General features: G+C 44.0%; 4 protein-coding genes and 1 long non-coding RNA gene across 9 annotated transcripts in view; 2 read left to right on the top strand and 3 right to left on the bottom strand.

Annotated features, from left to right (window-relative positions):
- Positions 1-12,399, top strand: part of TGIF2 (TGFB induced factor homeobox 2) — an 18,540-nt gene extending 6,141 nt beyond the window's left edge. Inside the window, exon 3 of one of the 2 annotated variants that reach the window (XM_080684085.1) lies at positions 9,677-12,399. In XM_080684085.1, the coding sequence (XP_080540211.1) occupies positions 9,677-10,198 (522 nt within the window). In that variant the 3' untranslated portion in view covers positions 10,199-12,399. The remainder of the gene's footprint in view (positions 1-9,676) is intronic. The other variant, XM_080684084.1, reaches the window with a different exon arrangement.
- A 4,123-nt stretch (positions 12,400-16,522) lies between these two features.
- Positions 16,523-24,805, bottom strand: LOC308256395. The gene is made up of 4 exons (XR_013961454.1): positions 24,687-24,805; positions 23,578-23,650; positions 19,460-19,643; positions 16,523-19,039 (listed from the first exon to the last, which is right to left on the bottom strand). It is a non-coding gene; the product is annotated as an uncharacterized lncRNA (long non-coding RNA).
- Positions 24,806-24,860: 55 nt separating this feature from the next.
- On the top strand, positions 24,861-35,003 carry RAB5IF (RAB5 interacting factor). Its single transcript, XM_080684086.1, has 4 exons — positions 24,861-25,288; positions 27,268-27,371; positions 32,818-32,947; positions 34,623-35,003. The coding sequence occupies exons 1-4, from the start codon at positions 25,175-25,177 to the stop codon at positions 34,662-34,664; spliced, it is 390 nt and encodes a 129-aa protein (XP_080540212.1). The 5' UTR covers positions 24,861-25,174; the 3' UTR covers positions 34,665-35,003.
- A 679-nt stretch (positions 35,004-35,682) lies between these two features.
- On the bottom strand, positions 35,683-58,185 carry SLA2 (Src like adaptor 2). The gene is made up of 8 exons (XM_080684083.1): positions 57,852-58,185; positions 53,710-53,845; positions 51,076-51,175; positions 50,628-50,714; positions 48,872-48,975; positions 37,715-37,864; positions 36,643-36,775; positions 35,683-36,219 (listed from the first exon to the last, which is right to left on the bottom strand). The coding sequence occupies exons 2-8, from the start codon at positions 53,798-53,800 to the stop codon at positions 36,066-36,068; spliced, it is 819 nt and encodes a 272-aa protein (XP_080540209.1). The 5' UTR covers positions 53,801-53,845; positions 57,852-58,185; the 3' UTR covers positions 35,683-36,065.
- A 2,414-nt stretch (positions 58,186-60,599) lies between these two features.
- NDRG3 (NDRG family member 3) lies at positions 60,600-143,020 on the bottom strand. 4 transcript variants are annotated; one of them, XM_080686238.1, is made up of 17 exons: positions 142,868-142,971; positions 124,081-124,181; positions 112,089-112,124; positions 102,185-102,290; positions 100,508-100,628; positions 98,071-98,133; positions 96,725-96,785; positions 95,584-95,670; positions 92,424-92,480; positions 76,105-76,208; positions 75,239-75,304; positions 74,957-75,008; positions 69,361-69,408; positions 65,174-65,209; positions 65,033-65,084; positions 63,270-63,308; positions 60,600-62,184 (listed from the first exon to the last, which is right to left on the bottom strand). In XM_080686238.1, exons 2-17 carry the CDS (start codon positions 124,135-124,137, stop codon positions 62,003-62,005), a joined length of 1,167 nt encoding a protein of 388 aa, XP_080542364.1. In that variant the 5' UTR covers positions 124,138-124,181; positions 142,868-142,971; the 3' UTR covers positions 60,600-62,002. The 4 variants fall into 4 exon arrangements, with proteins under 4 accessions (XP_080542364.1, XP_080542365.1, XP_080542366.1 ...); XM_080686239.1 differs by lacking the exon at positions 142,868-142,971 and adding an exon at positions 130,555-130,660; XM_080686240.1 differs by lacking the exon at positions 63,270-63,308 and having other exon boundaries at positions 142,868-143,020.
- Between the last annotated feature and the right edge of the window lie 724 nt (positions 143,021-143,744).

Raw genomic sequence — 143,744 nt, 5'->3', positions numbered from 1 at the left:
TCGGTGCTTCTACTTCCCTTTTTCTCCTCATCTCTCCTAGATCATAGGTCTTGGACTGTCCCCAGGTGTCTAGCCATGCCTAGCTCCTTACAGTGTACTGCCAAGCACTCCACTATGCCCATCTCTATGCTGGACAGAGTTGGGATCCCAGAGAGGAACCAGGCTCATTCCTACCCTCAAGGAGTATGTATTCTTGGATGAAGTAGCAGGAAAGACTTGGTCACTGATGTTTGCAAAAAGTGATCACTGCTGGGACAGAAAGCAGCAGAGAGCCAGGGCAGGACTTCTGAGCTGCCCTGGAGCCTGAGAACCAGTATTACCTAGATAGCCTCTTTGCTGGTCTTCCTGCCTCCAGCCTTGTTCCTTTAAGTCCATTCTCTTGAACATTAAAGTGCAATTCTGATTGTGTCACACACTCCACAGACCCTACTGACTTCAGGATAAAGTCCAAACTCCTTAGGGTACTCAGCAGCCTCATCTCTCAGTTCTTCCTGCCCCTGGAGCCCTCTGGGCCTCCAGGCCTTCTCCGTTGGTTTCTTCCTGACCTTTCTGATCCTGGTTCACTCCATTTAAGCCTGTTCTTTGGAAAGCATCTGCTTTTCCCAGCCTAGGTGTGAGGCCACTGCTGTGTGTTCCCACTGTGCCTCATCCTGCACTGTCAAACCACTGATCACACAGTAATGAAATTGCTTTTTGTCAGGGACACCGTTTCCAATTTAAAGAAAATATTTTTATTATCACATCACTTAACTATGTACAAATTGAAAACTGGGTAAAAAATGTCTTGCTTTTGCTCTTATACACAACTATAAAATACACAGTTTTCCAAAGTAAATGAATGTAAAACCAGTGAGATTCCATCTAACTGCATTATTATAAACGGATGGTGTTGTGCTGACTGGGCTGTGGTATGTGGTGTGACAGAGGCACTGACTGGGGTTGAGCAAGTCTGGGTTGCCACAGGCCATGGTGCTCCTGCTCATAATCCCAACAGAAACACAAAGTCACAATGTTCTTGTGGAGAACCAGTGGATCCCTAGGACAGCATATCCCCAGATCCCACTTAATGTAGGTCTGGGGCAAGGGTTAGCTGGAGACTTCTGATGAAGGTGTAGGAGGAGTTCCAGTGGCCACCCAGCACTAGAGTCATGCCCAGAGTTCAAAAGCAGTGGGAACCACCTAGCACTCCTTGATGGAAACTATACTGTGAATCCCCAGGGTACACCTCTGCTTGGAGGTCTTACAGGCACCTTACGTTTCCTTGATAACTGATAACATCTCCAAGCTGGCTCTTTCCTTTTAGAAGGGCTCCCCTTGATAGCTCTTTCTCAGCTTATGTAGTCCGTCACCAGTTCCTATACATACCCCTTAAATATTTCTGGAATAAGGCTTCTTTTCTATCTGGTCCAACTTATCCTTGTCTGATCACTTGTCACCCCTCTACTTAAGATTAAAACCCTTCAATGGCTTCTGCCAACCTAATGACAACATCACCTGCCCCTATCTGCAGAGCCGGCTTCATCCGGCTTGAGCTTCTGTGTAAGCCTTTCATATTCTTACCACACCGATTGATACCCCAGACCACTTTGCTCCCATCTGACCAGGGAGACTCCGGACCCGTGGAGGACCCCTGCCTTCCCACAGCACTAGGACTGGGTCAGCATTTGGATCCTTGACTGTAATTGCTTTTTACAACACACTAAACTCCAGAGGCCTGGTATCATTTATCACTATGTCCCAGTGTTTAGCTCAGTACCACGTATCTGGTAGGTGCTTCAGAAATAATTATTGAAGTGACAGAAATTGAAAATAAGTGTTGGAAATGTCAACAGGCATGACCTCAGAAGTAAGGAAATGTGGCTCATCAATCAGGAAAAATGGGCTTAAGTTCCTGGAGGCATCTCTTTCCTGTATTTAATTGTTTGTTTTTAAGTGCCCTTTTCTTTTTCTTTCTATTTTTTTTATTGTTTAAAGTATTACAGATGTCTCCTTTTTCCCTGATTGATCACTTGTCACCCCCCCACTCCTCAGGACAAGCCCCCACCCCCCAGTGTCCGTGTCCATTTGGTTATGCTAATATGCATGCATACAAGTCCTTTGGTTGATCTCTTACTCCCACCCTCACCACCCTGCCTTCTCTCTGAGGTTGGACGGTCTGTTCAGTGTATTTAATTTTTAAGACTTCATTATTTTAAAAAAAAAACCTTCATTATTTAAAATATTTGCAAATACTGTATCCATAAAAAGAGAACCCTTGGTACCAATCACCTGGCTTCAACAAGCATCAGCATTTTGCCAAGGCCTGTTTTCCTCTTTCCCTGGGGACATCTCTTTTGATTGTCTCTTTTAACTGCCCTGGAGCTGTCTCATTAGCAAGTCAATGAGTCACTTAACTAACTGGTTTGCTGGTACTTGCCCAGGGCTAGGCAGGTGGGATGGTGAGGCCAACTAAAAGGTCATTTGCGAAGGATTTTTCAGTGGTCCCTGTGACACCCCCTCTGGTCTAAGGGGCTGTGTTGGGGAGGGAAGGTGAGTGTAGCAGGGAGGTTCTGGCCCCATTCCTTCACTCTGCAGTACTGACTGGGGGTATGCTCTGCTCCAGGCCCAGTGCTGTGTGCTGGAAACTCCCTGCCCTTGGCTAGCCTCAGGGGAGGGAGGAGAGGAGGGAAGACATTATTTAAAAGACTAAGAATTTAATGCAATTAAATACCAATTTGGTGTGTGAAAGGCTTCTCTCAGGAAGCAGCATGTGAATGGAGTCCTGACAGACTTGAAGGAATGGGGAGGTAAGGGCAGCAGCCCCTTGGGTATGGGGAACCAAACAGGTAAGAAAAGAGCCTGCTGTAGTGGCCTGCTCTGTGGCAAGGTGTGGCCTGGCCAGACACTCAGCAACACCTTACCCTTCGAAGCTGCTCTCCTTACTCTGATGCCAAAGCTAGCTGCCTCCCGATTCTTCCTACCAGCAACCTCGTCTCCCCACCGCAGGGCCTTTCATCTGTACGTATATCTTTGGAGCTTCTGTGTAAGCTTATTTGCTTAAATAAAGGGCTCGACCCACAAGGACAAGTTACACCAGGGGGTTAAACCATTGGTTCCTAAGCCTGAGTGGCAGAACTCTGGGGAGCTTAAAAACACATTTCTGACTTGCCCCCTTCCCCAACAGATCTATAAAGCAGGTGAGAAATAGCTGTTTCTTTTCTTTCCTTTTGATTTTTTCTTTAGAGAGAGAGAAAAAAACATTGACTTTGTTTTACTTACGCATTCATTGGTTGATTCTTGTATGTGCCCTCACCAGGGATAGAACCTGCAACCTTGGCGTAGTGGGATGATGCTCTTAACCAACTGAGCTACTCGGCCAGGGCCAAAATAGCTATTTCTTAAAATTACCCTCAAGGTGGTTTTAACAAAGCCAGCCTGCCCTTAAGAGCACTTGAATGTGGTGGTCACAACACAAATGGAGGTACCATGAAGTTTGGGAAAGGTCTCTCCATGTCTTCACTTCCCTCTCCCCCCTTTTGCTTCTGTCTTTCACAGCTGAAAACACATTAAAATTAAAGCACTGTGTTGCCTTGTCAAATGCCCTGCTCTGATCCTCATGGCCTTCATCCACTTCCTGGCCCCTCCCATTCACATTTGCCACAGTGATTCCTCCCTTGTCCTTCATCTCAGCCACTGATAAAAAAGAAAAAAAGACTGACAGGGCAATAGCCCTTGGGACAGGGCCCTGTTTTATGGTGGAGACAGGCTTTCAGGCACCCAGTCTGTTTTGCCGTATCAATCACAGAATTCACCTTGGCATTCTTCCTACTACCTTCTCCCCAAGGACTTAGAGTTGGAGTGAGTCACATGCTCTGCAACTGGCATTGGTGGTGCACTCAGGCCTCCTGGGCTTACCCAGCCCCCCTCAGCTGTGCATTTCTATCGGATGAGAAGATAAAACAGACAGTAGTCTGCCAAGTTTTCTGCAGATCGAGGGGAATATGTTGCGGGTGTGTGTGTGTGTGTGTGTGTGTGTGTGCACACGCGCACGCGCATTTCTGCTGTTCTCAGAATTATAAGCCAAAATGGGAGGTGCAACTAAGGGCTAGATGCCCTCGCAGCTGTGAGAACACACCCAGATTCCCTTCCCCAAGACTTCTTTCTCAACAGAAATACTTATCCTTATCTCCCTTGACCCAGGTCACTGTGATCTGTTTCCCCTACATACAGGGGAAAAGTGGAGAGGTGCAGTGCTCTCCCGTAGCACAGGTAACTAAGGAGACGGTTGTGGACAGAGGGATGGAAGCAATTGAACAAGGAGAAAAGGCCTTAGGCTGATTCTCTTCAGTCCTTTCACCTGCCTGGAACCAGGCTGTCTGGACCAGATCTGTTTGCACAGGTGACCTTGAGCAAGTTCCTGAACCTCTGGTTAGGGTCTGTTTCTTCAACAGTTCAAATAAAATGGAGATCTTCACAGAACCTGTTCCATAAGTTGTTGAAGATTAAATGAATAATTAGATGGGGAATGTTCAGAGAAACACCTGACATGTTTTGGTTCAACAAGTGTTTGCTTTTTTTTAGGATTATAATAATGATTATCCCGCTATCTGTCCCTCTGGTAAAACAAAGCAAAGCAGAGTAAGAAGAGCATTAGGGACCTTAAAGCCAGGAGACCTGGGTTTGAATCCCAGATTTATACTTGGGAGTCTGTGACTTTGGGCAAGTTCTTTCTTCTCTTTGAGTTCTAGTTTCCCCTTTGGTGCTTTGGCGACACTGCTCACTACCCTTCCAGGCTTGTATGCAAATTAATAATGCAAGTGAGATGGCTGGCATGATAACCTGGTGTCCAGAGTGCTTAGTTAGTTCTCTCCCTTCATTGCACCCAGTTGTTCAACCTGATCCTTGGGGATCCCTTGCAGCTCTTGCCAGGATTCAGCGCAGCCAGTGTCTGAGAAGGACCTGGGGAAAATGGTAGGGGGTTGTGTGTGCTCAGTAGTACTGGTTGGACCATGGAAGTGCAAAGGGATAAGTGAGAAGACTCTGCCCTGCCCAGGAGCTATCCCATCCTGACAGAGCCAGGGCCCTAGTACTGTCCTTGGATCACCTGTGGAATGGATGCAGCTATAGTCTGCTGGGCAAAGACCCATGCCAACTCCAGGCACCAGCTCTTGTCATAGCCCTTCAGTTGTGTAGAGACAAAGTTCATAGGAAGATGGTAACCAAGGGCTTGCCAGGGTATTGACCAAGAAAGATGATGGTCAGGGATAGAATTGATACAGGAACCCTGAGGAGAGCTGGGCCTTTGATCCATTCTGTGAACATTAGAGGAATGTTTGGAGCAACATCATGCATTGCTGCAGCCCACACAGTTCCCAGTATCCCAGCGCACAGGAGGTGAAGGGGGAGGGGTTCCCATCTTTTCTTCCTCCTGGTGCATGCTCTGTGTGTATCGGTGGATAAACAGAGAGAGGAGACAGGACCAAGAGAAGGACCTAGCGTGGAATTCAGGTCAAGCCACTGTTTAAGCCTTTAGTCTTTTTTTTTTTTCCTTTGGAGAGGGAGACAGAGATAGAAACATCGATGTATTAATCGGCTGCCTCCTGCATGCCCCCTACTGGGGATCAAGCCCACAAATTGGGCATGTGCTCTGACTGGGAATCACTGGGCCCTTTAGTATTTTACCATGGTGTTCTGACCTAGTGGGATCAGCCCTGCCTGCTTTTGTCAGTTTCTTAAGCCAAACCCTTTCCTGCCTCAGCACCTTGACATTTGCTGTTCCCTCTGTCTAGAACATTCTTCTCTCAGCTTTCTTATAAGGCTGGCTTTTTTTTTTTTTTCTTTTTAATATATTTTTATTTCAGAGAGGAAGAGAGAGCTAGAAACATCAGTGATGAGAGGGAATCATTGATTGGCTGCCTCCTGCATGTTGGACTGAGCACGCAACCCAGGCATATGCCCTTGACCAGATCGAACCTGGGACCCTTCAGTCCGCAGGCTGACGCTCTATCCACTGAGCCAAACCAACTAGGGCAAGGCTGGCTTTTTTTTTTTTCTTAATATATTTTATTGATTTTTTACAGAGAGGAAGGGAGAGGGATAGAGAGTTAGAAACATCGATCAGCTGCCTCCTGCACACTCCCCACTGGGGATGTGCTCCCAACCAAGATACATGCCCTTGACTGGAATCGAACCTGGGACCCTTCATTCCCCAGGCCGACGCTCTATCCACTGAGACAAAATGGTTAGGGCAAGGCTGGCTTTCTTATCCTTTAGGTCTCAGCCTTCCCAGACCGCTTGTCTCTGGTAGTCTCTCTTATCTTTATATGCTATGCTTTTATTCCTGTCTGTTTCCTCCCTGACACTTATTGGTGTCTCTCGTCATATTTGTTCATTGCCAGTCTCCACAACCAGGTGGACTACAAGCACCACAGGGCAGAGTGCATGTCTGTTTAATTCACAAAGGGATCACCAGTACTAAGAACTAGGCCTGGCACATAATACGAACTCAAATAAGTATTATCTGAGTAAGCATGAAGCCTTGAAAGGGAGAGCAATAGGAAAGTGAGAAGTTCTAACCTGTTTTAATGAATAAAGTAAGATGGGCTCTGAGGCCCTGTGACAGCCTGAGGGAGGTTCTAAGAAGAGGGGCTCCTACTCCTCCAGGTTCAGAGGCCCAGGCTTGGGGATCCATGGCTAGAGGTGGACACTCCTGCCTGACTTCTCCAGGCTGAGCTTTACAAATATTCATCAGTAAAATAGGAATTGATCAAAGTCATAGACGTGATGTAATTATGAGAAGAAAATTTGTAGATGTTTAGTGCTCAGTAATTGGAAGCTATTGGAAAACTCTTCACAGAGAAAGTTCTCAGAAAGATGCCCAAATCTGTGGATACCTTCCTACCAGGCCATGCCCACCATGCCCCACACCCAATATCCATAGTCTCTAATGTTTCTTCTCTCCTGCTACCTCTGAGATAGCAAGAAAGTTATTAAGCTGCTTTTCCCCTTTGGTGACCCCTCCAGTGGAGGGCAAGAGGAAGAAGGACTTGGGGGAATGCTAGGGGGTTGTATTTGCCTACTTAAGGAAAGGGTTAATATTTTAAAACAGGTTTGTTTTTATGACCCTATACCAGTCTTGAAACTAACAAACTATTTTCTAGTCTAATCCATAACTTTTAAAATAATGCTCAGATGAGCTGTTGTAGGATCTGTCTTGCCACTTTTCCAGGCCATTGGGAGTAATTGAGAGAAAAGAGGATATGGGTGGTTGATCTTTTAGATCAGGGATGGAGAATGTCCAGCCCGCAAACGTGTCAAGCCTGCGAAATCATTTGGTCTGGCCCTGCCAAGGCATTAGGGGTGAATTAATTAAATGTTTGACCAAATATAACAGGCTAATTATTAAGTTGATAATTTTGTATGGCTCTCAAATGAAGTTATAAATCTCCAGATGGCCCTTGACAGAAAAAAAAAAAAAACGGTTCCCACTCCTGTTCTATTTTTTAAAATATATATATGTTTTTTTATTTCAGAGAAGAAGGGAAAGGGAGAGAGTTGGAAACATCAATGATGAGAATCATTGACCAGCTGCCTCCTGCACACCCACCACTAGGGATCAAGCCTGGACATGTTTCTCACTGAGAATTGAACCGTGACTTCCTGGTTCATCGACGCTCAACCACCAAGCTATGCCTTTTTTTAAAAATCCTCACCTGAGGATATTTTTTTCCCATCGGTTTTTTAGAGAGGGTGGAAGGGAGGGAGGGAGAGGCAGAGAGAGAAACACACCGATTGGTTGCTTTCTGCACTGGTTGTCTCCTGCACATGCTGGACACGCCAGGGATTGAACCCACAACCCTTTGGTGCCTGGACCAGAGAGGTGTTTTGAATCCATTTCCTCTCCTCTGGCCATATTGCTGATATCTTAGATCAGCTAAAGCTTAGAGGAGTAGCCATTCTCAGGTGGAAAAGAGGATACTTCAGAAAAAAGAAATGTGATGTGCAAAAGGCATCATGGAGCTATTTAAAGAAAAAAAAAACAAACAGCACAGGGCCTGATGAAGGTCTGGTGAGCAATTTCACATGCTAAAGAATACAAGGAAATAGAGGCCATGACAGGGGAGGATTTAACACCAGGTTCGGGTGTCTAGACTTGACCCTGTAGGCAGTCGGAAACAAATGGCAGTTTTCTAAAATAGGAATAACAGTCATTGCATTTTATTTATTTATTTTTATTATTTTTTAAATCCTCATCCGAGGATATTTTTTTCCATTGATTTTTCAGAGAGAGGGAAAGACAGAGAGAAACATCTATGTGAGAGAAACACATTGATTGGTTGCCTCCTGTACGCACCCCGACCAGGGCCCAGGCCGGGGAGGAGCCTGCAATTGAGGTATGTACCCTTGACTGGAATCAATCTGACACCCTTTGGTCTGCAGACTGATGCTCTATCCACTGAGCCAGACCGGCTAGGGCAACAGTCATTGCATTTTAGAAAGAGAAGTGACAACTAGTGAAGAGGATGGGTGGGAGAGCCATGAAGCTGTTAAAAGGATGAAGTCAGGGCACTAGATATGTCTTGGCTTTGCAGCATAACTCTTAACGGTGAGAAACACTTAACAGTGAGAAATTTGATGCCTCATGCATAGGTCCAAAGAGATTGATCTAAACAGTGAATTAGATGGGAATGGGGTCAAGGTTAAATGGGAGTTTTCTGAGCAGCATGTATAAAAAAAGACTTAAGGATGTTGGTTGATTGCACATTCAACTGGAGCCACTGATCCTAGTTTTGCCTGGGAAGAGTCATTTTCTTCTATCTGACATTCTCTGGTGTCTTTATAGAAATTTAGGAGTGAATCACCTTGGCACCAGGTCCTCTCATTTCCAATTTCCCAAATAGAACAAACATTTGTCATCTCATCACACCACCTATAGCAAGTTGCTCTTTTGCTTAAAACCCTCCTACACTCCCCATCACCCTTAGAATAAAGAACCAAATCCCCACTATAGAGGTAAGCTCTAGTTACCACTCTTAGCTCCAGCCATTGGAGCTAAGTTCTTCCTTGTCTGAGCTCCTCAGGCACTCTGCTTCCACCTGTTACAGGGTCTTTTCAGATGTTGTTCCCCCTAAATCGAACATTCCTCTCCCTTCCCACCTAAACTACTCATCCTTCAGATCTCAATTTAGGAGCCATTTCCTCAGAGAATACCACCCTGAGTCCACAAAGACTAGATTGGGTCTCCAGCAGCACACCATTGTACCTTCCCTTCATTGGATAAATCATTGTTGCAATTTTATATTCATTTGTATGATTTCTTCTTTAACTCTCTTCCCAACATGAACCTTTCTGAGGACTGTGATTGTGTGTATGTCATTTGCTGTTATATTATGGGGCCTGACATAGGTGCTTCATAGCTGGTTTTAATTGAGTGAACTGATCATAGTCTCTTTTTTAAAAAAATATATTTTATTGATTTTTTACAGAGAGGAAGGGAGAGGGATAGAGAGTTAGAAACATCGATGAGAGAGAAACATCGATCAGCTGCCTCCTGCACACCCTCCTGGGGATGTGCCCGTAACCAAGGTATGTGCCCTTGACCGGAATCGAACCTGGAACCCTTGAGTCTGCAGGCTGACGCTCTATCCACTGAGCCAAACCAGTTAGGGCTGATCATAGTCTCTTGTATTCATTTCAGATATGTAACTGGTTCATCAACGCTCGGCGGCGGCTTCTCCCAGACATGCTTAGGAAGGATGGCCAAGACCCCAACCAATACACCATTTCCCGCCGAGGGGGCAAGGCCTCAGATGTGGCCCTCCCCCGTGGCAGCAGCCCCTCGGTGCTGGCTGTGTCTGTACCAGCCCCCACCAATGTGCTCTCCTTGTCTGTGTGCTCCGTGCCATTCCACTCAGGCCAGGGGGAAAAGCCAGCAGCTCCCTTCCCACAAGGGGAGCTGGAACCCCCCAAATCCCTGGTGACCCCTGGCAACACTCTCACCCTGCTGACCAGGGCTGAAGCCGGAAGCCCCACCGGTGGACTCTTCAACACACCACCACCCACACCCCCAGAGCAGGACAAGGAGGACTTCAGCAGCTTCCAGCTACTGGTGGAGGTGGCACTACAGAGGGCTGCTGAGATGGAGCTTCAGAAGCAGCAGGACCTGTCGCTGCCATTACTGCACACTCCCATCCCCTTTGTCTCTGAAAACCCCAAGTAGGCATCTGCCCACAGGGGTGCTCAAGGCTCGAGCCAGCTGTCCTGGGTTTCTGTTTTGGTTCCCTTTCATACAGAGAGTTTTCTTTGGTTCACTGCCAAACATCAGGATCATCTCCTCTGTCCAGGATCTTCAGCAGGAAGACACTAACTGGTGTCACTGCACTGTGATGGGGACCTCTCCTCTGTTGACTGCCTTTCTCCAGGCCTCCTCAGGTGATGAGACCAAGAGAGCGGAGACAGGCATGGTGCTGCTACTTCTCCAGAGAACCCACAGGACACCTTTGTTCCAGCTGCTTCCCTGGGCTGCGCACAGGAAACCTGCCGAGTTCAGACCTATGTGTGCTGGGTCCAGGTTGCCCCTGAGCCGGCTGCTCTGTTAAGCAAAGTGTGGACATTCCTAGTTCATAAGTGTGAACAAAAGAAAAGAGGAACCCAGCAGATATAACAGAACGGACTCCAGTTGAATATTCAGGTTTTTGTCAAACTTGGTGTTCATTTCTCCCTTTTCATTGTGGTTTGCATTCATGGGGGCAGCAAGCCCAGGTGTGGAGAATAAGAGTGCATTGTGTGACAGTCTGATGAACTGGGAATGATCCACCACTACAACAGGTGATTGTTTTACAAGGAAGGAGTGTTTTTGTTTGGGGGACCAGTTAAATCTCTGCAAAATTCCTAATGGTTATTTTATTGTTGGTTTGGTTTACCCAAAAAAGGAGGAAAAGACTTTACAGGCTTTGGCTTTTCTGGCAGGAACCGAAGGAGGATAAAGCCAAAGCCAGCAAGAGGGTCCAACAGAGAATCTGACCAAACTTTCTAGGCACAGAGCAGAGAAGGATGATAAAACTGGAGAGGTGTTTTTTATATTTCTGTTTTTACTGTACTTTTGGGGGTGGGGGGAGAGATGTAAGCTAGACTGAGGCATTAGGGTGTTTTGTTTGTTTTTTCTCTTTAATGTTTTTCCCTTCTTTATCCTTGAAAGTTTTGCCCTGCAGCCTTGGAGTCCTTTAGGAACTTGGATTAGTGGCCAGAATGTCAAAAGCTCCATCTACTGGCAGCTTTTCCCACGGTGGTGGCAGGAACTATTCCTGGAGGAAGCAGGGAATTTTCCTGCCACAAGCTGCCTGAGGAGCTGTCTTCTGAGGAGGCTGGGGCTGGAAATTACGAAGCCTGTTCACCGTGTGTTTTTGTGTTGCACCTTGCTTTAAATTGGAGTTGCAGAGGCCCCTGCCCTAAACTTCAAAGCGAAACAGATCACAGTTGGTCTTGTTCTCCACCTTCCTCCCCGTTTTTTATTTTGCTTTTTCATTGCTGACAGTGCGCAACATCAGTATACCCCATCTTTATATATCCTAAGAAACACTAATCCTAGGTTATTATTAGCCAAAAATATTTTTGTTCTGAATAATATTGTTACTGGGCCAAAAGACAGGTCAGGAGCCCCAGCCTGTAGTTCCCTGAAGTTTCCAGGTCAGGCACAAGGGGGAAAGTTACTTGGTGTTGGCTGACTTGGTTAGGTCTGGCCAGGAGAAAAGGCAGAAACAGGTTATTCTGTCCTTTCTGGGCTGATCTCTGAAGACTTCAGGAAGGCATCCTCGTTTCTGAGTGGTTTAGCCCACCTCTTGGTGTGAGAGTGGGGATTAGTATTTACAGAAAGGGAGCTTTGCTCTGAGTGGGCAAGTTTCCTAAGCTCTCTTGTGCGTGCTCCCTCATCCTGTGCCCTCTTCTTCCATGCCCTGGGTAGGTGGGAAGGGGATCAAGGATTCTCACCCTCCTCTAGCCCAGCTAGGGAAAAATGAACATGAACGTGGCAGCTTCAAGATTAGTTGACGCCGCTGTTTGCCCAGCCTCTTCTACCCCACCCATGTCTGTGAGCCCGGGTCTGGTGTAACTGTTTTAAGATGCTTGTAGCAGGGGACTTTGGAAGCGTTTTGGGCTGGGGTGGGACTTTTCCTTCCAACAGTGCACTGAGCAATGGAGGTGGTGAGGGTGTGGGAGCCATGCTGCTGAATTCTGGTTGGCATTCCCCTCTCCCCTTTGTGCAAGATAGAGAGGCTAGGGGTGGGGCAGCCTCTGCTTATTTGGTTGTGAGATAAACCTGGAGGAGAAGCACAGTTATCCCATTGAAATAATTTGAACAGAAAACTACTGTAAATAAGTTTCGTTTTTGTCTTTTGTCAAATAAAATTGTTTTCGGTTTTGTTTTGTTTTTGTTTTTCAAGTAGAAACAGATTGATCCACTGTGACCCAGGGCCCAGCCTGGAGATGGGGCAGTTGCTGAGTTCTTACTCTGCATTACCTTTTACCCTCTCTAGTAATCACCTGTAAGTGTACATTCTGTAGCCTTACTTCCTTGTCCTCAACCCTGTTCCATATCCCATTCATCACAGTGTGCAGAGGGCATATGCATCCCAAGCTGGACCAGTCTTCCCTGGGATCAATAATGAGCTTTGGATTTGCTAAGAGGTGAGGGGACTCAGGGAATTGGCAACTTTTTCCTCTCCCTCTCCCAATACGGAAAGAACATGGCTACAGTATGAGGCTAGCACAAAAGCAGAGATGAGATGGATGTAGTAGTCATATCTGAAACCAGTACCACTCGGGACTTCCCAATTACGTAAGCTAGTAAATTCCCTTTTTTAAATAAGCTAGCTGGGGGTTGCATTTCTGTCATAATGACTATACATTATAATTACAGCCCAAACAGTACAAAATCTGCAAGAGTAGTAAACAGTCTTGCCATATCCCTGGGTCTCTGCTCTGTTCATTCTCTTAATTTCTGTATGCAAACACAAGAAGTGAGATGCCCTTCTCATAGGTAAAGAAACTAGGGATTTGTTATTTACCCACCTATTGGTGTGGGATTAGTATTTACAGAAAGGGAGCCTAGGATATGAATTCAAGTCTGCCTTGTTTGAAGTTACCTTGAGTTTTACCCAGACCTTACTTGAACCAGTATTGGGCAACTCAGCCTACTGGCATCCAGCTATCTAACATGATTTGGGCTAAGCCAGTGTTCGGCAAACTCATTAATCAACAGAGCCAAATATCAACAGTACAACAATTGAAATTTGAGAGCCAAATTTTTTAAACTAAACTTCTAACACCACTTCTTCAAAATAGACTCGCCCAGGCCATGGTATTTTGTGGAAAAGCCACATTCAAGGGGCCAAAGAGCCACCTGTAGCTCGCGAGCCGCAGTTTGCCGACCACGGGGCTAAGCACTAGAAATTTCTTCTGACTACTGAACCAAATAGGCTTTTCTGATTTCTCTCTAGTACAACTGGATGAAGGATATCAAATCTCCCACAGGTCATGCTCCTTTAGGAATTTGGAGACAACTTCACTGCTCAAGTTCTGGAGATTAAAGAGCCCCAATTTAGCCATTCATTCACCCAAGGTCCTGGTTTCGCCACTTCCCTCTGTCAATATCTCTCAAATTGGACACTTAGTCCTGAGGCTTGGCATATTAGGAACATGCTAGAAGTGCTCTTCAAAGTAAGTTTCATTCTCATTTTACATCTGAGAAGCAATATTCCCATAAAAGGGGAAGTCACTGAGTGGTTCATCTGCCTCGGGAGAGATGGCTTACAAATTCAAAGAATGAAACCAAAGTGTCTTCTGCATTGAGCTTCAAATTGATGAGCTCTGGGTGAGTAGGCACTTAGGTAATGAAAGTTGGCAGGAATAGCGTGGCTAGGGCCCCTCTTCCCTGAAGCTAGAAGTGTTATATAAGAACACCTACCTTTCCTGTAACAATCTCATTGAAGAAATAGCTTTTAAATGCATTTCTACTCTCTGGTCTCAAGTCCTGATGTTGGGTTGGCTATATATTACCAGACCCCCTCTTTATGTCCCTATTCTCAACAAAGGGGCCAGTGTGATGCTTCAAGTCCTTGGGTATCAATGTAAATGTAGACCCTGTATACAACAGTATAAAAGGGGGGTAGTTAAGGACAGACAATGGGGAAGTTCCTTTAGATTAATGGTAAAGGAAGGCCTCTTCCTCCCCACTGTTCTTGAAAGTGGTAATTGCTCCATGGAATTCACTGGGAAACTTCTCCAACTCAGCCTCATAAATAGGAATATCTAGGGTAGGAATCAGAACTCTGGATTTAAAACATAGACTCCAGTTTGGAAGCTGATAATGTGAAGGCTCCCAGAAGACAGGGCCCACATCTCTGGCTGTAACCTCACCATGCTGGAGCTATAGAGGAAAAGGTCTGAAACTCAGAGGGCATGTGGAAATAATTGAGTCACTGCTCTCAATGTTATTGGTTTCCAAAGCAATCTCTGATCTAAGCCTGGGTTCAAATTCTGGCTCTGTCACTTCAATAGCTGTTGTGGCCATAGGCAAGTCAGTTTACTACCCCAAACTTCAGTTTCCTTATCAATAAAATGGGAATATTCACCTCCTAGGTCGATTGTTATTATCTGGCCTCTCAGCCCTGTGCTGAGAGTAAAACAAAACAGTTAAAATAACTTGCTTCATACCACACAGCATTTAGGTGCCAGAACTGGTACTAATTACCCAGAGTTCTCCAGCCTCAATATGCATCAAGATCATCAGAGAGCCCTAACCGGTTTGGCTCAGTAGATAAGAGCATCGGCCTGCGGACTCAAGGGTCCCAGGTTCGATTCCGGTCAAGGGTATGTACCTTGGTTGCGGGCACATACCCAGTGGGGAGTGTGCAGGAGGCAGCTGATCAATGTTTCTCATCGATGTTTCTAACTCTATCCCTCTCCCTTCCTCTCTGTAAAAAAATCAATAAAATATATTTAAAAAAAAAAAAAAAAGATCATGAGGAGAGGTTACAAATATGCATCAAGATCATCAGGAGAGGTTACAAAGCTGCAAAATTCCCAGACCTCACCCCCAGAGAGCCCAGGAATTTGCACTACTCACTGATGCCACAGGAGAGTCTCATGCTATTGCTCCAGAGCCCCCATCACTTATAATCAGGACACTGATTTATCCCTAGAAAACTGCTGAGTTGGGAACACAGCATCTTATCTTTCAAAGTAAAGAGGTGAGAGGAAGAGAGTACTACGAAGTAGTCTCCTCAAACCTTTGACTTCCCCTTAAGCCCCTCAGGAGTCTATGGAGCTGAAAGTACCGCCTCTGAGACTATCATTTTAATTACATAAGTACCCTAGCCAGTTTGGCTCAATGGGTAGAGCATTGGCCGTGGACTGAAGGGTCCCAGGTTCGATTCCGGTCAAGGGCATGTACCTTGGTTGCGGGCACATCCCCAGTGGGAGGTGTGCAGGAGGCAGCTGATCGATGTTTCTCTCTCATCAATGTTTCTAGCTCTCTATCCCTCTCCCTTCCTCTCTGTAAAATATCAATAAAATATATTTTAAAAAAAAAAAAGTTTGAGGACCTGTTTAGAGCATACCTTTCTCTCCAAATCCTACTACCAGCAGCTGGCAATAGTATAGAGGCATTCAGCTGAGAAGACACAGAGGTATACCTCACTTTATTGCGCTTTGCTTTATTGAGCTTCACAGATGCCGCGTTTCTTACAAATTGAAGGCAAGACCCTCCACTAGCAATAAGATTACAACTCATTTTATTGTGAGTTGTGGTGCTCTGGAACAAGATCTCAAGGGTATGTCTATACTCACTCCAAGGCTTAGATCATATGTTTGCGTGGTGCTAAGAAGCCCCAATCTGACAAGGGCAAATTTTTCCTAATTTCAAATGTCTCTCTCACTTCCAAATCTGACTTCATCAAGTTCTTTTCCATATTAGACCACCCAGTATGTTTATTTTAACCAGATGGATGCACTGGGATTCAGCCAGATTCCCTACTTCCTAAGAGAAGGAAAACCTTGGGTGAAAGCAAAAAGGGAACAAGGCACTGTCCTACAGATAACCTACTAGACAAGGGCTCTCCACCACAGCTCCTCCACTTGGCTTTTTCTGCTCCTAGAAAGCTAAGAGGAAAACACAGATCACATTTCGATTGCCTGTTGAACCTCTAACTTGCTATATGATCTTGGGCAGGAGTGTAGAATCTGAGGTCCCTTCCAAATATGACTTTCTGTTACACCCTCCTCCCATGAAAACACAAATTTAATGAATCTCAGAGTTAAGGTCAGAGCTTCACATTATGACATAAAGAATTAACTCTTTTTGGGAGTTGGGGGATAAAATGATCTCTGCAGATGATATGATCATAGATGTAGAAAACCCTAAAGAACACACACACACACACACACACACACACACACACACACACAAAACTGTTAAACTAATAAATGAATTCAGCAAAGTTGTAGGATACAAAATCAGTTACACAATAATACTGAACAGTACAAAATGGAAATTAAGACAATAATTTTATTTAAAATAGCATTAGCCCGGCCAGTTTGGCTCAGTAGATTGAACATTGTCCCATACATCAAGAGGTCACCAGTACGACTCCCAGTCAGGGCACATGCCCACGTTGCGGGCTCCATCTCCAGTAGGGGGCATGCAGGAGACAGCTGGTAGATGTTTCTCATCTATGTTTCTATCTCTCGCTCTCCCTGTCTCTCAAAAAATCAATAAAAACATTAAAAAGTAAATAAATAAATAAATAGCTGGTTTTTCTCAGTGGTTACGAGTGTTGGCTCACAGACTAAAGGGTCACGAGTTCTATTCTGGTCAACGGCATGTACCTCAGTTGCAGGCTCCATCCCCAGCCCAGGGTTGGGCCAGGGTGTGTGGGAAGCAACCAATTAATGTGTCTCTCTCACATCAATGTTTCTCTCTCTGTATCTCCCCTTCTCTTCCACTCTCTCTAAAAATCAATGGAAAAAATATCCTTGGGTGAAGATTAACAACAAAATAAAATAAAATAGGATCAAAAAGAAAAAAATACTTAAGAATAAACTTAACCAAGGAGGTGGAAGTTATATATACTGAAAACTACAAAACATTACTGAACAAAACTGAAGAAGATACAAATAAATGGAAAAACATTTTGCTTTCACAGATTGGAAGACTTGATATTGCTGAGATATCAATACTACCCACTACCCAAAGCAATCTATTGGTTCATTTCAATCTCTATCAAAATCCCAGTGACTTTTTTTTTTTTTACAGAAACAGAATAACTCATCCTAAAATTCATATGGAATCTTAAGTAACCCCCAACAACCAAAACATTTTGAAAAAGAAGAACAATGTTACAGGACTCACACTTTCTAATTTCAAAACATACTACAAAGCTATGTTAATCAAAACCATGTGGTACTGGCATAAAGACAGACGAATACACCAGTGGAATAGAATAGACAGCCCTGAAATGAGCCCTCGCACATACTACCGTGTTTCCCCGAAAATAAGACAGTGTCTTATATTAATTTTTGCCCCCAAAGACACGCTAGGTCTTATTTTCAGGGGATGTCTTATTTTTCCATGAAGAAGAATACGGTACACATTTATTGTTAAATGAAAATAAAGGAAATTTATTACCTGTATACGGTACGGTAGTACAGTAGTTGTCAACACAAACCAGACAAACTGTGAATCCTACAGTATCAAGAATTTACTCATTTATTCAATGACAATCATGTCATCATCTTCTGGAACATCATCATAACAATCCAATTCCTGAATTTCCTGGTGAATTTCTTGTGACTCCATTTCTTTCAGAATCAGTGGACCAAATCTCTCATGTTTAGCAATAGCACTGTCTTTAAATGAGTACTTCTTGTCAAGGTAGCCTGCTCGCAGTGCATTTGCAATGCAACTGTCAGTGATTTTCTCCCATGAATTCTTCACCCAAGTCACAACTTCTTGCAGTTTAGGTTTCACAAAGTTTCCACGCTGATTTCTCTTCATTCTATTTTCAATGTAGTCATTAATTTCCATGCGCAAATTGTCTTTGAATGGCTTGTTTATTGCAATATCAAGAGTCTGGAGATAGGCTGTCATTCCTGCGGGAATCATTATCTGATCTATTTTTCTTTCGTGAAGAAATGTCTTCATGTCTTTAGCGTGGTGAGTGCTGGCTGCATCCCAGACTAGCAGACCTCTTTGGCTCCCTCGTATAACAAGCGGCAGCATTAAATCGACCCACTTCCTTATAACTGCTTGTATGGCCCAGGCTTTTTCAGTTTCAGGAATAAAAATGCCCAAAACACGTTCAATCTTTTCCTTCTTGCCCTTAGAAATGATTAAAGGTGGGATTTTAGTGCCATCCAGACGAATTGCCAAAATACAGGAAACGTGCACTTTCGTAAGCAGTGGAGGGAATGTACGCTAAGGAGGCACCCCACTGTTCAATTGTTGTTTGAGATGATTGGCCCATAAACACTGCAGTTTCATCCATAGCAATCATGTTGGAAAGACTGTATTTAGAGAAGTCAGCATCATCAATAAAGGACTTGAATGCAAGTGCTCGCTTAATAACTTGAATATCTTCCAACCTACACAATGTTGTAGATCTTCTTAAAGACAGTTCACTTCGCTGAAGGAAATTATCCAGCCAGTGTTGTGATGCTTTGAAGTCTTCGGGGGCTATGTCAAACTGTGGTGCCATTGCAAGGGCAAATTCTTGAATCTGAGCCCTATTCACAACCAAAGCCTTTGCTCTCCTGTCAACAACCCATTCACAGATCAGGTCTTCCAGCTTGGAAAATAATGGTTGCCGACCTGATCCACACTTGCGCTTTTTAGCATTTCCCTTGTCCACTTGTTCAATGAGGTTACCATACTCTGCTCGCCATTTTTGGACCAATCGGATCCTCAACATCTTCTCTTTGCAGAAAGCAGTAAGATTTTGGCCCCAAGAGTGTTCCACGATTCCTTTCTTGTACTCCACGGAGTAGCTTTTTCTTTTTGCGCTCATTTCTAGGGGTAAAAAAAAAGGAATTGGGGTATCAAGGTGGGGGGAGGGGGATCACTCAAAATGACACAGGGGGGATCAGAGGGGGGAATCAAAATGGCACAGGAGAATCAGAGGGGGGATTACCATTTTAGTAACCCCTTTTGATCCTCCTGTGTCATTTTGATTGTCCCCTCTGATCCTCCTGTGTCATTTTAAGTGATCCCCCTACCCCCACCCCTGTGCCACTGAACACCTTCACCAGACATCCCCCCTACCCCTTTATCAGACATTTACCCCCTGGGGCCTGCCTGGGGACTGTCACTGGGCTTGCTGGGGCCTGGATCTGGGCTGGAGCAGGGTCTGCCACTGACTGAGAACCTTCAGTCATCATGAAGGCGGCCGCGAGCATCAAGTAGTGTCACCAGAGACAGACCAGCACTCACCACCTTCACCGCGTCCCGTCCGCTCTAATCCTCCTGTTCTTCTACATGCATCTGCGAAAGTCTCCTCCTCTCTCCCGCCCCGCGCTCACCGCTCACTCCGACCTCCTCCGCTCCACCTCCACACAGCAGTGACGTCAGGACTCCGCGTAACATCACTGGTTGCTAGACGCCAGTCGGGGCGGCCCTAGCGACCAGTTTACGGTAAATTAATTTTCATTCTGAGACAGAGCCTGGGGGCCTTATTTTCGGGGGATGCCTTATATTTCACTCAGAAGGAAACCTGTAAGTGGGTCTTATTTTCGGAGGATGTCTTATTTTTGGGGAAACACGGTAGTATGGTCAAATTGAAACAGCACACAAATCACCTGACAGCCTAAAATTGGTTCTGCTCCCTTAAAGCAGATCCATGATTAATGCAATCCTTGAGTCAGTTTACAGAGAGCACTGCACACATGCCACCTCTGTCCTCAAGCTGCACCCAGAACCAAAGGATGGGGACATGATAGGAACTTGAACACTGGAACCCTTACCATAAGCGGCAAAGTTCCAAGGTTCTAATTAATTGGAACTTGCTCCTAATCCCTTAAAAACCTGTCCTGAACCCTAGATCTGGGAGACTTTTGAGCCTTGTCTGGTTGCCTGACAAATCCTTCTTTTTGCGAAAAACTTGTTGCCTCAGACTTTGGCTTTTCTGGTGCCACAGGCAGGCAAGGGACCGACTGACTTTGTTCAGTATCAAAATGATTTTCAACAAGGGTGTCAAAACCACTTGATGGGGAAAGGAACATCTTTTTAACAAATGGTGGTGGGGAAACTGGATATCCACATATAAAAGAGTGAAATTGGAAACTGACCTAACACCTTATTAAAAAATTAATTCTCAAAAGGGTTGGTTTTCTGTCTAAGAAGCACAAATTGCTAGTTATAAAAATAGTCAAAGGGATGTAAAGTACAGCATAGGGAATATAGTCAATAATATTGCAATAACTATGTATGGTGCCAGATGGGCACTAGATTTATCAGGGTGATCACTTCATAAAGAATATAAGTATTGCCCTGACCGGTTTGGCTCAGTGGATAGAGCGTCGGCCTGCGGACTCAAAGGTCCCAGGTTCGATTCCGGTCAAGGGCATGTACCTTGGTTGCGGGCACATCCCCAGAGTGGGGTGTGCAGGAGGCAGCTGATCGATGTTTCTTTCTCATCGATGTTTCTAACTCTCTCTCCCTCTCCCTTCCTCTCTGTAAAAAATCAATAAAAAATATATTAAAAAAAAAAAAAGAATATAAGTATCTAGGCCAGCTGTGGGCAAACTACGGCCCGCGGGCTGGATACGGCCCGTTCGGCTGTTCTATCCGGCCTGCGGAGCCGAAAGAGCGGAGGGTTCTCTTGCTCTCCCCTCCGCTCCTTTACTTTGAATTTATATTAGTTCACACAAACACTCCATCCATGCTTTTGTTCCGGCCCTCCGGTCCAGTTTAAGAACCCATTGTGGCCCTCAAGTCAAAAAGTTTGCCCATCCCTGACTAGGCATTAGAAATGAATATAATATTGTATGTCAACTATAACTGAAAAATAAATTTAAAAAATTAACTCAGCCCTAACCAGTTTGGCTCAGTGGATAGAGCATGGGCCTGCGGACTCAAGGGTCCCAGGTTCGATTCCGGTCAAGGGCATGTACCTTGGTTGCGGGCACATACCCAGTGGGGGGTGTGCAGGAGGCAGCTGATCAATGTTTCTCTCTCATCGATGTTTCTAACTCTCTATCCCTCTCCCTTCCTCTCTGTAAAAAATCAATAAAAAATATATTTTAAAAAAAATTAACTCAAAATGGATCAAAGACCTAAACATAAGAGCTAAAACTAAAACTCTGAGAAAAAAATAGATGAAAAGCTTGATGACATTGGATATAGCAATGATTTCTTGTACATGGCACCAAAGGCACAGGAACAATAACAAATTATACAAACTGGACTTCATCAAAATTAAAAGCTTTGGTATATAAAAAGACAATATCAACAGAGTAAAAAAGCAATCCACAGAATGAGAGAAAATATTTGCCAATTACATACATGATAAGGGATTAAATACCCAGAATACATACAGAACTCCTAAAACTCAACAGCAAAAAACCAAATGACCAGACTCAAAAGTGGACAAAAGTCTGTAACAAATATTTCTCCAAAGATATACAAATAGGCAACAAGCACATGAAAAAATGCTCAACATCACTAATCAGTAAGGAAATAAAAATTAAAACCACAAGGAGATACCACTTCACAGCGCTTGTTTTAAAAATAGAGAAAACAAGTGTTGGCAAGAATGTAGAGAAACTGGAACTCTTGCCCTAGCCGGTTTGGCTCAGTGGATAGAGTGTCGGCCTGCGGACTGAAGTGTCCCAGGTTCGATTCCAGCCAAGGGCACATGCCCGGGTTGTGGGCTCGATCCCCAATAGGGGGCGTGCAGGAGGCAGCCGATCAATGATTCTCTCTCATCATTGATGTTTCTGTCTCTCTATCCCTCTCCCTTCCTCTCTGAAATCAATAAAGAAATATATTAAAAAAAATAAAAAAAAATAAAAATAGAAAATAAAAAGAAACTGGAACTCTTGTGCACTGTTGGTTAGAATTTAAATGGTGCAGCTGCTATAGAAAATAGTATTGAGCCCTAGCCGTTTTGGCTCAGTGGTTAGAGTATCTGCCTGCAGACTGAAGGGTTGTGGGTTTGAATCTGGTCAATGGCACATACCTCAGATGCAGGCTGGGTCCCCACCCCTGTTGGAGGACATGTGAGAGGCATGATGTTTCTCTCTCCCTCTGTCCTCTCTGTCTCTCCTCCTCCCTTCCATTCTCAAAAAAAAAAAAAAAAAAAAAAATCAATGGAAAAATTTCCTCAGGTAAAAACAGTATGAAGGTTACTCAAAAAGTTTAAAATAGAACTGTCATGTAATCCAGCAATTCAACTCAATTCAACTCTGGGTATACACCAAAAGAACTGAAAGCATGGACATGACAAATTATTCACAACAGCAAAAAGGTGGAAGTAGCCCAAGTGTCCCTCAGTAGTTAAGCAAAATGTGGTATATACATACAATGGATATTTAACAAAATTTAACAAAGTTATTATTCAGCCTTAAAAAGGAAATTCTGGCCCAGCTGGCATGGCTCAGTGGTTGAGCATTGACCTATGAACCAGGAGGTCAGGTTCAATTCCCAGTCAGGGCACATGCTGGGTTGTGGGCTCCATGCCCAGTGAGCGGCATGCAGGAGGCAGCCTATCAATGATTCTCTCTCATCATTGATGTTTCTATCTCTCTCTCCCTCTCCTTTCTTCTCTGAAATCAATAAAAACATATTTTAAAAAAAGAAATTCTGACACATGCTACAACATGTATGAACCTTGAAGATGTTATGCTAAGAAATAAGCCAATCAGAAAAGAACAAATACTGTGTGATTCCACTCTTATAAGGTACTTAGTCAAATTCAGAGACAGAAAGTAGAACGGTCATTGCCAGGGGTTGGGGGATGGGAAAAATGGGGAGTTAACAGATTAGAGGGTACAGAGTTTCACTTTTGCAAGATGAAAGGTTCTTAAAATGGATGGTAGGGATGGCTGCAAAACAAAGTGAATATACTTCACTGTGCCACTGAACTATATATCGAAAAATGGTAAATTTTGTTATGTATATTTTACAGCAACATAAACAATTTTTAAGTTAAAAAAAAATTAACTCCATTTTATTCCAATTTTCTCCATCTTCAGTGCCCCACTAAATCTCACCTGAATAACTTTCAGTCTTTAGTCTCTCACTCTGATCCAGTCCTCCAAACTGAGCCAGAGTGATCCTGCTTAAGATGCAAACCAGAAAGCTAAAGTCCTTTAGGCTTCCTCCTCCCCTTTGGGATAAAAACAAATTTCTCAACATGACCCTCCCTTCTCTTTCTCATTTGTGGCTTTATTCCTTATCATTAACCCTCATGGTTTTATCTTCTGAAATGTTCTCTGCTCTTCCCCCCTGTCTTCCCCTTCATAACTCCTACTCTTCCTGCAGAGCTGTCTTCCTTAACTCCCATCACAAAATAAACCTGTACCATCAAACCCAGCAGACTGAAAACTTACCTTTTTTTGTATTTGACCATGGGCTAGTCTTCCAGTATTCTCTGAGAGGGGTCAGTCTGTCTCACCAGGGAGCCTGTAAAAGAAGTTTTATGCCAATGGTACACTTTCTGACTGGAGTGAGCTTGTTAGGCTTCACCATAGTTTGCATATGGGAGGGAAAGGGGTTCAGAAAAGAGGTAGGGCCCAAAAGAACAAGATCCATGGGCAAGTAAGGATAAAGGTGTACACCCAGGTCAGGTCCAGACAGAGTAATGTCTAATTGCCGTCATGTAGCACCTTTGGGGTCCAGCTCCACTCAACCTCCTCAAACAGGATCTTGGGGTTAGATTGTGGTGCAAAACCCCAGCTACGGAATTCTGAAAAAGCTCTCTAGGAGATTGTGCTGCTACCTAAGGTGGAGAACTACAGTGAATGAATGTTAACAGGTATGCAAAGGCTGTTTTGACCTTATTGTTATTTTTTAAAACTTAAAGCGTAGGGTTAAAAGTTCAAATTTTAAAGTCAGACAAACCCAGGTACTAGTTGAATGATTCTGGGCAACTTAACTTTGCCTCCATAAGTCCCCTGCACACAAGTGTTGTGTCTCGGTCTCAACTGAGGGTGTAGCACAGTGCACGGGGCACCGCCTGGAGGGCTTATCAAAACGCTGACTACAGGCCCGCCCCCCGAATTTCTGAGGTCCGAGAATTTACATTTCTAGTCAGTTTTCCAGGTGATGTGGCTCTGCTGGTCCAGAAACACACTTTGTGGACCACTGACCTAGCACATATTGAGGACACTACAGATATTCTGATATCTATCGAAGTACTTTCTCCACTTCAACCCCGTGAGGAGTCCTCAGCTGGTTCCAATTTGCTCTACAGCTTAGAAAATCATTTCTCCTTTTTGGGTCTCAGGGCTCACTTGCCAAAAGAGGGTGCTGGGCAAGATGAGACACTAAGTTATTACAGACAAGAGTTAGCATCCTGAACAAGGGCCTACGGAACATGTATTAGTAGAGTTAAGGAGAAAACGAGCAGGGGCTACATAATAAGAGGCAGCGTGAGGCTCCCGGGGAGCAAAGTTTGGGCTAGAAAGGACGCCTGGAGAAAGGCAGGGTCGTGTTCTACCCCGCTGCTCGAATGGATGAGCTGTGGCGAACTGGGAGACGCTCAACTCCAACCTCCGCTCTCCCTTCCATTCTTCAGCCTCCACAGCGCCGCCTCGCGCTCGTGTCGCTCCCCTTTCCAAGATTGTCCCTTCCGTCACTTCCGTCATGCGTAGAGCTTGCCGTCACTTCCGTCATGCGTAGAGCGCTTACGCGGAGACCACGGGTACTTTTTTCACTCGGGCGGCTGCACGGCCGCCGATTGGCTGCGTGGGCACGTCGCCGGGAGGACGCACGGCGCTGCGTTGCTCCTCCCTCCGCGGCACCTGGTCTCGGCCGAGCGAGTTGAGTCGACTGCTTGGCCAAGTGCGAGTAGCTGCAGCGCTCCCCTGAGCCAGTCTGCGGAGCCTCCACTACTTCCCCGAACGCTGTGACCCGCGACCCCAGACCCCGCCTCCTTTTGGCTCGGCCCGCGCGCCCCAGGCCCGGTCCGGGGGGCGCGACGATAGGATGAGCGGCGGGAGGCGGAAGGAGGAGCCGCCTCAGCCGCAGCTGGCCAACGGGGCCCTCAAAGTCTCTGTGTGGAGCAAGGTGCTGCGAAGCGACGCGGCCTGGGAGGACAAGGTGAGGTGGATCTGGTGAGGGCGCAGGTTTGAGGAGCCGGCTGGCACTTGGGGACGGATGGACCGGCCCGAGTTTGCCCCCCGTGTACCGCCGATCGTTTGGGGTGGTGGGGCGGGTGGCCAAAGGGTGGCGAACTCGGCGGGCCCGGCCTGAGAGCTGAGCTAGGGGCTCACCGCGGAGTAGCCTAACGGTCAAGCCGCCTGGGTCACTCGAGAAGCAGCGTGGAGCGGGCAGAGAAGGTGTCACTCGCGGGCAGGGCGTGTGCTTGAACGGCGAGATTGAGCTGAATTCGATTTGACCTCCGCCTTTTACTCCTAGTAGGACCTTCTGGGACTTACCTTCTCCGAATTAATAGTTAACGTAGTCGTTAGCACGAAAAGTAACGGCAACAGACATCTGACTGAGCACTTTGTCAGGTGCTCTCCATGTGTTTGCAGAACAGCTCTGAGCTGGGGTACAGTGGTGCATTAACGAGGTAGCACATAGTGAGGCTCACTAAAGATGAGTTGCCATGCCCTGTTTGGCTCAGTGGATGGAGCGTCGGCCTGGCCTGCGTACTGAAGGGTCCCAGGTTCGATTCTGGTTAAGGGCATGTACCTTGGTTGCCGGCACGTCCCCACCCCAGTAGGGGGTGTGCAAGAGGCAGCTGATCGATGTTTCTAACTCTCTACCCTTCCTCTCTGTAAAAAATAAAAAAAATAAAAAGTGAGTTGCCATTACCTTACTGTTGAGTGAGGAAAACCGAATACCTTACGTGTGAGAGTTGTGGGGAGACTGAGACCACCTTGCAAGGAGGGAGAGGTAAGGGAGGGAGGAGAGAGAGAGAGAGAGAGAGAGAGAGAGAGAGAGAGAGAGAGAGAGAGAGGGAGAGGGAACATATATGTGAGGAATGGTTGGGCTTCAAGATTTCCTTTTTCTTACTGGTCACACACATTCAGATCTGAGTTTGGGCACTCCCCAACCATGATCTGGAAGGGAACATTACAGACAGCATGATTCCAGTTGACTTGAAAACAATGTTATATTTGCCGTCTTTTTTTTGCGGAGGGGGGGGGGTGGCCTGGTGAGTTAGGTTTTCCTTCCTAGAGCTCCAGTAAGAAGGGGTGGGAGGCACTTCCTGAAGGTCCCCCAGCTCCTGTAAAACCTTTCTGATCTGCTGTGTCATTGCTTTCTTTACTTCTCTAAGGACTGGTTCTGCAATCTAGGGCAGGTCAGAAACCTGAGTCTTCCCTGTCCTTGTAGGGTAAATAGGTATGCTGGCACCTGCCTCCAACACTTTTGTTTCTGATCTTTTCTATCTTTTGTGACTTATTCAAAACTTGGTGTGCAGGAAGATAGTGCTGAATAGGTTGACTGTCAGCCCTTCTTCCTGGGGCTAGTGTGTCCAGGTCTCCTCAAATGAGAGAAGCGTTATCAGTGTCCAGGATCACAGTTACTAACAGCCATTTCATCTTTGCAGCTTCTCAAAAAAGGTAAATGGATTTTTCTAAAATTTTTATTTAGAGCACAACCCTTAGAAGTCATCACTCAGGGCAAGTATTGTTTTGTGTGTGTGTGTGTGTGTGTTTACCACCTTTTAGCACAAGAAGAGGTGGAGATGCGAGAGCCTCATTTCTTGCTTTTGGGGGACAATTCCCTGGAAGATACTTTGGTTGGAAGCTTTTCTGTTCCTCACCTATTTTTTTTTTAAAATATATTTTATTGATTTTTTACAGAGAGGAAGGGAGAGGGACAGAGAGCTAGAAACATCGATGAGAGAGAAACATCGATCAGCTGCCTCCTGCACACCCCCCACTGGGGATGTGCCCACAACCAATGCACGTGCCCTTGACCGGAATCGAACCCGGGACCCCTCAGTCCGCAGGTCGACGCTCTATCCACTAAGCCAAACCGGTTTTGGCTGTTCTTCACCTATTACAAGAGGTTCTACTGTGGCACCCGCTCCAGATAATGCATGCAGTTTCTCTTTTTTTCTACAGGATGAATTTTTAGATGTGATCTACTGGTTCCGACAGATTATCGCTGTGGTTCTAGGTGTCATTTGGGGAGTGTTACCATTGCGAGGTTTCTTGGGAATAGCAGGGTAAGTCTTGGGTATCTTGCAGTTTCATGATATCATTTCTTTTTCAAATAGGGACTTTATTTTCATTTTATGGGAAAGACTTACTACATTGGAGGGTTTTTAAATTATTATTTTAAATGACTCTCTCTGTGTGTGTGTAATGATTAAAGTAAAAAGTTGGCCTCAGGGTGGCACTCTGGGTCTAGTGTAGCACTCCTCAGTTCATCAAGCCCAGTAGCATCTTAGGTCAGGTATGTCACCTTCCTGAAGGTTGGGCTAGTCCAGTGGTCGGCAAACTCATTAGTCAACAGAGCCAAATATCAATAGTACAACGATTGAAATTTCTTTTGAGAGCCAAATTTTTTAAACTTAAACTTCTTCTAATGCCACTTCTTCAAAATAGACTCGCCCAGGCCGTGGTATTTTGTGGAAGAGCCACACTCAAGGGACCAAAGAGCTGCATGTGGCTCGCAAGCCGCAGTTTGCCGACCACGGGGCTAGTCCATTCATTCATGGGTCCAAAGTGACCTCATGCAAGAGGATACCACATGCCTGTTGGTGGCAGGCATCTTCTAGTTCTAGCATGACCTTTGTATGGAAGTTTGGAAAGTGGAAGAGCTTCTATACTTGATGACCACTCCCTTGTGCCTGGCACTATTCTGGATATGCTGAATCTTGGCTTTTTCAGTTGTTTGAGGTCCTTACATTTTAGAGACAGTGAAAAAGTGGAAGGTTTGGCCCTCCATCTTCTACTGTGCTTCTGTGGCCAGTGGAAACGATTGACACTAGCCCCTGGTTATGGCTCTGCTTTTTTTTTTTTTAAATATATTTTATTGATTTTTTACAGAGAAGAAGGAAGAGAGGGAGTTTGAAACATCGATGAGAGAGAAACATCGATCAGCTGCCTCCTGCACACTCCCCACTGGGGATGTGCCCGCAACCAAGGTACATGCCCTTGACCGGAATCGAACCTGGGACCCTTGAGTCCGCAGGCCGACGCTCTATCCACTGAGCCAAATCGGTTAGGGCGGCTCTGCTTTTTTTTTTTTTTTTTAAATATATTTTTATTGATTTCAGGGAGGAAGGGAGAGGGAGAGAGAGATAAAAAAATAGAAACATCAATGATGAGAATCATTGATGGGCTGCTTCCTACACGCTCCCCACTGGGGATCGGGCCTGCAACCCAGGCATGTGCCCTAACTGGGAATCGAACTGGTGACCTCTTGGTTCAACCACTGAGCCACACCGGCCAGGCTAAGAAGAATTTTGATTTATGATACTGAGTAAAACATTTGTACAAGGAAACCAGTAAGAGTTTAATCTCTGCCTGATTTTGACGGAGTGCACACTTGATGAGGGCTGATTGGGGATTAAGAGATATAGGACCTGGTGGTCACAGAGGTTTTCCCAGGTTGGAGGTGGTTATAGATGATATTTTTAGAATGTTGGTCACCCCATTTGAGCTTTCTATGAGAGAAAAGGCAGGCATTTTTCTCTTATCTAAGAGAAAAATACCAGAGAAGGGGGAAGATGATCTAAAAGCTAGAGGGACTTTCTCATCTTCCCACAGCCACTTGCTAAGAGAGGTGCAGAGCCCCTTGTACCTATTATGTCTTGTAGGATTCCTAAAGGATTTCTCTGAAGTCACCAGCCTGCAGTAATTAACTAGCACCAGAGCTAGTCTGATATACCTTGTGGCAGAAGAGTTAAGCCAAACAGACCTTTTTTTGTTTTTTATTTTTAACTTCGTAGAAAGTTCTGAATTCAAGTTCTAGCTTTGCCACTTTTAGGCTACATTAATTTTGGGTTCAGCTCTATGAGACTCAATTTTCTAATCATTAAAATGGGGGCAATAAGCCCTGGCCAGTGTAGCTCAGTGGTTGGGTATTAACCTATAACCAGGAGGTCACAGTTAGATTCCCAGTCAGGTCACATGCCCAGGTTGCGGGCTCGATCTCTAGTAGGGGTGTGCAGGAGGCAACCAACTCATCAATGATTCTCTCTCATCATTAATGTTTCTCTCTCTCTCTCTCTCTCTCTCTCTCTCTCTCTCCCCCCCCCCTCACTCCCCCTCCCCCCCTTCCTCTCTGAAATCAATAAAAATATGTTTTTTAAAAACGGGGCAAAAAAATGCCTGCCTTATAAGATGTATGAATTAAATGAAATAATTTAAGTAAATTGCTGAATATAGTGCTGAAGACCTCCAAGGCACTCCATAAATGGTTCACTGCAATTACTATATGATTAGCTTTACAAAGAATGGTAAAATACGGTTTTCTGGGGTACAGTCCCACACTGTCCTGCCAGAGCCAAAACTTGAATCCCTTCTCTCCTTTGGTTGGCACATTTTCCCCTGCTCTTGGAAAGGACCCAAGGACATTGATTTTTCTGCTCACATCTCCTCTCCTCCATCTGTCTGACCCAGCTGCCTAGACTTAAGGGCAGACCCGCTCTGGTGCTCAGTTCTGGTGACGCTCCTCCCACTTCTGCCTTAGCTGCTCTCTTTTTTGACCCCAGCTTGTCTTCTCCTTTCTGCTGGGGTCACCAGTTAGGGCCCATTAAGGTAAAATAATTTCCTCAGCTCTCAATTATAATTTGCGTGAGAACTGAGTGATGGTTCTGTTGTGTCTGCTGAGGTTTTGCATGATCAGAAATGGGCCCTGTCCATCCTTTCCTGTCTCTCTCATAGAGCTTGGAGCATATTAATGGGTGCTCAGTGAATGCTTGTTAAATTTCTTTTTAACAAGCATTCCCATTGACCATTGAAAGCAGGGCCATACATTACTGTTGTCATGTAGCCTTCCATCCCTGAAGTCATCATATTTGTTAGAGCCATTATTTTGTTAAATGATGACAGGAGTTTTTAGAATAGAATTTCAATTTATTTTAGAGAGAAGGAGAGAAATATTGATTTGTTGTTCCATGTATTGATACATTCATTGCTTGGTTCTTGTATGTGCCCTGACCAGAGATTGAACCCACAGGATGATACTCTGACCAATTGAGCTACCCGGCCAGGGTGTAAGATAGAATTTTTAAAAACCTATATGAAAGTCAGTCTTTTTTAATGTTCTTCTCCAACCCCCAATCCAGCATGTTCATTTCTTTGTCTATACCAAGCATGTCAAACTTGCAGCCCACAGGCCGCATGTCTTGTTTATTTGGCCCGTATTAGCCTTTGAGTTTGACATGCTTGGTCTACACATTAACTGTGAGTTTCTTGCCCTCATTTACAATATAGAAATTATGCCCATCTTTAAGCTCACTTTGAGTCTTTTTTACTAAGTGTGTAGCCCTTAGAAGGAAGGGTTCATGCCAACCCTTTCTTTCTCCCTACCATTCCTTATCTCACCTTTCCCTTGTATTTCCCTCTCATCTCACCAATCAGCCACTCTTACAGCTCATCTCATTTGATGAATTTCCAGTCATTCTCTAGCCCTAGCTTATTAGCTGAATCCCAGAGTGCCATTTTTAAAAAAAATATATTTCTTTATTGATTTCAGAGAGGAAGGGAGAATGAGAGAGAGAGAGAAACATCAGTGATGACAGAGAATCACTGATCGGCTGCTTCCTGCACGACCCCCACCGGAGATCGAGCCTGCAACCCAGGCATGTGCCCTTGGCCGGAATCAAACCTGGGACCCCTCAGTCCGCAGGCCACTGCTCCATCCACCGAGCCAAGCCGGCCAGGGCACTAGAGTGCCATTTTTAAGTCCCATTAGTAGTCTGTCTGGAGCCACAAACTCAGCCTGCCCAAAATGCAACTCTTGTTAGAGGGAAGTAGCCAGATCATCCAGGTCCCAAGATTTCTAGGAGAAGATAAGGATGTGGTCACAATATAACCAAGCCCAAGGACTATATGTTTTAGGTGAAATCCAAGAAAAACCTTCGTTCTTCCTGACTCCTTACTTCTGTTACTGAAACCATTGTACTTCCAGGCCCTTAGGCTCCAGCCTTTGGGACATCTTCCCTCCCCATCCAGCCGCTGTCCTAGTCGTTGTCCTCAAACTTTATTTGCACTCTTGTCCTGAAACATGGTAGAGGTCTAAACCAGTCTCCCAGCTCCAGTTCCTTCCACTCAGGAGAAAGTTCGCACTTGCACTACCTAGAAACTAGATTTCCTGAAGTAAACACACCCTACCTCGCCCCCACCTTGCTCAGGCTGCCTCAGGATCCCCCCCCTCCTTATATACTAGTTTACATTACTCAGCATCATCTAACTGCCTTGCCCTACATCAGCTCACACTTCATCCACTAGGAGGAACCAGTTATCTTTGCATATTTCTACCTCAGTCTCCAGAAGGAATGGAACTTAAGACATATAGTCCCCCATTAGATTAGATATTATAACTGGAAAGATCAAAGTCTTGATCACTTTATAAGTTACTTTTACCTGATGACCATACCAAGAGAGCAGTGGAGCAGGGCGATGTATTACTACTCACTGCATTCTAATTCTTCCATCAGTTAAATAATACATGATGGGGCTGAGACCTTCCTAGAGGCGCTTGCAAACCTCTGGTTTCAATTCCACTCTCACTACTGGTATTATTATTATTTGTTAATCCTCACCCAAGAATATTTTTTCCCATTGATTTTTAGAGAAGGCAGAAGGGAGCGGGAGAGACAGAAATATCAATGTGAGAGAGATACATCGATTGGTGGCCTTCCGCAAGCACTCCATCCGGGTTTGGGGATCGACCTGCAGTGGAGGTCTTGACCAGAATTGAACCTGCGACCCTTCAGTCTAGGGGCCAACACTCAATCCACTGAGCCAAACCTGGCTAGAGCTATTAATTTGAGAGAGGGAAAGAGAAACATCAACGTTGAGAGAAAAACATGGATCTTTGCCTTCCTACAACCTGGGCATGTGCCCTGATTGGGAATCAAATGATGCTCCAGCCTACTAAGCCACACTGGCCAGGGTTTCACTGCTGTTTTTTGCCCCCTAGTAGATGGCAAGCTGAGGGCAGGAACTGTCATGTTCACATCTGCATCAAGTGCAGTAGCAGACAGTGGCCATCCAGAAATGGTCTCCCATTGGAAATTATGCATGGGCTTTTTTAGTATATGCCCTTGCTTGCTCAATTAGGCATGAAGCAGCAGCTTAACGTGTGTTTATCCCATGGCCACCCCACATCCCAGCAGGAGCTACCTAGAGACTCCAGTAAAAGACTGGTCCTACTGAGGACCAGTCTATCTTAAGGGTGCTTGGAGAATTTACATCTGCTTTTTAATTTATTTTTTGCTTTGGCTGGGCAACTAAAAAGAGTTGTTCCTTCATTAAGTCTCTAGGTCAGCCAAATGGGTAGCTCCTTTGAGGGCTGAGGTGTTTTCATGTATTAGTTCACTTTCCCTGATAATAGAGGTAGTTAACTGTGTAACCGTGCGTACCTTGATAGAGCTGAACCATGGTGGTAGGAGTCTTGAGTCTTCTATTTTTGATGATTGTCCTCCCTCACTCCAGGTTCTGCCTGATCAATGCAGGAGTCCTGTACCTCTACTTCAGCAACTACCTACAGATAGATGAAGAAGAATATGGTGGCACATGGGAGCTCACAAAAGAAGGGTTTATGACATCTTTTGCCTTGTTCATGGTATGTGTACCTGATAGTTTTACAGCAAGTAGTGTCATTTCATGAATCACTCAAGGGGAGCCTACTGATTCACACTGTGATTGGGGTACCATTTTTTAAAAAGTTCATGAGGCTAGAGGGCTTGTCCACTCTCGAGTCATGTCCCAAAAGTGTGATATACTGTACAGTCTTGTTGTGCAAATCCAGAGCCCATCATCAGTTTTACATCTGATTGTCAACTCTGCTGCATATTAGAAACAACTAGGAAACTTTTTTTTTTTTTTGTTAAATATATTTTATTGATATTTTACAGAGAGGAAGGGAGAGGGATAGAGAGTTAGAAACATCGATGAGAGAGAAACATCGATCAGCTGCCTCCTGCACACCCTCTACTGGAGATGTGCCCGCAACCAAGGTACATGCCCTTGACCGGAATCGAACCCGGGACCCTTCAGTCCGCAGGCCGACGCTCTATCCACTGAGCCAAACCGGTTTTGGCAACTAGGAAACTTTTTAAAATATATGCATAGCATTATTCATAATAGCTAACATGTACGAAGTCATCATAAATAAAATGTACATTCATACAGAATATTATTTGACCATAAAAAGGAATGAAGTACTGATAGATGCTACAACATGATGAACCTTGAAAACATGCTAAGTGAAAGAATCAAGACAAAAGATCTCATGTATGAATCCATTTATGTGAAAATTCGAACAAAAAGTTAGTGATTACCAGTGGCTATGGGGAGGGGGGAGGGAGGAAAATAACTGATAATGGGAACTTATTTTCTTTTGATGATGATGAAATGTTACAGAACCATTTATATGGTGATGTTTACACACCTCTGTGACTATACTAAAATCTTCTGAATTGTGTGTGTTTTTTAAATGGATTCAGTAAGAAAAATTTAAAAACACCAGAAAAAAACCCTCAGAATTGTATACTTTATGGAATATAAATTATACCTCAAAGTTTTGTTGTTGTTTTATTATTTATATGCTTTTATTGATTTCAGAGAGTAGAAGGGAGAGGGATAGAAACATCAATGATGAGAGAGCATCATGGATCGGCTGCCTCTTGCATGCCCCCACTAGGGATCAAGCCCACAACCCGGGCATGTGCCTTAACTGGGAATCTAACCATGAACTCCTATTTCATGGGTCAACACTCAACCAGCAACACCGGCCAGGCATTGTTTTTGTTTTAATTTATAGACCCTAGCCCAAACCAATAAAATAAAAACCTCTGGGAGGTGGTACCTGGGCATTTATATACTAGTTAATACTTTTAAAAGTCCTAGATGAAATGGGCAGTTGGTTTTGAGAATCTGTGCTTTATTTGATAAGGCACTGACAGGGTGTAACAGTGATTTTGTTTTCACATTTATGGCTAATCCTAACATCTATTGGAAGTACAGTCAGCTTTACCTGTTTCGTTTCTACATTTATAACTCCACTCCCCGGTGTTTAGTTTGCTGTATGGTAGGGTGAGAGGCTTTTCCAGGGTCCCTTTGTGGGCACAGGTGGGTGGTCCTAGGCTGTTAGAGACAGCTTGATTTCAGTGAAATTATGCATTGGGTAGCAACTGGGAAGCCCGCTGTGCAGACATTCTTATCTGACATTTTTGTTTTGTGGAATAGGGGCCTACTTTGACCAGGTGACCTATGATCATTGCTTGTCTCCTCTCTAGGTCATCTGGATTATCTTTTACACTGCCATCCACTATGACTGATGGTGTACAGTCCCCACCTGCTCCCTGTTGGGTCCAAAGGACCCTCTTAGTTACAGCATGAAACATGATTATAGGGGCACCTCAGCCACATGGAACCTGGAAGACCCATGTTTCCTGGACCGAGAATCAGTGTGTTGGGCGTCAGTGTTTTCTGCAAGGGTTGTGACCTGAAACTTTTTAAAGAACCATCCACCTTTGGGAAAGCATTTCTTATTGTCCATCACCAATCATTTCTTCTTGGATACCATCATGAAACACTTGTTTGCAGATTGAAGCTGTCATTTAATTTGATGCATCTCTGGATCCGGATGAAACATTAAATTGTCTTCCTCACTTCTCCATCAGGTGTACAATTTTTAAACTGTCAGTGGCATTTCAAGTCTTCCAAAAACAGTATGGCAATATGTGCGTGGTCCATAGCACAGTATAAGCAGCATCTGGTAACAGTTTCCATTGTAGAATGTTTTCAGATACTTGAATAAATCAGATCTTTAATTGACAACTGTTGATACCTGGTAAAGCCTTTTCCCACCTCACCTCTAGCTTGAGAACCTAGTCGGAACACTAGAAGTGGTGCCCTCCCATCTCCATCCTCTTCCTCTTCCTGCTTCTTTCCCTTTATGGGTTAAGGCCAAGGTCTTAGCTTTGTGGAGAGAGGGCTTACCACTTTCTGATGCACTAGGGCCCCTGCCCAGCACTGAGAGCCACACATAACTGATCTCATCACAGTGTACTAGTCTCAGAAGGTGTCATTTTGCATTGGGCCACTAGATGGCAAGGCCAGTAAGGCTTAGCAAGGTCCCAACGATAAGCTGCAAAATGAAATGAAATCTGAGAGCTACAACTGTCCAGAGAAGGGGCTTGATGAGGACAGTTAAGGACCTGGACTGTCCGACGTCCTCTTTGCTCTAGGGTCAGGGGGAGGCTGGACAGCCCAGGTTCTGTTGCTTTGGTGAGCCATCTAGTCCCTCTGCTTTCCTGCCCCTTGTAAATTTTCTTAAAATGCGTTTTTTTTCTTGATGCTACTGGTTGTTTCTACCTTGTGGGTGGGGCTGGGGACTGGTTAGCAGGGTGGGGGAGGGTTTTGAATGGGACTCAACTAGCAGGGGAGGAAGATGTGCTGGAATTCCCAAACTTGGGCACAGACTACATCAGACCCCAGAGGAAGTTTAGGATCTTTGGAGCCCTGGCCTTGCTCTCAACTGGTCTATCCTTGAACTAGAGGTTGCAGGCAGGGCCATGGCACTGGGAGGAGGTATATGACTTCTTAGAGCTGAGAGGAAGGAACAAGGTAAGAGGTGGGACCTTGAATGTGCCTCTGTATCCCTGTTCTCCCCTCACTCAGTATAGTCTTGCCTGTGGGGTGCGCAGTTAGGCTGAGCTGCCTTGGGATTCTAGGTGCTACAACCTTGGTTCCCCTTTTGGCCTCTGGGCTTTGGCATCGTCCAAGGAGATGTCATCAGTCAGGCTGATGTAGGAGCTGAGGGCCTCCCGGAGTCCCTCACTGATGAGAGACGCCTCCCCTGTGGCAGGTGCTTCAGAGAACAGGAGGGAGCTATGGAGAGTGGAAAAGAGCTGGGTCAAGGAGCCGTCTTCCCTGCATTCACCACACAGTTCACCGTTTTTAATTCACTCCTGCTAAAAAAAATTCACAGTGGCTCTCTGTTTCCTATCAGATCAAACCAGAGCTTGACTTCTTCACTCAGGACTGGTACTCTTTGTTCTACCTTATCTTATCTGACTTTCCTCCCATTTTGGCCACCTTCATGTCCAAACTGCCCATTTCATGCCCACTTTATCCGCCCTGCCATTGCCCCTTACCCACCTGCTGAGCCTAGGCTGGCCTCTAAGAGCTCAATCAATGCTCACTGGTCCCCCAGTAACCCTGAAGTTTTCAGGTTCATTCTGGGTTTTGGGTTCCCGGGGGTAAAGCCTAACTCTCCCTTGTTCAGCCTTCATGTCCCAGGGTTCCTCTCACCTGTCCAGCTCTTTCCAATTGAGGGGTGCCCTCTGCACAGTCACAGGTAAAGGTATGTCCTTGCCAGGGACTGGGCCAGCTCTCCGCAGGGCACAGGGCTTCTTGAGGAGGCAGCAGATGTCATCCGCCAGCTCTGAGGAAGAGACCTAGACCCTTGACATGGGTGACACCAGCTCTGCTTTCCTCCCAACAACCCCTACCCTCACCCGACAGCTTACACACTTGGCAGATTGGGGCATGGTCTAAAAAGAATTACAGCGCAAGAGTCCCAAGTGGTTCGTCTCCTAGAGGCTGAGATGCAATCAAAAGTCATTCTGGGCTAGGTTCTGGGAGACTTAATTTACTGTGGTTCTGGGTAAGTTGATGGACCTCTTTGAGTCCAGTTTCTGACTAGGAAAGCACTTCAGGAAGAAAACTAAGGCATGCTCAGTATCCATCGCATGAACAACCTTCCAGCAAACCCCTGATCAGTTTTCCCAGTTTTATTCCCTCTACATCCTCCAGTGCCTGTTACTGCAACAGGCACCAGAAAATGCTAAGAATCAACTTGAATTCCACAATACAACAGATCTGGGCCTAGTTCCTGTAGAGACAACTGTGCTTCCTGCTGGAGCTTTGACTCAGAACTACAGCAGTGGATGAGTTAGTGGCCTGCACTCACACACGGGATAAAGATAGGACTGCCTTGCCTGGCTGGTGTGGCTCAGTGGTTGAGCGTTGGCCTATCAACCAGGAGGTCATGGTTTGATTCCAGGTCATGGCATATGCCCAGGGTGTGGGCTTGATCCCCAGTGTGGAGCATGCAGGAAGCAGCCGATCAATGATTCTCATTATTGATTTTTCTATTGCTCTCTCCCTCTCTTTCCCTTTCTCAAATCAATAAAAATATGTTTTTTTTAAAAAAGATACAGCCGCCAGCCTGTGTTTCTTGGCACAGGGACTGGCATGAGGGTAGGGGAGGCTCTTCTTCCATCTGTCTGGATATTTTTTAGCAGGTAAAGTATCTAAGGATTCTCTGACCCCTAAAAGTCACATCCCAGTCTACTCTCATGGAAGCAAGGAAAGGCCATACCAGAGTAATGGTCCACTAGGGCCTGGAGTGAGGGGAAAGTGAAGCGCGGCGAGATGTACAGCCAGCCGTTGTCAAGGTGTTGGATCCTGTAGTGTCTGATCCGGTCCCAGGATGCAGGGCGGCTGAGGCGGACTGACAAGGAGTAACAGCCTGAGGAGGAAAGAGTCCAAGGTGGGACTGAGGTCCTGCTGGGACCTGGCTCTGGCCCACGTTGGCAGGAAGAAGAGATGAGGTGGCCACAGTGAATAGTCCTGGGTCCAGGCAGAAGAAAGAGGCAGAAAAGGACAAAGTCTTGTTCTCTTAGTCATAAATGACAATACATAATAGATAGGGCTCTTGTGAAATGAGATCATGGATCATTAAACCTGGTACAGTTTAAATGAGCATTAAGTGTTGGCTGTTAAGAAGACTCAAGTGGGCAGAAGAGTTAGAATGTGAAAATGTGTCAGTAGATGTCAGCAAGGACATGGAGAAAGAGGAACCTCTTACCCTGCTGGTGAAAAGATGAATTAGTACAAGCCACTTTGGAAGCAGTTGACATTAACGGGTTGAGCTGACCATGCACCTACCTCACAACCCAGCAGTTCCATCCCAACATGTTACCTTAGAAATGCACGAGCAATATTCATAGCATTGTTTGGAAAAGCCCCAAATTGTGAACAGCCCATAGGCACTCAGTAGAATGGTGGATTATATAATGTAAGACTATAGAGCAGTAAAAGTTAATAACCACTATACATTTAAGCACAGATAAACCTTAAAAATAATGAGCTGAAGCAGGAAGTCACAGAAGCATACATTCAGCATGATTCTATTTATATAAAGGTCAAAGGCAGTCAAGACTACTACACAGAGATACGTGTATGGCAAAGCTATGAATAAAACAACAATGATTAACAGTGAAGCATGCAAGGGGCTTCTAAGGGATTGTACAATTTCTTAAGCTGGTAATTGGACACCTGGATGTTGGTTTTCTCATTAGTCTTTAACTTATATATGTACATTATATACATGGATGTAACAGAATTTTTCCATTTTTGTTTTTTTAATTTTTAAAATCGACTTTATTGATGTCTAACATATAAAATGCACGTGTTTAAAGTGCACAGTTTGATAGGTCTCAACAGAAATTTTAATTTAAAAAACTGTCTAAGCAAAGAAAGCATATGTTTGAAAAATGAATATAAAAAAAAACACTGTAAAATCATTATACTACGCAGATCTCTAGTAGTTTTTCATCAGATGGGGATGTATATGAGATAACTTTATAACTGTAAAGTGGGGTTCATTTCTTAAATCAACACTTCATCAAAGACAAATGGAAAGAGGATGCTTAGTGAAATAATAATCTGTTATTACTATCACTTAGTGATCTAAAGCTATCTGTAGCTTTCATTTATTGAGTATCTACTATATGCTTTATATGGATTATCTCATGTAATTCTTATAACTACCCTATGAGGTAAGTACAATTATTCCCTCTTTACAGATGAGAAAACTATGTCACAGACAACCTGGAAGAAGAGGCAGTAACCCTGTCACTTAATCTTTTCCTGTGGAATGCTAACAAAAGGTGGGAACGAATCCCAAACAATAGGTACTATAAGTTCTAGGAAGTGTTTATTTTAAGGAAGTATTAAATGCTCCAATTAAAAGGCAGAGATTTTCAAACTGGATTTTGAAAAAGCAAGATCCAACTGTATGATAAAAATACTTTCAATGTTAAAACCCAGGCTAAAAGTAAAAAAATGTATCATGCAAACATTAATCACAGGAAAGCTGGAGTGGTAATATTAATATCAGACAAAGTAGAATTCAAGATCAAGAAGATTACCAGAGATATGAGGGACATATCAAGAAGACATAAAAATCCTGAATTTATATGCACCCAATTGCAGAGATTCAAAATATATAAAACAAAACTGACAGAATGGACAGAAAAAAAATAGACATCCATAATTATAATTGGAGATTTCAAACATTCCTCTTTGAGTACTTAATAGGACAGAAAATCAATAGGAATATAGAAGACTTGAACAATACAATAGACTAATTTGACTTAATTAACATAGAACACTGCACTTATCAACAATATACATTTTCTTTCAAGTTCAGATGGAATATTGAGATATACTAGACTGGGCCATAAAAACAAATTTTAAAAGATTGAAATAATTAAAGGTATGTTTGCTGACCACAACAGAATTAAATTATAAATTATAATAAAAAGACATCTAGACAATTCCCAAATACTTGGAAATAACCCAGGTATCAAAAGAAGAAATCACAACCAAAATTAGAAAGTATTTTTAATTAAATAAAAACAACTTGTGAGTTCAGCTAAGTCAGTACTTAAGGATACATTTCTAGTTTAAATGTTTACATTGGAAGAAAGGTATAAATAAAATACAATAAGCTTCCACCTTAAGAAGCTATAAAAATAAGTAGAACCAATAACTATGGAAGAAATTGAAGCAGTCATCAAAAAGCTTCCAGCAAACAAAAGCCCAGGGCCAGGCGGCTTCACAGGGGAGTTATACCAAACATTCAAGGAAGAACTAAAACCTATCCCCCTAAGACTATTCCAAAAAATTCAAGAGGAAGGAACACATCCAAGCTCATTCTATGAAGCCAGCATCACCCTAATACCAAAACCAGATAAAAGCAACACAATGAAAGAGAATTACAGGCCAATATCCCTCATGAACATAGATGCCAAAATAGCAAATCGGATCTAGTAGTACATCAGAAAGATCATACACCATGACCAAGTAGGATTTATCCCGGGGATGCAAGGATGGTACAATATCTGCAAATCAATAAACGTGATACATCACATAAACAAATTGATAGATAAAAATCACATAGTCATATCAATTGACGCAGAAAAAACATTTGACAAAATCCAACACCCTTTCTTGATAAAAACTCTCAGCAAGGTTGGAATAGAAGGATCATACTTCAACATAATAAAAGCCATATATGACAAACCCACAGCCAACATCACACTCAATGGGCAAAAACTAAAATCATTTCCCCTAAGAACAGGAACAAGACAGGGATGCCCACTCTCACCACTCCTGTTCGACATAGTACTGGAAGTATTAGCCATTGCAATCCAGACAAGAAGAAATAAAAGGCATCCAAATTGGAAAAGAAGTAAGACTGTCCTTATTCGCAGATGACATGATACTGTACATAGAAAACCCTAAAGACTCCATCAAAAAAATTATTAGACTGCCAAAACCGGTTTGGCTCAGTGGATAGAGCGTCAGCCTGCGGACTGAAAGGTCCCAGGTTCGATTCCGGTCAAGGGCATGTAACTTGGTTGCGGGCACATCCCCATAGGAGGTGTGCAAGAGGCAGCTGATCGATGTTTCTCTCTCATCGATGTTTCTGACTATCTATCCCTCTTCCTTCCTCTCTGTAAAAAATCAATAAAATATATTTTAAAAAAAAATATTAGACTTAATAAATTAATTCGGCAATGTAGCAGGATACAAAATTAACGCCAAGAAATCTATGGCATTTCTATACACCAATAATGAACTTACAGAAAGAGAGACTAAAAAAGCAACCCCATTTACCATCACATCAAGAAAATTAAGATACCTAGGAATAAACTTAACTAAGGAGGTAAAAGACCTATACACAGAAAACTACAAGACACTGAAAAAAGAGATAGAGGAAGACATAAACAGATGGAAGAACATACCATGTTCATGGATTGGTAGAATCAACATCATTAAAATGTCCATATTACCCAAAGCAATCTATAGATTCAATGCAATCCCCATTAAAATACCAATGGCGTATTTCACAGACCTAGAACAAACTCTCCAAAAATTCATCTGGAATAAAAAAAGACCCCGAATAGCTGCAGCAATCCTGAGAAAGAAGAACAAAGTAGGTGGGATCTCAAGCTGTATTACAAAGCCACTGTTCTCAAAACAGCCTGGTACTGGCACAAGAACAGACTTATAGACCAATGGAATAGAATAGAGAACCCAGAAATTGACCCAAGCCACTATGCCCAATTAATATTTGACAAAGGAGGCATGAACATACAATGGAGTCAAGACAGTCTCTTCAATAAATGGTGTTGGGAAAATTGGATAGATACAGGCAAAAAAATGAAACTAGACCACCAACTTACACCATACACAAAAATAAACTCAAAACGGATAAAGGACTTAAACATAAGACGGGAAACCATAAAAATACTAGAGGAATCCACAAGCAGCAAAATATCAGACATATGCTGAAGCAATTTCTTCACTGATACTGCTCCTAGGGCAATGGAAACTAAAGAGAAAATAAACAAATGGGACTACATCAAAATAAAAAGCTTTTTCACAGCAAAAGAATTCATAACTGTAATTTTGCAGACCATCAGAAAACAGAGATATTTACATTATGATTCATAACAGTAGCAAAATTACAGTTATGAAGTAGCAACAAAAATAATTTTATGTTTGGGGGTCACCACAACATGAGGAACTGTATTAAAGGGTTGCGGCATTAGAAAGATTGAGAACCACTGCTCTAAAGGAAGATTTCTTTGCCTTCCAGTTTCTAGAAGCCACCCGTATTCCTTATATCCTGGCCCTTTTCTCCACCTTCAAAGCCAGCCGTCGTCAATCTCTCTCAACTTCTCAGCCTCCTGCCTCCCCCTTGTAAAGACCCTTGTGCTTTCATTGGGTTTATCTGGATAACCCATGATAATTTCCCCATCTCGAAATCCTTAGCTTAATTACATCTACAAACTTCCTTTTTGCAGTGTTAGGTAACATATTCACAGGTTCAGGGATTAGGAACTGGACATCTTTGGGGGCTATTATTCTGCTCAACTGGACATAGAGCATCTGAAAATTCTATAATGATTCTAAAAGAAGAATTATAAAAAAAAGAATTCTAGAAGACTTCTAGAAGAATATGACAAAGACTGAACTTTTCCTTCTAAGATTGGTGTGAACTGCAAGAAGGAAGCTTTATTTGATATGAACCCCAAGAAGAAATATTTGCTGAAATGGACTCCCCCTGGTCAATCAAGGGCTCATCTATATATATAAAAGCCTAAGTGACCCTTAAGACTGGACGACCAGCCGGTAGCTATGACATGCACTGACCACCAGGGGGCAGACACTCAACCTCCCGCGGTCCCTCCCCCTTGGCTGGCTGGCCCAGATCAGGACTAGGCGAGACAGCCCCAATGGCCCCAATCACTGGGCAGGCCCAGGACCCAACCTGTGCATGAATTCGTGCACTGGGCCTCTAGTATTTTATAAATAAGAGCATAAGGGCCATTTGCCGACAGGGGCTCCTCACTTACTCGGTAAACTGGGAAGAACCTCAGCCTGAACTCTCAGTTTCCCACACTATGCCTGCTTATTTACACAGAATCAACCACTGCAGAGAACCCCTGGTTTTGTCTTTTAACCAATGGACTGAAACCTGCCCTGTCCAATCAGAATTGCACAATTAGCCCTAGCTGGTTTGGCTCAGTGGACAGAGTGTCAGCCAAACTGAAGGATCCTGGGTTTGATTCTGATCAAGGGCATGTACCTTGGTTGCAGGCTCCATCCCTGGTGGTGGTCTGGGAGTGCATGCAGAGGCAACCAATTGATGTGGCTCTCCCACATTGATGTTTTTCTCTGTCTCTACCTCTCTCTTTCACTCTCTCTAAAAAATCAATGGGAAAATATCCTAGGGTGAGGATTAATAATAAACAAACAAACAAATAAAAAGAATTACACAGCCCTGACCGGTTTGGCTCAGTGGATAGAGCGTCAGCCTGCGGACTGAAAGGTCCCAGGTTCGATTCCGGTCAAGGGCATGTACCTGGGTTGCAGGCACTTCCCCAGTAGGAGGTGTGCAGGAGGCAGCTGATCGATGTTTCTCTCTCATCGATGTTTCTAACTCTCTATCCCTCTCCCTTCTTCTCTGTAAAAAAATCAATAAAATATATTAAAAAAAAAAAAGAATTACACAATTATATCCTCCTTTGCATCTATACCAACCAATAAGAACTGTCCTATAATGATTATTCAACATTCAAAACACACAATACTGACCAATCAGAACTGCATAATTCAGACCATTCAGAACTGTATGAATTTGGAAACCTAATTTGCATAACATTAGACCAATTGGGAACTTTCTCAATAAAAGGTGGCCTCCTCTTTGTCTGGGTAGAGTGAACTTTCAGTTTCCACTGGAGCCTGCATTTCTCTGGTTTGCAAACTGTTTCACCTGAACAAAGTCTCTCCTTTCCTGCACTTTTCTGGATATTTTTGATGACATTGGGAATATAGCAAAAATGTTCTCACCACTTCATTCATATTAGAGGTCCTAGTCGTAATATAAGGCAAGAAAAAGAAATAAAAGACATATGGATTGGAAAATAAATAAACTGTATTTATAGACATGGTGATCATATAGAAAATCCTAAGGAATCTACAAAAAAGCTACTAGAACTAGTAAGTGAATTTAGCAAGGATACAGGATACAAAGAGAAGTGTGGAGTAGGATCCCGGCTTCCTTTTCCTTGTTCTCTACATGATTCTAGAAGCTCTTTCACCTCTGTCCTTTTAGGAATAGTCTCTTCTGGAGCTATGCTGTGACCCTGAAAAACCCTGTATTTGGAAAGGGCTAAATATCTGAAAATAGGTTCCAGAGGCCAACCAACCCACATAAACTAAACGCCCAAGTCCCTACATCCTCTGCATGCTTCTTCAGCAGCCCCACTCTGGCCACTATCACCACAGTTACTAGAACCAGAAAGGTATAATAAGCAAGCTCTGTCAAACCCATGTGAGGCTTTCAACACCATTGTGGGGACAGGTCACCTACCAAGGTCATCTGTATGTGGCCTCTGTGCCTGTTATCCCATTGTTCCTTTTCACTGCATGTTTCAGCCAGTCCCAAATGCCTACTGCTCTCTCCCAGTCCCAGAACATCTCCTTTTTAACTCAGACTCCCTGGTTTAAATTGCACACACTTTACAGCACATTATTTGACCTCTCAGATCTGTTGCTTCATCTGTAAAGAGTGATAATAATTGTCCAGTCTGACCAGATCACCATGAGGATGCAGGTGATGAAGCAGGTAAGGCATTTAGCATGTCTGGCACGTAGCAAACACCCAAAAACCCTTACCAGGCCCCTGGCCCTTTGCTTACACTGTTCCTTCTATATGTAACACCTGAGTAACCCCATCCTTCCCTTTACAACTCAGTTCTGCTCAGACAACTCCTCCAGAATGCCTCTGCCTAAGAGAAGCCCCAGCTCTAGGCCTGCCCAGGCACAAGTGCTTTGTGGCACCAAGCGTCCTGCTCTGCCATCATCTGTCCCTCAACCCTACCCCTCACCTGCCCCAACACACATAACCAACTGTGAGCCTCCCAAGGGATGGTTCTGATTTATCTTCCCACCATCTTCCCATCTCAGAAAACAGCAGCATTATTATTTTAAAAAAATATATTTTATTGATTTTTTAGAGAGGAAGGGAGAGGGATAGAGAGGTAGAAACACTGATGAGAAACATCGATTCAGCTGCCTCCTGCACACTCCCCACTGGGGATGTGCCCGCAACCAAGGTACATGCCCTTGACCGGAATCAAACCTGGCCAATGCTCTATCCACTGAGCCAAACTGGTTAGGGCACAGCAGCATTATTTACCCATTACTAAGCTACTAACCCTGGAGTCATCCTTGACTGCTGCCATTCTTTCAAACCTCACATGCAGCCCGACAGAAAACCCTAATGACTACATTGAGATCACATCCAGAATCTGACCACTTCTCACCCAGATGGAGCCTGCAGTGGCTTCCCATTTCTACCTTACCCCCTGCCAAATCCTCTCTTCACAGCAGTCGAGGGATCAGGTTATGTCACTCTCCTACTCAGAACCCTCCCTGTCACACTTAAATCCAAAGTCCTCACCCTGGGAACACTCCAGAAGGCTTAGCCAATGTCACACCCTGGCCTGCAGAGACCTCTGTGGTCAAGCACCATGTTCTCCCAGGTGTTCTAATGACAATGCCAGGAGTGGGGAGGGTGGAGGTTGGGATGGTTCACAGTGGTGAGAGGGGTCAGATTAGGAGCTGTGTGGGGGACGTAGACCTAGCAGGATCCTCCTGAACTTCCTCGGCTGAGGTCTCTGAGAAGCCTTGAGGAGGATGCTGAACCTTGGACTCTCCACTGCCTGAGCCTGAGGGCAGAAACCATGAGTTAACAGCCCTGACTCCCAGGAGATGCTAACTGACAGAATGGACAGAGGTGAGCCCCTCAGTAGCAGGAAGCATGTCTTGCTAATCAATCACCTTTACAGTGTCCAACACAGAACAGACACATAGTAGGACAGCAGGAAGACAAGGGGGTGATACTATTGGGGCCTGGCCCTGACTTCTGGAACAGTCCTATGATCTCCACAAAGTCTTCAGTGCTCCTTCACAGACCAAAGTTTTGGGCCTGACTTGGGCCCTGCCATGGCTTTCCCCTGGCCTAGAACACAATCAGGTATGCCAGAAGGAGTCTAGAGAAAGGAAGGGGGGATTTCTTTCATCTCTGACACCTCTATTATAGAGAAAGGGCAAATAGCAATATTAAAATATTTCTTCTAATTAATTCCCTTTTAATGTGCATGAATTTTGTGCACCGGGCCACTAGTATAAACATAAAACACACAATCTCTTATTACTTAAATCTGGGTTGCCTAGATTATACGTGTATTTTCAAACTTAAAAGAACATAAGAAGAATTGGGGCGGGGGAGGGTGGTGAAGGGAGCAGATTTTGATCTCGGTGCCCAATAGTCTGATTCAGTAGGTCTGAGGTGGGGCTCAAGAGTCTGCACTGTCAAGAAGCTCCCCTGACAGTTCCTGTACACTCAAGTCTGAGAAGCACTGCTCTAGGATGTCACTCGGGCCCCTAAAGCTGTGGTGTCAAACATTTTTTGACCACAAACGACAGTATGAAATTTTACACTATGACCCAGTACACAAACAAAAGTTTGATGAAGCAATATTTTCCCCAACCCCAGTGATACACTCTTAAGTTTTCTGCTATATTTCATTTCACTCACTGGTCCAGATCCACTACATCAGTGGATTACAGGGCCCTGGATTTTGACCCTGGCTGCACATCAGAATCACCTGGGGGCAAAGCAATAAATAAAAAAGACATGTATCCATATATTCATTGCAGCATTATTTACAATAGCCAAGATATGGAAGCAACCTAAGTGCCCACGAATAAATGAGTAAATAAAGAAGAAGTGGTACATATATACAATGAAATAAGACTCAGCCATAAAAAATTTATAAAAGAATGAAATCTTGCCACTTGCAACAACATGGATAGACCTAGAGGATATTGTGCTGAGTGAAATAAGTCAGATAAAGACAAATGCAATATGAGGAATCCAAAAAACAAATAAACAGCACACCAGAAGGGAAAAAAAGTTATCTGGAGAGTTTTTACATATTCCAGGGCCCAGGCCATACCCTTGAACAATTAAATCAGAAACTCTGGGGGTGGGTGCAGGAATCAGATGATTTCAAAGTGCAACCAAGGTCTAGGTCAGCGGTTTTTAAAGTGTGGTCCCCAGGCCAGCAACAGCAGCCTCATCATCTGCGAATTTGTTGGAGAGGCAAATTCTCAGGCCTTGCCCGGGACCGTCTGAATCAGCGCTGGGTGTGGGGGCCAGTTTTTTGTTCTAATAAGCCCACCAGATGATTCTGAGGCCCACCCAGTTTGAGACCCTCAATAACAACAGAACTAAACTGATTTCTTGGCCTACAAGACCCATGGTCTCCAGTTTGACAAACTGTCCAAAAGGAAGCCCAGATGAGGGATTACAAGGTAATACCAGGGAAGCCTTTGCCTTTCTTGCAGAGTTGGCAAGCCTCTTCCTTTTCTGATACTGAGAGCCGCATCCTGATCTACCCCGTGGTGTTGGCCGTGGGGAAGCTCAGAGTCCAGTCTAAGCTCAACCCCAGTCACAATGTGGATCCTTACCTGCTTTCTCCTGTATTTCTCAGATATTTCCCTGGTATATGTGCCTTCTTAGGAAAGGGGCAGAGTGACCATAAGGGGTGGTCAGGGTTGAACGAGGCCAGAGAAGGGTGGGCACGGGAGCTGAGCACAAAGCACTTCCTGTGGCTTTCAGTGCTCACTGAGGCCCTGTCTATGAGCCCCTGACCCAAGTCAACACCATCGCTGTGGTTTCCTGTTTGCAGCTGCTGCACTCGGACCCAGCCCCACCCCACCACCCCCAGGAGGGAGATTGAGGAGATAACAAAGGACCCTGACAGCCCATCATAGTTGTTTCTAATTAGGGCAAGAACAGGAGGCTGGTCCTCACTTCTGAATATCTCCTCCCTATCCCACCCACCACTGTGCTTGTAGTTCTACCATATTGTCAATGTGGGCCTTTCCTGGGTGTCTAAAGTGAGATAAACTCTGGCTGGGTTTGAATCCCAGCTCTGCACTTCTTAGCTGTGTCTCCCCAGGCAAATTGTTTCTCTCCTCTAAGCCTCAGTTTCCTCTCTGTAAAATGGGTACAACAGCAGAACAACCCCCACAGGAGTGTTTGAGGGCACTGAAAGGGCCTAAGCACAAACGTGGCTGCTGCCACTCCTTCAGCGTCCCTCTCTGCCTCTGCTGTAAGGGACTCGGGTCAGCAGCTCAGAGGGAGGAAGGGGCATCAGAGACAGACTCCATCAACTTCATGTTTTGTTTGCAAAGGCCCTGTACCTGAGGTGGGAGAAGTCTCATATGAATGTGCAATGTGACATGTCCCTATGCCTCCTTAGGCCTCTTTCCCCATCTGAACAGCAGAGAAAGGAAGGTCATGAGATGGCTTCCAGTGGGTTTTCTGGCTCTGACTGGCTGGTGCCCCAAAGCACGGAGACTTTGTTAACTTGTGAACTTTTTGCTAAGAGATAGGATCATGTCTGGTGTCTTGGGGAGGTCAGGGAAGGATATCCTGTTGGATCCCTACTGAGGGCTGCTTACACCCTGTTAGAAATGCAGGTTAGTGCTCAATGGTAATGGGCTCTCATGGCAGCCAGTCAGCTAGACTGCCTGACTCCAGCCCTTTGCACTTCACCTCTGACCTCTGCCCCCAAGTCAAGCCCCAGTAGGGCTTACCCACCTCTCCTGGTCTGGCTCTCCCGAATGAGGAAGGCCCCTCCAGGGTTTCCAGGCAGCAACAGCAATTCCTCAGCTTTCTCCCGGCTCAGGCCCTCATACAGCCACCTGGGGAAGAAGCAGACAGGGGTCAGCCTGGGGGTGGGTGGCCCCCCAGCTTTGTCCTCCTGGTCCTGGCTCCAGGGGTCTCTGAGGACAACCTCCTGGGGTCAGCCCCAGCCTTTTCTGCCTGGAGATCTCATTCCCAAGAGCCCAGGGAGCTGGGAGCAAGTTGGGAGATCCTGGCCTCTCTTCTACCACAGCCCAGCCTCTACCACCACTATGCTACTCACCTGTCCAAGAAATCGCCCATTGCATTTTGTTTGTTTTAAAATTTTAGTAAATATTTTATTTGGGCATTTTAAAGATTAACTTTGTAGCCAAAGGTACGCAGGCGAACCTTTTTTCATTATCACAGAAATATAACTCGCAACGAAGCTGATTTGTGGACAGACAGGCTGGAACTCAAATGTTCAAGATGCCTAAAAATTTTGGAAAATATCATGCAGCCCACTGGTCACCATACGTGCCTCTCAAAGCACAGCCCTTCTACCACCCTGCTCCCCGATGCCTCTCTCCATGCTGGGATTTTGATTACTCTGATCCCATATTTTTCTTCCTCTTTTCCCTTAATCCCTCACCTATATATCTATATGAACTTAATTGTAGTGGGAAGTTCAGGGTGGTTCTGCAGGAATTTTCTGGTCCTAGGCCATCAGCCTCCTAAGTCCCCAGGGTCATGCCCTGTGACCCCAGGCAAAGCCTACAGAAGCTGATTGGATGGAAATGCTGTCTCCGTGTCATTTTGTGAAATTCCACAGTCAAAGCCAGAGTCAGGGTTGAGATGATTCCAAGTAAATTAGAGAAGCTTTGTCTCACTAGGTGCCGGCAGCAAACATAGACTCGTTTATAGTAAATAAAACAAGTCATTCTGGTTGACTTATAAAAACTGTCATGTCTTATGAAAACAGGATGTAAAGGAAGGAGTGGCAAGGGAAGGGCACTTCTAGAGAGAGTCAGTGTCCCATGGCTTACCCTTCGTGCCATGCTGTGGATGTAAAACCTCCAACCAGAAGGCCCAGACATGAGAAAACACATGGCAAGGTGGGTTCACCTGGCTTGCAGACAACTCTGAGAGCTGGCCCTGTGCGGTGTCCACATGTGCCAGGATCCCTGTGTGACTCTCATCAGAGCCAGACACACCCTGAGCCCCAGAACACGACGGCCATGCAGTGCTGCAGCCCTGCTTTCGCCAGGAGCTGAAGAGTGGAGGTCACAGCTTGCACTTGCGCAGGGACACGTTCCTGGCCCGGTGCTGTTCAGGGAGGTCTCACCCAAAGGCACTGCACTGCCTTCCTCTCTCCAGGCACAGAATTGGTTCTGGAGTCAGTTCCTTTTGTCACTCCCTTTTGGCAGAGAGATGGCAGTGCTCTGTGGAGACCCTGTGTCCCGTGTCTGGCCCTCCCTCAGAGGCCCTTGTTTTCTTGCCTCAGGACATTTATTCAGGCTGCTCCATCTCCTGCAAGTCCCCCTTAGCATTCTCTACTAGTACCACCACACTGCCTGCAAACCACCTCCTCTGGGCTCCTGAGGGCAGAGCCTGGGCCTGATTCTCCCCCGTCCCCAGCTTTGCTCAGCATAGGACTGGACATAAAGGACTACGCTTGTGGGAAGTGAAAGCAAGAAGGTCCCCTAAAGCAGGGCCTGGAGTGGAAACTCACCCATGGGAGATTTTGGCCACATGGATGCTAGGGACGCTGTACTCTCTGCCTGAGCCCTCTGATAGCACCGTCCACCAGTCTCCGTCTCTGCAGAGAGAAAGGAGGGAGATCCCTCTCAGAAGGCTCTTGGAACGGCTCATGTGAGATTTACAAGGCCCTTCCAGGCTGGATCCCACCTGAGTTTCCCTTGCACCAACTAATCCAGGTACCCCCTGGGCAGTAGATGGCATGATTCAGGGCCCCTGAATGGCCTGCCCACCCAATGCTTCTCCCTGTAGGTGTGTCATGCTGCCTGAAATCCCAACATAGGGCCACACGGGAGCTCGGCACCAAAGGCCATGCATGCTCTTTTCTCCTGGGGGGAGTGGCCCTTCCTCCCATCAGTGCATCTTCAGGTATCAGGGGGAGGGAGCAGATCATCCCACACAATGCCCTTGGAATGACTTACTCAGAGATGATGGTCAGTGGCTCCCCCAGTCTCAGTGACAGCTCTGCCTGCTCTCCTACTGGGAAACTGCCCAGGGCCACGGCTGTGGCCTTTCTCCTCTCTGGATGGAGGGACAGAGATGGTTACCCTCTTGGCCAGCCCTGTCTCCAGATGTGAGATCTAGGAGTCTGGGATCCCACCATCAACCCTCACACAGGCATCCTGGGCTGGTTCCTATATGTCTGTGGTGACCCCAGATAGGAGCTCCTCTGAGCCTGGGGTGTTTTCTTTCTCTGAACTGTCCGCAGCACAGGGCCTGGACATCCCATGGTGCAGGGAAATTCCTGATGCCTGAATAAACAATGCAAGCAAGTCTTGTGGAGGGCATCCTACAATAAGGGTCAAACCAGGTTCCCGGGGAGGGCCCCTCCCCCTTCTGGAACCCTGGCCATGCACCTCTAGGAACTGCTAAGCTGCATATGTTGTCCCCTGGATTGCTCCTCTCCACCTGGCTGACTCACCTGCACCCTTCACTCCCGCCTGAAATGTCCCTTCCTTAGGGAAGACTTCCCTGACAAACCTCTTAGCAGACACTCTTGGTCAGAGTCTCTAAATCACATTGTTGCCAAAATCTAACACAATTGTAACTGATTATTGGTTAAGCACCCATCTCTGGGACTTGGTTGTCCCTGAAGGCAGGGACTGTGGTCTCGTCTACTACTGTGAACCCTGGTTGTGCGTGCACAAGGCCTGGCACAAAAGCCTTAGCTTTTGGATGGATGTAAGTCTGATGCATAGATAACTCACGGAACGGGTTGCCCAAAAGCCATGTTTCTGCTGTGAGCAGAACTAGACCTACCGAGAGAGGCCTGTCCTTTTCCTGGAGACCCTGGCAGAGGAGGGAACACGGCCCTGAAGGCAGGACACCTGCATGGGGGCCGGGAGATCCAACCCCGCCCGCGCCCCCTCCCCCCCACCCCCCAGCAGCCTGGGCATGACTCAGAGCAGCCCTGGGGCTAGATTCAGAGGAAATGAGGTGGAGGTAGGTCTGTGTGGTTTCCAGGTCTCTTCCTTAGAGGCCTGCTGGGCCCCAGGCTCTCTGTGCAGACTGGGTGGCTACAGGGCCTAGGGCTTTGGGACTCAATGGCTGGAGAGGCTGGTATTAGGGAGATGAGGATATTGGGGGCAGGGGCTGAGGAGAGGGAAGGAAGCCCCAGACATTGTAAGGGAGTTTTCAGACTCAGACAGATCCTGCCTCAACACTCATATGCAGACATTTGGTTCTGCTGTCTCCTAGTTCTGTTTAAGTGTGTTTTCCATGTCCTTCCTCCTAAAGGTGCCACTTGGTCTAGAGTAATCCTGTTATCTGTGATGGTTAACTTTATGTCTCAATGTGGCTAGCCCACAATCCCCAGATATTTGGTCAAACACCAGTCTAGATGTTCCTATAGAAGCATTTTTTATATGAGATTAACAGTTTAAATCAGTAGACTCTGAATAAAACAGATTACCCTCCATAATGGGCATGGCTCTTCCAGTCACTTGAAGATGTTAAGAAAAACAGACTGAGGTTCATTGAGGAAGAGGGAATTCTGCCTCCAGACTCAACTCTGGAATTCTGCAGCATCAGCTCTTCCCTGGGTCACCAGCCTGCCGGCCTGCCCTACAAATTTGAGACTTGCCAGCCCCCACAATTGCATGAGCCAATTTCTTAAAATAAATTCTCTCTGTGTCTACACACACACATACACACACACCAACACCTTATTGGTTCTGTTTCTCTGCAGAACTCTGATGAATACATTATCAAAACCCCAAATCAGGATGTGTCTTGAGAAAGGATTTGTGGGCTATTTTGGGAAACAAGAAACAAACTAAGGGCAGTAGCTTTGATATAAAAATATTAGAATTTATTTTGATTGTCTAATTGTCCTAAAAAGTAGCATTTTTATTCAGGACTACCTTAGAAAATAACAGCTATAGGTTCAACATGTTCATTGTATATGCCAATTTTTTTCCAATTGTCAAGCTCTAATTTCGCTTCAAGTATTTCACAGCACCTCTCAGGATAAGAGGAGAGGCTTTCACTGTCTAGTAGAATTTTATAGATAGAAATGATGATGGAAATGTTCTATAATTTTGCTGTCCAATTAAGGTAGCCAGTAGCTATAGATGGCTTTGAGCATTTAAAATGCAGCTAGTGTGACTTGAGGAGCCGAATATTTAATTTTATTTCATTTAAATTAATGTTAACTTAAATTTAAATAGCTTCACATAATTAGAGAATATTGTAACGGACAGTGCAGCTATGGAGAGCTGCAGAAGTGGGATTGGTCTTAGAGTTGCCAGCTCAGTCTCCAAATAAATTGGTTGAGGAGGAAGGAAGCCTTGGGAAATGCCTGGAGGACTATCCCCCAGCCTGGTTAGCACCTGTCACTCTCTTAGATGTTCTCCTGTACCTGGTTGTTTAATGTTGACTGCAAAAATGTAAGCTCTACAAGAGCAGGGCCCTGCCTGTATGGCTCACGGGGAGGGCCTGGTATACAGCAGGCACTCAATGACACTTGAAGCTGTTTGGAGTGGCTGGTCAGGAAGGCCCTGTGCAGCCTGCTGGTGCCTGGGAAAGACCTGGCTGTTCTGGGCCCCGTAGCTTACCTGGTTGCATGGGTACAGGGCCCTGGTCTTGGATGGAGGGACTTGAGCTTGGGCTTGTCAGGGTTTTCCCTCTGCTGGGCTGACTTCCCATTGCTCTTCAGAGAAGAACTCTCAGAAGCACATCATGGAGAGAAATCTGAAAGAGATGCTGTGATGGGACAGAACTGTGGCTCCAGGCCTGGTGCGGCCCCCTCCCTCCCTGGCTCTGTCCTACAACCTTGCTGATGCCTGCAAATAATCTCCCTCCCATCAGGACCAGGCTCCGGATTGTGAAGGTCTCTTCAAAGTGGACCCGTTTTCTCCCATCTTTACTGTGCTGCAGCCATGCTGTTCTGTTTCTGGGCCTTTGTGTGTGTGGTGCACCCTCCCATTGGCTGCAATACCCTATTTCCCCTTCAGGGCTGTCTTAATCCCACCCTATCCCAGGAAGCTTTCTCTGAATTCCCCCAGCCCTTGCAGTTGATTCAGATGGCCCACTCAGAACCATTTCCTGACCTAGGATCATATTTTGGGTGACAGGGGACAATGATAGGTCAGAGTTCACTCTAGGCATACCAGAACCCATGGCTAGGGTTAGAAGTGGACAAGGGGGTCCTAGCCAGTTTGGCTCATTGGATAGCGTGTCGGCCTGCGGACCAAAGGGTCCCAGGTTCAATTCCGGTCAAGGGCATGTACCTTGGTTGCAGGCTCCTCCCTGGTCTGGGGCCCTGGTTGGGGTGCGCGCGGGAGGCAACCAATTGATGTGTTTCTCTCACATCGATATGTCTCGGTCTTTCCTTCTCCCTTCCACTCTCTCTAAAAGATCAGTGGAAAATATCCTCGAGTGAGGATTAACAACAACAAAAAAGTGGACAAGGGGGATCTGGTGTCACAGCAAGCTAAGGTGAAGTAAACTGGGCAAAGTAAGATGACTAAGAGACTGTATGACACAGTGATGACTTGCAAGGCTTTGGAAGACTGGTGTGCCATTTCCTCTCTGCCTCCATTTCCTCATCTGAAAAATGGGGATAACAATACTTAACATACGGGTCCTAGAGATAAACATGTGAAAAGCCTGCTTTTCCTTTACTGTGCCTTGAATGTCACTTCACCAGAGCCTTCCCTTTTCTGTCTTGGCTCCCTGTTGTGTTCATTCCTGTTTTATTCATTTATTAAAGCTTTTGTTTATTTAATACTAGAGGCCCGGTGCACTGGGGGTGGGGGTGCGGGGTCCCTCAGCCTGGCCTGTGCCCTCCCTCGGTCCAGGACCCCTCGCTCCTTACTGTCGGCCTGCTTGCTGCTCCCTACAGCTCGGCTCACTGCTCCTTAGTGCTGCCTCGGAGGCTCCTGCCACCACCGCTGCACTCCCCAGCCATGAGCCCGGCTTCTGGCTGAGCGGCGCTTCACCCTGTGCGAGTGCACTGACCACCAGGGGGCAGCTCGTGCATTGAACGTCTGCCCCCTGGTGGTCAGTTCATAGCAACCAGTCATTCCACCGTTTGGTCGATTTGCATATTAGGGTTTTATTATATAGGATGCCATTATGCTACAGCTTAATGAAGATGGGACCTCTCCTTATTTGCCTGTTTTTTCAGCATTTTGTGAGGCCCTTGGCCCATAGAAGGTGGTTAGTACATATGAACTAGATGGATGAATGTAATTATTAGTTCTTTGGACAGGTGTCTTAAAAAAAAAAACTGATGGGAGAGGGAGAAGGAGAGGGAGGGGGAGAGGGAGAGGGAGAGGGAGAGGGAGGGGGAGAGGGAGGGGAGGGGGTGGGAAAGGAGGGGGAGGAGGAGGGAGAGGGAAAGGAAAGGGAGGGGGAGGGGGAGGGAAGGAGAGGGAGGAGAGAGAGGAGGAGAGGGAGAGGGAGAAGGAGAAGGAAGGGGAGGGGGAGGGAGAGGGAGGGAAAAGGAGAGGGAGAGGGAGGAGAGAGAGAAGGGGAGGGAGAGGGAGGGGAGGGAGAGGGAGGAGAGAGAGAAGGAGAGGGAGGGGGAGAGAGAGAGGGAGAGGGAAAGGGAGGTGGAGGTGGAGAGGGAGGGAGAGAGAGGGAGGAGAGACTTGTTCCACCCATTTATGCATTCATTGGTTGATGCTTGTATGTTCCCTGACGGGATGGAACCTGCAACCTTGGCTTATTGGGATGAGGCTCTACCAGGGGTCCTCAAACTTTTTAAACAGGGGGCCAGTTCACTGTCCCTCAGACCGTTGGAGGGCCGGACTATAGTTTTTAAAAAAAACTATGAACAAATTCGTATGCGCACTGCGGGCCCAGGACGAGTCGGCTGCTAAGCAGGACAGGCAGCGGCACCCGGCGGGCCGGATAAATGTCCTCGGCGGGCCGCATGTGGCCCGCGGACCGTAGTTTGAGGACGCCTGCTAGTAACCAAATGAGCTAGCTGACCAGGGCTGGTCAGCTGCCTTATCCTTAAAGTGATTTAAATTCCCAGGTTTCCAGGGTAATGCTGATTTTTCTAAACACTATTTTAAAGTGTTTCAGGGAGGTGGTTTCATTCCTTTCAGCAGAGATGCATAATTACACTAGTTTGTGATATAGCAGGCTCAGTCCTTACCCTTGAATCTTAACACCAAGCCCGGGTGAGGACAGGTGTCTGTCACCATCATGGACTGACTTCTATGGCCTCACAGGCCAGTCCTGTCTGGAGTAAAATCCTTGCAACTACATGTGCAAGGGAAGTGCCCTCGGTTCTGCCGTCTTGTGTCATCACCAGGGGCTAACAGTGCCTGTTTCTGCTGCCTCCCCCTGGGGTTTCAGGATTCATGGGACAGGCGCTCTTTAATACAAAACAGGCCCCATTAGGAAGTGGCTCCTGCTGACTTTGGGCTTCTGAAGCCTTGGTAGCCTAGATGGTGCTGCTGCCTCCTCAGGTCTCCGACTCCCTCGCTGCTAAGGCGCCCCTTCAGGTCAGGTTTTCAACATTCCTGCCGCTCCCCAGCCTTTCCCCTTGAGTATGAGGTGTGGGCTCTATGCTTTACTGTGCAGAAAACCCCAGGGGAGATCTTTCCTAGGTGGCACGAGGGATTAATGCAGGCCAACCAGGCTGGAGCTGTGTGACCTCAGAAAGAGCATGCGACCTTTCCGTCTCATCTGTGAATTAGGGATAACGCCGAGTCCACAGGGCTATGGGGGAGTCGAGGAGCCTGGCACAGAATGGGTGCTCAGTAAAGGTTAGTTTCCTTTCCCCTCCTTCAGCAAGAAAAGTCACCACAGTCACCAACTGCGCTAAACCCAGAAACTTCTTCCCGCAGCAGGTGGAGCTGGGGGATGGGCCGAAGGAAGTGGAAGTGCACTCAGACTGGAAGCCCCCAGCACCCTCTGCTAGCTCCCTTCACCTGGTGGGGCCAGGAAGCCTCCTGGGAGGCAAAATGAAGACCATGGGGTGGGCAGGCCTAGGAGGAGAGGGGTTGGCCAAAACTTTTAAAACAGAGGAATTAATAATATAAGCATTTGAGTAACTTACTGTGTGTCAGGGGACCTGGGCCAGTGGGTGGAAGGAGGCAGTAAAAAGCAGCTGAGATCAGCACAATGCCCACAATTGTTTTTATATCATCTCACCTGATCCTTTGAGAGGTCTGCATTTGAATCCCACTCAGATACAAGAACCAGGACCCACAGAGCCCGACCTCATGCTCAGTCACACAGCTGGTCAGTGCAGAGCGAGGTCTGCCATTCCTGCCTTGGTGTTTTTGTGCTTCCGAGGGTAATTTCTCAGTGGCGGAGTAAGAGTGGTGAATTTGGATTGAGCTCCCTCTTTCAGCTGAGAAATATCACCCTTTTGAGAGGAACTGACGGTACTAGAGTTGAAAGTGTCTTCAGAGATTATAATCCCGACTTCTCTCATTCACTGAAGTTGGAAAGCTGGGGCCCAGAGTGGGTCCCGAAGTCACACAGCAAGTTGGTAATTGAGATGGGACCAGATGAGGCATGCAGACAAGCTGGAGGGCACAATGTAATTCTCCAGAGGACAAAGGTGTAGGAGGGGGGCCTCGGTTTCTTCAGAACCCTTAGAAACCACCCTTACCCTAAGTAGAGACCTCCTTCTCGAGCTTTCCCCCAACTATAAAGCCCATTCCCAGTCTCTGAGGGGCCCATCCTTCCCCAGAGGCCCAAGGCCATCGGAAAACAAAACAAGCATACTTACTGTTTTCCTGTCACCAGAGGCTTCGAATGGGGGCTCAGCTGAGACACATGCTTTGGCTGGAGAGGTTAGGGCTTTGGGGGGTCCTTCTGGAAGCCTGTCAACATCCTTAGTCCTAGGACATCCAGGACCCTCTTGGCCGGGGAGAATTTTCAGGGAGAGGCCCTCGATATGGCTTTTGGTAGCTTGGTTTCTGCCTGTGGTTGGTTACCTGGGATGGGACAGGAGCCTGGACTGGGTGAGCCTCCCAAGCACAGGTGGGCCAGAGAAGGAGGCCCAGAGCTCTCTGAGCCTGTGACAGAGTCCTCGGGGCTCCTGGCTCACATCTGCAGACTCTGTGGTTCTCACAACCACCCATTTCCTCTGACGGCATCACAGACCATCAAAGAGCCACCTTCCCCAAGTTCCTGTTTCCTGGGCAGAAGCGGCTGCCTTGTCATGATCCTGGAGGGAGAGGTTTTTTTCTGTCTTTACAGCTTGGTCTTGCCCAAGGAACACAAAACGGAGGCAAATGAGCAGGAGTTTCCAGGTTTACCCGATTATAATATTCACCTGAGGGGCTTGTTAGTCTCAGAATCCTGGGATCCTCCCACATTTGAATGCAAGTCACCAGAGGAGCAGCCTAGGACTCTGAATTTTAAACAGGTTAAGAGATCCCTGTGACTGGCAAGTCCGGGAAGCACTGCCTTGGAGTGATGTGCCCCAACCTTCCATGTGTATAGGAATCACCCAGGGATCTTGTTAAACAGCAGATTCAGGTAAGTGAGTCTGGGGTGGGTGGGGTTCAGATTCTGTATTGCTAACTACTCCCAGGTGACACCCATGTTGCTGGTCTGGGGACACTTTGAGTAGCAAGACCTTTGGGTAGCGCTTCTCCAAGTGTGGTCCCCAGACTGGCAGCCTCAGCATCATCCAGGAATTGTTAGACATGCACATTCTCGGGCCCTATCTCAGATCTACTGAATAAAGACTCGGTGGTGGGGCCAACAATCTCTCACAAGCCTCCCAGGTAACTCTGATGCACACCCCTCGCTTGGGAATCACTCAGCCGGGATAAAGAATCTCTGGTATAATGGCTTTTGATTATTGTTACCTTCAGTCACAGAAACGTAAATAAAATTCCCAGCTTGTTAAAATCTCAATAACCAAACCCACTTGCAGCCTTTCCATTAGGGGGCTTAGTGTTACTGCGGAGATTTTTTTTAAAACACCAAATGACCCACTGCTCTGATATAGCGGACTCCAGCTCAGATTATGCAGCTTCTGGGGGGACCTGGTCAGCTGGCGCACACTCCAGCTCAGGTTCTCCATTTCTGCTAGGCAAGGTTGGTCTGGCATGAATTCCGTGAGCACTTGACACGGAGAGCTGAAGGAGCCAGGGCGGAGGTGCACTCTGCTAGAGCCTAGATCCGACGCTGAGTAGCTTTGTGACCATTTCTCATCCATAAAATGGGACTAGCGTGTATCTCACTGGGCCAATAGAAGGAAACATATAGGAAGATGCTAAGGGCCCAGCCTGCAGTAGGTGCTCAATAAAAGGCCGAAAAAAATATGAAAATACATTGATTTTGGAAGAACTAGGAACTTTTTCTAGTGAGGTGACCTTGGCCAAATCACTTAACTCTCCTCAGCTGTTCTCTGTAAAACAATCCACTTTGCCTTGTGAACTGGATAAAATGATTTGGAAGAGAGCTTTTGAAAAAAATATGTATTTTTATTTATTTCAGAGAGGAAGGGAGGAGAGAGATAGCTGCTTCCTGCACTCCCCCGCATTGGGGATCAAGCCCACCACCGGGACATGTACCCTGGGAATCGACCTGTGACCTCCTGGTTCATAAGTCAATGCTCAACCACTGAGCCATGCCAGCCGGGCTGGAAGAGAGCTTTACACAATCATCACATATAGTACCCCTGGCCACTTTCCTTACCTCCCACAAAGCAGGCACCCAAGATTTTTTTGGACTGAACAGGAAGAAAGAAAATGAAAACGAGAAGAGGAAAGTGGGCAGTTAGGGCCAGTATGGTGCATTCGGTTAAGGCCTGACTCCAGGCACAAGGCTAAGGTGGGAAAGCAGGCAACCATCCCTGCCAAGTGGGGCCAAAAAGGCTGCAGCAGTGTGGGTTTTAAGAGGAACTGTCCATCAGACCTCCGCCAGCTCTGGAACTCTGTGTTGGCCTGCGATGTTGGGAACTCAGCTTGGTGACCTGTATCTGTCCGCGTGCATTTGTTTCATCTCCTCTACCAGAATGAGCAGGGTCCGAGTCATTTTACAAGTTTCTCCCACAGACATAGCAACCTTGCTGTAGTATGGCTGTAGCAGCTCCTGGATCATTCAAAATTAACCTGAGATGGTGGCCTCCTGAAATTATTCTTGTGGGTACAAAGAGAGCCATTTCCGGAGAAATACAGCCTGGTCTGTTAAAAACCAACAAGTGGTTGTAGATTATTGCTGAGGGGTGGCACTCAGCAACCCCACACAGACGGAACACCTTTCCAAGACCTCAGCTTCTCCTCCATCACAAACCATGGTTGGACTTCTCACGATTTTTGGTTTGGATAGAGGATGTGTGAGACAGACTTGGGCTTCTGCTACGACCTTAGGCAAATTATTTATCCCAAGACTTCATTTCTTCGCTGGTGGGATAATGATCAGGGATGTGGAAATGCCCAGCACAGAGCCCATATACAGTAACTTGGTCCCTCCCTGAGTCCCAGTGAGTGGCTTAGGAGAAATAAGACCAGCAGTTAGGTAACAATCAGACATATACAGCTTTATTTAATAATCTGTAAAAAGTCGTACTCTGGCCGAGGGACGCATTCCCTATCTTGGCAGGAAGCGAATACGACGAGGAAAAAGCCCCTTCCCAAGATTTGGAATTGTGCCGCCCTGTGTTTACATCTCGGTGCTCTCAACAGCTGGGCCCTGGCTGTGTGGCAGCTGGTTTCACCCTCCACCCAGCGAGACTCACATCACAGTAGACTGAACACAGTTTTACCTGGACAGGCTGCCTTACAGACTGACCCCTTCCCTCCTACAAAAGAGAGTTCGCAGAATTAAGAATCTTCCTGAGAAATGAGTTCTATCTCAACTTCACTTAGCTTCCATTAAGTGTGCTGCAAAAAAGACTATACTTATTAAATAGGATATTATGTTAATGCCAGTTCCTCTTCCCACTGCCATTTCCTCACCACCTACGTAATTTTCAGGCCACACCTCTCCCTTTTTAGAGGTGGAGAGTGATTCTCCATCTCAGACCTGGAGGCATTCCTTGCACATGTCTGGTAGTAGTATCAGACAGTTTTGCTCCAGCAGAGTGAATGCCTGGCATTTAGTTTTCAACCTTCCTGTTCTAGTAAGAGTCCAATAATTAAGCCACGCCCACTCCTTGGAAACTACTCCATGTTGCACCAGAACCTCATTATTCATGGGCTTCTAACAGTACATATCCCTCCCTTTTATTTATAGAATAGTGTATGAAAATTCATTTGGACAGGGGGAGGTGGCTGGGCACCCTGCCTGCTTCTCTATATAATAGGCTCCCTTCTATTGGTCACAATCAGTCAAGAGTCCAAAGAGTAATTATGATCGTCCACATTCCTCGGAGCTGCTCTCTTCAGAAGTCACCTTGCAAATCTTGTTGACCAATTTGGAACCAAAAGAGAATGTAGTAACCTACCCAATCTAGAAAGCTGTTCTGTATATTTCCCCTAAAAACACCATTGAAAATGCAAAAAAAAGGGTCCCTTTTTTGTTTGTTTTTTGTTTTGCAGAAGCTCTACAAGAAAGCATGTCTAAAACCACAGATCTACGCACACACGAACACAGACACGCGTGCTCACACACATACATCAGGATTAAAGAATCTTATCAGATATGTAGTTGGGAAAGCATGGAGAAAAGCTGGCAAGAGAAGATATGGAGATGTGATCAGTTAAAGATGTTGGAATGTTACAGTAATGGCATGGAAGTGGTTCCTGGTACATACAAAAAGGGGCGTGGGCAGGCAGAGAATGATAAATCCAGGATACCAGAGAGAAAGAGTCAGTGGTCATGCAGGAGTTAAAGATAGATGCCGGTTTGCTGGATGAAATGTTATATTGCGGAGTGGTCGTTTGAGGATGGACTTGCATGGTCCAGGGGAGAAGCATCTGCTTAGCAGGACACCTCCATGGTCTGGTGTCTGTCCAGAACATCAGGGGACTCAGAGGATTCTTGAGTTCCATCTGACTGATTGCTGGTGACAGACCGGCTGAAGGCACTTTCTCCAGAGCCGATACTACTTGAGGTTGAGTGGGTTCGTGATCGGACGAGTCGGGTCATGCTGGCAGATGGTACTGTAAAAAAGAACCAAGAGGACTAGAAGATGGAGCCCTGGTTAAACTCACTTAATACAGAAGTTTCACCAAAGGCTTTATATTTAGCTTTCCCAATCCATTTAAGGTGACACCCAGGACAAGATAAAGCCATCTTCACTTTGCATTACTTGCTCTAGGTGAGTAGCTATATGCAAGGCTGCTTTAATCCTCTAGATCTGGAATCTTAGTTGATTCTTGTCCACAGCAGAACAAGGAGAAACCTAAGTCCAGAGTATGCCTCTTAGCTATGCCCACACCATTCATAATGAATAGTTAAGGAGGAAGCTTTGGGAACCCACACAGGTAACCAAAACCTGTAGTGCATGCAAGAATAAACTAAAAAGAAAGACAAACCACACAAGTATGAAGGTGTTTCACAAACACAGTGCAAGCCCGATACAACAAGACTAACACCCATGTCCACAGGTTACCTTGCTACCTGGGGAGGAGACATGTAGGAAGGTGTGGGTTAGAGAGGGCTGGAGGGCCTGAAGCTGGTGGCTGCCTGAGCGGGAAGGGCTCTGAGGGTGGGTGTTTAACTCAGACTCCTGTTCTGCCACTGCTTTGAGCCTAAGGTCCTCCACTTGGCCAGAACAGGGCCTTACCTGGCATAACCTCTCTGCCTATCTTCCTGAAGCACCAGCCATTCCCTCCGGCTGTTACTTCAATGCTGGGGTCAAAAGATGCCATCACCGGCAGAAATTTCTAGGCACAGGTTCTGATGGTCCTATTTAGAATCAAGGCGGCCCTTTGATTCCTGCGTCTGGGAGTTAATACACGATCCAGTAGGTAATGGGGGAAAAGGGCCCTGCCTATAAGGTTTCAGTGCTCCTGTAACTTAACTTAGGATGATAAGAGGAAGCGCTATTACTAGTAAAACCCACCCCTTTCTTGCTTCCTGGGGGCCCAGGGCTAGACCTGCAAGCTAACACTCTGGGGCACAATGAACCACGTTCTATCAGGCTCTCACTGCACAGGAAAACTGCGGACATGCTGCAGGCAGCCAGTGCAGCCAGGAGAGCATGGCTGGGAGGCGGGAGCAGGGCCGGCACAGAGGAAGGTACCTGACTCGGTGCTCAGGTGACCGAGCTGCACATACGGGACTGGAAGCAGGTGGACACAGGAAAAGGCAGGTTAGTGACCTGTGAGTGCCAAGTGACAACCTCAGCTGCCTAGCAGACACTGACAGAATACTCTTAAGCCAAGGATTAAGTTTTTGTTTTTTGCTTTTTAAATATGTTTTTTAAAAAACGATGTTAGAGGTAAGAGGGAGTGAGAGAAACATTGATGTGAAGGAGAAACATCAATTGGCTGCTCCAGTACCTTCCCTACTGGGGATCAAGCCTGCAACCCAGGCATGTGTCCTGACCCTGAACAGAATCGGCAACCTTCTGGTGCATGGGATGACATGCAATCAACTGAGCTACATTGGCCAGAGTGCTAGGGTTGAAGTTTTATCTCAGACAGGTGAGGCTGATGGATGCTCTATAGAATCTCAGATGTTACTTCTCTCAACCAGTCAAAGTTATTAGTCTTCCCCTTCACTATAAACAGCCATCCCTGCTTTGGATTAGAAATGGGCTGGAAGGCCCAGCTGGTGTGGCTCAGTGGTTGAGCACTGACCTACGAACCAGGGGTCATGGTTTGATTCCCAGTCAGGGCACATGCCTGGGTTGTGGGCTCAATCCCCAGTAGGGAGCGTGTAAGAGGTAGCCGATTAATTATCCTCTCTCATCATTGATGTTTCTCTCTCTCCCTCTCTCCTCCCTTCCTCTCTGAAATCAATAAAAATATATTAAGAGGGAAAAAAAAAGAGAAAGAAATGGGCTGGAAGATCGACTGTTTTCTCGGAGAAGGATGAGAGAACTGGCTAGGAAAGGGGCTCCTGTCCCTCCCAGTGACCCAGAGGGACAGGTGTGGGCTTGGTTGGCAGTACGTCACAGACGGGATCACACAGCCACTCCAGACAACACATACATGCTCTGTCTGCCAGGTATCGGGGGCCCAGCTGCTGCCCAATGGCCATTATCCGCACTAATACCCAAAACAGGAGAAAACCACCCTCCTAGGTGAACAGCTCTGTACCTGGGCGGAAGAGTTTTTCTTAAAACTCCAAGAAAGGGGCAAGTGTGGATAGTCTGTGACAAATGAGAAAGCTCAGGGGTCTCACAATTCGAGATCAGGACAGTGGCACGTGCTATGGACACATCCTTTGACTCACTCTAAAATACTCTAAGTTCACCTCCTGCTGTGGAGCAGATTTACTTGAGGGCACTACTCTTTTCTTCTCTAGTCGCCCTTTTGTTTCTCTAGGCCAGCAGTCCCCAAGCGGTGGTCCGCGGACCACTGGTGGTCCGTGAGGTCAGAAAGGTTGGCGACCGCTGCTCTAGGCTAGGAGTCATTAACCAGCTGAGTTTAAACGCAAATCATAATTTCAGATTTACAGCTAGGCCAGCCTAAGCTTCAGTGGTTCAACGTGGGGGCTCTGCAATCAGACCGCCAGGGTTTGAACATGGCTCTGTGGCTGAACTGTTACACTCTGGGAAATGTGCTTAGCCCCTTTGAGCCTTAATTTCTTCTATAAAATAAGACTAATAGCAGAACTTACCTCTTAAGTTTATAAATACAGAGTGCCTGGTATATAGCCTCTAATTGCTTAATAAGTGTGTTAGCTTATCATACACACACACACACACACTGCAGAACTGTTTGGGTTTCTACTTGACTTCAGGCTGGCTAGCACAGAGAATTGTGGGTTCCCACAAGATGTCAAAATGATCCCAACACCAATAAATGTTTGCTAGATAGAAAATTGTATACTACTCACTGTATCCCATTCCCTGCAAAAAGTACTTGAAGGCCTCAGTGAGTTTCCCGGGCTAGGGTGACAAAATAAGAAGGCATTAATGTTTGTACAGGCAATGAGGCAGAGTCCAATAGTGCTTTAAAAAAAAAAAAATCTCCTTACCTGAACTACTTGGGGCAGTCCACCACAGTCTGCCATCTAAAAGAGGAAAAATATGTAAGTCAGCTGGAACTTACACTTAAGGGAAATGCTCTGAAAATCCACTAGTCCTTTAAAACAGGATAGGATTGAATTTTAGGTTCCTCAACTTAATGTTTAACTGCGTCCAAGTATACATCTCCTCAATGCACTCTTATACAAAGACTTATATTCTAGCAATGACCTGGTACATAAATCTGAAAATACTGTTACTTAATCAGTAAGGTGCAAAGCCTCGCTTTCAGGCCCACAGTGGGACTTTTCTGTTAGGGGTGGCGGTGAAGTTAACCACCACCATCAACCATGGTTCCACCTCCACCTGAAGGAATGTTACTCTCAGAGTCCTCAGTGTAACCCTAACTTCTCAGGGTTCCGTGTGTTCCAAGTTCCCTCTCAGCTGTATATTATATTTATCCCATGCCTAAGGGGATTCTCAAATCAGGAGCTGGCTCCAGCCGGTTTGGCTCAGTGGATAGAGTGCTGGCCTGTGGACCAAAAAGTCCCTAGGTTGCAGGTTCCGCCCTGGCCCTGGCTCTGGTCTGGGCACATGCAAGAGGCAACCAATTGATGTGTTTCTCTCACTTCGATGTTTCTCTGTCTTTCCATCTCTCTAAAAATCAATGGAAAAATGCCCTTGAGTAAGGATTAAAAAAATAAATTAAAAATCAGGTGCTGATGTGGATTCGGCCAACTCGCTTGGTCAGCCACTTTCCTGCTATAGCTAGATTTGGTGAGGCTGTCTCTCACTTCATTAATCTTTTTTTCTTTTTTAAAATGTTTTAGCTGATTTTTTTTTTTTTTTTTTTAGAGAGAGAAAGGAAGAGGAAGAGCAAAACATTGATCAGTTGCCTCCTGCATGCACCCCGACTGCGGATCAAACCTGCAACCTGGGTATGTGCCCTGACTGGGAATTGAACTGGCGACCTTTTGATGTACAAGATGACAACCAACCAACTGAGCCACACAGGTCAGGGCACTTCATAAATCTTTACATCTGATCATTCTCACTTGTGTAAGGATTTCTAGGGTTCTGTTAGCATGCACTGGAGTTACCTGGAGGACTCATTAAAACTCAGAATCTTGGGTTCCTGCTCTAGAGATTCTAGGGTGGGGTCAAGAATTTGCATTTGCAACAAACTCCCAGGTGATGCAGATTCTGTCAGTTTGCAGGGAATACTGTTTCTAGGGCATGATGGCCAACCAAGAGCCCACCCTCCTCCTTCCCCTGTTTTGCATTTGGTACTCAGACAGTATCCTATTCAGGCTGACTGGCATTTAAAAAAAAGATGTGAACCCCATGGTTTCTATTCACTAGCACCGTGGTCGGCAAACTGCGGCTTTGCGAGCCACATGCGGCTCTTTGGCCCCTTGAGTGTGGCTCTTCCACAAAATACCACGGCCTGGGCGAGTCTATTTTGAAGAAGTGGCGTTAGAAGAAGTTTAAGTTTAAAAAATTTGGCTCTCAAAAGAAATTTCAATCGTTGTACTGTTGATATTTGGCTCTGTTGACTAATGAGTTTGCCGACCACTGTACTAGCACAAAAACTTTCCTTAAGGGAGGGACTATTATTTAGCACATGGGATACTACAGACAGTAAAGAAATTTGGGGTTAATAAGGAATAGTCCCCTGAAAATTACAAGAATAAGAGCAGGAACAAACATGATTTAAGTATAAAACAGACCTAACTGGCACAGGTTATATTTTTATGATGTTTAGGAATCAAAATCTGATTAGAACCATAAATCAGTTGCCATATGCAGAGAAAGAATATTGGGAGAAACTATTTCCAAGCTTGACATCTATCAAATAGTTGGAGAGTCAGTTCACTCATGGGGTTGGAGATGGGCACTTTTGCCCACATCTATGGCTACTGCAGAGTTCACTTTTCTGTTTCTGGAGTATGGATTCAAACCTGCAGGGAGAAACTAATTTGAAACCACATACTTTAAAAACATTCATATTTTAGACTAGTTCATCAATCACCTGGGCCCCAGAACACTTAGTTTTGTCACCTCTGAGTATTAACCTCATGCTATATTTCCAGGAACTATGGGCTGCTTCTGGTGACAGCACTTCCTTTTCAATCACACTTCAAAGAGAAAGGGAAGAAAGCAGGTGTTTCAGGCTGAGAAGGCAGCAGTAAGCAACATAAAATCAGCACTCATATCTATAGTAATCCAAATTCGAACCAAAGGGTTAGTCCCTAAACATTACACTAGAGGTGCTAGAAAAAGCAAGAGTAATGTTCTTGCCTGGAGTTCAATCAAAAGGGGGAGAAACTTGATAGTAACCCTAAAAATTTAGTACATGAGCTGTTCTCTATTTGCCTAAAAGAGAGGTTATTGGGAGCTTGCTTTCTAATACAATAGGATTTAGCATATAAAGAATTTCTATCCATTATCTTAATTCTCACAAAATTAAATAATGCTTATCTATAATAATAAAAGCCTAAGCAACCATCACAACTGAACAGACGACCGAACAGGCTGCGTGGGGCGACCAGGCCAGCAGGGGGGTTAGTGAGGGGTGACCAAATGACTGAGCAGCAGGCTGCATGGGGTGACCAGGCCGGCAGGGGGATTAGTGAGGGGCGACCAAATGACTGAGCAGCAGGCTGCATGGGGTGACCAGGCCGGCAGGGGGGTTAGTGAGGGGTGACCAAATGACTGAGCAGCAGGCTGCATGGGGTGACCAGGCCAGCAGGGGGGTTAGTGAGGGGCGACCAAATGACTGAGCAGCAGGCTGCATGGGGTGACCAGGCCGGCAGGGGGATTAGTGAGGGGCGACCAAATGACTGAGCAGCAGGCTGCATGGGGTGACCAGGCCGGCAGGGGGGTTAGTGAGGGGCTACCAAACGAATGAGCAGCAGGCTGCATGGGGCAACCAGGCCGGCAGGGGGGTTAGTGAGGGGCAACCAAACAATCAAACAGCAGGCTGCATGGGGCAACCAGGCCTGCAGAGGGGGCAGTTGGGTGTGACCAGGCCGGCGGGGGGGGGGGGGGGGCAGTGAGGGGCAACCAGGCAGACGGGGGGGGGGGGGGATGGGCAATTGAAGGTGACCAGGCTGGCAGGAGGGGCAGAAAGGGGCAACCAGGCCGGCAGGAGGGGGCAGTTGGGGGTGACTAGGCTGTTAGGTGGGCAGTTGGGTGTGACCAGGCCGCCAGGGGGGGCAGTGAGGGGCAACCAGGCAGGCGGGGGGGAGCAATTGGAGGTGACCAGGCCGGCGGGGGCGGGGGGCAGAAAGGGGCAACCAGGCCGGCAGGGGGGGGCAGTAAGGGGCAACCAGGCCGGCAGGGGGGGCAGTTGGGGGTGACTAGGCCAGCAGGGGGGGCAGTTAGGGGCGTTCAGTCAGGTAGGCAGGTGAGCAGTTAGGAGCCAGTGGTCCTGGATTGTAAGAAGGATGTCTGACTGCTGGTTTAGGCCCCATCCTCAGGATCGGGCCTAAACTGTCAGTCGAACATCCCCCGAGGGGTCCCGAATTGGAGAGGGTTCAGGCTGGGCTGAGGGGACCCCCCATGCACAAATTTTGTGCACCGGGCCTCTAGTGAAGTATATAATGACACGGGAAGATGCTCATGTCAAAAACGTTGAGGAAAACAGGGCTAGCCTAGCTGGTTTGGCTCAGTGGATAGAGCGTCGGCCTGTAGACTGAAGGGCCCTGGGTTTGATTCTGGCCAAGGGCACATGCCCGGGTTGCAGCTCGATCCCCAGTAGGGGGTGTGCAGGAGGCAGCCAATCAATGATTCTCTCTCATCATTGATGTTTCTATCTCTCTATCCCTCTCCCTTCCTCTCTGAAATCAAAAATAAAAAACAACAACAGTGCTATAAATATCCTATAGTCTTAATGATCTAAAACTGTATAGGAAAAAGACATCAATATTTTTACCATAGGTTGCCTTTGGGTGGTGTAGGATCATGGATAATTTTTACTTACATTATTCTTTCTACTTTTCTCTATTGTCCAATTTTCTACAAGAATATATTAAGGAAATTTTTTCTTAAAAAAAAAAAAAAGAATAAGAGAATTTCAGAGAGCGAGAGAAAGAAGCTTTCCTTCTTTCTGGGCAACTATTCCAGAAATACAGTAATCTGAACCATGTATAAAATACTCTGATATGGTTGGCAATAAGGAAAGAAAATGTATTACCTTTAGCAAAGTTGTATTTATAGGATTCAGGCGAGAATTGCATTCAACCTAAAAAAAAGGAGAAAAATTTAGGAACTACTAGAAATAGAAGAACTAGCTTGGCATGAGAATGATCTTCCGGGATCAACAGCTCAGTCTGGAGGTGGCTGAATCGGCCTAAATAAATAAATGAATAAATGGGAGATATATTTATATGATGCTCTTTATATCTGACATTTCTGAATAGATCTAAAAATCTAGCTAATTTCACTACTGAATCAGTTACAAGTAGACTCTTTAAAGAATCACATGTTGAATTTAATTCCTTCTACCACCTTATATAACATGGGGCAAATTACCAACTTCTTTAAAAAGTAAACTGGACCTGTGGCCATGATCACCTGCTGTGGTCCTGATGGCTTCCCAGACAACTGACCCTGGCTGAGCCCTGTGCACCTCCTCTGTCCATTTCTTACCTTTGTCCTATGCTCTGGAGGTAGTGGGTTTGCCATTCCTTGCACCCAGACTCTTTTGTGCCTTAAGGTCTTTTTGGCTGTCTCATCTAAAGTTGAACCCTCTATGGTTTTTCTCTCACAACAGTCATCATAATAAACAATTATAACCTTGTGTATTTACATATTTGGTATCTTGTACTCCTGTATCCACAAAGGCAGGGACCTCAAAAAAATGTTTTGGGGAGATAATCTCTAGATTTAGCAATGTTTTCTGGCCAATCTGATCAACTGGATCCCTCACCTTTTACACATCTGCCAAGCACAGACATACAAAGCACTGTACACTGTTTGGAATCTAGTGTGGTGAAGACATAATACAAGGCAGAATGACATCACTTTAAAATTTCACAAGCGAGCTGAGTGAGTATAGAAGAATGACTAGACTTTCTGGAGATACAGTAGAAGTAGTGGGTGTTTGAAGGTTTCCAGAGTCAGGGGGGAGCATAAACAAAGACCCAGGGGACGTGAAGTGGATGAACAGAGCACGTGTAGTGCTTCAGGGACAAGAGTCTTATGAGGATTACGCAAGTGGGTTGAGACTGGAGAAGCAGACTGACGATTACCACGGAAGGCAAAGAGCCACGGCAGGTTTCTGAGGTGACGGGGTGTGAGCTGTTTAAAGAAAGTAACCAGCAGTGGCCTGTATGACGGATTGCAGAGGCAGAGAGACAGTTAGGTTTTGAAATTACCAAGGAAAGAACCAGTAATCCAGCTGAACTTTTGCTCTGGGCAGGTACATACAAAACGCTTATAAAATCAGGGGATGACTGAAAAGCTAGGATCATCAAATCAAAGTTTTTACTCTATACAAATAACAATACAGGCAGTGATAAATAAACATACTAGTTTACTACAGAATATGCATTAACCCTAAGGGGTAGAATTATTTATTTTAAAAATGTTTTTTATTAATTTTTGAGAGAGAGGAAGGTAGAGGGAGAGAGAAACATCAGTGAGTAAGAAACATTAATTGGCTGCCTCCTGCATGCTCTCCCACGGGGGACTGAGCCTGAAACCCGGGCATATGTCCTGACTAGGAACGGAACCGGTGACCTCTTGGTGCATGGGATAAAACTCAACCAACTGACCCACATCAGCCAGGATGAATTTTTTTTTAAAGAACTTTATTGATTTTAGAGAGAGGAAGGGAGTGGGAGAAAGAAACATCGATACATTGCCTCCTGCACACCAGGGATCAAACCTGCAACCTGGGTGTGTGCCCTGACCAGGAATCGAACCTGCCACCTTTTGGTGTGTGGGACAATGCTCCAACCAACTGAGCACAATGGCCAGGGCCTAAAAGGTAGGATTAAAACACTGCCAGGCACAGTGCTTAGCATACAGCAGATAGGCAATACGTATTTTCTAGAAGAATACACTCACAAGTCCAGTTTAATATAACAAATCATGCTTTCCTCTGGTTCAACAATCTGTAATTTCTATGTCTTTGTAAGAAGTCTCCATATCTGGTAGGCTAAGCACAATGGTTATTTTTTGACACGTTTACTCCCCAAATGCAGAGTCTCCATCTTACTCTTTTTTGTATTCTCTATAACATCAGGCAAATAAGAAAAGCTCAAAAAATGATTCTGAATGAATGTGAGCAAGAATAGCTAGTAACAGTGCTCACTTTGGCAGCACATATGCTAAAAACAATAGCTACCAACCGTGACCAGAACTTGTTTGAGTTTCTTCTTGCTCTTCCATGCATAGACAGGCCTCTCTGTTCTCTACCAGCTTGTGGGATTAAAGTGCTCTGCCTGGGGAGCTAGATCTGAATCTGTCTAGAACAGCATCTACTTTGTGGCACATATAGGGCTAGCAATGTTCTTCTCTATAAACATGAAAGGTGTGAGCCCCACCCACCAGGCTCTGAAGAGTGGTTAGAGCGTTGGCCCACTACACCAGAGTGGAGGGTTTGACTCTTGGTCAAGGGCTCATACTTGGGTTGCAGGTTCAATTCCCAGCCCCAGTCGGGGCACATGTAGGAGGCAAACAATCAATGTATCTATTGATGTGTCTCTCTCACATCAATGTTTCTCTCTCTCTCTCTCTCTCCCCCCCCCCATTCCCTCTCCTCCCTCCCTTCTACTCTCCCTCTCTCTCAAAAAAAAAAAAAAAAAATCAATGGAAAAAATATCCTCAATGAGGATTAACAATAAAAAAAAAGTATGAGCCCTGACTGGTGTAGCTCAGTTGGTTGAGCATCGTCCCCTGCAGCAGGTCACTGGTTCAATTCCTGGACAGGGCTCATGCCTGGGTTGCCAGCTCAATTCCCAGTAGGGGGCATGCAGGGAGGCAGCTGGTTGATGTTTCTCTTTCACAAAGATGTTTTTCTGTTATTCCCCCACTCTCTAAAATCAATAAAAAGATATATATATATAAAGTAGCCCTGGCCAGTTGCTCAGTGGTTAGTGTCAGCCCAAGGACTGAAGGGTCTTGGGTTCAATTCCTGGTCAAGGGTATGAATCTAGGTTGCAGGTTTGATCCCTGGACCTGGTTGGGGCACGTATGGGAGGCAACCAGTCAATATGTCTCTCACACATCAATGTTTCTCTCTCTCTCTCCCCCCCGCTTATCCCTTCTTCCCACTCTCTCTCTCTAAAGATCAATGGAAAAAATATCATAGGGTGAGGTTTAAAAAAAAAAAAATCAAAGGTGTGGAAATCAGAAAAGCGACCTTACCTTTATGAGCCAACCTAAAAAGCCTTGAAAACATTGGAAATGTTGCATAAAGTCTATGCAATTTAAAAAAGACAAAAGCCCTAGCCAGTTTGGCTCAGTAGATAGAGCAATGACCTGTGGACTGAAGGGTCCTGGGTTCGATTCCGGTCAAGGGCATATGCCTGGGTTGCGGGCTCAGTCCCCAGTAGGGGGCATGCAGGAGGCAGCCGATCAGTGATTCTCTCTCATCACTGATGTGTCTATCTCTTCCTCTCCCTTCCTCTTTGAAATAAAAAATATATTAAAAAATAAAAATAAAAAAGACAAATAATTCAGCATTATTAGGGAATTCTAATTAAGGGTATTTTCTTTTAAAAATATATTTTATTGATTTTTTTACAGAGAGGAAGGGAGAGGGATAGTTAGAAACATCAATGAGGGAGAAACATAGATCAGCTGCCTCCTGCACACCTCCTACTGGGGATGTGCCCACAACCAAGGTACATGCCCTTGACTGGAATCGAACCTGGGGTCCTTCAGTCCGCAGGCCGATGCTCTATCCACTGAGCCAAACCAGTTAGGGCTAGGATATTTTCTAAAAACAACACTATTTTTGTTTTAAGTACACATTTATGAAAAAAATGTGTTTCTAAATCCTCACCTGAGGATATATTTATTGATTTTAGAGAGAGGAAGGGGGAGGGAGAGAGAAACATCAATCATCAATGTGAGAAATATAGATTGGCTGCCTCTTGTACTCGCCCCAACCAGGGATGAAACCCAAAGCCTAGGTATGTGCCCTAACCACGAATCAAACCCATGCCCTTCCAGTGTACAGGACAATGGTCCAATCAAGCCACACCAGCCAGGGTGGAAAAATGTTCTTGATAGATGTTTTCACAGAACCTATCTCTACCTTTTCGGCCAGAAAAAACTGACCTTCTTGGTGAACTGAGATCATCACTATAATTTTACTAGGGGCCCAGTGCACAAATTCGTGTATGGGTTGGGTCCAGTCGGCCCGCCCCCCGATGGTGTGTGTGTGGGCGGCAGGGGTCTACTGGGGGCGGGGCCTGCTGGGGGGAGGGGCAGTTGGCCAGCCGCCCGCCCCCCCCACCTGGTCAAACTCCCAGTTGAACTCCCTGTCGAAGGGACAATTTGTATATTAGCCTTTTATTAGATAGGATTACCTTTTGGGGGAAATTTTTTTTTTTTTTGGATGTGAGGGTCAGCTGCCTATGTGCTCAAGCCATGCCATATATTTTATATGAGAGATAGACTGTTTTACAGGGCAATACAGGGAGATGTGAATATAATCTATCATCAACTATATCTCACCCTATAAACACTCCCTCTCTCAGCCCCACCTTTTTTGCCTATGTATACACTCCTGATGAGTTATTAGGTTCCCTTTCTAAAAAGCCTTACTCCCTAACATTTTCCTCTAAAAAGGGCAAAAGTGAAGGCTGCCAAAGAAAGCCAGGTAACTTCACACAGGTACTTTAAGTTATATATGCTGTGGGAAACACAAGCAAATGCTAACAGACATGAAAAACTGTCACTTCATTTGTAACCAAAGAAGTGCAAATTAATTAACCTACCAATTAACTAATAGAATTTAAAAATCTAGTGCTGGACAGGCATTCTCAAACATTGCTGGTGGCAACACACTGATGAGTCCTTTTTGGAAAGGAATCTGGCAAAATATATCAAAAATCTTACAAAGGTTTATGAAACACTTCTGGATAGCCATCCCAGGAAAATCAAAGATTCAGGCAGATTTTATAAAGATGTTCAACAGCAACATATTAATGGGACAAAATCAGAAATAATCAACAGGAGAATGAGGTTAAATAAACAAAGGTACATTTATAAGACTGAATTATACAGATATACTGACTTTATACTATGAGAAAATGCTATCAATAGTATTAAGTAATCAAGTCCCAACACCTTTAAAGTAAAAAAACTTATTTAAAATAAAAATTTGCCTTTAGGTAACTGGATCATGATTTTTCCTCAAATTCTTCTATTTTCCATTTTTTTCATATTTTCTGCAATGAGCATATATTATTTTTAACAACATGCTATGTGCTTAAGAAGGAGGTAGAGAAAAGCATACAGGCTCCAGCAGCCTTCCAGCCTGCTGATTCAGTTCCAGATTTATGGTGGCTGTAGAACACCGAGGCTGCTAGCAATCTGACTATAAGCAAATAGTGTTTAGTTGAACTACTTGACACAAAGTGAACTGATCCCTTCTGATGAAACCTAGTGATCAAGGAGGAATTCATTTATAACAAAGAGCAAGAACTTATATTTGTAATCAGAAATAACAAAAACTAGTATTTACAAACTGTTCCTAGCACATCAGCAGTGTGCTATATACATTTTATTACATTTTAATCTCATTCATCTTCACAACATCAGGACATACTTACCACAGCCTCAACTGCGGGTGAATTGTCCCCTACCACCAATAAAGTGGAACACCTGCAGAAAGCCAAAATAAGAGGCGACACTCAGCAAGCAGAACATAAGCTCCACTGAACCCTGAATTTGTCTATGAAAGGCAAAGATATCCAGCAATTTAGAGGGGAAACTGAGGGACTTACTTTTTTAAAATTTATTTTTATTTTATTTATTTATTTTTATTAAGGTATTGTATGTGTACATATCTTACCATTGCCGCCCCCCCCCCCCCCCCACTCGGAGGGACTTACTTTAAAGTCTTTGATTTGTTATCGTTTTGGCCCAGCATGGGTCTTTCAATCTCCAGGTCTCTGCGTCTAGAGAAACAAAGGAAGCAATGCCCTTTTTCAGGTAAAATCATGACAACTCAGGTTATTTCCTGGTCATGAAAACCAAAATATTTCAGGGAATGTAAAAACTATCTCTCTTTCACACCTGATGAGGGAAGGGGCCTTTATGTGGTTTGTTCACAAGTAGCCATCCTGAATGGTAGAGCAGGAACAAGGTTCCTAGCTCAACCCTGAAGGACTAAGTGGGATGCTAAAGGAGGCAACTGTAAAACTCAACAGGAACGCTACTGAAATCCTCAAGTCCTAAGGGCACTTAATTTTCCAACTTGTTTATAAAAGAATAAATTCCTTTTAAGAGAAGGGATTTTTTTTTTGGACGGGGGGAAACGTTTTCCTTGTAACTAACATAATTATTGACTAAAAAGAATGAGGTTCTGTTCATGTGTTACTTCTACAAGATGTCAGCAAAGAGAAACTGAATCAAGGCCCAAGATTCTATTATTTGTCCCCCCAACATGCACTTTTCTGTGCTACCTCAAATTGTGTGTTTTTATGTGTGTACATGACTTTAGGTACTTTTAATCTCAAAACACCTAAAAACAACTGGTACTTGAACTTGCACAAAACAGCTTTCAGTTCATTCATTCTTCTTGATAGATGTTTTCCTGTCTAAAAGCCCTTCGTGTTCTATTGTGGTAGGTAAAACAGCACAAAAACAATCCCATCACACATTAGAAGAAGCAGTTCATTTCCCCTTTCCCTCCCCCTAAAAGTCCATTATGTTTTTAGACCTGGTCTGCATTTAAGTAAATAGGAAACAACTGTACCCGTTATAAGAACACAGGAAGAGCTGTAGGTTTTCTTGGTTGATATCTTGGGCAATATGCAGTCTGTAGGTTTGAATCAGGTCCAGGTTGGCCTGTAACTCTTCCTAGAACAATGGAAAGACGCAGTAAACTTCTGAGTTACAGTATAAGCCTCCTGTGTTTGGTTTGCAATATCAATGTCCGAAACCAAATCTCCCTGTCTGATATTTGTATCAGACTGGTTCAGTGCCACATTCTGTGTTGGATGAGGGCACCAAAGGATCTGTGATGGAAAAGGATGGTAGCCAACTCTAGGTCAAGCGCAAAAACTTGGGAATATGCTGACTAACACCACCTTCCGCTCAGTGGAAAACTGCCCTAGATTTGGATTTAAGTACTATCTGTGGAACTCAGGTCACCTAACCTTTCTGAACCTATTTCCTTATTTGTGTTTTTTTCATGTTGTGCCATTTCTCATAAAAACAGAGACAGTATCTGTAAAATGAAGATAATAACCAGTTACAGGGCTGCTTTAAGGATTATATAAGAAAAGTTATATGAACTGTAAAGTTAAAATAAATGGAAAGTAACATTTCTCTTAATAGCCATAAATCTGCATAATTTACCTATATCTTAACTGACATAACCAGTATATTACTATTTATATGCTATCATTTAATAATATACATTATAGAGTAATATATTACATTCCATTTGATATCTTACTAAGTCAATTTATAATTTAATCTTATTACCAACACTATTAATGGTATAAAACTCAAAAGAAACAAAATGGCATACACAGTAAGAAGTGAGTCTCCCTCCCTACCACCCATTGCCCAGTGGTCCTCTTGCTGGCCTTCTCGGAGACCATCAGAACAAGTTGCCAGATTCTTGGGTACAGAAGCATATATGTACATATGTGTACGTACACACACACACACACACACACACACACACACACACACACACACACACCAGTAAGCAGTTTTAAGCAGAGGGAAAATGTTTGTATTAGAGGGAAAAAATGCATCAGGAATAGCAAGAGAATCACTTAATCTAGGGCAGTGTGTCACGGTCACCAGCAATCCTTGGGAGAGAGATAGAGATAAAGACAACATTTGTTTGCCTTCTCACTGTCATATGGGTGAAGTGAGCCAAGAATACAGTTGGAAACTGACCAAATGGATCAGTCTACCTGAAGCTGAACTGCACTGGAATCACTCCAAGGAAACTTGGTCAATACTAAAGGTATTATAGTAAGAAAAGTAAACAGTAAATGAAGCACACAATAATTAGAGATGAAATTATCTCCAGCTCCCCTTTGAAGGTCTGGAGAGGAACTTGAGTAGCAAAGTTGGAGATAAAAAAGGGAAGAAATGATACTGATATAAAAGAAGTAAAACTGGCTTAAGTGCTAACAGAACTTCTTAGGCAAAGCTGTTATGTATAAATTGACCTCCACCCACCCACCTTTTAAAAAAACACAAATTGTTAGACTTATTATTTTACACACTGCTTTTCCACTTAAAAGTATGGCAGGGGTCATTCCTTATTAGGACATTTGGAGCTGTCTCATTTATAAATGCTACCTGTTTCCCCACAGGCCTGGCTAGTACAAACAATCACTCTTTAATTTTTGCTAATATGATAGATTAAAAAAGGGGGTATCACTGTGGTTTTTTTCTATTAGTGAAGATGAGATTATTCATGTTTAAAAACCTTATTTGTTTCCATTTCAAAGCAATACCAACATTCGCTTACTTGAATTTTAAATGAACTATTCAGCCTTGTGACAACCCATTGCCTATGACCTTACACGTTTTTAATTAAACACACATTATGTATGTGCCCAGCCGGCGTGGTCCAGTGGTAGAACCTCAACCTATGAACCAGGAGGTCATGGTTTGATTCCTGATCAGGGCACATGCCCGGATTGTGGGCTCTATCCCCAGTGTGGGGCATGAAGGAGGCAGCCAATCAATGATTCTCTTTCATCATTGATGTTTCTATCTCTCTTCCTCTCCCTTCCTCTCTGAAATAAATAAAAATATTAAAATAAAATACAGTTTAAATACACATTATGTATATATTGTGAGGATGTTCCTGCTTTACAGAAATTATTAAAATTCTGGTCTTGCCCTAACCGGTTTGGCTCAGTGGATAGAGCATCGGCCTGCGGACTGAAGGGTCCCAGGTTCGATTCCGGTCAAGGGCATGTACCTTGGTTGCAGGCACATCCCCAGTAGGGAGTGTGCAGGAGGCAGCTGATTGATGTCTCTCATCGATGTTTCTAACTCTCTATCCCTCTCCCTTCCTCTCTGTGAAAATCAATAAAATATATTAAAAAAATTTTTTTAAATTCTGGTCTTAGCTTTCCCTATTTAAAACAGTGTTCCTAACATATTCAAATGAAAGCCTCAAAGCCTCATTCTTCCATGCCAGGCACTGTTAGAAGACCTTAGAAGTAACTGCTTTCCCTAATCAACTGCTCACAGGTATCCTAGAAGTCTGGCCCCAGGTTACTTAACACCCCCTGAATATGTCTTATAATTTCTTTCTTATTACTTTTGAGCAAACTATTCCCACTTCTGGAATGATCTCCTTCCTTCCCAAATCTAAAATGTTGAATTTTATCCACCCTTCAAGACCCAGCTGGGATACTTTCTCTACATTGAAGCCCTCCCTGATCCCAAAATCAGAAGTAAACCTCTCCTGCCTTTGAATTACTCAGGTGCCTCACACTGCCTCTCATTAAGGAACCCTGGGATGGTAGAAAGAGAAAAAGGTCAGATTCAGGCACACCTGGCTTCAAGTCTCCTCCTAATATGTTACTAGCTGCTAACCTTGTGTAAACCAATTCATTCTTCATCTGTAAAGTGGGAATAATACAATACCCATTATGAGATTACTAGACTGAATTTATTAATGTAGATGAAACATCTGAAATTTGAAGGTGCTCAATGAAATGTAGATCTTACTACTTATCCTTTTTTACCCATGCTATAATAGTATATGTGTGTGTGTGTGTGTGTGTGTGTGTGTGTATGTATATATATATCCTCTTCCCACAGGGTAAACTCCTGGAGAACAAGGGCCATATCTTATACACCTCTGTCTACCCCAGTGCACTAAGAATAGAATTTTGTGAAGTCTGTGAACTGGTTTTTAAAGTCTACAGTCAAAACCAAACATGCTATGTCTTCAGGAAAGTAACTACACTACCCACCATTATGTAGTGCAAAGATCATGATATTTGAGAATTCTAATTAAAGATGTTGGATTAAAATACAGCTTTACTCCTTTAAGAAAAATAAAAAAATTTTCTATCATAAACTCATAAGAACAAATAGGAAAAGTGAAAACAGCAATAACATTTTGAAAGTGGGAAAGCAGAAGGAAAACTAATCACTCATTTAGCAGACTCGATTAAAAATCCTAGAAGAAAACACAGGCAGTAAAATCGTAGACATCTCACATAAGCAGAATTTTCGCTGATACATCTCCTAGGGCCGTGGTTGGCAAACTGCGGCTTGCGAGCCACATGCGGCTCTTTGGCCCCTTGAGTGTGGCTCTTCCACAAAATACCATGGCCTGGGCAAGTCTATTTTGAAGAAGTGGCGTTAGAAGAAGTTTAAGTTTAAAAAATTTGGCTCTCAAAAGAATTTTCAATCGTTGTACTGTTGATATTTGGCTCTGTTGACTAAAGAGTTTGCCGACCACTGTCCTAGGGCAAGAGAAAAATAGAAAAAAATAAACAAATGGGACTACATCAAACTAAAAAGCTTCTGCACAGCAAAAGAAACCAGCATTAAAATGAAGAGGGAGAACCAAGATGGTGGTGTAGGTAAACACCTGTACTTGCTGCCTCCCACAACCACATCAAAATTGCAACTAAAATACAGAACAACTGTCATTCAGAACTGCCTGAAGTCTGGCTGAATGGAAGTCCTAGAAAAGAAGAAAGTGCATTGCCCTAGCTGGTTTGGCTCAGTGGATAGAGCATCAGCCTGTGGACTAAAGGGTCCCGGGTTCAACTCTGGTCAAGGTCACATGCCTGGGTTGCAGGCTCGATCCACAATAGGGGGTGTGCAAGAGGTAGCCAATCAATGATTCTCTCTCATCACTGATGTTTCTATCTCTCTCTCTCCTTCTCCTTTCCTCTCTGAAATCAATAAAAATAAAAATATTTTTTTTTAAAAAAAGTGCATTGAGATGGTTGGAGAGGCAGAGGTATGGAACAGGTTGGTCCGACACCCACATGTGGCATTTCTTTAATCAGAAGGGTTATCTCCAAGGCCTCCCATGAAAAGCAGGGGTCCCAGCCCCACACCAGACCCCAAGCCCAGGGTTCCAGAGCTGGGAAGAGAAGTCCCCATAAACTTCGGGCTGTAAAAGCCAGCTGGGATTATGGTTGAGTGACATGGAGGCTGCTGGATTCCCAGGTATTCCTCTTAAAGGGCTGGCACACAAACTTACACTGTCCAGCTTCCTCTGAGTTCCAGTGCTGGGTGGTGGCTTTGGGGGAATTCAGGGACATATGGGGAGGAAATGGACTGTGTGGCATCTGGGCAGGAACTCAGGGAGGCAGCTTTCTCCCAGACAGGGGTGCACGCAGGGTCACTGTTCCTGTGCTGGGACTTCCCAGTCACAGAGCTGCCATCAGAGTAGCCCACACTGTTCTCTGCCCTGGTGATTCCCTGACACCTGGCCACATTCAATTTGCAGCCCTACCCAAGCTGTTTGCAGCCGCTTTTCCAGATGAATGGATGTCCTGGGTCAGATTTCAGACTTTGCTAAAATCTCTTAAACAAGCAGCAGCTGGAGTCAGCATACCTCAAACCTATCAATAGAAGACCCAAGATCCAGCAGTAGCACCAGCCTGCCTTGCTTCACAGATGGGCCTCACCTGGGCACTTCCTATCCCAATACAAATAGCAGCAACCTGCAGATCTTTCTGTAGCTCCTGCCAGGTGGCCTTAGGCAGTGGCTGACTTTGCACCTCTCAGGAGGCCTGAGCCAGTGCACACAGTGGATAGCTTCAGGCCATAGCAGATTACAATTCTACACATCCACAAGTGACACATGCAAGGGGAAGACTTAGTGAGCACCAAAGCACCACTGAAGCAAGTCCTGTTCCATTGGGGTGTCTCCTGCATAGCATCTCTTCCATTGTAGATGCAGCTGGTCCTCACAGCCAATTGGCCTGGAGGCCAATTCCTCCCAGTGACGCCAATAGCAACCAAGGCTCAACTATAACAAGACTATGCACACAGCCCATATAGGGGCGTACCTAGAGTGCCCAGCTCAGGTGACTGTGGAGGTTGAGCCACTGGGTCCTACAGGACTCCTATTTCACAAGACTGCCCTACCAATTCCAGGAGAATTAACAGCTCTACCTAATACATATAAATAAACACAGGGAAGCAGTCAAAATGCGGAGACAAAGAAATATGTTGCAAATGAAAGAAATGGAAGTAAGCAAGCTACTGGATACAGAGTTCAAAACAATTGTTATAAGGTTAATCAAGGATCTTAATGAGAGCTTCAAGGGATTTAGTAAGACTTTCCAGGATCTAAGTGAGAATGTCAAAGACATATAAAAAAGACCAGTCAGAAATTAAGCATACACTAACTGAAATAAAGAATAATTTACATGTCCTAGCTAGCTTGGCTCAGTGGATAGAGCATTGGCCTTCAGACTGAAGAGTCCTGAGTCCAAGCCTGATTCCAGTCCAGAGCACATGCCCAGATTATGGGCTCGATCCCCAGTAGGGGGCGTGCAGGAGGCAGCCAATCAATGATTCTCTCTCATCATTGATGTTTCATCTCTTCCTCTCCCTTCCTCTCTGAAATCAATAAAAATATATTTAGAAAAAAGAATAATTTACAGGGATTCAATAGTAGAGGATTCCAAGAATCAAATCAATGATTTGGAATATGCGAAAGCAAAAAACACCCAATCAGAAGAGCAAAAAGAAAAAAGAATCCAAAAATATGAAGACAGTGTAAGGAGTCTCTGGGACAACTTCAAGTGTACTAACGTTCACATTATGGGGGTACCAGAAGGAGAAGAGAGAGAGCAAGATATTGAAAATCTATTTGAAGAAAAAAATGACAGAAAACTTCCCCTATTTAGTAAAATAAATAGACTTACATGTCCAGGAAGCACAGAGAGCCCCAAACAAGAAGAACCCAAAGAGGCCCACACCAAGACACATTTTAATTAAAACTAAAGGCTTGGTACACGAAATTCATGCACTCGGGGGCGGGGCGGGGGGTCCCCTCAGCCCGGCCTGCACCCTCTCGCAGTCCGGGAGCCCTCAGGGGATGTCCAACTGACAGCTTAGCTAAGGATGTCTGACTGACAGCTTAGGCCTGCGAGGAGCGGGCATAAGCCGTCAGTTGGACATCCTTAGTGCTGCTGCGGAGGCGAGAGGCTCCCACCACTGCTGAGCAGTGCACTCCTGTGGGAGGGCACTGACCACTAGGGGGCAGCTCCAGCATTGAGCATCTGCCCCCTGGTGGTCAGTGCGCATCATAATGACAGGTCATTCCACAGTTTGGTCGATTTGCATGTTAACCTTTTTATTATATAGGAGGCCAAGGAGAGACTCTTAAAAGCAGCAAGAGAAAAGCAGTTAGTTGCCTACAAGGGAGTGCCCATACAAATGTCGGCTGATTTCTCAACAGAAACTTTGTAGGCCAGAAGGGAGTGGAAAGAAATATTTGAAGTGCCCAGTCAGCATAACTTAGTGGTTGAGTGTCAACCTTTGAACCAGTAGGTCATGGTTCAATTCCCAGTTAGGGCACATGCCCAGGTTGAGGGCTCAGTCCCCAGTATGGGGCGGGCATCAATCATTGATGTTTCTATCTCTCTCTCCCTCTCCCTTCCTCTATAAAATCATTAAAAATATATTTAAAAAAAAATGGACAAATGACTGGAATAGACACTTCTCAAAAGAGGACATACAGATGGCCAAGAGACATATGAAAAAATGCTCAATGTCACTAATCATCAGAGAAATGCAAATTAAAACTAAAATGAGGTATCACCTCACACCTGCCAGAATGGCTACCATCAATAAATCAACAAACAAGTGCTGGTGAGGATGTGGAGAAAAGGGAACCCTAGTGCACTGCTGGTGGGAATGCAGACTGGTACAGCCACTGTGCAACACAGCATGGAGCTTCCTCAAAAAATTAAAAATGAAACTGCCTTTTGACCCAGCAATTCCACTTCTGGGAATATATCCTAAGAATCCCAAAACACCAATTTGAAAGACTATACTGGTATGCACGCCTGTGTTTATAGCAGCATTATTTACAATAGCTAAGATTTGTAAAGAGCTCAAGAGCCCATCAGCAGATGAGTGGATAAAAAAGCTGTGATACGTTTACACAATGGAATATGACATGGCTATAAAAAAGAAGGAGCTGCCCTAACCGGTTTGGCTCAGTGGATAGAGCGTTGGCCTGTGGACTGAAGGGTCCCAGGTTCGATTCCGGTCAAGGGCATGTACCTTGGTTGTGGGCACATCCCCAGTAGGGGGTGTGCAGGAGGCAGCTGATCGATGTTTCTCTCTCATCGATGTTTCTAACTCTCTATCCCTCTCCCTTCCTCTCTGTAAAAAAATCAATAAAATATTTAAAAAATAAATAAAATAGAGAATAGAAAAAAAAATGGAGAAAAGTATGTGAAACCAAAAGTTGGTCAGTTAGACTGACCAGCAAAAACAGAGATAAGACTCAAATCACTAAAAACAGGAATGAAAGAGACATTACTGTCAGCGTTACAAAAATAAAAATAATTATTAAGGGACTATTATGAATAATTACATGTCAACAAATTAGATAACTTAGATGAAATGAACAAATTCCTAGAAAGATTTAAACTATGCATCTAAAGAAGAAATAAAAAAAGTGTGACTAGATCTATAACAAGAGATAAAATTAGTAACATAAAAACTTTCCATTAAGAAAGCTTTGGTCCAGATGGCTTCAATGTGAAATCTACCAAACATTTAAAGAAGAATCCACAGTAATCCTTCCCAAATTCTTACAAAAAATAAGAAAACACTTTTCAGCTCATTCTATGTGGGCAAGTACTACCTTAATACCAGACAAAGGCATCATAGGAAAATTACAGACCAATATTCTTTCTGAATATAGACACACACACACAAAAATACTAGCAAACCAAATGTAACAACATAGAAAAAGGATTATATTATACACTATGAACAAACAACATTTATCCAAAGAATTCAAGGTTAGTTCAACATACCAAAAAAACATACGTAATATACCATATTAAAAGAATAAAGCACAAAAGTCACACATATATCTCAACAGACACAAAAAAGCATTTGACAGAACCCAACACACTTTCATGATAAAAGGACTCAATAAACCAGGAACAGAAGAGAACTTTCTCTACCTGATAAAGGGCATCTATGAAAAATTCACAGCTAACATCATACTTAATAATGAAAGACTGAATACTTCCCCTGAAGATCAGAAACAAAACAAAGATATCTACTCTCATCACTTCTATTCAACATTGTACCAGAGGTTCTAGCAATGGCCTAGAAAGTTCTGTTTAGGCAAGAAGTGAAATAAAAGGTATCCATACTGGAAAGGAAGATGTAAAACTATGTCTATTTGCAGATGACATGAAAACAAGTCAAGCTAATTAATTAGTTCAGCAAGGTTGAAGGTTATAAGATCAATATACAAAACTTAATTGTATTTAGGTTAATTCACTGGAAATGATGAAATACAAGGTCTTTGATCTGGTAGACTACAGGCTCGGGTATCAGGTGATATACAATGCTGAAAACAGGAGGGTTTAGTGAAAATTTAAAGCCTGAATGTTGAGGCCCTGTCTTTTTCTACATTTGGGTGCAAAAATACTAATGTGTCAGGCGTGCAATCTCAAAGTTTATCTGAGGAATCTGATTAATCCTGCAGAAAGATCTAAAGATATCGACATCAAGTTGGAATTTGGGATTTTCTCGCTGTTTCTGGTCTATGAGGTTGTTTCCGAGCTACATTGTAGCAATTTTGAGCATCATCTTCTGCTTGAACTCTTTGGGGACAGAATCTAGGAGGAACTTCAGGCTGTGACTAGACTTCCAGTGGACTCACCAAAGAAGCTTGACCCCCGAGTTTTCTCAGATGCCCGGTGAAGAAGATTCAGCTGGCACTCAAGCTGTCTCAGAAGTACTAGCAAAGAAACTTAGTAACTTGTCTCTCAACCCTAGTACCAAATTACCTTCCCTTCCACCAAAATGTTCACCCCAAAAGCAGGACAGAGAAAAAAACTTAAAGGGGTCTGGACTGGGGCTGAGTCAAGTCATGCTCTACAAGAGGAGACGGGGAGTGAGGACCGTGGAAGTGTTTGGAAAGAAAGGACGCAAAGGCTGATTCAAGTTATTACATACCACACCATGTGTCTGCTTAAAAAAAACCCAGAGGAGAGGAAACTTGAGATTCAATCAAGAAGCCAAAGATTTACATGTAGCTGCAGTTATTGCCTATTAGATGGAGATCCTTCTGATATTATCATTGAGAATTATGATTTAGTTATAAACTTTATTGTTTCTTATTTGAGTTGTAACAAATTTTTGGATGTGCTATTTCAATATTTAGTAGCAATTGTGTGTATAGGGCATCCTATTAAATGGATGTGCTATTTCAATATTTAGTAGCAATTATGTGTATAGGGCATCTTATTAAAATTTGAGGCCTGAGACAGTAAGAAAAATAAATAAAGGTACTGACATCAGGGTTCGCCAAAGAAATGGCCCAGTCTGATCACCCACAGTGGTAAGCCTCACCTGCAAACAGGCCTTTTAGTGATCCACCCTTACTAAATATGGACAGCCAGCCAATGGGATCAGTAGCCATTTGGGAAAAGCTCCTGTGACAGTTAATCAATTTCTGGTTTCTCACCTCAGATCTCCCATTCTTCGTAATATAGAAGATAGACTGCATGAACACTTTCCTTCTGCCAGTCCTTTTTTAAAAACTTAGCACAGGAGCCAGTAGCCAGATGTCAGGAACCTTCACAGACCAGCTGCAGTTACACCCTCAGTCCACACTCTCCCCACCCAACTGCAGCTTCTATATAGCAGCTCAGACCTTGTTTTAGACAAATGTCTCCCCCATATGGTAAGTGGCTCTAGGGACCAGTTATGGCCTTCATACTCAGGCGAATTTCTTCACTAGTGGTTGGTTGTGTTTTCTGTGGAAACCATGCATCCCTCAAAGAAGCATGACTTTCCAGCTTGGTGGTGGAGGCTCAACTAAGTCAGTTCCTTCAGTGTCCACGCTCCCTCAGCCTAGAAGTAGCAGCTACTTTTAGATCTTTTTTTTTTTTTTAATATATTTTATTGATTTTTTACAGAGAGGAGGGGAGAGGGCTAGAGAGTTAGAAACATCAATGAGAGAGGAACATCGATCAGCTGCCTCCTGCATACCTCCTACTGGGGATGTGCCCACAACCAAGGTACATGCCCTTGACCGGAATTGAACCTGTGACCTTTCAGTTCGCAGGCCGACGCTCCATCCACCGAGCCAAACCAGCTAGGACTACTTTTAGATCCTTTGGAGTCTTCTTTTACCCCTCTGAGAAATTAAGCACCTTTTAGTAGTTAACAATATTTTATTTAAATTTTCTTTGCTCAAAGTATGTGCTTTCTGTCTCCTAACCAGACCTCATAGAAACAGCCCACAGGATGGAAAGTGTGACCTGGAGACTGCTGCGGTGTCACCAGGAAACTCTGACTTATGTCTAAATTAAAAACAAAAGGGCCAGACCCTGGAGAGGAAGTGCTTTCCTCCCATTGTCACCTTGCAGTGTCCCTCCCATGTCCTTTATTTATAAACTAGAGGCCCAGTGCATGAAATTCGTGCGGGGGGGAGGGGGTGGTCCCTCAGCCCAGCCTGCACCCTCTACAATCTGGGACCCCTCAAGGGATGTATGACTGCCCGTTTGGGCCCGATCCCACTGGATCGGGCCCAAACAGGCAGTTGGACATCCCTCTCACAATCCAGGACTGCTGGCTCCCACCGCTTGCCTGCCTCTGCCTGATTGCCCCTAACCGCTTCTGCCTGCCAGCCTAATCACCCCCTAACCACTCCCCTGCCAGCCTGATCAATGCCTAACTGCTCCCCGGCCAGCCTGATTGCCCCTAACTGCCCTCCCCTGCAGGCCTGGTCCCCCCCAACTGCTCTCCCCTACAGGCCTGCCCCCCCATAACTGCCCTCCCCTGCAGTCCTCGTAGCCCCCAACTGCCCTCCCCTGCAGGCCTGGTCCCTCCCAACTGCTCTCCCCTACAGGCCTGCCCCCCCACAACTGCCCTCCCCTGCAGTCCTGGTAGCCCCCAACTGCCCTCCCCTGCTGACCTGGTCCCTCACAACTGCCCTCCCCTGCAGGCCTGGGTCCCCCCCAACTGCCCTCCCTTGCTGACCTGGTCTCCACCAACTGCCCTCCTCTGCTGGCCTGGTCACTCCTAACTGCCCACAACTGCCCTCCCCTGAAGGCCATCTTGTGGCGGCCATCTTGTGTTCACATGGGGGCAGGATCTTTGACAACATGTGGGCGGCCATCTTGTGTGTTGGAGTGATGGACAATTTGCATATTACTCTTTTATTAGATAGGATCCTAATACCATCGACTGGTAAAGGAGAAATGCTGGACAGAAAAAGAATGCAGTCATGGCTCAGCACTAAATAATATTTACATAGGATGACAGTGTAAATATTGGAAATTGATCTAATCCCAAGTTATGTTACATTGGGAGGTTGGAATGGTGGGAAATACAAATGTGTGTCACGAGGCCAAGTATGTAGGAGAGAAAAATCATTTTCCATAATGGAAAGCCAAAAGAAAATGCCTACAGCTAAAAACTCAACAAGTGGAAATATATGCATATTTAAAGAGGTAGGCAAAGGGAATTGAGAGCATATATCTAAAAAGAGATGTATGAGAATGTTCATAGCAGCTTTTTATTCATTACTAACACACCCCAAACAAAACTAGACAAAACCCAAATGTTCATAGGAACATTTGTGGTATTGCAACACAATGGACTGCTACACAGTAATAAAAAGAATGAATTACTGATACACAGAATAACATGGATGAATCTCAAAGACAATATATTGAAAAAGAAGCCAGATCCAGAATAGTGTACAAGGTGATTCCATTTATATTACACACTGTGGACAGATCACGAGAATTCTCGTGTTTTCTGTTCTAAGGCTTGTGGCCAATCACAAGAATTCTTTAAAAAGATATTAGCTTGTAAGAACATGTAATAAATAACTTCAAAATGCAATGGGTATTTAATTTTAAAGAGTGCCTTTAACATTTATGTAAAACATTTTCTGTACTCATTCAATAGAAACTTATCTGGCCACTGGTTAAAGCAGGGGTCCTCAAACTACGGCCCACGGGCCACATGCGGCCCGCTGAGGACATTTATTCAGCCCGCCGGGTGCCGCTGCCTGTCCTGCTTAGCAGCCGACTTGTCCCAGGCCCGCAGTGTACATAGGAATTTGTTCATAGTTTTTTTTTTAAACTATAGTCTGGCCCTCCAACGGTCTGAGGGACAGTGAACTGGCCCCCTGTTTAAAAAGTTTGAGGACCCCTGGGTTAAAGCTAGCAATAAAACTACTGGTCCGCAATGTGTTAAGATTAAGAACAGGCAAACTAACCTTTAGAGCTAATAGTAATAGTGAATAAGTTGTTCGGGGAGGGGTATTAGTGAGTAGGAAAAGGTAATAGAGACCTTTTTGGGATGATGAAAATATTTTATATCTTGATTTGGTGGTGGTTACATAAGAGTATCCTATATAATAAAAGCCTAATATGTTAAGTGTCCGGCCCTCTGTTCAACCAATAAAAGTGTAATATGCTAATGACGAGAGGCCCATTGCACGAAATTCATGCACGGGGGGTGGGTGTGTGTCCCTCAGCCCAGCCTGCACCCTCTCCAATCTGGGACCCCTCGAGGGATGTCCGACTGCCCGTTTAGCCCTGGTCACCCCTAACCTACCAGGATTGGGCATAAACGGGCAGTCGGACATCCCTCTCACAATCCAGGACTGCTGGCTCCCAACTGCTCACCTGCCTGCCTTCCTGACTGCCCTTAACCGCTTCTGCCTGCCAGCCTGATCACCCCCTAACTACTCCCCTGCCAGCCTGATTGATGCCTAACTGCTCCTCTGCCAGCATGTTTGCCCCTAACTGCTCTCCCCTGCAGGCCTAGTCCTCCCCAACTGCTCTCCCCTGCAGGCCTGGGTCCCCCCCAACTTCCCTTCCCTGCAGGCCCGGTCGCCCCCAACTTCCCTCCTCTGCCGGTCTGGTCACCCCTAACTGCCCTCCCCTGCAGGCTTTATTGCCCCCAACTTCCCTCCCTTGCAGGCCTGGTCCCTCCCAACTGCCCTCCCCTGCTGGCCATCTTGTGTCCATATGGGGGCAGCCACCTTGTGTATTGGAATGACGGTCAATTTGAATATTATTCTTTTATTAGATAGGATAGAGGCCTGGTGCATGGGTTGGGGCAGCTGGTTTGCCCTGAAGGGTGTCCCGGATCAGGTTGGGGGTTCCCTTGGGGCGTGGGGCGGCCTGGGCGAGGGGCCTGTGGTGGTTTTCAGGCTGGCCACGCCCCCCGGCGACCCAAGCAGAGGCCCTGGTATCTGGGATTTACTTATCTTCTATAATTGAAACTTTGTAGCCTTGAGCAGAGCCAAGCCTCCTGCTTGCTCTGTGGCTGCAGCCATTTTTGTTGGGATTTATTTATCTTCTATAATTGAAACTTTGTAGCCTTGAGTGGAGGCCTGGGCCCGCCAGGGTGTGTGGAAAGCTTGGCTTCCTCCATTGCCAGGGAAACCCAAGCCTCCTGCTCGCTCCATGGCCGCAGCCATCTTGGTTGGGTTAATTTGCATATTCGCTTCTGATTGGCTGGTGGGCGTGGCTTGTGGACAAAGCAGAAGTATGATCAATTTGCATATTACTCTTTTATTAGATAGGATTAAAAAGAAAGCAATATGGAGGCAAAGCCCAAAACAGCCAAAAGGACCTAAGAAGCAGGAAATAGAATGGGTGGCAGATTCTTTGTAATAAACTCTGTAGAACTTCTCTACTCTAAAAGATATGTAGAATTTGTAACTTTGATAAAATATAATCTAAATAACAGAAAGCCCAGCCGATGTGGCGCAGTGATTGAGTGTGGACCCATGCAGTCAGGGCACATGCCCAGGTTTCAGGCTTAATTTCTAGTACGGGGCATGCAGGAAGCAGAGATAGATGTTTCTATCTCTCTATCCCTCTTCCTTCCTCTCCCTCTAAAATCCATAAAAACATATTTTAAAAATTGAAAAAAAAAAAGATTATTAACTTTGGAGTTAATCTGACCTGGATTCAAACCACTTCTATCTGGATAATAGTGGCAAGTTATGTTCCCCCTCTGGCCCTCAGTTTCTCCATCTTAAAATAAATCTAATAGGCCCTAGCCGGTTTGACTCAGTGGATAGAGCTTCGGCCTGCAAACTGAAAGGTCCCAGGTTGGATTCCGGTCAAGGGCATATGCCTGGGTTGTGGGCTTGATTCCCAGTCGAGGACTTGCAGGAGGCAGCCAATTCATAATTCTCTCTTATCATGGATGTTTCTATCTTTCTCTCCCTCTTCCTTCCTCTCTGAAATCAATAAAAATATATTAAAATAAATAAATAAATAAATAAATAAATAAATCTAATAGAACTATGTGAAAAATAACTGAGTTTGTACCTTAAAGTACTTATCAAAGTGCTTTGCACATAATGAGTACTCAGTAATGCCAGTTTTCTCCCCATCTATCGTTTTCCTTCCAACACAGAGACTACAGTTGAGAGTACATTACTCCTACTTATTTTTTCTCATCTCCCCATTCCAGATACCTCACAGTTTCCCAACCTTATTGCTCTTTATTCCCTCACTCCTTCCTAGGTCACCTGTGATATTGGGATTTATAATAAGAAAGATATTATTGGTTTATATTCTGTCCCTGGCACAGAGCTCCTAAACCCTAGGAATTTCAGAAGTAAAAAGAGCAAGTAATGTGTATTGTTATGTTAATAAAGTGACTAGGAAAGCCCCTAAGTAACTGCTGGATGGGGGCTGGTTGCCAGGGAAACCAATCTAGTGAACTTTTAGTCTCACCCCCTGACCTCTGGGGAGAGAGGTGGGGACTAGAGATCGAGTTCCATAGATAATGACCAATGATTTAATCCATCACAACTGCAATGAATCCTTCAGAAACCCTAAAAAGACAAGGTTCGAAGAGCTTCCAGGTTTGTGAACATGTGGAGGTTCTGAGAGAGGGGCGAGTTCTGAAGAAGGTATGGAAGCTCCTGGCCTCTTTCCACTTACCATGCCCTATGCATCTCTTCCACCTGACTATACCTGAGGTATATCCTTTAAAAATAAACCAGTAACCAAGAAACTAAAATATTTCTCTGAGTTCGGTGAGCTGCCCTAGCAAATTAATTGAACTCAAGGAGGGGGTTGTTGGAACCTATGACCTATAGCTGGTCCATCAGAAGCATGGGGGACAACCTGGACTTGTGTCTGGTGTCTGAAGTAGGGGTGAAGAGGGGCGGTAGTGCAGTCTTGTAGGACTGATCCCTTAAGCTGCGAGATCTGACAATATCTCCAGGCAGATAGTTTCATAATTAAGTTGAATTGTAGGAGACTCAGCTGGTATCTGAGAATTGCTTGGCGGTGTAGGAAAAACACACATTGTAATTGCTGTCGGAATTGTATTTTTCAATTCACTTCTCTCTCTGAAAAGAGAACTGGGACCCCTCTCCGTTATCCATGTAATTTCCTCTGGAGACTTCAATTTCCTCACCAGTAAAACATGGGAATTGAACAAGACAACCTCTAAGGTTCTTTTAGCATTAACATTTCTTGGTTTCTTTTTTCTCTGAAATTTCTATTTCTGTGAAGCCTTTCCCAGACCAACTTATGGCTCTAAAGATGTTTGGTGAGGCACGTGATGTTGTCAAACATTTACAGATGGCATGCTGCTTACAGGGAACAAGTAAGTGTGTGGGAGGGTGGGGGGGCTGCCTTCACTCATCTCTCTCCAAATGCCAAGAACGATGTGGCATTGAGTTACCTTTTTCTTTAAGACTGGACTTTCCTGGGTCACATGCATCTCACACTGCACTGGAAGTGTCACCACTAGGATCAGGTGAATTCTAAGGCACCCTTCTTTCCTGAGGTAAACCCCTTCTTTGCATGCACGCCAATAAACACAGCTCTCCTGTCCGGAATAGGCACTTACCTGCCCAAAGTGATGAGCCAAAATAATGTCCACAACATTGGTTGTCAAACCTGAGATCTAAAAGGAAAAATTTGTGTCAAGGGTGTAAGTATATGAACAAACTTATCAAGCTGTCCACTTAAAATCAGTGCAATGTACTGTATATGTATTATTCTCTAACAAACAAAACCACAACTCAGTGTCACATATTTTCTTTAAAATATGTTTGTTTGTTTTTTATTTTTAGAGAGAGAAAGAGGGAGCGTGAGAGAGAGATAGAAACATCAATGAGAAAAAATAAATGACCAGCTGCCTCCTGTATGCCCCCTATTGGGGATTGAGCCTGGAATCTGGGCATGTGCCCTGACTGGGAATCAAACCAGCAATCTCTCGGTTCCTGGGTTGACGCTCAACTGCTGAGCCACACCAGCCGGGCTCACATATTTTCATGAGATGGTGCTTTCAATACCCATGAAAACAAGAAACAAGTCAGGAAAAAATGAAGTGTCTCCTAGAGTAATAATATAATCTTATTTGAAGTTAGCGACTGGAAGAAATGGGGCCATAACTTCTTTGAAAATTTAAGACCAAGAAGTCACAGCTATTAGTTACTTCATTCCTGCCTGTATTTTTGTATTTACACTGGATTTATGGATAATAAAAATTGACTTACAACCACTCCCAAGCCATCCAAGAGACAGAAACAAATTTATTTCTTCCAGTTTTTGTTTGTCTTAGTTTCAGGGAGTGAGAGGAAACTGCTGTTTATTGAATGTTCTTGCATTTTCAACATTTTTCTCCTAATTTTTTCCATTTCGAAACAATACTTATCCCTTTTATCTCTCTGGTTGTTTTTTTTTTTTTTTTTTTTTTAAATATATTTTATTGATTTTTTACAGAGAGGAAGTGAGAGGGATAGAGAGTCAGAAACATGGATGAGAGAGTAACATCGATTAGCTGCCTCCTGCACACCCCCCACTGGGGATGTGCTGGCAACCAAGGTACATGCCCTTGACCGGAATCAAACCTGGGACCTTTCAGTCTGCAGGCCGACACTCTATCCACTGAGCCAAACTGGCCAGGGCTATCTCTCTGGTTGTTGTTGAGATTGTTTATATTTGTAAGGTCATTAGCATATCCTGTAGCTTTCTATCTCTAAGAGATATTAGAATTCTATCTAGATAGCAAATACCTTCATTTTTCAGGTAGCAAACATGACAATGCACACATCTTTGATAGCAGTAGCACAGGTTAAACTATTTGGGTTCATTGAAGAGAGTGGCTCATTTATTAATTTCACTCATTAGAGTGAAAATGTGCCCTAGTCGATTTGGCTCAGTGGATAGAGCATCAGCCTGTTGGACTGAAAGGTCCTGGGTTCGATTCCAGTCACAGGCATGTACCTTGGTTGCAGGTTCTCTGGCCCTGGTCAGGAGGCAACCAATCGATGTGTTTCTCTCACATTGATATTGATATTTCTCTCTGTCTCTCCCTCTCCCTTCCACTCTCTCTAAAAAAATCAATGGAAAAATATCCTCGGGTGAGAATTAACAACAACAACAGAGTGAAAATATAAACCATGGATTGGGAGAAGAGATTTACATGCACCCAGCAAAGGATTCATATGTAGAATATGCAAGAAACTCTCATAGATCAATAGGAAAAAGACCAGCAAACCAATTTAATAAAAAAAAAAAAAAAAGGGGGTAAAAGATTTGAATAGTCACATCATAAAATGATATTCAAATGGCCAGTAAGTTTTAAAAAAGATGTTTGACATAATGGGCCCTTAGGGAAATATAAATTAAAACCCAGTTTTGCCCTGGCCAGATGGTTCAGTTGGTTGGAGCGTTGTCCTGTACACTAAAAAGGTTGCGGGTTGGATTCCTGGTCAAGGCACATAACCAGGTTGAGGCGCATATGAGAGGCAACCCATCAATGCTTCTCTCTCACAGTGTCTCTCTCTCTCTCAAATCAATAAGCATATTCTCAGGTGAGGATTAAAAAAGACAAAACAACCCCCCCCCCAAAAAAAATGTTTTATTTACCCATAAGCACAGCTTAAAATTTAATAGATGCTACAATCAAAAACTGTTTAATAATGAAAGCTATTTTGCTTTTGGATACCATATAAAAACAAATTAATACTACAAATAAAAATGCTCATCTTTTATAAAAATTAAAAGGACTATCCTCAATATGCCAAGGTTTCAGGTTCTGGTCAGGGCACATACAGGAATCAACCAATGAATGCATAAATACATGGAAAACCAAGTCGATGTTTCTCTCTCTCTCTCTTTGTAAAATCAATCAATAAGTTAAAAATAAATAAATAAATAAACTATCAAATGTGGGGAGTATGTGAAATAATGAACTTTCATGCATTACTGATATGTAAATTGGCCAAATACTTTGGAACATTGGCAGTTATCTACTAAAACTAAACAGACAATTGCCCTATGACCCAGCAATTCCATTCTTAGATACAGATCCAAATGAAATGAATGTGTATGTCCATGAAAGACAGATAAAAGAATGTGTACAGGAGCTTTATTCATAGTAACCACATAACAATTCACACAACAGACTTCTAAACAACAATTAAAAAGAACTGCTACACACAACATAAATGAGACCGACAATAATGAATTTAAAAAATTAGATACAAAAGAATACATTATTTGATTATTATATGAAGTCTAAAAATAGATAAAGCCTGCCTGGCCGGTGTGGCTCAGTGGTTGAGCATCAACCTGTGAACCAGGGAGGGGGGTCACAGTTCGATTCCTGGTCAAGGCACATGCCTTGGTTGCAGGCTCGATCCCCAGTAGGGGTTGTGCAGGAGGCAGCTGACCAATGATTCTCTCTCATCATTGATGTTTCTATCTCTCTCCCTCTCTGTTCCCCTCTGATATCAATAAAAATATATTTATAAAAAAAAAAAGAATAGATAAAGCCAATCTATGGTGATTGAAGTCAGTTATTTTGGGGAAAGAACAGAGCTGGAATTATTCTGCATATTGATTGGGTGTGATTACAAATGTAAACATTTATCAAGTTGTGTATTTAAAACTTCTTGCCCTTAACTGTATATCCCTCAATGAAAAAATAAAAATAAAACAGGTAAGTCATTTTGAGAAGGGACCAAGAGATAAGTCAACAGACACCATTTGGTGCTTACTTTGGAAGCTGCCCAGTCAATCCAGCCTTTAGCACAAGGGTCAACGTTAATGAGCACAAGGCCTTCCACAAGCTCTGGATAATTGAGCTGAAAAAGACGACAAAGACAACAGTATGAAAGTTCCACTCCCAGCATTCTTCCAAAAATAATGGAGCATGGTTAATTAATTTTTATTATGCCTTAATGCAGATTTGAAAGTAAGACTTCTGAGAGGTGTAAGGGAGGCTATTCAGAAAAATAGGTCTTTAAATCTGGCTTAGCACCTGGAAAACCAGTTTCTTAAATTGCTGTCAAATAATCTTGCCTTGCAAGGATCCATGGAGAGACATAGATTTCTACAGCAGAGGAAGGCACCTGGTATCTCTGCAGTTGATTAGCTCCTGGTAGGTCTTCCCGGCTGGGGGGAAGTGCCCTTGGAACTACCTGGCATAAGGGGCTGATGAGGCTTAAACTGGCTATCTCACATTCATATACCTTTATTCCCAAAAGGGGCTTCTTAAGGTGTTTTTTTAAAACACATGGATAGATGATATACCATCCCCAGAAGATTGTCCTCTCACCTAGGAGGCACTTGAAAAAAGTTTCTTAAATAAAAATCAATAGGAACATTTCTATGTAAACTCAAAACTCTCTAGCTTACTTTCCCTCCTCTGATTACACTGATTATGCACACTATGGAAAATTTGATAAACAGAAAAATTATAAAAAGCAGGAAACAAAATTTCATATTATCTTACCATACAACCTCAAACCCTGTCAATATTTTGGTCTATTTCCTTCTAGTCCTTTCCTATGCATATGACAAATTTTATGTGAACCTATATTTTAATTTTAACATTTTAGTATATGTGAATCACATAATTACAAGCTCTTCTTATAAAATTTTAATGGCTATACAAAATTCTATCATAAGTATTCTCTAAAAATTACTTTTTATTAATGATGTACTGCCCTCATTTGTGATTTTTCAGGTACTATAAACATGAAGCAAGGCTTTATACAAACTGCATCTGGAGCTGACAAAATTTATTTAAAAACTGACATAAGATAAGCAATAGTACCTGATCACTTAACACAGCAGTAAGAGCTGTGATCTAGGCACTGTTTCAAGGGTATTGAGACTAATCTTCCATGTACTTACTGCAAATTTGCTGAGGATGTAAGCTCCAGCTCCAACTCCAATCCCAATGATGCTTTTCACACTGAATGAAACACAGAAATATTGACAGGGTTAACTCACTCGAAGTTAGCATGACAAATGGAAAAGAATACAACTGGGTTCAAATCCTGGCTCTGATGCTTATCAGATATAGAATTTGGTCAAATTTCTTTACTTTCTGAGCCTCAGTTCTCCATCTATAAAACAAAGATATGACCATTTACTTCGAGGCTGACTTTAAGGGTTAAATGAAATGACTAAAATCTGGCTGGGAGTCATCCTTGACAGCTCACTTTCCTGTCACCTCCATATCTAACCCATCAAGTCCAATAGAATCTACCTTCAAAGTATTTCCATCTGTGTCCCCTCCACCCCCCAATGTTCAGTATCAAGCTTGGTTGTTATAATAGTTTAACTAGTCTCTCTGCTTTTTCTTTCATTTCTTTCCAATCCATTTTCTCCACAGCCAGAGTAATCCTTTAAAAAAAAATGCAGCCGAAACCGGTTTGGCTCAGTGGATAGAGCGTCGGCCTGCGGACTGAAGGGTCCCGGGTTCGATTCCGGTCAAGGGCATGTACCTTGGTTGCGGGCACATCCCCAGTGGGAGGTGTGCAGGAGGCAGCTGATCGATGTTTCTCTCTCATCGATGTTTCTAGCTCTCTATCCCTCTCCCTTCCTCTCTGTAAAATATCAATAAACTATATTTAAAAAAAAAATGCAAATAGCATTATTGATGCTCTATTTACACATCTAGAGAGGTCATTTAAAAAGACCAAATTAGATTATCACTCTCCTGATTAAAAGCCTTCAGTATTTTTTCTTTGTCTTTTGAATAAAATCCCAAATTCTTACCTGATCCGTAAGACCTATGTAATTTGGTCCTGGTCTATTTCTCAAATTTCACCACATCCCTTTCTCCCACTTGCTTACTTGGTCTAGGACTTTTGGACATAACAATCCTTCAGTCTGAACTCCTCTTGTCTGTTCTCCAAGTCCCAGGCTAGATGATACCTTCTTAGAGAGGCATTCCCCAACTAGCCTTATCTATGTAGACCCTGATACTATTCTCTATCACAACACCCCCACTGACTTCACATAGTAGAACGTCCTTAAAAACTGTACGAGAGGTTCTGGCCGGGTGGCTCAGCTGGTTGGAACAGCATTCTGTGCACAAAAAGGTTGCCGGTTTGATCCCTGGTCGGTACATACAGGAAGCAACTGATCAATGTTTCTCTCTCTCTCTCTCTCTCTCAAAAGAAATCAATAAAAACATATCCTTGTGCGAGAATTAAAAAAACACACACAAAACAGTGTGAGAATGAACCTACCTTAAGTGGGTAAGAACAGAAGGAAGCATTTCAGCTAGCTCATCCATTGTGGGGTACTGGTACCTGAAATGCAGGAGGATAACATCTGAATTAGAATGCACCCACGTTTTCCAATTACAAGAACAGCTAAAAAAAGTACAGCATTCCTAGATAAAAGCATTTCCTTTACCAAAGGTTCAAAGGAGGTGATGTGGAGTCTGGAAATGATTGTGGCATGATATGTGACTCCCTATGTCTGCCATGCTAAACAGAAGGTTAGAGAACCCACGTTTCTATATCCTCAAGAGCAGTCTCTCGGATCAGAGGAAGCCATTTGAAAAGAACAGGTATTATGGCTCTCTCTCTCAGAGTATTTCCAAATCTCTAACAATCACTTCAATTGGGGTTCAGGTTCAGTAAACTTCCAGGAGTAAGAATCAATTCAGGAAGTAGCTCTTGGTCTGCTGCTTATGTCTAGGCAGCTAAAAATAAAAGGAAACAAAGCTTTACTGGGCCTAAGCATAGTCATATATTATGGACTCCTCATTATGAATGCTGTTTATTTCACTTAGGCATAGGATAAGGTTCCTTTATTGCCTTCAAATTTGGTTCATGATATGAACCATTGGATTCTAAAATGATCAAGCATGCCCAGGAATGGATTCAGACTTGGAATTCGAGAAAAGTAGGGAGCAACTAGAGATTACAGAATCAAGGATCCTCTGCTTGAAGCACAAACCAGCGATTTCAACCAGGGTGCTGCAAGAATTTTTAAAACATGTAATACCTGATTATTTAGTCAGGGGCACTGACCTTGTTTCCCTTTGATTGTCAAATAAAAAATTACAACAGCCAACACAATAATAGCTGTCCATTGTTGACTAAATCAAAATTATACCTATTTTGCCCTAGATGGTTTGGCTCAGTAGATAGAGCATCGACCTACAAACTAAAGGATCCCAGGTTCGATTCCAATCAAGGGCACATGTGCAGGTTGTGGGCTCGATCCCCAGTGGGGAGCATGCAGGAGGCAATCAATGATTCTCTCTCATCATTGATGTTTCTATCTCTCTGTCCCTCTTCATTCCTCTCTGAAATTAATAAAAATGTATTTTCAAAAATTATACCTATTTTTGGTAAGATCAGTAAAAATATATATATATTTTTGGTGTGCTGCAGCATTTTAGTAATTAGTTTATATATACCATAAGATTAAAAAGGTTGAAAATTGCTGCTTTAAGTGATGAAGTGCTTTTTAGCCATTTGTACACAAAGTAGAAAAAAGGAATGGGATCCAAGTCTTACTGGATATGAACTGGTCGTTGGCCAATTTGTGTTTGAGAAACAGAATAACTAAGACATAGTCAATAGCATGGATTCTGGAGCCAGACTGCCTGGGTTAAATCCCTGCTCTGCTGCTTATTTGTTATAGAATCTCGGCCAAGTTACTTACTATCTCTAGGCCTTAGTTTCCTCACTTGTAAAATGGTAGTAATAGTAAACCTAACCCAAAGTGTTGTAAAATGACTTAATAAGTGTGAAGTAAAGCAGTGTCAGGAATACTGTTTAAGTACTATATAAGCATTAGCCAGTATTTGTCTGCAATGGTCTATTTCACTGGCAAAGGTAGCTCTGCAGATGAGTAAAGGGAGGTGGGATGAATTAGCTTTCCACAGCTTGTGCTTTCATTCCTCCTCCCAAGGTCTTCTCCATAATCATACTGTGCAGGGAAGAGTGAGGGAGACTCTGGTTCCGCCACACAAAGCAGGTTTAGGATGAGGCTGAGAGCTCCAAGTCCAGTAAAAATGCACCTCTATCTGATAGGGCAGATTCTCAGAATAAATGGCTATACAGATATTCAAATTCCTGTCACCAGACTGGGAGGTAGAGTGGGGAATACTCTTTGGAAGCTCAGAGGGATCTGAGTTTGGGCCTAGGTAGTTGGGGATGAACACAAAATGACAGATTTAAAATAGACGGAAAGGAATAGATAAAAGACAGTGAGAAATGGCTGTTCCAGACACTTCTGCCTACTAATTACAGGAAGACAGGTTCCCATCTTGGAAAGCCATTTCTGGATATGGAAAAACATGCAGTTTTCCTCAACACATTGTATATAACAGTCCTCTCAGAGCAAGGAGAGGGAATATGAGAATAGTTGGTTGATAAGTACAACCTGTAGACTGTGCTAAAATCAGCAGGGAAGGGCCCTGGCTGGTGTGGCTCAGATGGTTGGGTGCTGTGCCGTACACCGAAAGGATGTAGGTTTGATCCCCCGTTGGGGCACACGGGATGCAACTCATCGATGTTTCTCTCCCACATTGATGTTTCTTTCTCTCTCAAAAATCAACAAAAAATATACCCACATCCTCGAGTGAGGATTTAAAAATCCAGCTAGAATGCAGTCATTTGTTTTTCTGAATGCATATCTTCCAAAAGATCTTGCTCATGGCCTTACCCTGTTGGGAAAGAGGGTGCACCTTCCTGTTGGCCTGGGGCATCCACATGACAGACAGCAAAGTGCTGAGTGATCTCTTGCATATCTTCAAAGTTAAAGAACGCATTGAAACAGGATTTATCTGCAAGAGTAAAAATGCTCATAAGTCACAGGCTTTCCATTTGTCCCCAACTTTCCACTCCAGATCACAAAATTACGTATCATCATCCCCTTTCACTGCCTTTTAATCACTGACCCACCAAAAGGTGTCTGAACAATCTGATTCAAGCTGCCCTAAAAGCTGAATACCAGACATCTCAATGACTTGAAAATAATTAATTCTCAATACTTCACAATATCTACAAAGTGGAAACCAATCCTGGTGCTGCACAAGATAATCTTATACCCATAGTGCTGTCATTTTTCAGGTACCTTATTCTTCAATCTGACATAGAAACACTAATATCCCAAGAACCTGGCTAGAGTGAGTATCTTGGGCTGCTTACATTCATCATATGAAAAACTGTGAGCATTCATCTTGAAAAAAGGGTTGGGGTGAAGAGAGGGGCTGCTGCTTCAATTGCCAACCTGTTAGTATAATGATTAAATCACTTCTTTAGAAAAGCTCTAGCACTAGACTGTAGCCTCAAATGCAGACCACCTCTGAAAGCCAGAGAAATGAAAGAAAATATATAGAGAGACTCTGCATGCCTGTGCCTGGGGCCAGAATCTTATTCTACCATCTAGAAAAGTCCACTTAAAGTCACTGATGACAGGCCATAGCAAGAATACTTTTACCGCCGAAACCGGTTTGGCTCAGTGGATAGAGCGTCGGCCTGCGGACTGCAGGGTCCCGGGTTTGATTCCGGTCAAGGGCATGTACCTGGGTTGCGGGCACATCCCCAGTGGGGGGCGTGCAGGAGGCAGCTGATTGATGTCTCTCTCTCATCGATGTTTCTAACTTTCTATCCCTCTCTCTTCCTCTCTGTAAAAAATCAATAAAATATATATTTAAAATAAATAAATAAATAAATAAATAAATAAATAAATAAATGTCCTCAGGTGAGGATTAAAAAAATTAAAAAAAAAAAAAAAAAAAGAATACTTTTACCGCCGAAACCAGTTTGGCTCAGTGCATAGAGCGTCGGCCTGCGGACTGAGGGGTCCCGGGTTCGATTCCGGTCAAGGGCATGTACCTTGGTTGCGGGCACATCCCCAGTAGGGGGTGTGCAGGAGGCAGCTGATCGATGTTTCTAGCTCTCTATCCCTCTCCCTTCCTCTCTGTAAAATATCAATAAAATATATTTTTTTTTAAAAAAAGAATACTTTTACCAATTCATTAAAGAGTTCACCACTAAGTTAAATTCAAACCCTGGATTTTCTAACTTGAAATATGAAAAACCAAAGAAGTATAGACCAAAAAAACCTGACTTCAGTTTTACTTTCTTAACCAGTTCATTATATAACCTTAGTTCTTTAGTAAATCTGACAGAGGTGAGATATAATTCCAGTACCCCCCACGTGCATTCTCCTGCACATTTCTGGGGAACTTGAATCCTGCCATTAATGTGAAGAGGGAAGGTAAAGGCAGAGAGAAGAAAACCTATGTTCTAATACTAGGATCTTCTTATGTATATATTTAATATACAAAGATTAAATATTGTAATACAAAGGGAAGATATACATTCAAATACATACGATTGAGGCCAATGTCATGATATGTCAGAATAACTGGTCTGTTTCCCTTCGGTAGGCCTCTTATGGTGACATGGACCATACCATGAGGAGTTTCTATATCATGTTCCTGTAACAAGAGAATGTAGCATCTCAGCAAAGGCAGAATGGACTTCCCAGGTTGCTGAAGTTTCACCATATCTGATTCACAGCTATTTCCCACTAGCTGGGGCAGGACACATCTCTGAACTATAAGCATACCAGAGAGATGTTATATTATACAGAATAGTCCTACTTTCTAATTACTTTCAGATAAACAACGAACAAATAAATGAGAAAAATACCTATCTTCTTATCCACAAAGCTCACTTCCTTAGGTAGGGGAAATCAGGGATCCGTTGGTAATATATTTGCAACTGGCTATGGAAAGGTGTTCAACAAGTTGAGTAAGGAGCCAGTAAGACCCATGGTAAGCAAAACTAAGGAAGCAGAAGATGTAAAGTTACTGGGTAAAAAGCCAGAGACTTTAGAACCTCTACTAGTAAATGTACGTTCAGCAACTGATAAGTTCAGCAGACCTATGGGGTGTGTGCCTAAATCTCTCCCCTTTCCTAGGAGCTGCCCTGCAGTGTCACCATGCATTACAGGAGTAGCTCTTAGCTGCCAGGTTTATAGACTGTAACCGTATGGCCACAACTAACTGGAGTCAGATGGGCATATGGTCCATGCTGGGTCAGCTTCCTTCCCTGAGACTTTGTAATTGGCACTAAGAGATTCCACCCTCAGCTTGGTTTTTCTCTAGAAAGGGATGTAAACTTGAGAGTTTATATTAGGCATTCTCACTACTCTAATTCCTGGTTTTAGCTTAATCTCAGAGACATCCCTGGATTGTCTCTGGTTTAAGCTAGTTTGGATCCTAACCAAAGCAATGAGTAAAGCTGAGGAACTGAACAAAGCTGGAATAAAATGCTGCTAAGACCAGCACTAAGAGTGGCTGGGTGGGGAAAAAGAGACTGTAGATAAGTTAACAAATTTACTCTAGTCTTCTTCAAAGTTTGTATCTTTCAAAAGTAAAAAATTATCGTATTTAGCCTAGTGAATTTTTGCTGACAAAGTCATCCACACCTATCTCAGAAAGTCTTACACTATATAAGACAAGATTAACTCTGTCAATAAGAATCCCAACAAAGCAAGGGCCTTCCAACTTAATTTCCTTTGTAATAATGAATCTCATCAGAGTGTTGGTTTCTTCTCTGATGTAGGGCACAGAACAATCTTAGGCTAAGTGATGAGCAATGTATCTCAAATCATAGGCCCCAGGCTAGAGCAGATATTTCTATCAAATCAAACCATGAGTGACTCAATATCCCTGCTATTCTCTACTATTACTACCTCCTATTCAAAGGATTGAAAAGGGGAAGAAATGAAGGAGAGAATCAGGTACTGTGTACTAACTGGCTATGAAATGAAGTATAGGGTGTAGATGAAAGGAATAGAAAGATAAATTCCTGTTACTGTATAAGCATTTCTCTTGTAGTAATGTCAGACTTATTGAAGAACTCCCTCCGCCACAATCAGGCTCATTCATTAAACAACTATTTATTGAACTCCTACTTCCAGAACTTGGACTGAGCTCTGGGGATAAAACAGTGAATAAAAGAGACATGGTCCCTGCTTTCATAGAGATTATGTTCTAACAGGAAGGCAGACAATAAACACACAAATCAACTGACCCATAATAATAGCTTGTGATAAATGCTATGAAAGAAATAAACAAGATGCTATGATAGAAAATTGAGAAGGAAGACATTAACTCTATTATAAGCAGTCAGAATAGTATAAACTAAATCAAAGAAATGTAATTTCAGACACACCAGAATGGCAACACTTTTAAAGTTAGATAATGCCAAGTGTTTTCCAAGATGTAAAGAACTAAGGCTCATACACTGTTGGTGGGCACGTAAACTGGACCAGCTATTCTGGTAAACGATTCAGTAATTTCTAATAAGTTTTAGAGATGTCTACCCTATAGCAGTTTTACTTTTTGGTATAATCTTAAAGAAATTCCCAAATGTGGTCAGACATATACAAAAATATACATTGAAGCCTTATTTATAATGTAAAAAAAAAATGAAAACAGCCTAAATATTCATCAATAGGGAAACTGATAAATGAATTATGACATATTCATATAATAATACAGAAAAAATGAACTAGAGATATGAGCATTAATACATAGAGAAATCTTAAAAACACAATGCTGAATAGAAATGAAGAAAGTTATGTGTATAATATACCACAGATTTTTTAAAAAGTAGCACTAAATAGACTATATATTTAAAGTGTAAGAACTTGGAGGAGAAGGAATGACACTAACATTAGAACTTGTTTCCTCCCGAGAGATGATAGATTTTAAAAGGGAACACAAGGAAGCTTTGCGCGCTCTCTCCTCTCTCTCCTCTCTCTCTCTCTCTCTCTCTCTCTCTCTCTCTCTCTCTCTCTCTCTCTCCCATTTTATTTTTTGAGAAAAAGAAAGAATAAAGAGGGAGAGAGATGCAGCCCCTGCCAGATGGGTGACACTCAGGAGAAACCAAATTGAAGAGAATGTGCAACAATTTGTCATTCTGACAATCTAGTTGCTGGAGACTTCCTTCTGTCCTATCTTCCTTCAGTAGAGTCTTGTTTAAATATTCTGATTTGGCCTCAGCTGTACTACTGAGACCTGAGGGAAAAACCGGTTTACACTTTGGCCCTTAGGTTAGCAGACCTCCTAAGGCCAGGTAATTGATGGGGGTAGTGTGTGGGCGGAGGGGAGAGGGGAGCTGTGGAGGGTGTGGAATGGGATGGGGGATAGTGAGCTGTGAAGGAAGTTCAGAAGAATGATGAAAAGGGAGATATAACAGATGGGTTAAAAGTAGGTGAGGGAATGGGGCAAAGTAACTACTTTGTCATCATTTCATGATCTAGATGAAATTCAGAGTTAAAATTGACTAACAAAACTTCAACTTTTCAGAGACCTCAGCTCCTACCTCCCATATTGTGTAATTGTGTAATGACCAAAGTATCTAAGGGTCAAGAGTGCTTGAGCAATTCCTATAGATTTTCTTCATTTCAAAGTTTGTGAATGTAAATGATATTAGAACAAAGAATATAAAAAGGAGATACTCACCTCCCTACAGACTTCTATACATAGCCTTTGGGGCCTTGAGTGTGAAGAGCTTGAAGTCTCCATCTAAAGATGAGTGTGCAGAGACCCTGGCTACAGAGCTGACTCAATAGACAGGCCATACAGAGGTGAAGCTGCCAACACCTTTCCACTTCAGTCAACGATCATGCGTTCCACAGGCTGTTTCTGCAGTTCCCTCACCCTGCACCCTAGTATTCTACAGGGTATGACTACACAATGAGTCTGTGCTCAAGGGCATAGCCCAGGTAGCATCTAATAGGCTCTGGTCATAGAGCGTTTCCAGTATTCTCTGATTCTTTACTGTTTCCAAGGTTGTGTACTTGACCATGGTCCCTTTATTCTCCAGGCTTATAAAACAACCTGAAATCATATTGGTCCCCAACACACGTCTCCATCCTAGACTGTCTCACCCTTAATCAAAGATGTAGTTTAAGAGTCTTTTTTAAGAATTTAAATGTTTAGGATATTACCATTATTTGATAATAATTAACTTTCACCTTTTTTCTGAGTCATCTTCCTTCAGCAAAATGTGCTATCACCAGAACTATTCAATCTGACTTATCATATCTCTCTAACTCAGTTAAATTTTGATCACTTCCTGCCTGTTAGTACTTCTTCCTCTCTCTGGCCAGTCTGAAAGAGGTTAGGTAAACTTGTATGACAACATATTCTTAGAAATGTCAATGTTTTTATTAGAATGAAATTTTCTTCTGCATCTAGTAAGCAGTTACTATGAGCCTTTGGTATAGTTTTTATTATTATATAGGAATTTTTCATGCAATACTCCCACCATTACCTTACCTCTGTGTAGTGGTATAAAGTTCATTTCCTCATTTAATCCCCTAGTAAAAGAACCCGCCTTCACAATTACTTAGTCAGCCTTCTACCTATCAGAACACATTTTTCTTTTTAAAGTTCTACATTACATTTTCTCTGACTCTATCCTCAGTTCTCTCCCCTCTTGCTCTTTTATCTTTCAGCCTCGTTCAATCAACACCCATTCAGAAATCTTTTACTTTCCAACTACCCACACTCTCAACCTCATAAATCATGCTCTTCATTGGAAGCTTCTCTTGCAATATGTCAACATAAAATCTATCTTTTCCTCCTTCAATGCCAACTCCAATATCTTTTTCACATAGCCTTTGATGACAATAAGAAGAAAAAGAGTGAGTGGCGATTTAACCCACACACAATAGCCCAGGACACCTTCAGAACATGGACTCTCTAGGAAAGTGCAGGTGGGAAGGGGTCCAGGTATGTGCATGTGACACCCGCCCCCCCCCCCCCCCATGACCTGACCCATCTAAGTCAAGATTCCTTCCCTGACCTTTTCCCTAGAATTATAGGTAAAGATCTTCTCTTCCCAGTAAGGTTGCTAAGCTAGAAGAATGTGAGTTTGAGGCAGTTGGCAGCCATCAAGCCCATGATGAAAGAGAGATTGTCAGAGAAATAAATCCTCTAGTGACAGGAGAAAAGGGAACTGAGATTGGGAGTGGTGATTATTAAAAAAATAAACTAATCTTTTTCTATAAAATTCTTTTTTCCCCTCCAATTGAGAATAAAGTCACCTATATCCTTAGAACTTAATAATCAACCTTTCCCTCACTCCCCCAAAACCAACAAAAGGTGGAGGGCATCTCAAGGGCAGGAACTATGAACAGAGGCCATTAAGAAAGGAAAACTGCAGAGCAGAAGCAGGGGTAGATCAGTAATCATCCCAGTTTTCCTGGGCGTGTGTGGGGCACACAAAGGGAAGCAGTGGCCAACAAGTGGACTGGGACCACATTTGCATCCTTCAAGGCCAGGGGAGGAGCATGTAACTACTGATCAAAATCTGTAACAGATTGCAGCAGACGGCTGAATCCCAGCTGTCCCCAAACACCTCTTTTCTATGGAAGGAACGTTCAGGATATTTATTTCACTTAATCTTATTTTTGAAAGAGTCCCATTCAACAAGTGGATTGGGAAGAGTTTAAAGCTGTTTAAAACCCTTTAGAAGAGGACGGTCAGATACATTCGAATTATGGTACTAAAAACCATTTCTCACACTTGGGTTCTATAAATCAGTCCTCTAAAGAGAGATGGCATTTAAAAAAAAGTATTTTCTTATCTATTGGACTATCTCCTTTTTTTAAAAAAATATATTTTATTGATTTTTTACAGAGAGGAAGGGAGAGGGATAGAGAGTTAGAAACAGCGATGAGAGAGAAACATCGATCAGCTGCCTCCTGCACACCCCCTACTGGGGATGTGCCCGCAACCAAGGTACATGCCCTTGACCGGAATCGAACCCGGGACCCTTCAGTCCGCAGGCCGATGCTCTATCCACTGAGCCAAACAGGTTTCGGCTATCTCCTTTTTTTAAAAATAAACTTTTATTGATTTCTGAGAGAGGAAAGGTGAGGGAGAGAGATAGAAACATCAATGATGAGAGAGAATCACTGATTGGCCTTCCTCCTGCACGCCCCCTTCTGGGGATCAAGCTGGCAACCCGGACATGTGCCCTTGACCTGGGACCCTTCTGTCCACAGGCCAATGAGAAGCTACTGTATTTTTTAAAATGTGTTTTTAAAATTGATTTTAGAGACAGAAGAAGGAAGAAGAGAGAAACATCGATCAGTTGCCTCCCTGGGCATGTGGCCTGACCCAGAATCGAACCAGCAACCTTTCAGTGCACAGGATGACACTCAACCAACTGAGTCACACCAGCCAAGGCTAAAGAGCTAACACATTTAAACAGCCAGCATGAAATTATTCAGCCGTTGGCCATGCCTGGATTATCCTAGGAGCAAGAATTCCATTCTCTTCTATGAGAGTGATATATCCTGGCAGGCAGCAGCTTTTCACTCTCCATTAGTATTTACTGAGTAACCCTCTGGTGGAAGTGGAAGGCAATTAGACAAGATATGCCAAGGCCCTTAAATATGTTCATTCCAATAATTAAACTAAGGAAATAACTCAAAGTGTAGATAAAATTTATGCACTAAAATGTTCAGTGAAGATATAATAAGCAATCTAATTTCAAAAAATAATGAAATACTTATATCATGGCATAGCTATATGGTTAAATAACAGACAGCCATTAGAAATTTTTATGAGTTTAAAACTATGGAAATGAGATTGTGTTCTAATATTGTCAGAAAAGGAGATACAAAATTGTATATCCAGTATAATCAACTAAAGAAATTTAAAAATGATTTTAATATTACATATACACATATGTTTCAACACTATATTAACAGGGTTGTCCTTGGGTTATGGAATTATGAGTTTTTCTCCAACTACTTTATAATTCTAATTCTCTGTGCTTTCCAAATATTCAACTATGAGCATGTACTCTTTTGATAACCAGAATAAAAAAGTAAAAACTGGAAAAAATATGATAAAATATGGTTATCTCTAGGTAACAGGATAATAGGTAATCTTTATTCTTATACTTTTTTGAATTTCCTAAATTTGTTTCTGATCATACACAGGATAAGTGTTATTCTTTTAAAGCAATATCATATACACAGAAGCAACAGCATTTGTTTCAGCTCTAATTCGAAGCTTTTAAACAGTCTCACAAGGAGAAGAGAATTAAGCAACACTGAAGTAGACAAATGGACAATGAGCCTGCTGATTCATTGTTCCAACTGGCAATAGGTTCATTTCTCCTTTCTCATCAATTCTAAGCATGTCACCTCTAATCACCCATTCCTTCACTACCGTTATACACAAATATAACTGCTGTTTGCTTCAGAGGAGCTATATAGCAATGAAATCACATGGGACAATCAAAACCAAGAGAAATGGTACACTTTTAATTACATTTTCAGTTATTGAAAAAACATACACAAACACGTAGTTGATTAGTAAGGAAAAATTGGTTCAGACTGAAGTTGTGAGCTTAACTGATGATGCCAAGATAACTTCCTGAGATATCATCAAAGATTCCTTTAAGATTTTTGAGGCAAGACAGATCAGAAGAAGCCCACAGTTATGCTAATAGACAACACCAATGCCAAGGCTGAATGCCTTTCCATTTAGTGACAATGCCAGCTTTATAGATTTGTTCTGCTTTGTCTCTTAGGAACGTCCAATGGTTTCTGAGAAACCTTCAGGCAAATTAGGCACTCTAGACTTCCCACATCACAGTTCCCAACTCCTAGGCCTTCCTTCAATCAGCCTGTTGCTAGACTCCTAACCCAGCTGCCACCAGTCTCTAGAACATCACATAATCCTTTAACAAAGAGACAGATGAGAATGGTGGTAGGAGAGCATTCCTGAGTTCTGGACAGAGGAAAAGAGCCTATGTTTTTTTTTCTTTTTTAAAACCCAAAAGAGCTGTACATTAAAAAACCAGTGATGCTCTAACTGGTTTGGCTCAGTGGATAGAGCGTCGGCCTGGGGACTGAAGGGTCCCAGGTTCGATTCCGGTCAAGGGCATGTACCTTGGTTGCGAGCACATCCCCAGTGGGGAGTGTGCAGGAGGCAGCTGATGGATGTTTCTCTCTCATCGATGTTTCTAACTCTCTATCCCTCTCCCTTCCTCTCTGTAAAAAATCAATAAAATATATTAAAACACACACACACACACACAAAAAAACAACAACACAGTGACACACATTTGCCACCATTCTATTTATATCAGAAATGAATTAAAAGTTGTATTTCATAAGGCCAGAACATGTTACTAAAGCTTCACCCAAAATCAAGATCTTTTAAGCCTTAATATTAAAAAGTGATTTATATTTATATTTCTAAAACTCAATTCCATTTATATCTAAATATATGTATGCATTAAAAAATCCTAAAGGCTATATTCTAAAATATTAACACTGATGAAAAAACAAGTGATATTTATTTATTTACTTTTTGGTATTTTTAAAATCTATTTTGCAATGAGCTTGTAAGTTTTTATATTCTAATTTTCTCTTTTGGGGAGGGGATATCCAATTTGATGAAAATAAATGCTTCCACACTTTTTGGCAGGAGTTTACAAATACTATTTCTGGAATTCCTCACCTTGAATTTTACTGTCCCTCTCTCAAATGATTTCCTTCTAGGTAAATTATATCAAATATTAACAGCAATCAAGTTCAACAGGTTCAACCTAGGATCCAAACCATAGGTGAAATTAAAAACACTAAACCCAAACTTGACTGCTACCATTTAAAAAGTAATATGACTTCTTGTTTTTGAGTAAAGGAATATAACAAATGATTTCCTACCAGAACTAGGTTGATTACATTGTATATATAAAGCACCAAAGAGTCACACTAAGAGGTATCTGACACTAGGATTCAGAAATCTGTAACAACACAATGAGCACACTGCCCCTTACAAAGTGAGTCTCATGTATCCTGCCAAGGAACCGCAGCTTTTCATATAATTCAACTCCTTGTAACATCTCAGCTTTGGACACTTACAGGTGGAAAAGAACAAGAAATGGATTCAGGAAGAATGGGGTTTTTCAACCCCAACTTCACTCAATGGCAAGTTAAGAAACCTGATTCTCAATTTCCACATCTGTAAAACAGGGATAATAAAAACCACCTTGTGCCCAGCTCAACCACTGCGCCACACGACCCATGAACCAGGAGGTCATGGTTCCATGCCCAGGCAGGGCCCATGCCTGGGTTTTAGGCTCCATCCCCAGGAGGAGGCAACCAATCCATGTTTTTCTCTCATCATTGATGTTTCTATCTCTCTCTCCCCCTCTCCCTTCCTCTCATTGAAATAAAAACATATTAAAAAACACACACACACACACACACACCTTGTGATATTGTTCCAAGAACTAGAGATGACATGTTTAATATCTATAATAGTTACACCATAAATTATGATATAACTTGGTTTGCCTACGAGATAAATATTAGTCCTTCCTTTTGATGCTAATGCTATAGATTTCAATACAGTTAACATAAAATGAATATCTGAAAATAACTGTTTGCCTTTGGGTATATGGGTTGGTGAAATCCTGCAAGCAAGGAAGTTGGTTTCCCAACACCTTCCTTTACTCCCTAGTACCCTGTGAGTTTACTTCACGCTGCTTCTGACAGCCACTGCTCTGACATCATCCCCAAAACAGGAGCCGGGACGCATGGGCTTATAAGATTCCCATTTCCATGTACTCATTCCTTCCTCCCATTTCTTTCAGGGCCAGTCAATAGAGAAAGTAGATAGATCAAGAGTTGCTGGTTCATTTTTTTAATTTTTAAATTAGCAATAGAGCTACAGGGGAAAAAACTAACCAAACAAAAAAAAAAAAATAGACTAGGAAGAGAACAGTATCATTTAAGAAAATACTAATGAGTCAGGTTGAATTTTGTATTTCTAAATATAAAGCTAATAGAAACCTACATTTTCTATTAATAACACTTGTCTTTTTTTTTTTTTTAAGAAAAGATTTTGTCAGGTTTCCTCTTCAAACTACCCTTCCCCCACCTTTGCTGCAGTGAGGTGACAACCCTCCATTTGACACCTGTGACTGGGGTTTCCAGTATCATTTGAGGAAAGGAGATCTTAATCACACAGACACAGTAACCTACAACCATAAAAACAGACCCTGGCAGGCAAATTTTGAATATAACAGCAAATTATTTTAAAGTAATTTGATATAATAACTAAAAGAACATGAAGGAGCCGTGACTGCTATGAAGAGAGATCCACTTCTCCAGACCACCAGCACAGGGAGGGAAGCACTGCAGAGAACCGGTACACAGACCTCCTTGGTGCTTGTACAGTCCTTACCTGACAGTCAAAGTCCTGGAAGTTTCGTGTACCATTCTGTCAACAGAAGGCAGAAAACACAGTCAGTTTCCCCATGTGGCTTCCCCAAATGTGCAGCAAATTCAGTTCACAGTGAAAGCAGTGCATGTGTAGCGTACTTGTTGCCATAAACTAAAATGGTTCTTTCTCATAAAAAGTCTTCAGAGGCAGGGTAGGTTCCTAACATGTGTTAGTAAAAGGTGAGTTTTTAGAGGTGAGATTACACCTTGGTGGACTTCCTAAGAATCTATCCTATATAATAAAAGGGTAATATGCAAATTGACCCTAATGGCAGAATGACTGGTCGCCATGATGTGCACTGACCACTTGGGGATAGATCAGGGGTGGGCGAACTTTTTGACTCGAGGGCCACAAAGGGTTCTTAAACTGGACCGGAGGGCCAGAACAAAAGCATGGATGGAGTGTTTGTGTGAACTAATATAAATTCAAAGTAAAGGAGCGGAGGGGAGAGCAAGAGAACCGGATAGAACAGCCGGATCCGGCCCGCGGGCCGTAGTTTGCCCACGGCTGGGATAGATGCTCAATGCAGGAGCTTTCCCCTAGTGGTCAGTGCACTCCCACAGGGGGAGCTCCGCTCAGCCACAAGCCAGGCTGATAGCTATGAGCGCAGCGGCGGTGGCAGAAGCTTCTCCCACCTCCTCGGCAGCGCTTAGGATGTCTGACTGTGGCTTAGGCCCTGGGGAGTGGGCCTGAGCCGCAGTCGGACATCCCCCGAGGGGTCCCGGACTGAAGAGGGTGCAGGCTGGGCTGAGGGACCCCTCCGAGTGAACGAATTTTTGTGTGCTGGGCCTCTAGTCCTATAAAATAAAGAGGTAATATGCAAATTGACCCTCACGCCCTCATAAGATGGCTGCCTACGACCAGGCTGGCAGGGGGGTTAGTGAGGGATGACCAAACAACTAAACAAGCAGGCTGCGTGGGGTGACCAGGCCAGCAGGGGGGTTAGTGAGGGCTGACCAAATAACTAAACAGCAGGCTGTGTGGGGCGATCAGGCTGGCGGGGGGTGGGGGGGAGCAGTTAGGGGCAACCAGGCCAGTGGCAGGGGGTGCAGCTGGAGGCGATCAGGCCAGTGGGGGGGGGGATGCAGTCGGGGGCGACCAGCCCATTAGGGGGGGAAGTTAGGGGCGACCAGGCTGGCAGAGGAGGGCAGTTGGGGGTAACCAGGCTGGCAGGGGGGGCAGTAAGGGGTGACCAGGCCGTGGGGGGAGGGCAGTTAGGAGCAATCAGGCCGGCAGGGTGGGGGCAGTTGGGGGTGACCTGGTCGGCAGCAGGTGGCAGTTAGGCGTGATCAAACCGGCAGGGGGGGGGCAGTTAGGAGTGACCAGGCCAACACGTAGAGGCAGTTGGGGGCAACCTGGCCAGCAGCGGGTGGCAGTTAGGGGCGATCAGGCAGGCAGGCAGGTGAGCGATTAGGAGCCAGCGGTCCAGGATTGTGAGAGGGATGTCCGACCGGCAGTCGGACATCCCCCAAGGGGTCCCGGATTGGAGAGGGTGCAGGCTGAGCTGAGGGACCCCCGCCCCGTGCACAAATTTCATGCACCAGGCCTCTAGTGTGTGTGTGTGTGTGTGTGTGTGTGTGTGTGTGTGTGTGTGTGTGTGTGTAAAAGCTTAATATGCAAATAGACCGAGCTGCGGAACAACCGACAACCGGTCGCTATGACGTGTGCTGACTGCCAGGGGGCATGCACAGAACATGGCGGGCATTGGTAGCAGGCGGCAGAGTGTGGAACATGGTGGGTGTCGGCCGCGGAGGGATGGTAGAGCAGGTGAGCAGGGGAGCCAGAACAAGGTGGGGCACCAGTTGCTGTCATCTGGACAAACCTCTGGTGTTTACTGAAAATTCTTTGCTCCTGCATGCTGCAATCCTGCCCGGCATTCACACCTGCTGCTGGCACTGGCCCCACTCACACTTGCTGCCGGTGCTGAAGCCACTGCTCTCACTTGCTGCCGGTGCCAGGACCCGATCACTCGGCACTGTCAGCAGATGCAAGCGGCAGCTGCCGGCCCCATCGCCCCTCAGGGCTTCTCCACCTCCCTCTGCTCCTGAGGGGCAATCAGGGCAGCAGCCCCCACTCGTACCTGCTGCTGGCGCAGGTCCCAATTGCTCTGAGCCGTCAGCGGGTGTGAGTGGGGCTGGCGCCATCAGCACATGGGAACAGCAGCAGCGGGAGTGGGGCTGCGGGCAGACAGGAGATGGGGGCCATGGAGGGAGGGACCGGGAGGGGGCGTGGAGTATGGGCCAAGACCTGCCCCTGTGCCCACCGCAGCCTCACAGCCCACAGTTCCTTTCAAGGTACATGAATTCTTGCACTGGGCCCCTAGTATAAAAGAAAGCAGCCTGCTTTCCCAGTTAAGCTGATAACTTCTTGCCTCCCTATCTAAGAAGAGCAGTGAGAACTTGTAGGAAGAGGGTAAGACATGGATCAGAGTCTGAGAGCAAACTTATACTCCACAAAGGAGCACCTGGGAGGAGAGGAGTTCCTGAGAGGAACAAGGAAGGCAGTAGTGCCTAGAACCAGGAATTAAAGAAAGGATTAAGGAGAGAATAAAGATATAGATGGATTGGAAATGGAAGACTTGAAATTGAATGAGGAAGAAAGTGTCACTGGAGGGAAAGAAAAACAAAACAGGATTCCTAATCAATGACCTATCTGTTGCATTCCATACTGCTGATAGGAAAAAGGACACACCACTGAATCATTTAAAAAGCAGAACATAGTCAAAAGACTGAAGGGGAATTCACCAAGCTTCTAAAAAGAGATTATATCACAGTAAAGTTAGATTTAAAAAAAAAAGTCAATGGGAATGACTCAGAGGCATTTTTGTAGCATTTTAGATGCCAGAGTCCAAGAGTATGATGTAAGAGTATAAAAATGATAATGAATGATGTGTTTGGGAGGGGGGAAAAACCCTTCTAATTTGATTTTTCATAAAGTAAAGCCCCTCTCCTGAAAGAAACCTCTCTTTATTTAGAAACTATGTTATCATAAAATATATATTCTGCCTACAATGGTTTCTAGAAGGTGTGGAGCTGCTAATAAGCACCTTCCCAAAAGCTGTCCCTCCAGAGATCTAGACAGCTGGTCACTAAGTAGTCCCATCCCCCCTTCAAGGTCCTCTTAGCCCTGGCCAAAGTGGCTCAGTTGGTTGGGCATAGTCACATGCACTGGAAGGTTGCTGGTTCAATTCCCAGCCAATCGATGTTGCATTCTCACATCAATATTTCTCTCCCTACCTCCCTCTCCCTTCCTCTCTCTCTAAAAATCAATAAAAAAATCCTTTGCCCAGCTGGTTGAGCATTGACCCAGAAACCAAGAGGTTACTAGTTCGATTCACAGTGAGGGCACATGCCTGGGTTGTGGGCTTGATCCCCAGTAGAGGCAGTGCATGAGGCAGCTGATCAATGATGTTACTCTCTCATGGATGTTTCTATCTCTCTATCCTTCTCCCTTCCTAAAAAAATTTAACAAATATATTTTAAAAAAAAACAAATAAAATGGTCAATTAAAAAGAAGAAGAAGAAGAAGAAGAAGATTCTCTTAGAACCAGTTCTGTATCCCACTTCTAGCAGGACAAAACAGAGATGTTAAAAACACAGCCCAGAATGGTATAAAAAACCCCAAAGAAACAAAATGTCCTCTACTAGAGGAACTAGTAGATCTACAGCAGCACTATCTAATATGGTAGTCACTGGTGACATGTGGCAATTAAATTTAAATTTTACAGTTTCTCAGTCACATCTGCCACATTTCAAGTGCTCAGCAGACACACATGGCTAGTGGCAACTATATTATTCGGCAGCAAAGATTAAAAAAAATTTCCATGACTGCAGAAACTTCTGGACAGTACTGATCTAGATTCAGAAAGCTTTTGAAGGAATAAGGCTATGGATAAACAGACCTTAGTTCTCCAAAGGTGGCAGTAAAATCACAATAGATTACCAACCAGAGAGACTGCAGATGATACCGAGAACAGGAAAGGGTGATGGAGACAGCTCGTCTGAAGTATTATTCCTGGCATGAAACCAAGTTCACAAAATAAAGTCTGATGCAATCAGAGCTTGGAGAGACAACAAAAACATGGTGCAGATGGGATGGGTAGCATATTTCTAAGGAATGCTGCTATTGGTAAAAAGGATTATATTCCACGGCTCCCACTAGCCCCATAATATGCCTGAGAACTCCTTCAGAGAAATCATTGTGTTTAATTTCTTTTTTTTTAAATACATTTTTATTGATTTCAGGAGGAAGGGAGAGGGAGAGAGAGAAACATCAATGACTGGCTGCCTCCTGCATACCCAACACTGGGGATCGAGCCCACAACCCAGGCATGTACCCTGACCAGGAATAGAACCGTGACCTCCTGGTTCATAGGTCAACACTCAACCACTGAGCCACACTAGCTGGGCCATTTTGTTTAACTTCTAATTAACTATGAGAAGCAGAAAGAAGGGCCCTCTTATATACTAGGGTAGATGGTTTGAGCAGAATATAAATGACCAGACATTGAGCCTCTGATTCCTGATTCAACTTGCACCTTCCCCCAAATAAAGCACCAGTCATGAGGCATTCTGTGAAGCCCTGAAGCCTCTGAGATGAGCACAAAGGGAAATGCCAAAAATGGAAAGAGATAATTCTTTCTAGAAATCAAAGCGAGGTTCTCTTTATTGAATACGTAGCAAAAAACAACTACGTGTTCTTAATCCAATGTACACAGCTAGACTCCCAGAAGAAAAAGTACTAATAATTGAAAGAAGACTAATACTTGTTTTCTTGGCATTTTTTTTAAAGAGATGCCAGACCCTCTAGGAGAATGGCTTCAGGCTTCGTGAGTGATCATCTTAGAGAAAGGATATGACTGGGTTTGTTTGACAGTATTTAGCATCCAGAGTTTCTGAATGGAGGCCATTAGCTGGGCCCTACTCAATCTGTGGTCAAGTGAAGCAAGTGAAGACATATTATTCGAACTCGTTAAAAATTTAATAGTGGTCATTGGGTATATTCTGGAAGGATAAAGACTTCCCTGGGGCCCTTCCATGAGGACTTAATTGTCTCTGATATTTGAGGTACATGATTCTACTCTAACAAAACTTTTACAAGTTTCAAATTCTGTGTATTTTCTTTTTTATTTCTGTACATTTTAAAGATACCATTAATTCCATGTTCAAAGAGATTCTTGCACTAAGCAGACTTAAGTAGATGAAAGGGATTCAAGAAAAAAATTAAAATAATATAATAATTGGGGAAAAGAAAAAGATAAATTATTACTGAAAGTTGCAGTCAAGGTAGAAACCAGCTAAGAGGAGAGTTTCCTGGTAGAACCTCGTGCCAGGTGTAGAAGGTAAGTGAAGCAGCTCCTGAAGGTAAATTAAAAACAAATAATTCTCTCAAATACAAGCCTGGAGAATAAGCAAAACGCAACTAAGAATAGGTCAGTGAATAAAAAGAAGTATGAAAATAAAAGGGGGAGGGGAGAGAAAGTTTTAAAAAGTTAAAAAAACACACAAGTAATTGCTAGGGAGAAGAAGACAGATGTAGTTTCCCAACATGACATCTAGTCAAGAGGAATATATAGTTTCAAAAGACAGAAAGCAACAGATATAATGGGAAAGAAGACAAGATAGATAAGACCACAGAACCAACTACCAAGAGGAAGATTTGAGGTAAATCTGCCAGTTCTGTGAACTTGAAGGGGGCAAGATTGTGTCTGTTTCACCATTATATTCTCAGTCCTAGCACTTAGTAAATGCAATAAACTTCATTTTGCATAGATTATCAACATCCCAAAATAGACATACTCAATTTGAATAAAAATATGGAAAAGGAAGGATTATATGCAAATGATGTGCTAGGAATTAAAGTGGGGAAAGGGAGTTGTTTTAAAAGTAAAATTTTAGAAACAATTAAAAAAAAACGATTAGAGAATAAAATATGGCATTTCTATTAAAAGAGAAATCTGTTCAAGCTATAATTCAGAGACAAAAGTGAAAGTTCTACATATATGTGAGTATATGTGTTTATATGGCTGTATGTGTATATACATTTTGATTATCTATATTACTGGGCGGGGAGGGCTGTCCCTCAGCCCAGCCTGCACCCTCTCCAATCTGGGATCCCTCTCACAATCCAGGACTGCTGGCTCCCAACTGCTCGCCTGCCTGCCTTCCTGATTGCCCCTAACCGCTTCTGCCTGCCAGCCTGATCACCCCCTAACCACTCCACTGCCAGCCTGATTGATGCCTAACTGCCCTCCCCTGCCAGCCTGTTTGCCCCCAACTTCCCTCCTCTGTTGGTCTGGTCACCCCTAACTGCCCTCCCCTGCAGGCTTGATCGCCCCCAAATGCCCTCCCTTGCAGGCCTGGTCCCTCCCAACTGCCCTCCCCTGCTGGCCATCTTGTGGCAGCCATCTTGTGTCCACATGGGGGCAGGATCTTTGACCACATGGGGGCAGCCATCTTGTGTGTTGGAGTGATGGTCAATCTGCATATTACTCTTTTATTAGATAGGATAGAGGCCTGGTGCATGGGTGAGGGCCAGCTGGTTTGCCCTGAAGGGTGTCCCAGATCAGGGTGGGGGTTCCCTTGGGGCGTGGGGTGGCCTGGGTGAGGGGCCTGTGGTGGTTTGCAGGCCGGCCACGCTCCCCGGCGAACCAAGTGGAGGCCCTGGGATCTGAGATTTATTTATCTTCTATAATTGAAACTTTGTAGCCTGGAGTGGAGCCAAGCCTTCTGCTCGCTCCGTGGCGGCAGCCATTTCTGTTGGGATTTATGTATCTTCTATAATTGAAACTTTGTAGCCTTAAGCGGAGGCCTGGGCTGGCCAGAGTGTGCGGAAAGCTTGGCTTCCTCCATCGCCGGGGGCAACCCTAGCCTCCTGCTCTAGCTCCATGGCTGCCGTCATTTTTGTTGGAATTTATTTATCTTCTACCATTGAAACTTTGTAGCCTTAAGCGGAGGCCTGGGCCGGCCAGGGTGTGCGGAAAGCTTGGCTTCCTCCATCGTTGGAAAAACCCAAGCCTCCCTCCTGCTCTCTCCGTGGCCGCAGCCATCTTGGTTGGGGTTAATTTGCATACTTGCTCCTGATTGGCTAGTGGGCGTGGCTAATGGGCATGGCTTGTGGGTGTAGTGGATTGATGGTTAATTTGCATATTACTCTTTTATTAGATAGGATTACCTTAAAAAAATACTAATTAAAAAACTGAGACTTCCTAAAGAAACTTATAAAGAGGTCAGACACTTAGATAACCATCTGCAGACTGATGAAAAAGTACAATTTCAATAAAAACCCTGTGGGCACCAGGCTAAGTTGTGGTTAAGGCTTGGGCTCCTCCCACCAACTCCTTCTGACCTTGTAGCAGGCTGAGCACTGTCTACCACAGTGGCATCATTACTTTCTTGGGAACTCATTTCCTGCTCAAGTCCCATCTAGAGAATTTCTGACAAATGATGTGACAATCACCTCTTAGTTAGCATGTTAAGGGACACCCACCCTCTAGTGCACAGTAGATGTAGAACTTCCCGAATATTCTTTAATGAAAATGTCCATAAATTTTAAAAAAAATTTTTTAAAAAATATTGACACTAGCCCTTTGCCTGTTTCTACTGTTGGAAGGTTATAAAAAAAGCTAATCCCTGAGTTCTCTCTCCTACCCTCCTCTCCTCACATTTCTATTTCTGGTCTCTGGTAGAAGAGAAATCAAACTGTAATAGGGTCTACCTCAGTTCCTACTGTAACAACAACCAAAACAAAGTAAATAACTTGTTTCTGTTCTCCCAACCAAATATTTATACCCCTTCTTGTTATTTTCTCAGTTCTGCAGGGCCCCCCTACTGATTTTCTCAAGTTCAGCCGCTGGCTTTCATCAGACTCAGTAATATCTGAACCAACAGTAGGGAGAGGAGGGCAGGGAAAATGAAGCAAAACCCAGTCAGCTCTCCTGCTTGTTATAAGGTCTTTTGGGTGAGAAGTGGAGAGTACCAGCTACAAGAGGCAGCAGATCATGGGAAGACCTCTAGACCCCTGATTCAAGTTGAAATCAACAAATGTGGGATCTAGTCCTGGCTTTACCACAGTACTAGACACGAACGTTGGACATGTCATATAACCTCTCTGAGCCATATCTGTAAAACAAAGCTAAAAATACCTTTAACTACTTATTTTACGAGAAGTTACAAGATTTATTTGATATTTGTGAAAATGGTTAAATGCTATTTTTAAAAAAATCATTTCACATGGTTGTGCAATTTCTGCCCTCCCAAAGCAAAGTGCTAGTGGGTGCTTCTTTTCATCACTGGAGCCAAAACAAGCACAAAAAATTATCCACTTCTTCACAATTCTGAGCCGAGAAAAGCCTCACTTAACGCTATTTTGAGAATGCTTCCTCATAGTCATCTCAGGACAAATTTCTCCATATTAGATTGGGTCTAGACTTCCTTTAGCTCCCTGAAGCCAGGAGGAGTCTAGTGATGTCTTTGTATGAGAATATATCTATGAGGAGAATGGAGAGAAAGATGAACTGAAAGAGACAGGGCAAGCCACAGAGCTGATGCCAAAACACCTACAGAGTGAACATGGTGGAAAGGCCTCAGGTTTTGGAGTAAGAAAGATGTAAGTTTTAGTCCTGGCTCTGCCACTTACTGACTGGGCAAGCCACTCTTTCAGTCAGGTTTTCATCTGCTAAGTGAGGAATAATACTATCTACTTCAGAGGGATACTCTAATAATTAAAAGAGAGAAGGTATGTAAAGCATCTGGCACTAAAAGGTACTTATAGGTTAAAAAAAACAAAAAACTCCCCCCAAAACAAAAAACTCAAGACATCTATCTATACCTATTCAAACCTGAAGGCTTATCCTTTAATAGCAATGGCTCTCAACTGGGGAGAACTTTGCCCCTCAGGAGACATTTGACACTATCTGGAGACATTTCTGACTGTCACGACTGGGGAGGTGCTTCTGCCATCCAGTGAGTGGGTAGAGGCCAAGGATATACCCTACAATGCACAGAACAGTCTCCCACAATAAATAATTCTCCAGCCCAAAACAGTAGTAGTGTTAAGACTCTGCAGAAGGCATTCTTACTCAATCAGAGTAAGCCAGTTCACCTCTCTTAGCCTTAATTTCCTCACCAGCAACATGGGAATAGTTGATCTGTGTGTCCTACATCACCAAGCTATTGGCAGGATGAAATGAAATAATGGGTAAGCAGCATTATCATTATGCCGTTCACAGGGTATGCAAAAGCACCCACTTGCTCGGCAAAAGCAGAAGCATTGATATATTGTGGGGGTGGGGGAGGCGCTAACTGGGGTGGAATTCTTTGTTTGGGAATGCCCCCATCCAAAGAGGACCTCTTGCCAATCTACTTCTAAAAAGCTTCACTGGAGCAGGGGACTCTCATGCACAATGACTGGATAGGAGCACTTCTTAGGGAGAGAGAGAGCATGGGAAGTGGGTAGGAACGGCACAGGCATATCCAAGAGGAGCTAACAGATGTTAGGAAGTGAGGCATCTTGCTGTGTCCTCAAAAAGTAGCCATCTCTATCTCTCTCTCTCTTCCTCTTCTTAAAAGGCCACCAATCCTATTGAAAGAGGGCTATACTCTTTTGAACTCATGTAACCTTAATTACCTCCTTAAAGGCCTATCTTCAATAAAGCCAATGGGGGGGGGGGAGGTTTCAACATATGAATTTGGGTAAGAGGGGCACAATTCTGTCCACAGAACTTGGGCACACATCAGACACAGCCAAGGCATCATTGTGGCCTCAGAGAGGAGGATCCAGAAGTTAATTCAATGCTTTTCTATGGTAACAGTCACTTTTCCATATACTTTCTCTATGAGCTATCTAGTCAATCCTGCAACCCTTTTGTACAGGTGCCTCTTCAGGCATCCTGTGGACTTCCAGGGTTAGGAAAGGGTCCTCCTCTGATTTGTGTCCCAGTCCTCAAATATCTGAGACCCATTAGGTCATGGATTTCCTACATTGGCTAATCACTTTAGGCTCGGTTCTCAATTATGGGAGGTTTTTTTTTTCCTTTTCTTTTCTCTTAATCCTCACCTGAGGATATGTTTTTATTGATTTTTTTTTTTTAAGAGAGGAAGGGGAAGAGAGAGAAACATCGATCAGTTACCTCCAGTACGTACCCCAACTGGGGTTTGAACTTGAAACCTAGGTATGTGCCCTGACCAGGAATCAAACCTGAAACCTTTTGGTGTACAAGATGGCACTTCAACTAACTGAGCCACCAGGGCAGGGCAATGATGGGAGGTTTTTAAAAAGCTCAACCACACCGCAGAACAATTCAATCAGAACCTCTGGAGGTAGGGCCAACACATTGGTAATTTTTAAATCTCGCCAAGTAATTCCAAGAAGCAGGAACACTGATCACAGAGGTGTAGGTGTGTGTGTCCCATTCTCCTCCCCTCAGATTCCAATTTAGTTGGTGTAGAGTGGAACCCAGCAATCTGTATTTTTAAACAATTCCCCAGTTGATTCTGGTGATCAGCCAGATTTAGGATAGACTACGATCTTCCAGAAGCTAAACTGGCTACCTACCTGCCTTGTAACTCTTCATTTCTGTGGCTATGCATAAACTTTACAGAAGATTTTATTTCCTTCCTCCTCTTTGTGGCACATCATTTTGGGGATAGCCCTTCATATGCACCAAAAGACAGTACTTAAAGGAGGTTGTTTTTTTAAAAAAACATGAGGGGGAAGCAGCAGAATAAACCAAAGGTGGCTAAACTAAGTGTATAGTTTGTCAAGGGAAAGAGCAAAAAACCTGGTGAAAGATAAAGGAAGGAATGAAGTGGAGATGGAAATGATGTCACAGGAGAGAAAATGGAGCTGATAAGATTCAACAGCAAACTAATAAAATGCATAGTAAGTCATCAGCCATAGAAGTTGTAGGTGAAGGGCCTTCCTTTCAGCAAAAAAAAGGTAATAGGCAACAACGTCTTTTGGTGTACCCCTCATCCCAACCTCACCCATTTTACTCTCACTATTCATCAATACTTTCCTCAGGAAAGAATGCCATGTAGTCAGTCACACCAAGCTACAAGAGTATTTTAATAGGGGACAATGACAATAAACCAAAAGAGGGTTGAAAAAAAGGAATTTCAGGCACATTTACTGAATGGAGTGGGACTGGAGAGAGGATAAGCCTTTCTTAGCTTTTTGGTAACTTATATCACACTGGTCTTTAGTTTGTGTACTTCTCTAACACTAAAATAAAAATGAGGCATATTCCTGACATCCAGGCATCCCTGGATGAAAACCTCCACATTGGCAGAAGGGTCCCATCATATACTTGACAAACTGTAGGGAGAGTGTTGTAGCCTATGCACTTCACTGGCCGTGGATGTTAAGTTTTCCTTACAAAAGCTAAAACTCAAGCCCTAGGTGGTTTGGCTCAGTGGATATAGCATTGGCCTGCAGAATGAAGAGTTCTGGGTTCAATTCCGGTCAAGCCACATGTCCAGGTTGTGGGCTCGATCACCAGCAGAGGGCGTGCAAGAGGCAGCCCATCAATGATTCTCTCTCCCTTCTTCTTTCCTCTCTGAAATCAATAAAAATATATTAAAAAAAAAAAAAGAAATTGAAACTTAAGATACTTGTATTTTAAGTCAAAGCCCACTCTCATACTTTCTACTTAACTTTGCCTTATTATTTTTTCCCTTAATATCTCTATCTGAAAAGCAGGAAAATCTCAAGGATAACATGATTCAATTTGGCCAGTGGAAACAGAGTAGAAGGAAAGAAAAATGTGGAAAGGCACAAAAAAGATGGTTAAAAAATATATTTTAAAAAGTATTCCCTCCATAGAAAGTCAAGCTAACTATGTTTTGAGTTAGTTACTATTTAGATAACATAGAAATGAATTAATCGCAGAAGAATAGATATTTTAGTGAAAAGAATAGTCTCTAAATTTTAGTGAAAACAGAGCAGTCTTTACCTTATCATTTAGAAGTGGTTTGATCTCTGTGAGTTGAACATCCTGAAGTTCATCCATGAGGAAGATGAAAGTAGAGGATTCTCAAAAATAAATCAGTAACTCTGGAACAGAAGAGAAGGAAGTGAAGAAAAAGGCTTAAACTAGGAGGTGGGACCTGGTCAGGTAGTTCAGTTGGTTAGAGCTTCCTGCCGATACACACCAAAGTTGCAGGTTCTATCTCTGGTCAGGGCAGATACAAGTCAACCAATGAATGCATAAATAAGTGGAACAACAGATCTCTTGTGTGTTTTTTTCTTTCTTTTCCTTTCTCTCAATGAAAAATATTTCAACCAGGAGTTGGAAATATAATAGTCCCATTACTTCCATTCATTCAAATGTTAGAGGTTAGCATGAGTCATGCACTGCTCAGGGTGCTGAAGACACAGGAAACTAGATAGTATGGCAAACAGACTCAAAGTGGCGTCTATGATCTCTGCCTCCTGATACTCACATTCAACCCCTTTCTCCCCCGAGTGTGGGCAACACCCATCCATAACTTCTATCATTCCTTCCAAGGACCCAGAGAATGCCAAACATGAACACTCTTCAAACTATGGACCCCACATGCCAATCATAAGCATCCCAGACATTTGTGCCACTTAAAGAGCACAAGCCTGATGATAATTTAAGTTTCCTGTAGAACATGATTCTTTTCTCAGATCCCAGGCATCCTATAAACTTGATTAAGCTACTGAATGCTCAAAAGCTGAAAATTTTAGTTTGTTTTTAAACTGATTTTTTAAAAAGTGTTTTTATTGATTTCAGAGAGGGAGAGGGAGATAGAAACATTGGCTGCCTCCTGCATGCCCCCTACTGGGGATTAAGCCCATAACCTGGGCAATGTGCCACAACTGGGAATAGAACCAGTGACCTTCTGGTGCTTGGGACAATGCTCTACCAAATGAGCCACGGTGGCCGGACTTAGTTTGTTTTCTACCAGTTACATTTCAAAAGGAGGTGGAATGGCTTGAATCTTTTATCACAAATTTCAGCCAGCATCTACAATTCTCTCTTTTGCAGTGATGCTTTGACCCAGTTAACTCTAAAAACATTGGCCTACCTGCTATCTACTTGTGTGTTTATTAATCACACTATAAACTGTGGCTACTTTTCAATTGGACTTCACTGGTTACCAATAATTTAAAATGGCGATTTTACGCCCTAGCTCAGTGGTCGGCAAACTGCGGCTCGCGAGCCACATGCGACTCGCGAGCTGCGGTTTGCCACTCTGTTGACTAATGAGTTTGCCAACCACTGCCCTAGCTGGTTTGGCTCAGTGGATGGAGCGTCAGCCTGCAGACTGAAGGGTCCCAGGTTTCATTCCGGCCAAGAGCACATACCCGGGTTGTGGGCTCGATCCCCAGTAGGGGGGTTGGGGGAGGCAGCTGATGGGTGGTTCTCTCTCATCATTGATGTTTCTCTCTCTCTATCCCTCTCCCTTCCTCTCTGAAATCAATAAAGAAATATATTTTTTAAATGGCGATTTTAAAGTTCTTTTTCCTATTATAAAAGCAATACTATATATGCTCACTTTAGAAAATGTGGAAACCACAGAATAATGAAAAGATATTTTACTTAGTCCTTCCATCTAAAGACAACTACTGTTAAGATTTCATCTATTTCCATTTGTTCTTTTTTCCCATGTAAAATGGTGATTTCCTGAAAATGTTTTTCCAACCCACCTGCTTTATTCCCTACTTTAACTCACTCACTTGCAAGCAGGATACTTCAAAATGTTGATAACTCAAATGTGACTCTATAGAAGGCCTGTCCAAGAACCTTGGGAACAGAGGGAAAGCCTGAGCTGCCCTCAGGTCCAAAGTGACTGGCATTCACTGTGTTCCCATCCAATTTATAGATTAAAAAAAAAAGTGATGATGTGATGTTTGGGCCAGGACAAACACTTAAATAAAGGCACAAATTAAATAAGAAGGCTGTCCCTATCAGCTGGGTCCAGTGCAGACTTAATGCAGGACAGGAAGCTGCTAGAGTGTGACTTAGGAATTGGCAATAAGACAATAGATGTTCACCTTCCACATTAAAGGGGACCTAAGGCATTCTTCTAGAGACTCAATTTTTGCTTAGTTCTCATTGTTCTGAGCCCTTGCCAATGAACAGCTTTTTAACACCTATGAGAAAACTAAGACCACATGGTGGAAAATTCCATCTCCAGATCTCCCAGCAACACAGACTGGCTTCCTCCTGGGGAATCTGAAGACTGAGGTTCCCTTTGCACAAATGATATGACTGCCAGATCCATCCTGGAACTAAGGGATATTTTTAAAAAGCTAGTAGAAATTTTATAAATTCAGTAAATAACAAAATGTTAACCCTCTTTCCCAGCTTTATGAGGTAAAGGGAAGTCTGAAAAGTAAAAGCCAGCCATCCTTGAACTGAAGAAGTAAGCCTGATACCAAATAGCTAGGGGGGGGAAAAGGGGGCGGGGACTATAACCTAAGCACCTTATGTTTAATCCTCATCACAGTCTTCTTGGGTAGATATCTTCATTTCTTAAAGCTGAGAAACTTAGGCTTAGAGAGAAGTTAAGTGACTTTTCCAATATCCCACATCTAAGTAACAAGGCAAGGATTTAAAAGCCTTTGCTTTTCCCACCATAATGTCAACACCAGGCTCTATCTACTGGCTGTAGAACCCTGGGCAAGTTTCTTCCCCTCTAGTCACAGGGGCACCACCTCCTGGAAGTAAAGGTAATAGAAGCCCAGAGCAATTCTGTAACTCAGATGCCTTAGAATGAAGGTTTGAGTCATCACACCAGCAAAAAAGCCCTCAATATCTCAGCAGTTAGCTGAGGATTAGGAGAACGAGTAGGGAAAGAGAGACAAAATTCCAGCTATTACTTGGTAACCAGTTTTAGAAACAATGGTTATTTCTTGCTTGTTGTTAGAACAGTGAGCCTCAAACAGACAATCACCTGGATATCTTGTTCAGGATCTTAGGCATAATCAAGCTTTGAGTAATGACAGTCCAATAAGTAACCTCATCATATGAGGAGTGAAGATCATTTGAGTTGAAGAGATGAAGAACAGAAAGGCTAGATTATTAGCACCCATCAATCCCTAATAGAGATGAGGAGAATGGGACAGAGAAAGACTATTAATTTAATTTTATCCTGCCTTCTAAAAACGATTTCAGATGGGAATTCAAAAAGATTCAACAGCCGTCCCCACCTCCCCCCTCCCCCCAAAAAAGAAAAGATTCAACAGACCAGACTAATTAGAAGGGAAATGTACTGGAGAAAGATAGAGTTTAGTACTTTAGTACAGAAATCTAGTTGATGGGAAGTGGAGGAAGTCAATGGGGGAGAAAAGGGAAACATCTTTAATACTTTCAACAATAAAGATATGTTGAAACAAAAGAAAGAAATCTAGCTGGCAGGTGAAAAGAGCCTGACCCCGTTATTCAAATCACAGATAGAAAGAAAGGAAATCGGGGGTATAAAATTGATAAAAACATTGTGAGGTCAGAGAAGTCAGATTTTGCCAAGGTTTTGTAGGGGTTCAGAACAAGCCACCCCAAGATGTGCGTAAGTAGTACATGGATTATTTCAAGCTCCCCTGCCCCCAACTATCTAGGAGCCTGGCCCACATTAAGAGTTATCACAAAAAAATAAATAAATAAATAAATAAAGCCTGACCAGTGTGGTTGAACGTCGATGCATGAACCAAGAGGTCACCAGTTCGATTCCTGGTCAGGGCACATGCCAGGGTTGGGGCACAGAGTGGAGTGAGATTTAGTGAGGAAAATCTGAGTAGGTGCTAAAGGAGAGCAGAGCTTGCCAGCCCAAAATATGCCTCTTTGGAATATTGATTATTTCAGGCTGATTAATTTTAAGAAACAGCAGACAAGGGAAAAGCTCTGAAAACCAAGTAGAAGGACAGTGTAAAAGGACATCTACATCTGTAGAAGGGTACTTCCATCTGTAGAAGTGTTTTCCTCACTATACCAGGCCTGCGTTTACTGACAATGATGAAGACATGGACTTAACTCTACACAACAATCTTATTCTTATTTATTGTGCTTTGCCGGGTAATTTCCCAGAAGTGACTCTCCCCCCCCAATACCTGTTGTCTTTAGCTGAAGGTGGTATTTAAGGTGACGGCTGACATTTTGGAGAGTTACTCATTAGTTTTCCTGGATCTCTCCCATGTATACAGGAGATGTTCATTTTATTAAACTTTGTTTTTCTCCTGTTAATCTGTCTTGTGTCAATTTGATTATTAGGCCAGCCAGAAGGGTAGAAGGAAAATTATTTTTCCTCCCCTACAGCACTCACCAAACCAGAGACGTGCAGGAGCTATAGGCCTTGGGTTCTTCGGGAAGACAACTCAGTGACAGAAAAGAAAGCAGAACCAATAAGCAACAAAGAAAAAATGCTCAAGAGATGCAAGAGGTAATGCCGAAATACAAAGTCAAAGAAGTGAAGGGAGAAGAGAAGTTCACATGAAAGGGGAGAAAACTGTCAAATACTGGAGGAAAGGAGGCGGGGGGGAAGGAAGACGAAGGAGACATTATCTTTGACAGTGGAAGTCAATAGTATTAAAACCTAGGAAAAATGAGGTTCAGTTCTCCATGCTAAAAAGAAAAAAAAAAAAAAAAGCCCATGACTATTACCTTTTAGAAATACAGAAACTGACATTTCTGAATTGAAATGTAAGCAAAAATGTTCTTAGGATGGTCTGAAACTTAGCACTTGAGAGGACCTTTAAAGATCAAAACTACTGAGTTTTAATTTTTGCACCAAAACTCTGAAATAGAGAACAGAAAAACATGTAGGGGCACTGGTTGAAGTGATGAGACAGCTAGGGCTCTGTAGAACACAGTTTAAACAAAGTCCAACAATATATTTGTGGACAAAAAGGGGCCACATGCTAGCTACCCTGATAAGCTCTGGGAAGGCCTGCGTGGCAGCCTTGCAAACTCACAAAGACCTAAAGTAACCACAAAGTATGGTATGAAATTAAAACTTTTAAAATTAAAAAGTAGTCTAAGGTGGGTAGTTCTGTCCTAGGCCTGTATCAACTTTGATCTTAATTGAGCCTATTGTCTTTTTGCGTCTAAGATAACATACCTTTGGTATGTCGGAGTAACTTCCCTTTTTCCGGACCCCTCGGGGCACAACCAATGCACCAGGGGGGAGACCACAAATCCCCTCACTGTTATTGTGTAACTATCCTGTACCCACCTATGTAAAAGAAGCATGTGTCTATCATTTTACTTTTTATTTTTTTAATAAATTTTTATTGATTTCAGAGAGGAAGGGAGAGGGAGAGATAGAAACATCAATGATGAGAGAGAATCACTGATGGGCTGCTTCCTGCACGCCCCCTACTGGGGATCAAACCCGAAACCTGGGCATGTGCCCCTGGCCAGAATCGAACCTGGGACCCTTTAGTCCGTAGGCCGACGCTCTATCCACTGAGCAAAACCGGCTATCATTTTAAAATATATATATATCTTTATTGATTTCAGAGAGGAAGGGAGATATAGAAACATCAATGATAAGAATCATCAATTGGCTGCTTCCAGCACACCCTCTACAGGGGATCTAGCCAGCAACCTGGGCCCTGACTAGGAATCAAACCGGTGACCTCCTAGTTCAATGGTTGTCAACCTTTCGGACCTCACAAACCACCAGTGGTCCATGGACCACCTGTTGGTGACCGCTGTCCTAGTTCACAGGTCAATGCTCAACCACTGATCCATGCCAGCTGGGCTATCATTTTACTTCTTATCCAATCCACCTCCCCGCTTTGCTTTCTCCCACTTCCCTAATCTATCACCAATGGATTTCATGTAACCCACTTACGTCTCCTTTTTTTTTTTTTTTCCTTTTTTCAATTCCTTTATTAAGGTGTTACATATGTGTCCTTTTTCCCCCATTGCCCCCCCCCCCCCACTCCCCCCACTCATGCCCTCATCCCGCTGTTGTCTGTGTCCATTGGTTAGGCCCATATGCATGCATACAAGTCCTTTGGTTGATCTCTCCCCCTTACCCCACCCTCCCCTACCTTCCCTCCGAGGTTTGATCGTCTGATTGATGTTTCTCTGTCTCTGGAACTGTTTTTGTTCATCAGTTTATGTTGTTCATTATACGTCTCCTCTTTTGATTGTAATGTATAAAACAAGGTGAAAAACTGCCATTCTCCGGAGCATTATCACAATACTTTGAGATTCTGCTTCCAGGCAACTGTCAACAGTTTGGCTCAAATAAACTCACAAAAATTCTTTACAGCAAGCATGTCAAACTCTCGGCTGGTGGGTCACATGCCTCAAACAAGTTTGATATGCTTGCTTTACAGGTTTGAATGTTTCTTACGTTAACATATTTCTGCCCTGGCCAGTTTGGCTCAGTGGATAGAGCATTGGCCTGTGGACTAAAGGGTCCTGGGTTCGATTCCGGTCAAGGGCATGTACCTTGGTTGCGGGCTTGGTCCCCAGTGCGGGGCTTGCAGGAGGCAGCTGATCGATGATCCTCTCTCATCACTGATGCTTCTATCTCTCTGTCCCTCTCCCTTCCTTTCTGAAATCAATAAAAAAATATATATATTAAAAAACACACACACATATTTCTGAGTTCAACCTTTGCCCATGCAGAAAAAAATGGGTGCCCAGATTCTTCCAGTCAAGGAAAGAGCTCTTAAGCACATCAGATGTGGACTCCAGACCCAGGAGGGCCCCTACCTAGCTGAGTGGCACTGGGAAAAGCATTTTTCCTTTCTAGACCTCAATTCCTCCACCTGTCAAGGGAAGAGGTTGGGCAGGATGACCTTTTGGCCCCTGACAGGGCTGACATTCTGTGACCTAGAAGCTCCCTGTAAATGTAGTGTTTTGATTTTACATTCTCCCCCAGGGTAAGAGTTCCCCGGTCCCCTACCTCATTTGATTCCGTACTGCAATCCTAAGAGGTCACTCAGTTATCAACCTGATTAGGTTCAAAGACGAGCTGAAGGTCACTTGCAAATCAGTGGGAAGTTGCACATGGTCTGACCCCAGGGATATGAGGGTGTCAGGCTTTATCTCACTCTGCACTGTGTCCATTTAGTCAGAGAAAGCTCACTGAGATTTCCCATGCTTAAAAACACTGCTTTGTTACTGAAAAAAGGCAATAAGGGACTATATATACTATTGGCTTTCTAAACTACAAGCTGTCTTGTTATGTAGCTTTCCCCGGACGAAGGTAATTTGTGTGGTCTTCATCAGGCTTTGCCAGGATGTACTTGATGCCAGGCCACTCGTTTGTATTCTAGAGGCAAAGTCAATCACTTTTGGTTTTGGCAAGAATGCAGAGAGAAAACCAAAACAGGATGAAGGCTGTAAACAAAGAGGCATACTGAGAAAATGAGCTGGACAGGGCCAGCTGAAGCTGGTGCTGAAATAGTTATGGCTGAAAAGCTGCAGGAAGAGGCCAGGGAACTGACAGAGAAGGTAGACAGTGGTGCTCCTACAGCAAGCTGACGCACATCCTCTCTTTTTACCTATAAACCAGTGGCCAAATGAGTAATTAGTATAGCACTTTACAATTTACAAAGCACCTTTACACCTGACCTCTCATTGGATGATCACGAAGGTACTGTGAGGGAAAACACGGGGCACTGGCATCTGTTGCAGCGATAGGGAAACTGAGGCTTAAAGAGGTTGAAACGGAGTGACCGAAACAATGTAACTAATAAATGCAACAGCTGGGACTGACACCAAATTTTCTCCTGATCCCAATGCTTTCTCTATGTCCTGTATCATACTGCCTCCCAGGTTATCACAGATTAAAAGACTTGGGGGTAAAAAGGAGAGACATTCAGCAGATTGCCTCACTGCACTGCACCCACCCCACACTGAGGACCTCTTTATCTCTGGTCCTAAATTACACTGAGTGGTTAAGATCAGGCCACAGGCTCGAGGATTAAACCCTAATATGAAATTAATAACAAGAAAGCCAAGATTTGGGACTGGAGTTTGCCTTCACCCATTAATTCAATTAAATAGGGGAGATTAAGTTTATAAACAAACCACTACAGTTCCAAGCAAACTCGAAGGCAGTTTCTCAGCCTCGGCAGCAGTGACATTTTGGACCAGATGTTTTGTTGTAGGGGAGTGTCATGTACATAGAATGTTTAGGAACATCCCGGCCTCTACCCACTGAATGACAGTATCACCTGCCTCCAACAATTGTGACAACCCAACATTTCTCCAGATATTACCAAATGTCCTCTGGGGGGCAAAGCTGAGGCTGAGTTGAGAATCACTGCTCTAAGGATTATGGAGGTTTAGGGCAAAAGTCAGTTAATACAGTTGTAGATGCAGAGAAAAAGATTCATGGAGGAGGTAACATGTGAACTGGACCTTGAAGAATAGATAAAGTCCTGGTCCAGTGTCTAAATTGTTTGGAGCATTTTCCCGTAGACCAAGGAGTTTGCGGGTTCGACTCCTGATCAGGACATACCTAGGATGATTCCCAGTCAGGGCCAGTAAGGGAGGTAACCCATAGATGTTTGGATGTTTCTCTCTCTCTCTCCCTTCCTCCCCCCACCCCCGTCTCCCCACCATAAACTCCCACCCCATATCCTCGGGTGAGCATTAAAAATAAAAAAGTGTAGATAAAATTCCTGTAGGTGGGGAGGGTAAGACTACGAAGGAATTCTAGAAAGGGAGGGTAACTTAAACACAAGGAGATGAGAAAGTACAGGTCTGCTAGAAAATGATCCAGTTTGATCAGAAGAGCAGAAGGTTGGAAATAGGAGATAAGGCTAAAAATGCCCATTGAAGTCAGGTCAGAGAAAATTATTCATCAGCTAATATTTACAAAATATATTTACAGGATATACACACATAATGAGATAGCCAACAATACAAGGTATCGTGTGGCTATTTAATAGTGTAGAAGTCAAACCAATGGCACTGCCATGTGTCCCACCTCCCCAAGAGGACAGAATGTTGCTTTAGTATCACATCTTACACTGCATCTACTGTTCACTGCATTTACTCAGAGCTAAACAAAGCTTGGAACCAGGGTAGAGGTGGGAGAAATAACTGAGGACTGGAATGGTCAGGAGTTCCCCAAAGGAGATAAGAATGATGGGCCTTGAATGGCTATGTTTTGGATTGTTATAAGGGAAGAGGACATTCCAGGTAAGGACATCAGAGGTGGGAAAAAACCAAATGTACAAAATATATCCAGGAAGACATATCCAGGAAGACACCAAAAAGATTAATGTAGCTGGGAAAGAAGACAAGACTGGTCAGAACACAGAGCACATAAATGGGACTTTATGTATGAACAACCACTGAGGGTTCCTGAGCAGAATGACACTATTGCTTAATACATAGTCATCTAACCTGGTAGTTCTTAGCTACACGTTAGAAAGACTGGGAGCTTTGAAGAAGAGCAATACCCAGACTCCAACTCTGAAGATCCAATTTAATCGGGCTAGGGTAGGGCCCTGGTATTGTTTTTAAAACTTCACAAATGATTCCTACATGCAACTAGGACTGAGAACCACTGGCCTACAGTCATGCCCTCATCCTCAGATGCGAAAAGAAGCCTAGAAATTTAAGCTATTTGCCTAAATTCACACAGCCGTTTAGGTGAGGGGCTGGGACTGGCATCTGGCCTCCTATTCCAGGCTCTGAAATATCTCAGAGTACTGGGCTAAATTCCATACATCAGTCTATAACAGTGGTCAGCAAACTGCGGCTCTGTTGACTAATGAGTTTGCCGACCACTGGTCTATAAGAAGCACAATTACCTGATGACTTCACTCTCAAGTTTTGCCAGGGTTAAAGCCTGAATTAATCCTATATAATAAAAGGCTAATATGCAAATTGTCCCCAGGGGCAGGAGTTTGACTGACCAGGAGTTAGACGTGCACTGACCACCAGGGGGCGGCACGGAACATGGCAGGTGACAGTGAGGCATCACTGGCAGCGGGCAGCAATGTTGGTATTGTCAGCCCTGATGAGAGCAGGACTGTGGTGGGATGGCGGAGCAGGTGAGCGGGGGCCCAATCACCCCGTCGGATGCCCCACAGATCGGCCCTGATTACCGGCCAGGCCTAGGGACCCTATCTGTGCACAAATTTCATGCACTGAGCCTCTAGTCTAATCATAAAACTACTGGCTTAAGCATCCCCACAAGCATCTAGGGCAGTGGTTCTCAACCTTTCTAATGCCTCAACCCTTTAATACAGTTCCTCATGTTGTGGTGACCCCCAACCATAAAATTACTTTCGTTGCTACTTCATAACTGTAATTTTGCTACTGTTATGAATCATAATGTAAATATCTGTGTTTTCCGATGGTCCTAGGCTCTACAGCAGCGGTTTTCAACCTGTGGGTCGTGACCCACAGGTTGAGAACCGCTAGCAGGGTCGCCTAAGACCATCGGAAAACACAGATATTTACATTACGATTCATTAACAGTAGCACAGATATTTACATTACGATTCATTAACAGCAGCGGTTTTCAACCTGTGGGTCGTGACCCACAGGTTGAGAACCGCTAGCAGGGTCGCCTAAGATCATCGGAAAACACAGATATTTACATTACCACTCATTAACAGTAGCAAAATTACAGTTATGAAGTAGCAACGAAAATAATTTTATGGTTGGGGGTCACCACAACATGAGGAACTGTATTAAAGGGTTGAGGCATTAGAAAGGTTGAGAACCACTGATAGGGTAATAGATGTTGGTTTCATTGCTGTCTCCTGGAGGCCCTTAGGAAAGGAAAGGGTCTCAGGAGACTCCCCAGAAAGCATAATAAACGAGCCAAACCACCCAACTCCATGAAAGAAGCAATGACTTCTTAAAATACAACTCGCTTAGTTTTTGTACTACATAAAGGGAAGTCTGAGTTCCTCTTCACCAGAAGAAATACTCTCAGAGATTCTATTCCATAAGCAAAGGTGGGGAGGAAAGTGATTAAAGGTATTTGCTAAAGCATGCTTACAGACCCTCATTTTAACAGGAAACAGCCATTCTGGTCCACAGCCTTGGATAAGGGCCATCCACACCTTGTGTTTTTCTGAAAAGGGCAGCAGCAGCACCATTTACAACAGGCCCGCCTTCCCACTGTGTGATTCCTGGATTCTGGCAGCAGGTGGTAAAAAGGAAGTTTGCAAAGATTGCCAAGCTGGAAAACTGAGTCTGTACTATACTATATTCATCCTATCCAATACTGGTACAAGCAACTACTAGAACAAAACAATGCCCATCCAGGGGTCTTCTCAAAACTCCAAACACTCATCAACCAGCGGAAGCCCTAACATGGGGGTCATAGTAAAGGAACTCTAGAAGCAGAAGCACTACCCTCCACCTTCCACTCTTGAAAAATGCAGCTCAGGATACTAAGAAAGCGACTGCTGGCAAGGCCCTGGTATGTGCTCTGGGTTCCTACCAGCTATAAGGCAGAATCCCTGAAAACAATTTGTTCTTTAACACAACCCGAGTGGAGGTAAAGAACAACCAGAGTCCTAAAATGCAGTACTTAATTCTCATACTAGCTTAATTTATTAAGCAGTTCCTATATGCCAGATACCATGATAAGCACTTTACCCATTCATTATTTCATTTTATTTCCAACACACTTGTAAAATAGGTACTGTAATTGTAATCCTTCCTGTTTTATAGAAGAAAAAACTGATACTTGGAGAGGTTTTGTAATAGGCTAAAGGTCACATAGCTAGTGGACTGCAGAATAAGGATGTGAACGTGAGCAGCCTAGAACTTGGGCAGGCCTCTATAAACAACTTTTCCTACTTGATGCCAACTAACCATTAATTCTTCTACTTATTTTTTCAGGTTTGGCTACTGGAATTTACCAGGATCTTATTGAGCAAGTAATTTTGAAACTGAAGAGCACCATATAAAGTTCAGGTATCATTAATACACAGTTGGGTATTATTAGGTATTAGCATTATTACTTTAATTAATAGGAGAGAACTGCACCTATCTGGGGGTATTTGAAAAGCAACACTGTGGGCTTCCTAATCATCCAAAGTCACATTTTAGTCAATACCCTGGTTAAACCCACCTTTCAACACAAAGGTTTACAAGATGGGACATCTTCAAGTAAACAGGATACTACCAGAGTTAAAAGATTCGACATCCTCAAAAATTGAAGCCCTGGCCGGTGTTGCTCAGTTGGTTGAGCATCGTCCCATGCATCAAAAGGTTGCTGGTTTGATTCCAGGTCAGGGCACAGGGTTTCTGGCTTGATCCCTGGTGGTGGTGGGGGGGGGGCATACAGGAGGCAGTCTATCGATGGTCGGCTCTCACATTGATGTTTCTCTTTCTCCCTCTTCCTTCCCCTCTCTCTCTAAAAAAATATATATATATATTTAAAAAAACAACAACTGAAGAATGGCAGGAGGGGTCCCGTCCCCAAAGCTTTCTCAACTGCAGGGAGAACGAGACAATAGCCTGATTCCTCTTTTTTTCTCTCTGCTTAGTATTATGGCTTCACATAACGAGTTTTAGAGCTAAAATGTCACAATTTTAAAAAGTATTCCATTTTAACCATAAGATGAAAATTCAGACTTAAAAATGTAGAAGCATTCTAAAGATGAAACTGTCATTTTAAATAAACAACCATGTCTATTTTAAAAGCAAATAGTATTTCTGGAAAAATTATCATATGACTGCTAATCTTAGGTTAGCATTATAGATGGGAAGCAACTTCACACTGTGTTTATGAGTGACATACAATTTATTCCCCTGATTTATTATGTTTGTTTTTAGATGATCACTCTGCAAGTTCCCCCCAAATAACAGCTATAGTCTTCAAACCTGAAACATTATCTATAAAATAATAATAATAATAATACTGCCCTGACCAGCTGCTCAGTAGTTAGAGCGTCAGCTTTTGGACCGAAGGATCATGGGTCGATTCCTGGTCAAGGGCACATACCTCGGTTGCAGGTTCCATCCCCAGTCTCGAGTGCGGGAGGCAACCAGTCAACATGTCTCTCTGACATCAATGTTTTTTTCTCTCTCTCTCTCCCCTCACCCCCTATTTCTTCCACTTTCTCTCTAAAGATCAATGGGAAAAAATATCCTCGGTAAGGATTAAAATAAAATACTGAAAAACATATAACAACAAAAAAAAATCTTAATAAATAATAAAATCAAGTGTGAAGAGTGGCTGTAGCAGAAATTTTCACTTGATCACTTGAAAACCCCAAAGTGTAGACTATAGGTCTTTCTGGTGGTAAAGAGATTATAGTCTAATAACACAGCCCAAGCCTGGAGTAAGCCACACACCCACTTTGAGAAATTAATTTTCGTATATTAAACCTCCGAGGAAGATAAAATGCAGCAGCACCTCCACACAAAAAGTTAGGGAGAATGCCTACTCCATATTTCACATTCCTTAATAGCAATCAAGTGTAACAGCATAGCCTGTTTGATCAAGTAAATAGTATCTACATAGCATTCAACTCAGAATGCAACAAAGCCATATTTCCTCCAGAGTACACCCCATTCAATTATCAACAATGGACATTTACTTGGGACTGATAATGTCAAACTCTGTGAGGCATTGTGAGAAACATGACAGAATTTTGAGTCACTATACCATTCCTCTCAATGAAAAGGTAAGATCAAAAGACATAATACAACGCTTTTTTGTCTGGTATTTAAACATTCTCCACGTATCTCAGTTAATTTCACATATTAAATATTTAATGGCCAGATTGTAGGTAAAGGGTATAAACACAGCAGAATTAGCACTGTGATTAAAGAAAACACTTTCCCGGGCTTGATCCCCAATAGGGGGCTGGGTGCAGGAGGCAACCTATCAGTGATTCTCTCTCATCATTGATGTTTCTCTCTCTTTCCCTCTCCCTTCCACTCTGAAATCAATAAAAATATAAAAAAATAAAATACTTTAATTTAGCAAAGAAAGCCCTGAAATCTAACATGTACTCATAAATCTAGGTTTAGTTTCTATGTGCCATTTCCAAGCATCTCTTTAAAAAGGGATGGGTTGGGGAGGGTTTAAAAAGGCCTTTCAGTATGGATGACTTGACATCCAGTTCTGCAGTAAAATCCAAAATGCTATCATTTTTTGGACCTGCAAGTCCTTGACATACCTCTTCCTTTCAACATCCCTCTTCAGACTTGTCAATTTTTCCTCCAGAATCTCCCATTTGTCCTTCTTTCTGACTGTCCTCACTTCTTGTCTGGATTTGCTCATTCATTCATCATTTACCAAATGTCTATTATCTGCCACCAACAGAGCTAAATCTTCATCCTTACTCTTATGAAGCTCACATGATATTCAGTAGAGCTGTTATCTGCCCATCTCAATCACCAGACTGCAAATTTTAGCAAAGGTTTTGTATTTCCAGATCCTAGCAGCATCTGGCATACAGCAAACATTCTAAAAATGTTTGTTGTGTGATACCAGATTACTTTAGCAAGCTCTTTTTTAATCCATAAATATTTTAGTACAGTATACATCTTCAAAAAGGACTTTTGCTTTTTTTTAAAAATACAAAAGCAATATGTGCACAATGCAAAAATATAGAAAGGTATTAGGTAAAAAGTGAATTCTCCAACCACCTAAAAAAATCCCATTTCCAGAATTGACTACTAATACAGTTTAGAATGTGTATTTCCAGAACTCTCTTATGCTGGTATATAACATGCACCTATACACATGCATGTGCACGCACACACACTTTTTTTGGAACAAGTTCTTTGATAGTTTCTGTTACTACCTTCTCAACCTTCTAATCTAGTGATTCTCAAAGTGTTGTCCCTGGATTAGAAGCATTAGCATCATCAGGGAACTTGTTAGAAATACAAATTCTCGGGCCCCACTCTAAACCTATGGCCTGAATCAGACATTGTGGGTTTTAATAAACTTTCCAGGTGATTCTGAAGTGCACTAAAGGCTGAGAACTACTGCTCTCACCCAGTCAAGTCACCCTGGACGACAGTTCCTTAAGCACATCAAGCATTGTTATCTTCAAAATGCTTTCCTTGTCCTTTTGATTAAGTCTGACCTTACCAATCCGTCAAAGCCCAGAAAGTCCTAACTCCTCCCCAAAGTGTTCTCACTGCCACAGCTAATCCCTCCTGCACCTCTTCCAACTCCTATGCCACACCTAGGCCCTCTATCACAGGAGTTAACAATTAGGTACACACTGTCTTCATTAGCAGAGAATGGTTCTTACTATTAAAAAGGCCTTTCATAATAGATTACCTGACACCCAGTTCTGCAGTAAACCCAAAACGCTATAAATCTTTGGACCTGAAAGTCCTTGACACACCTATTACGACCTGTTGGAGAATATTTTCCCAAGAGACCATAAACTCCTTGAAAACATGAATCATATTTTTGTTATCTCTTCCTCAACTCTGCTCTAAGCACATAAATGGAATTTTCATAGGGTTGCTGGTTAATGCCTTTAAGGATGAATTCACTGAAATATTCATAAACCTTTAATGAATAAAAGTCTAGATTTCAAGTTTGAGCCCTGGGTCTGTGAACTCGAACAAGTTTAGCATGAAGGCTGTAAAAGTGAGTTTGAACTCAATGACTTGATGCCTCCTTTCGGCCTGAACAATGTATGATTTTATGAAATGTTCCCATGTTGGACATCTTATTCCATTATACTTTCACTAGAGGCCTGGTGCACAAAATCTGTGCATGGGTGTGGTCCCTAGGCCTGGCCAGCGATCTAAGCGCGAGCCTCTGGTGTGGAAGGGCAGGTCCCAGCTGACCTCTGGGCCCTGGGCAGCACCTGGACCCTGAGCCCCCACGCGCCCCCCTCCACCTGAGTCACGGCGCCCAAGTCCCCATGCGGAGATGTGGTAAGCGCAGCCGGACACTGTGGGCCAGGGCGCAGCGTGGGCCTCTGGGCCGCCAGGCAGGCAGCACGCTCTCCCCCGGCTGGCCTCGCAGACTGGCTCCTGCGCGAACCCACGGGGAGCCCGACTGGCCCCTGTGGTCCTGGTGGCTGCGGCCCGGCTCACTTGGAAGAGGCTGCACGGGTGCAGGGCGGGCTGCTTATGGGTGCCCGACACCTGAGCGCAGAGGCTTCCCCGGTGCATGAGCCCTGGCGTCCCGGGGAAGGGTAGCAGGAGTGAGAGCGAGCTTGGTGGACAGCCCGCATTCTCACCAGCCCGCATTCTCACCGTGCCTCCGTCCCAGTGCCCTCCGTCCCCAGGTAGCCAGCGAGAGGTCCCAGAGCGTCACCAACGCTCGCCATGTTCCACAACGCCCCCTGGTGGTCAGCACAAGTCATAGTGAGTGGTTGAACTCCAGGTGGAACGATCACCCAAGGGGACAATTTGCATATTAGGCTTTTATTATATAGGATATTGCTTTGCTTGTAATGCTATTATGGCAATTTTTAGACCTGACTTGAGTTTTATGATATGGTGTTTCCCAGTTAGCTAGCAAGCTCTTTCAACAGGAACCATGTTTTTTAAATGGTGAATCTTCCACCATTCCTAGCATAATGTCTTCCACATAAAAGCTTAATATATTTGCAGAAAATTATTTGGAAAAACTCTTTTTAAAGCCTCATTTATGTAGAGAACCTATGTACAGATATGCTGTCTCCCCAAGGACCCTTTTGAATATTTATTATTACAAATACTATGAAATGATTTATGGTAAAAATTGTGATTACTCTGGTAGCACCAGGGGCAGTCAGCCACCAGAGGCAAAAAATGTAAAAATGAATCTAAGCATTTAGAGAGAGACTAAAAGACCACAAGCCTCAGGCTACCTTTCTATAAGATGCAAATATAAACTGCTCTGTACACTTATATCAACTCCAGTGTTGGGGTTAATAAACAGGCTTGTTGATGCAGCACTCTTATCTGCAAATTTTCAGAAACAGGGTGGACTAGAAACCTTTGAGTGGTGGATCTAAAAGGAAGGACATCACAAGAAAAAAAAAAAGGTTCCCTTTTTTTCCTTCTTTCTTTTTATTATATCTAAGAGAAGATAAATGTTAGCTGAACCTACTGTGGTAATCAATTAATAATGTATGTAAGTCAAATCATCATGCTGTACGCCTTAAATTTATACAGAGATATATGTCAATTATTTCTCAATAAAACTGGAAAAAATAACACAAAGGCAGGGACAGCAAAGAGAAATTAAAGGGCAAGTAGGAAGTACAGAAAGGCAGCAAGAAAACATCACTCGGAGTAACGAAATGGAGTAACAAAAATTCACCGAGTCTTTACCAAAGGCCTACTATGAGCTACTAAGCACTTGAAGCTGCAAAGATGGTCCCTGACCTTAAGGGGCTAATAGTTTTATTGTCTTTGTGTGCAATTCTAATTGGGAAAATCAAGCAAGGAAGGCTCCACAGAGAAGCTGGTGAGTCAGTAGAACTCTGAAGTGTGTTAAGAGGAATTTACTAAGGAAAAAAAAGACAGTTTGAGTTTGAGTTAGTTATTTTTGGGAGGAAGCATTCACATGCATTTACAGCTGTTCCCTTTGGGACTTTAAATCATGGTAGCTTCTTATATTCAATGGCACTCTGTCAATGCTCTTTCTCGTTTTAATTTAAATACTAAGATGTTCAAGCCCAATGCTGGACTAGAGCCAGAAAGTCCCAGAATGAGGTGAGTGCTCGCCAAATCTGCTCTGTCACCTCCACATCCAGCCAGCCCAGCTAGCCGAGTCCTGCTGTCCTGGCAGCCAGAAAAGGAAGGCTAATTATATCCTCTGGGGGCCAGGCTAGGGGGGAAATCTGGATGCAGGCATACCAGGCTTACCCCAGTTCTGCCAGTAAGCCACCAGGGGAGAGCTTCCCTACTGCAAGCCATAAGGCTCCTAGTCTACCTGTGACAGGGAGGCCAGCTCCGCAGAAAAAAAGGTGCATGAAAAGAATGCAAGGGACACACTGGATTGGGAAATGCTGAGGTTACTGAGATAATCTTAATGAAATGTTTAGCAAGATCCCTGGCTCTTATTAATAACACTACTATTATTACAGCAACACCGCAATTGTACTTCAACAAGAAAATACTGTTTTTGCAGTCTTTTATGACGTTGAAGAAGCAAATCCAGAGATAAGTGTATTTCAAATTATTTTAAAGGTTCAAGATCAAATTCCAACTGTCCTGGCCAGAGACCCTGAGGCAAAAGCCAGTCCGTGCCTCTTGCCAGCCGCGTGACCTTGGGCAGGCACTTCACCTCTGTCTCAGTTTCCTCATCTGTCAAGAGGGGTGACGAAGCCCCTTCCTCGCGGGGTCGTCGTGGGGTCGCGCCACAGGGGATTCTTTGCTGCATGGGGGGACGCACGGGTGTAAAGGGAGCTCACCGCCCATCTCCAAGCCTCCTTGGCTCTGGAGCGGCCGGGATAGATGGTGCCCGACACCGAGGCACACCGAGGCCCACCGAGGCCCGCCGGCAGAGCAGGAGCGAGAAAGGGGGTCGCGCCTGCGGTGGGTGCCTGCGACCGAGGGTGTGGGGCGCCGGAGGCTCAGCCCTGCTGCCTGCACGCTGTCGCCCGCGGCTCCTCCGCAGGGCCCGCAGCCTGAGCTCTAGGAGCGCCCGAGGGAGGCCGGGCTAACCCCAGTGCGGCGAGCTGGGAGGGAGGGGGGCACCGGGGAGGACCCGGAGAAACCCAGCAGCGCGAACCGGGGCCCCACCGCGCAGCGGAGAACAGGTGGGGAAGAAAGAGGCAAGGGTAGCGACACCCCCTCAAGCAGCGCACCCCCGCGAGCAGTGCCGCGCGTCCGGGCGGAAGCGCCCACTCACCTGAGGCGCGGGTCCCCGCCGTCAGTGCAGTAGCGGCGGCGGCGGCGGCGGCGGCGGCGGCGGCGGCGGCGGCGGCGGCGGCGGCGGCGGCGGCGGCGGCGGCGGCGGCGGCGGCGGCGAGGGGCGGGGGAGGCTCTGCGGCCGCGCAGGCGCGCTGGGGCCGCCGGGCCGCGGCGTGTGGTCCCGCCCACCTCGGGAACTACCAAGATGGGGCTGGGCCGGGAGCGCCTCGCGGTGCCATCTTGGATGTAGTTTCTCTGGCTGAGGAGTCTCCTCGGAGAACCTTAACTAGGACTACCCGGAGGGAAAGGCGTTGAGTGCTGCCCCCTGCCTTCCACAGCTCATCCTTGCGAAGCCCCGCAGAGCCCTTGTATAAGAGCATGGCATCCTTTCACTTGGGCCCAGAGCATTGTTACCCAAGGTCACATGGCACTAGCACAGTGCTTAGCACGGGGAAGGGGCTTAGCAAATGATGGTGAATGAGCACAGTACTTTAAAGAACAATCCAAGACTCAGTCCTCCATTGCATCACTATTACAACTGCCTGCTGTACCTTTTTTGGGTACAACATGAGAAAATGACATATTTTTTTCAAAATGATAACACATAGTAAGCTTCAATGACCCAACAATGTAAGTAATACCAAAATGTGCAGGGCTAAATCCCTTTCCCAAAAGAGTTTATAATTTAGTTAATCTTGTGATAATTAATAAAGGGAAACCTCATTTTAAATGACGTGAGGAATGCCAGAAGGGGAGCCCTCAGACACCACCTTTCAACATTAAGTACAGATGCCAACTGGGAAGAATCTTCAATTACCAACCTCGACAGAAAGAGATGCACCTTGCAAATTGATATTACTGTAAAAAAAAAAATT

Source organism: Plecotus auritus (assembly GCF_963455305.1).
Source record: "Plecotus auritus genome assembly, chromosome: 8".
NCBI lineage: Eukaryota > Metazoa > Chordata > Mammalia > Chiroptera > Vespertilionidae > Plecotus > Plecotus auritus.
Note: the sequence above shows the minus strand (reverse complement) of the source record. Positions and strands in the feature narration are given on the sequence as shown.

What these genes read in the sequence shown, in the direction of transcription:
- RAB5IF (XM_080684086.1), top strand. Translation starts at nt 25,175, where the DNA reads ATGAGCGGCGGGAGGCGGAAGGAGGAGCCGCCTCAGCCGCAGCTGGCC. An exon ending in ACGCGGCCTGGGAGGACAAG is followed by an intron (nt 25,289 to 27,267) that starts GTGAGGTGGATC and finishes TTTTTTCTACAG; the next exon opens with GATGAATTTTTAGATGTGAT. An exon ending in CATCTTTTGCCTTGTTCATG is followed by an intron (nt 32,948 to 34,622) that starts GTATGTGTACCT and finishes TCTCCTCTCTAG; the next exon opens with GTCATCTGGATTATCTTTTA.
- SLA2 (XM_080684083.1), bottom strand. Translation starts at nt 53,800, where the DNA reads ATGGGAAGTCAGCCCAGCAGAGGGAAAACCCTGACAAGCCCAAGCTCA. An exon ending in CCCTGTACCCATGCAACCAG is followed by an intron (nt 51,176 to 53,709) that starts GTAAGCTACGGG and finishes CCCTCCATCCAG; the next exon opens with AGAGGAGAAAGGCCACAGCC. An exon ending in CCTAGTGGACCATTACTCTG is followed by an intron (nt 36,776 to 37,714) that starts GTATGGCCTTTC and finishes TCTCTTCCTCAG; the next exon opens with AGCTGGCGGATGACATCTGC.
- NDRG3 (XM_080686238.1), bottom strand. Translation starts at nt 124,137, where the DNA reads ATGGATGAACTTCAGGATGTTCAACTCACAGAGATCAAACCACTTCTA. An exon ending in GCACCCTCTTTCCCAACAGG is followed by an intron (nt 98,134 to 100,507) that starts GTAAGGCCATGA and finishes CCTGCATTTCAG; the next exon opens with GTACCAGTACCCCACAATGG. An exon ending in CACCCGCAGTTGAGGCTGTG is followed by an intron (nt 69,409 to 74,956) that starts GTAAGTATGTCC and finishes CCTTTTTTTTAG; the next exon opens with GTTGAATGCAATTCTCGCCT.